Below are 144,179 nucleotides of genomic sequence, written 5' to 3'. Positions count from 1 at the left end.
CAAGTTTATTATTAAAATGTGATTTTTAAGTAGTGTATTTGGAAATATTATTGAGCTGAATGGTATTACTTACAATAAACGTCGAGCTAACCTTCCTTTGAGAGATCATTTATCCGTATGGTATGGTATGCATGCTATTGTCTGCAATGTCAATGAATGACCAAGAATCTGTAGTCAAGTGCCTCTTTGGAGGGAGAAATCTGTAAGCCAAGGATTATAAAGAAAACGTATGGACGAAGTATTAAACTCGCATGCGTGGAAATGTTATAAACACCACCAGAAAACTCCGTAATATGCCAAAAATTACCAAACTATTAATTATCATAAGGAGAGGATATTTTTCATCCTCTTAAAACACAGTACACTGGGATCACGTATGGGTCGACCACGCGCTATTGAACTCTAAGGCATGGAATCCTGATACCCAGGTGAAGAAAGAAATTGCGCATCTTGCCATCTTGAGAAGAAAATTAAAATTAAAGAATTTACTTGGGTGAACAATAAAATTGAGTGTCTGTTGATTTGGCAGATTAAATACGATCATCACATATTTACTGGAAGTATTTCCATGCGTCCTCGTTCCCTCTATCTTATGCATAATTCTTTTGTTTAGCAATGATTTTATTGTATTTTCCAGTCAACAGTTATCGGTAATGTGAAAAATAAATTCCAAACAATTGTGAATTACCGAGAGCTATCGCGCTGGATACCAATAAAATGCATTATATATTAAAAATCATGATATGATTAGCATGAAAACACTGTGGTGGGGGTGAAAGGTTAACGATGTTTTCTTCCCATTACAACTTCTTAACAACAAGGTAAACAGCCAACTCCTTCTGGAACACAGAAATACTTACAAAAAAATTTGGTTTTCTAGAAATGAACATATTTCCCTCGTTAAATATTGTGAAATAACGGATTGTATAACCATTTCGATAATCATAACTATGTAACGTCATTACAAGCATTGTATGAAGCTGTGTATCTTTCCTCTTACCGTTCAGTCTCTTAAAAATAGAAAATTCAATTGAATTTGAATGCTAAAGAATGTCAAGACTGAAATACTACTCATGTAGCCTGCAGGTGGCATTATATTCTCCGTTTTCATATAACTTATTTCAACAGAAACCAGTGCAATTTTCAATAACACATCAGTATTTTGATTGTACAAACGTGTACCACATTCTAGGATAGAGGTCAGCCATATAAATACATATAATTAATCCTAGTTGATTCATCTAATTACTCATATTTCCTAGTTCCTAGTCCTGGATATTTCTGTTGCGGAGTTTGTAACATAACTGTAGGATACGTACTTTCGTACACGCGCGGAGGTGATAGTAACACGCATAAACGTTTCAGTATATTTTTTTGGCTCGGTTAGACTGTACAAAAAAACAAGCGCATTGATGTAGCACTGACGGGCGTAGCAGGCGGCGTCGATGACTGGGCCAGACTGACTGAGTGCACAACTCCTTCACGAGCAACTCCCTCGGGAACTTGCGCGCATCGGTTCGCCGCTGTTTTTTTCGGGGAGTTCCTTAAACGGCCGCAGAGGGCGCGGTGCGCCGTTGTGAGTCGGAACATCTACACTATTATGCCGTGCAATCGCCACAATAACATTAGCTATTTTATAACTAATGTGCATTGTTTTCGCATCGATATTCCACAGACCCAAACGCACCCTCATTGGATGCTCGCCGCGTGACGTCAATCCCTCTAAGATTTTGGGAAACTGTAAAAATTCTTCGAAAGAGCAAATGGCATGCTACTATAACATTTTGAAGGTTTTGTTTGGTGGCATTAAAACAGGTTTGACGCTCCGTGACTCTTGCGCTCAAAAGCCAATTGATGCTCTCTGTCACCAAATAAATTACGCTGCTCGGAAATTGCTACGAAGAATCGCCGCTGGACTCTGTCTCCTTACATTTATGAGATTAGGTAGTGCTATTTTTCAATACCATTGGGTGTAAGCGAATCACAAGGGGAATCGCGCAACTTTGAAATTCTTTTCTCATCTCATATGATGCAGATGAGATTTTGACGGTGGAGATATACTGAATCTTTTAGATCCCATACGACAATTTTTTCACCTCAAAATGCATTATTCTCTCTATCGAATTTTGATCTCATTCTCATTTCGCACACATGAGGGTCAGGCATGGTTGGAGGGCCAAGGACATCAACATCTCCGGTGCATAGCGAACACAGAATGCATTCCATTGTTTTGAGTTGAGTGCTGATGAACGATCGGTATCTATGGACGAGCGTTACAGAATGCATAACAAGCACGAAGAAGCGACAAATGTCATAAATAAGTTCGCCATCTGTCTGCATTCACTCCGAAAGCGTTCGAGTAAGCGGCGGGTCAAGAGGAAAGCAACGAACGGAACTCAAAGCGGACATCACAATAGACAGACAACATGGCGTAGCACTGACGTACACTATCAGGCGAAAACAGAATTCATCCGACGAATTCGTCAGATGTGAGGGCGAAAAACAAATCCCCATTGAGAAACGGAGTGGGTTGAAGCGTAACTTGGTGGAACTTACGTGAAATTAAATACAATTTCTCAAGTTATTTCTTAAGTTAAGTCCCACCCAATGCAGTATTTTCTATCTACCAGAGTTTCACCTTACAATTTTTTATTCTATGGCTAATGTTGGCGAGGCATAAGTTTATATTTGATGGGATCAGAAGCACCCCTGGAGTTGAAGCTGAATTCATGACGCCTTTTTCGGGAAATAGAAGCAGTCTGGTGATTTCATTTGATTCTTCTCGGCGGAAGTGCTAGAATTTCACTCTTTTATGGCGAAAGTGAAAAGTTCCATTGGCGAAAATGGAAGGCGAGCGGGCGAGAGATCGGTATCTGATTTTATCTTGCACCTCTTACGTGGAGGCAGCCAATCGAAACGGTCACTGCTGCCTCTAAAAGGTGAACAAAATGCAGTGCAAGCGCACGGACAATTTAGTCAGTTTAAAGAGCCAGATATTTCTCTCTTCAAATGGAAATTTCAGTTTAATATTTCAGCGGTTGAGTTACGTTGAGGGAGCACACAAATGGCTACGGAATACTCAGCTCCGTCACCAAAATAACACAATCTTGAAGACTGGTTCCTTGTGATAATTATTATAATAATCTACAACTATAACAATTATTCATAAACTAAAGTAAATTAGTGGCTCTATGAAGTCTTTCAGCATTAAAGGTAGAATATCATAATACACGAGTGGAAAAAAATCATGTCCTTCTTTAAATATGGAAAAAATCCATAAAGTTAAATCTTCGTCATACGATTGGGCTTTATTAATTTCTTAAGATGGTTTATTTGAGACGCTGCCCCATTTCCATGAAATAGAATCATTTTTCACGCTTCCAATCCATATTCAATAGAAAATGAATAAATTAGAGTTATGTTACATAATTCGGCCATTAACAAATGTAAGCACTACACCACAAGGTAAATTTGGATCTAGAAGCAGTTATCATGTTTGTAAAAGAATTTCAAAAGTTTGTTATGTTGTGATATTAAATAATTGTGAAAATTATATTACGCTTCACATTCAACTCGAAAATTTTTTCTTACTACTTGGTAAAAACGATAAGAAACCACTACGCAGTAAAGAAATGTTCAAAGGTCCAGTCTCTTTAATATCCAATCAATAGAAATAGGTTAGTTTCCTTCATCAAAGAAAACGAAAGGCATTGATTGCAATTCGTTACCCTCCATTAGTGTATTCATAATATACAAATTATTTGATTTTAGAAATCCCAGTTTAGACGAATCTTAATGGTCAATTTTAACCTCATTTGAAAAAGGCCAGATTGGCGCCGATGTGATGCCACTCCACGTGACGTCAGAGGGACCTAGATGCTATACGTCTAAGATTATCAATGCATGCATGAGGCACAGAGCTCAGGAAAACGTCTCGCATCCTGCATCGTAGGGGAGCTCATAGCATCGCACCAAGGTCATCTCACACGGCGGCAGCGGGGACCAGAATGACGTCACACGGGCTTTTCCCAGCATTCATTCCCGTTACCCGTCGCGTTTTCACGCTCTTGAAAATTTTCACTTTTCATTTGATCGCGAAAAATAGATATCATAATTTAAAAATCTAAAAGCGGGAAATACGTACTCCAGGAGTAATAATATTTCGATTTAGGCAATAAAAAATAATAGGAAACTACCCTATTGGAAAATTGACTGCTTTTCTCTGAGCTCGACAGAATCGCCATTTTTGGCTTTTATTTAAATGCGTGTGTAACCAAATGGAAATATTTCTTAGAAAACCAAAATTAATCACATAGGTCGAAAACTATTAAAAGTGATAACAGATATGTTTTAATCATTTTGACTCATTATGGTGTTAAAAATGTATCCATTCTTTAATCAAGTTCGCAACATATTTTTTGTCCGTTTTACAAATAGTCGGTGGATTTACATGCCTTTGGATTTGAAAGTTAATTTTTGGCGCAAATAAACCTTACCACACTTTATTTTGCATTTCCATAAATAAACATATCAACAAAACACAGGTTGTGAATGCCAACATTGGAAGAATTCTTGAGCTGTATTGCCACCGATTAAAATTTCTGCCAGGAGAAACGTGATCATTAAACTTTCAATGGTGTTTTAAAGGTGAACGCACACAAGTATCAGAGATTGTCGATGGTTGTTTTTCGGGTTAATGCCGCGTCGATTCCTTTTTGGTGTACGACGGTTTCTGGCGCATTCCAGCTTCCGTCTTCGGGTCCTATCAGACGTTGTCGATTAGAGAATTCAATTGTTTAAACGATAACTAGTCCTACCCACCTCCGTGCTCAGCAACCAGGTTGGCCTACTGGGCTACCGGTTGTTACCCTGTTGCTTGCCGTGGCCCAATCGCCAGATTCATGGGCCAATTGCGAGAAATGGGATTTGGGGAGCATGGAATTAATTGCGGCATGCCGGTGCCTGGCTCTCCTTTCATTTGAGTTTTGCGAATGAGATCCACTGCAGTGAAGAAACCGAAATTAATTGTGAATTGCCGCTGTTTTTCCTCCGTTCTGTGGGCAGGAAACTTTTGGTCCGTTTCTGCACGTTTTTTGCCCTTTGAAACTTTACGCGATGTCGAGCCACAGCGGTGGGACCCAGGGGCGCAGCTAGGAATCAAGGCTGGGGGACGGGGGGGGGGGTTTGGTGCAACTAATACCGGGGTGTGTTGGGGTATGGAGTACCCACCAGGATAAAAGGTAGGTGCGAGATTAATAAATTGCGGATTTTTAAGGTAAATGGTTTAAAATGGTGAGTTTTACGGTTTTCTGAGGGATATTTTATTAATCCTTACACTATTCTATTAGTAACATCAATCCGATCAGGTAAAATGGATTAAACTTAAAAATTTCTCTGAGATCTGGGGGTGGATTTATTCCCCAAACCCCCCCCCCTTTGCTGCGCCACTGTTGGGACCTAGAACTCTAAAATGTGCGTATAGGGATTCTGCGTCGAACGAAAACCACACGTTGTATTTTTGAAACCATGCATCGTGTCATGCGAGCACAAATTTACTCGACTCACGACGGTTAGTGGTGCCTAGTAACCCCAATTCATGATAAAATGCAATGATAAATAAATAAATTATGATTAAAAACCCGCTTTTTCATTGGAACTATAAAGAAAAAATAAACCTCACTGCCTGGGCTCAAGGTCACAATTTAAAATTTTACAGTTAAAATTAAAAGACTGCATGCTCAAAACCAACCACTGAATTGCTTCTTCGGAGCAGGGTATATAAATGTTTATGGTCAAAAATGGCTGTTTTCTCTGCCACTGGAGAGTTAAAAATACCGGTAGAATACGTTGCCATGTGGTTCTGATGTGTACTGAACATTTTGATTCGACAGCTAATTGGGAAACGGGTTACAGTTGAGTTTCAATATATTTTGCGCGGAAGGACAAACAAACAGACAAGAAAGTGGTTTCATTAAAACGTGAGGCAATAGCTTTCTACGCATTCGATGCACCCATTCAAGTCACACGGAAACGAAATTATATGAAAAGTATTTTTTATTCATTATAATCTTAGGCTGATGGAGTGCGCTAAGACATGAATTTTTCTTTAAAAAAAAAACAAGTACTAAAGCATACCAACTGCTCACGTTTAGTTTTTCGGAAAAATCCACGTGGACGAAGCAACCGATTTAATTCATTATCTCGCTGTGGAGTGCTGAGCCACAATTGAAATGGCTATGCTAAAACCGATAAAACAAAACAAAATAGCAGCAACTCATCTCCACGAATACTTCAAAATGCGAGAATTGAAGGCAGGCATTTCGTTGAGGAAGTCTTTTCTGCTTTGCTGATTCGCTTCCTCTCCGTCCACTTCGCCTGCGAACGTTTCTTCTCCATCCTCCTCCACCTTCTTCCACATCCACGCCGCTACACTCAACGTCTTACTCTTCACTTTATGCTCCTACATGACTGTCCCCTAACCAGCTCTTTCCTAACCTTGAATAAAAAAACAATTAAGCTATTACGTTATCTTTCATAGAATCCAACGAAGTCCAGCACAGATTAACGTTCTTAATTATACAGAAAAAAAATAGTAATCAATTATTATCTCTACGGAGCACTTAGTGTGATATTCCAGTAACCATACGTCAATGGAGGCGTTCTTAGAGAAAAATTTCCCAGAGCCTAGTGAACTTTAACGCGAAAATTAACGCGAAGGGGTTGAGTCGAATTTGAATTAAAGGGTAAATAAATAGCTATCGTTAAACTTTGAAACGCGCAGAGCCGAGTTCCTTTTCTCATGCGATTTGCGACAGTTTTTTTTATTTCCAGCCGATGCGGCTAATTAACAGATCAACGGCCTATTAGATATTTTAAATTCTTCCTGACATGACAACCCTTCGATATATACATATGTTCGAAGGAAAGGTGACTCGTTAGAATAGCGGAAATGATATACCAATATAATGAGACTGTCTTCCATTTGCAGAAAAAAATAAACGGACGAGTGATAATTGGAAGTGATGGTGTCGACTATACTGAATTATACCCTCCACTTTACGACCCCAAATGAAGCATACCTTTGCATGCATGTATTTGGATTTAATGTCAATTTGTTATCACTATTCATTGTGATAGAGTTTAAAAAATAAAGAGAAACGTATTTTTTCCGTTTTTTCAATCGTCGCCTGCTTGCGAAATATTCGCTGCGAAAATCGACGCACTTAACCCTTTCGCAGATAAGTTGTTGACGTCACGAACTCACGCTAAGCGGATCACCACTACTTATCTAATACTCGACCTTTTGCATGGGCTTCGTGTGGTAAACGTTGTCTGTGACTGGTTCCTTCCCTTAATGATAGATTCTCCCTGAGGGAATGAATGAACCATAATGACGTCACCGACTCGAGAAAAGTGGGCGGAAACTTTCGCGGTTCCTAATTTAGAACTTTTTCGGGGATGGCTGAATGAGAAAGACTTTTTTCGTCATAACTTGTCCTCCCATCACATTCTCTGCGTTATTTCAATGCAATGTTATTGTATTTGGAGGAGGCGACCGACAGCTGAAGTCATTTGCGCCATGAGGGAAGGGTGTGGAATGAAGGGTGGAGAGAAACCCGGCGTCGGCATTAGCCTGCTCTTAAGATAAAGCGCCAAGGGGATCACGGCTTAACGTCCCATCTGACGGACGGAGTGTGGCAAAAGTAGCGTCCCTCCACACATTATTTAAGTTGGAATGGGGGGCAGTCTCTGAGAGACCTAAGCCACAGCCGAGGTATGAACCCGGGCTCATTGGCCGGGAACTCCAGCGAAAGCGCGCAACTCATCCTTTCCTTTTCATTTACGAACCGAATTCTTGAAAGCATTTGCGATTTCGTGTCTGAGATTGAAAGAGTCCCGTGCCGGGGACAAATCTAACTGAACTGCGATTCACTAAGTGAGTTCCAGCAAAAACTAAACAGATGAGTAATGTGTGGAATGGCGGTGTCAACCACAATGACCTATAGCCTCAGATTTACGACCGCCAATGAAGAAAATGCGTGTTTAAATTCAATGCCAAGTCTGCCACTGCAATCTCTATGAGAAATGAGATACAAACTTACGATTCCCCTCTAGAAAAAAAAGCCCTATATTACGAGGGTGGATATCGTTGTGTTGCTAAGTAACGCTAATTTCCATCGCTCTTCATATTGCTTTCTAGTATAAAAAGTTGGTAGTACCACAACAGCCATAAGGACATTCAAGGAATTCATTATTGGGTACCGATTGAAAAAAAAGTCTTCTGTGACCATCTTCGACCTCCACATCATCATAATCACAAGGCAACTGTCCCAACATTGGTTTTCCGAAGATCTCCGCTCCGCTCTCCTGCCCGCAAACGCATTCGTGAATACGTACGTATTTCATTTCTTTCTCATCCCTAATAAATTTTATCTCCTCAATCATGCAGAGAATTATTTTGCCATTCTTCCCGTCCACCTGTCCTTCGACTATTTTCTTCATACGGCCACCATGACTCATAATGTGGCCAACTAAGTTGTCCGTCTTCTCTTTAAGGTGTTTAGATGAAGTGTTATCTTTCCTCCCGCTCTTCTTAGTTTTTCCTCATCACTTACAAACCTCGCTCGAACCATTTCATCTTCATCGCTGTACCACAGTTCCACTCCTTACCTCTCTGCCGCTGTCAACGTCCAAGCCTCGCTCCCACCATCAACCATACTCCATCTGCAGCATCTGATGCATTGTTTCCTTACTTCTATACTCATATTTTGGGCTGCACTTCTTTTCGTAGAATGCCTTCTTCTTTTCAGCTGTTGTGCTGACTTTTTCTTTCTTGCTTGCTGGCATCGCTGGTATGTAGGCTTCCGAGGTGACTCTTTCACTTCTTTAAGCATTTGTTTTCCAAATAATAAACTTTATGCTAGCCTCCTATCTTCTCCCACTGCGATGATTAAAATTGCGATTTTATTACCACATATCGGTACCGAGAAGGCAAGTGAAAAACGATAAAAATATCAATAATTGAAAATGGTATCAAGGACATTCCCTTGACATCGAGAGAAAAGAACGCGTTGCAAAGACACAATTGAGGATTTAGTCACGAGCGACCTACTAGGACGAGGAAAAGGCTCCGACCCCAAATTACCAATGCGTTAACCCGCAGCTATGCCATTACGACTAACAGGGCAGCTCGTATGAAGGCTGGGTTTAACCTCGATAATACGCTGAAGAATTTGAAACATAGAGGGGGTCCTTTATAAGAGCAGATATTCTAAGTCAGTACCAAATTTGATTTTCATACGCGTGAGGGGTTTAAGCTGAATGCAATTAAGAAGTATATAGGTAATGAAATAAATGATGTTTAATCTAAAATAGTTTATTATATTATGATTTTTAATATATTTAAGTATTCATGACAGTTGATGCCTCAGGCATCATTTTTTCGGGTCTCTAAGCTACAGCATAGAGCCCCCGAAAAAATTATGTTAGACGTGGTGATACTTATGCTGGGCTGTAAAATCCAGTTCCGAACGACGCGTCGAGGTGGCGACACCTCGCCTCGGCGCCGTAATGCTCGATTTGTGTCGTATCTGTAGTGTGTATGTTGATGGCAATGTAAAAAGCAGCCGCATGTAAAGGTGGCGAACACCGACTCCTGATCAAGCAAAGGCGACGCACTAACTCGGCGATAACTCTCGCAATAGCAGCGGCGGTTGATCGTCTTTTTTCCATGAAAACTCTTCGTAACGCGTAATTAATGAGGGAAAGTGTACAATAAAGAAAACACTGACGCATATTTTGATTTTAGTCGATAACACTTTGCAATCTGTGAAAAATTCAATATTCCCATAGTTAATATAATTAATAGTATCGGGCGTAACCTGGTGGAAATCCATAATCGCAGGAATAGAAGGAACAACAACTTGCAACAAGGTCTGAGACGGACTGAGACTACCTACTCCGTGCGAATGTTGTCCCCCTTGTGGCAAACATAATGTTACGCTGTAACGAAACCATGGTCGATCTCAATAAATTACCATGTGGAAATATCGAAGTTGTTGATCCTTCTATTCCTCCGTCAATATTCCCAGTTATTTCTTAAATGTAGCTTTCGTGGAGTCAAATAAATAAAATGGAGTACCAAACGCATGCTTTATGCATTTTGCGATGAAGGCCTTATATATCAAGCTATTACGTTATATCTTAAAATTTCTGTTAGAAAGTGCATGAATATATGTTGTCAAAATCGGGATGAATGTTAATTTTAAACTTATTTTCCATAACTTCAAAGATAAATCAAATAATTCGACGCCTCCGCTTAGTCTCACCCATAGTGCCTAATATACGTTTAATTCTTCACTATTTTTCTTCATTAAATACACGCAGATATGCATTTGACTGTGTCTCTATCTGTCGCCTATTTTTTTTTCGTCTCAGCCAGGTTATATTCTACCGGTTGAGTAATCCGCGGCAGCATACGTATCCGTTTATCTCGACACCTTCCGTCGAATGTCGTCACTCATGAGCGTGGTCATAGTCCAAGGCCAATCTCATCAGAGCCACTGCATTCCGAATGACACGCCTCCTCAACTATCAAATCCATGCGAGGAACACAATATTCACAAGGACATGAATATATATACCTACACGACCACGCGGTAATTAAGACTTCTTTTTGCAACCACCCTATCCAAGCACACTTCTTTTGCTGCTTCTACTCCCTCCTCTCCTCGAAAGAATATTTCAGTGACTTTCGAAAATAATGCTATCCTTTGTGTAGTACTAATTCCGAAGACGAGAAATCCAAAATCCGATTGATACAAAAGCGGATTACCAAATCACAGCCGCTGAGTTCAGTTTGCTTAGATGCTTGCGAAAGCTCATCCATTCACTTGCACACCCGTAAAATATTGGAATACGAACCAAGCATCATAAAAAGCGAGTTATTCCACATACTTTATAGAAAAACATACATCATTAGAAATAAATCATATGATCGAGGGAAGTTCCAATAGTGGATACAAAAATATTAGTAGGTAACTTAACTCTAAAAGGCACTTTGCGTATGATTCCACAACCCATACGTTGATTCACAGACAACTTGGAACCTAGCGTAATTAACGGAAAAATTGGCGTGGTGTTTTGGAGCGCCGTGTCATTTGTTTTCGTGTTTCATTTGCTGTTTACCAGACCTAACATGAATTTGTGGGGAATTTTTTAAAGATCAGTGACGTATTCATACAATTGAGCGCTTTTTCCAAGTTCTTTTATTATTAGCCGTAAAACTTCGAAGAATGTATGGCTATTTAAGAAATAACCCCCGGAAAAGATATCAGGATGGCTAACGACCAAATCAACAGTTATATTGGTTCAACCTTAAATGTTAGTTCACCCATAGATGGTGCCCAGTCAGCCTTTATTTTCCTTATAAAGAGCTGTTAAGCCAATTTTTCATTGAGTATATAATTTAATCATTTTTTTCTGCAAGCCATCCCCGAGGAACTTTGAGCGGAGAATTTTTCCGAAGATCATGCATAAAACTGGTTTCCCGGCCGCCACGCACTGACCCGGAACTCCAAAGGTCCGTAGCTCGATTCCTGGCCTAGTATTTTTCCCATGGCAAGTAACGCAAGTAATTTCACCGCCATTCACGCTAAAGAACGAAAATAAAACCCGTCACGAGGAAACACGCTTTCGTAATTCGACAGAGTTGTCTGCGTTTCGTGAAATTCCATGAACACACTTTCCGTCGGTAAAAATATTTGGCTATCAAGATGCACCGGTATTTGGATGACAATTCTTCCCAAGGGCGTGCGGGAAGTGAGAGATAAGGATTTGTAATCATTCATCACCAGCTTGAGACTAAACTAGCTTGAGACCGGTGTAAAGAAAAAAAAAAAACTTGCGATAAATGATCCGTAGAGTGGGTGAGATTCATGAGTGAGTATCCATACTTCAATGGCGCACTTATTAGAAAAACTTAGCGCAGATATTACTTGGTGAATTTAGCGCAAAAATTTGTTGGTCGATTTTGAGTAAACGGAAAAATTACCGTGAAATATTTGAGGGATTTATTTATTTATTTATTTATTTATTATGTTTAATGTTCGCCCAACATGTACATAATTATAGGGCGAACAATACATGATTATAACTACAAAAAATAGAAAATAAATTGGTCACAGCCACAAAAAAAGTAACAATCATGATAACAAATGGTAAAAATATTAACTAAATACTATCACAGTCGCGAAACATATTCTTAACATCTTTTAAAAAGCAGTTTTTCTTTTGATACAGGTCTAAATCATTGAAGTTTTTGTTATATAGTACACAGATCCTTCGTATTGGCTTATTGGAACAATAATTTGTTTTAACCTTAGATATGTAAAATGTTCTTTTGAACCGGCTATTAACATTTGGTACTATTATTTTTATTTCCTTAAGCAATTCATAACATTGACCCTTATTAATGACATCATGCAGAAATAGCAGGTCGTTTATGGTTCTTCTATTTTGCAGGGTATGCAGACCAAATACTCTTAACAAATCACTATAACAGACATAATTCTCGAAAAGCGGATACACATGATATAATACAAAATATAGAAATCTTAAAAATCTCTTTTGAACTTGCTCTAGCAGTACAATATGTTTCTTTAAATAGGGATTCCAAATAACTGACCCATATTCCAACTTACTTCTTACATAAGAGTAATACAATGTCTTAAGTACCATCTCAGAGTCAAAATATTTATAGTATGTTTACACAGTGGCTCAAAAGAAATCAATAGTGATGTACAAAAAGTTACACCATCTCCGATCCACCCAACTATCAGTGATTCCCCAAACTGTGTCTAATCACACGATACATGATAAGAATAGTGATAATCTCAGGATGCAGTCCTTCCATCCACGAGTTGTCAACCTTTCTCAGCACACCTTCACCCCATCACAAATGAAACTTCTTAACAAAGGTTTCAAATTCACTCCCTTCCCCACCATTCAACGCAACTTACTGACCAACTTCGTTGCTGACTGTGAGGTCGCCATGGGAAGGGAAAGCATCGGGAAGAAACAGCACCTGGCCGATTGCATCTCATCTTTCTTCAAGAAGCCGCCTGCAGACGCATCAGACTCCTGCCACCACCAGAGTACTCTCCTTCAGTTGAAAAAGACTCTCAAAGTGAAAAATCTTGTTTTAACCAAAAGCAGACAAAGGTAATACCATTGTAATTTTATCCAATGATGACTATTTATACAAAGTTCATACTTTCCTGACAAACAATAATTTTGAGCTAATGCCTAAAGACCCCACTAACAAATATCAAAAGAGTGTTAGAGAAAAACTTGCTCAATGCAGTAGCCTGATAAATTCTTCTGATAAGTGGAGATTTATAAATATGAATCCGTTACCCCCCAGACTCTATGGACTACCGAAAACCCATAAAGAAAATGTTCCTGTGCGACCAATAGTATCACATGTCACTGCCCCTACGCACAAACTTGCCACAAAATTAAATATTATCTTAAGAGATTTATCTGGTTTTAAATCTAAAAGGAGTATCATCAATTCTGTTGACCTTACCAAGAAATTATCTCATTTGACTGTTCCGCCCAATGGCAAACTGATATCCTTCGATGTCTCTAATCTGTTTACCTCTGTACCCGCTAAAGAAGCCACTCGCATTGCAGTGGATTTGGTTAAAGCCCGCTCCGGTGATACCAGACTATCTGTTGAACTGAACATGCTTTTAAATCTATGTATTTCACAAAACTATTTTATTTTTGACAACAAATTCTATAAATCAAATCATGGTTTGGCTATGGGATCACCAATCTCACCTGTATTAGCAGAGATTTTTATGGACTTCTTGGAAGATAATCTTTTTAAATCCAATGACGTGTTAATAAAAAATGTTAGTTACTGGTATCGTTATGTTGACGACATTTTATGCTTGTGGACTGGTAGTTTCCGACAACTATACAGATTTTTAGACCTCTTGAATAGCCTTCACGATTCCATTCATTTCTCTATGGAAATTGGGGGCAATACGCTGAATTTTTTAGACTTGACCATAGATATTAACTCCGGTACACATGATTTTTCAATTTTTAGGAAGCCTACTTACAGTGATGTTGTCATACCCAACGATTCGTGCCATCATCACACGCATAAAATGTCGGCATTTCACTCCTTAATACACCGCTTGGTCGCTATTCCCATGTCAAATGAAAATTTTAAAAAAGAACTATCCACTATTAAGTTAATTGCTGTTCAAAACGGGTATAAATCTGTTACCATTGACAAAATCCTTAATAAGAAACTTAAAAAGCACGCAATGAAAACCGTCACAACGTTACCCTCAACATCTCATAACAGTGATAGACCTGAAACATCTTGGGGGAAAATACCATTCCTTGGCCCCCTATCTTATCGAGTGACTAGTATGTTCCCGAAAGATAAATTAAGATTAACATTTTATAATATGACAACTGTTGGCAATTTTTTATTTAACTCAAAACCAAAATTTATTGACAAGGACCAAAGCGGTGTGTATAAATTGTATTGCAATAAGCCTAATTGTAATTCTGTGTATATTGGTCAGACCGGACGTGCCATAAAAACTAGAACAAATGAACATATGAAGTGTTGGGTAAGAGGCGATTCAACCTCTAATTTTGCCAAACATCTGTTAGACTGCAACCATAGCAGTGATTTCAATGTCAAGGTTCTCCACAATGTGTGTAAAGGTAAAAAGATGGATTTTCTTGAGCAGTTGGAAATTTTAAGAGCATGTCGAAACAAAAATGTAAGGGTGGTTAACGACCTTTTGTACCCCTCCAACTCCTCCCCTTTATTATCAGTTCTGCTGGACTCGGCAAGTAAACCCACTGACCTTGAGGAAACTATTCCTCGTTAGCTTTCCCCTCCCACCATCACCACCTCCTCCCTGCCTTAACCCCCCTCTCCCTAAGCTATATAAGCTCGCAAAATGTTTGTATATTCACCTTGATAATGACAGTGTGTACTGCCGAAACCTAGGTCGGGATTAAAAACTCTTGTGGAACATACAAAAGTGTATTTCATTATGTTTCCTCAAAATATTTTGACATACGGTGTATAAAGCCCAAAAGTTTACATGCAGTTATGCAAATATTCAATATATGTGTGGTGAAATACATTTTGCTATCAAAGGTGACCCCTAGATCCTTCCATTCGTTAGTCCTATTCAATTTGGATTCTTCCATATGGTAATTGCATTTGATTACATTTTTTCTCCGTGAAAAAGATAAAACAAAACACTTATCAACATTAAAAAATAGACCATTTTCATGAGACCAGGTGACCAGACTGTTTAAATCTGACTGTATCTGGAGACAATGTTGTAAGTTGTTCACCTTTCTATATATTTTAACATCATCTGCAAACATTAGACATCTTGAATGATGGATACATTGTGGCAAGTCATTAACAAATATCAAAAACAGAAGTGGACCCAGGTTCGAGCCTTGAGGCACACCAGATACAACAGAGTATTTGTCAGACACCACGTTTCGATACACTACGTATTGTTTTCTTTCATTTAGAAATGAACTCAAAAGAGTTAACAAAGAGCCTGCAATGCCAATACTTTTCAGTTTGCTTAGCAATATGTTATGTTGTACAGTATCAAAGGCTTTTTTAAAGTCTAGGTAGACTGCATCCACCTGAGAACCGCTATCCATGGAATTCATAACATAATCAGTTAAGATAGCTAGGTTGGTCGTTACTGACCTATTAGCTATAAAGCCGTGTTGTGTATCACTTATCCGATTTTTTAATAGAAAGTTAATACGCTTACATAAAATACCCTCAAATATTTTTGAAAAAACAGACAATATATTTATAGGTCTATAATTTTTTATGTCGTTTCGTTCTCCCTTTTTAAAAATAGGACACACCTTGGCAGTTTTCCATTTTGTGGGAAATACTCCACTTTTTAAAGAGTTATTAAACAACTGACATAAAGGTTGAGCTAAGATCTCTTTACAGCCTTTCACAATAAACGTAGGGATATTTTCAGGACCAATAGATTTTTTGGTATCTAAACTTTGGATTGCTTCAAGCACTTCATCCATGCTAATACTAATAATGATTATATTATCATTGTTTTGGGCAAGGGTTTCATTAGCATACTTTATCTTAGAGGGATCTACTTGAGTAACATAAACAGACATAAAATATTCTTTAAATGCATTAACTATTTCTCTTGGTGAGGCAAATTCACAACCATTTAGTGTAAGCACTTCAGGGATATGACCACTAGCCTTATTTTTTCTCACAAATTTCCAAAAACTACTATAGTTCCCGTTGACAACTTCATATTTGATATTTTCCAAGTGAACACTTAGAGCTTTATTAATATCTTCTCTAACTTCTATTCTCAAAGTATTGTATTTTGATTTGTGATAACTTGACCCAGTTTTCTTGAACAGTAGTCTATGTCTATCATGGTCCAACCACGGTCCATAAAGTGCTGATGCATGGAGGAGAAATTGCGAAGGAGGCAATTCTCCCACTAGGGCAACTATCCGAAGAGGCATTGGAAGCTAGAAATAAGGACTCCCGAAAATTTCGTCAAAGGTTCACTAGAAAGCACTCAAGAGTGGCCACTAATCAGGATCTCATTCAAAGACTGTTGATTACGTCGGATCCATTTATTTCATCAACCCTAACAGTAAAACAGAAAATATCAAGGAAAATGCCTAAAGAATTGAGGGAATTACTAGATTTAGATGAAAGTGAAGGAGAAGAGTCAGATAGTGGTGATGACCAAGATTCTTCGGAGGACTGAAGTATTGAATTGATTGAAGTTTCAAACAATAATCATAATTACTAACACCCAGGGTGGTATTAGGCAACATCAAAATTGTACATTTTCTTATTCCTAGGTGTTTAAAATTAATTTTATTTCATTCGTAAGATTTATAGTTAGCATGTTTTGCTTATTTCATTGTACACATGTTTATTATGATTTCAAATTATTCCCTTCAGGAGTGTATATCCTGCTTTTTCTTCATCAAATTTGAAAAATATTTTTATTGGTCTGTCTTTTGATTTAGTATTAATTGAGGTATATTCTCTAGATAATTTACATTCGATGGGATGTTCAATAGTTAAACATGCAATGGAAGAATAAAAATGCTATTTCATAATTTCCATCTTTATATATAATACGCCATTTTATTAAAAAATAAGGTAAAAAAATCTATTTAACCATTTCATTTTCCCATCATTACTAAAACTTCCTCGTGGTAATATTGCATGGTTAAAAAGGAAAGGGAGCGGAAAAAACCCTTTGGAAAAACCCCTTCGGAAATTCCCTCAACGGCCGCGCGGTATCATAAAATGTCCCTTTTCGCACGCTCCTCCTCGGCGTGGGTGAAAAGGGAAAGAATTAGTGAAAGAATCCGGGCTGCAGCCTTTCCTGGTAACAGTGCATGGCAAGCTTTGCGAGAAAACTTAAATCCTACCCAAAGGGTGTTCCTAATGTGCTTCCGTAGTGAAAGAAAAAGTGTAATGATTCAGTTAGGTTTCGAAACCAAAGCATGTTTACTAGAGTTACGGCGTTCAGTAACCAAGTATATCGATCCAATATTCTAGTAATGTCTTCAGTTAAGTATTTTGGGTCAATAGAGACTGTATAGTGTGCTTAAAATTACGATTTTAAATAATTAAGCTCCAAACAAAGTGAAATATCCAACGGTGTCCCCGAGTCTCTAGGCCCCCGTGTCGCGGAGCCGGGACGTGCAGCGCGATCGAAAAATCGCGTTCATTAATGAAGGGGCAAACTTTTTTCAAATATTTTTGCTCCATTCTCTTAAATTATGTCTATTAAATACTCTGAGGAAAAATTGGAGATATGTTTTTTCTTAAACTAAAGATATTGTCTACTTTATGTCAAATTTGGCCAGAAAAAAGGGTCCGCCATTTTGCGACATTATACTGCACCAATACTAACCAAAAAGTTAAAAAATAATGGAAAATGTAGATAAAGTACCATATTTTTGGAATATAACGTTTTTTACTGCATTAAAATCCTTCAAAAACTCTACCAGCAGTTTAACTCCGAAGTTTTTCGGAGAAAAACGAGATCGGGCGTGTTTTTGGAAATTTGGTCATGTTTGATCCCCTGTATCTCAGTAACGGATTAGATATAGGAGAAATAACTTATTATACCGTGATCACCAACTATTTTTGAGTATATGCGCCAAGTTTCAAGTCTCTACCTCAAAAAACGCAATTTTGGACTTTTGTCCAGCTTTTTCCGATTTCAGACCACTGTGCGACGTCTGGTCACGTTTTATTACATTTCCGCAGGAATCACACTGAGATGGCATTTTACGACGAGAAGAAACGAGCGAACAGTGTATAACAGCGAGCTGTGCTCAGACACTTCCGTTCACAACGACTGCTCGACTGCGACTGGGATGCGTAGAATCGTAGTCTTATAAGCATAGAGGTTACGCTATATTGCATTTTTTGACTATTTTATTCTATATTTTACTCACCGGTGGAAAGTAAGGCCTGTTTTCTTCCTTTCCGTGCGATTATTGCACCCGTAAGCCGAGCAGCAAACCATCTGCGAATGCAAAGTTTAAATAGCATATATCTGCCTTACGGAATGTTTCTGGATGTATATAATAATATCCATGAAAATAAACACACTAATAAATATTTACGTACCTTTATATGACCTCTGTAGCCACTGGTTTCAGAAAAAAACAATATTTACTCAACATGTAAGCTTACGGCAAATCGACGAAGCGGGGCAGAGCATGATGGCTAAATGCGCAAAAGTACCGTTATGCCTGGTTATGCCTGGCTTCACCTCAGAGCGCTTATGCCCCCTCCAAATACCTCTATGCTTATAAGTGTTTCATGCGAATTTCACCCGTGTTTTGTTGAATCAAGACGTGAATCATGGGAGAAGACATCAAAGGATGGAGAATAAAGCGTAGATGTGATATGTAATGGAGAGCAGGCGAACTCGGAGAAAGACACTTGAGGACTCCGTCCACGCAGACAACAAACCCAGGCAGCGTGCTGCCCGGCGATGCTGGGGGAGAGTGTATGGATGCAAAGGAACATGGCCATGTTGGCCGCGACAAATTCCAATGGCGGAATGGTGTTGCCGTGTTCTAATCCGTGATCAATCTAATGTGTTGACAAGCAGTTACGATAAATCCAATTTATTAAATTCCTACTTTAAGAGCGTGTTCACGGAGCCTTCTGAAAACTCACCCGAGACCGATGACAATCCCTGTCTACATAAGATGCCAGCTATTGACATTAGTACGCTCGGAATAGAAAATATATTGAAATCGCTTAGTCCAAATAAATCACCTGGTCCAGACGAAATCCCTTCTCGCGTATATAAAGAACTAGACTCAGAACTTGCCCCCTACTTGCAGTTAATATTCAGTAAATCCATCAAGCAACACGAAGTACCTAATGACTGGAAAATCGCTAATGTAACGCCTATATTTAAAAGTGGAGACAAGGAACAGCCATCTAATTACAGGCCGATATCTTTAACGTCCATCTCTTGCAAAGTCCTTGAACACATCGTAGTCAGCTCGGTAATGAAACACCTAGACGCGCAAAACTTATTAATGGGAAATCAACATGGATTCAGGAAAAGCAGATCGTGCGAAACTCAGTTAGCGCTTTTCGCCCACGATATTTTAGTCTCCGGGGAAGACAACATTCCAGTAGACGCGATTTTTCTTGATTTCAAAAAGGCATTTGATAAAGTACCCCACGGAAAGTTAATAATAAAACTGAAATCTTACGGTCTAGACGAAGATGTCATTTCCTGGATTAGAGAATTTTTGAGCGACCGCGTCCAAAGAGTAGTATTAGACGGTGCAGTCTCCAATGAGGTTAGAGTGACTTCTGGCGTTCCTCAGGGTAGTGTCATTGGCCCACTCCTATTCCTTCTTTATATAAACGACATTGGCGAAGTAGTGCAGAGTAAGTTACGATTATTTGCAGACGACGCTGTAGTTTACAGAGAAATCCGTTCCAGCAAAGATATAGATGAACTAACGAATGACCTTGCTGCTATCCAAGCTTGGTGCGATGCTTGGCAGTTAGAATTAAATTTGGAAAAATGCGTCGTAATGAATTTCTGGAAGAAGGATAACTCCCTACAGCGTAACTATGTCATTCGGGGCACGCAGTTAAAGGCAGTTGAATCTGTGAAATATCTAGGGGTTAGACTCAATAATGATCTATCGTGGAATAAACATATTCGAGAAATAACCGGTCAAGCTAATCGTAAAATGGGTTTTGTTAAAAGAATATTAGGAAAGTGCGACGACAAAGTGAGAGAAATTAGCTACTTTTCCCTCGTTAGACCACATTTGGAATACGCTGCCAGTGTTTGGGACCCTCATGAAAAAGGCTTAATAACAGAGTTAGAACGCGTGCAAAGAAGAGCTGCCAGGTATGTGAAAGGTCGTTACGATAGCCTTGTTAGTGTAACTGACCTCTTAGATAAACTCGGATGGGAATCTCTGTCGGACCGTAGATTGAAAAATAGACTAAACCTTTTAGATAAATTCAAGAGCAGTGTCTTTCCTGACGAAGTTAACCATATCTTGCGGACGCCAACGTACTACGGAAGATCAGATCATATAAATAAAATAAGAGAGATACATTGCAGAACAGACAGATTCCGAATGTCATTTTTTCCACGATCAATAAGAGATTATAACGGCAGCAATAGAACGCGTAAATAGATTGCATGACTTGTAGTGTAGCCTACTAACCTATGTAAAACTTACTGCATGTTTCTGATTTTCTATTCTATATTCTATTTCTAACAGCATATAGTAGTATAGTTTGTTATTATACGGGACGTTTCTTGGACGGTGTGGTGTGCATGTGGGAGTCCAAATGCATGCTGCATGCTGGTGATTGATCACCCCCTGCCAAACACCCTAGAGGTGGCTCGCAGGGTAATTTGTAGATGTAGATGTAATCCACTCGCAATGGAGCATATGTACATATCGCATCGCCAGGGGCAACTCAACAAGAAACATCGGCGGGAAGTCCTCATTTAAATACTACAAATACTTGCAATACACGCATTATACGGATAATTCATCGCTATTTATTTTCTCTCCCTCTCTTTTGACGTTTGAAACGAGTGACTGCATGTGTCCCGAATGGGAATCTAGACATCTTAATCCTCTCAGTAAAACGCAGTTTATTGTAAACTCCGCCCTTATTTTAATGCCAAAAGTCCTGAGTTTCAGCTCAGTGGCATTCATAGAACATTGAGCAGCCGTAACGCGAGTCCGTTTGAATTGAAGTATCCACGTGCTGAGTTTACAATTGTGTTTTAGTATGACGATTAACAACTTCCACAAAATATCTCGTGAGAGGATTTCTTATATTTGATTTTCCAATGTAATACATAGTATTTCTGAATGTAGTACAATGGCTCTCTGACTCTCTCTCTGACTCTCTGACTGTCAACTATGGAATTTTTCGTACCTTTGAATGTGACTCTCTTAATTTGATTGTATATGCAATGGTGAAGTGGTTCCACAATTGGTTGTTAACATTGTTCATACGACGACGGGCTCCTATGGAGACTCTTTTTCTCAGTTAATCTCCATGAGACGCCTCCAACGCGTTTTCGTCAAATAATCGCTGCCAATGTGTGCCCTGGGTTCGCGCCTTTAATGACGCGTATGAAATGAGGTCAAGTGATGGGGTTTCGGTGTTTATCAGGTACCGAACACACATTCCATTTTATCATACCACATCAGACGTCATCGATGACGTGCCGCGACGAACGAAGCCGTGAGTGAGTGTGCGAAGCGATCCTAATTGAAGAGGAAAAAGCTTCGGCTCCTGCGCATGGAGGCAGGATTGAAATGACAAAAACCTAGATCACGTGATAAAAACGATGGGTATGATATTTCGACGATAGCATTTGTTGCCGTGCTGTTTATCACGCTTTGAAATTTCCTTTTTTCCACTTTTAACCGTTATATGTCCTCGCAAGCAGATGGTATATCGGCTGCCACTTCAGTGATTATTTATACAAAACTGAGAAGCTAATTCTTTTATAATTATTCTATGTGAAATATTTCAACGAATATAATACTTAAAATATTATTCTTTCGGTATTTATTGCTTTTCTCGTCCCATCCACTCCCAGTTGCGTAAAATTTTAGAAGCGTGGAATCTATAGCACATTGCTACCACATGCTCGCCCACTCACAAGGTCCGCCAATTGATTTCCCGGTCGAAGTGAAATTTTTCCATGTGTTGTGCGGAGATTTTGAACGAAAAAGTACAAAAGAGAGGTGCTATTTCGCAATCGTCCGAACACACGTTGAATATATAACATACTTATTTGAGAGAGGTAACGCGCTGGGCTCAGATTTCTTGAGCAGTTGAGAATAGTTATCATTCAGAGCGACAAGGAGAACCTCATATCTATCAGAACTTCACTATATTTCCAGGTCCGACGGAAACGATAAATTTATAGAGATATATTGCCTGATGGATAGGTGCACAAATTTCTATTTACCCCGAACATTAAAGTATACTTGTGGTCGTTTCATGAATGGCATTCTGAGGGTTGAAATTATAGCCACTGCTTGAATGTATGTGCTTTTGACTATAATTATCATTAACAGACAATACGTAACGGGAATTTAGATCGACAGATTCTATGGATCGATAGGATAAAAAAGTGTCTTCAATGGTCGTAAAACTTGACACCACTCGTCAGTACAAGAGAGAAAAGCGCTTTGCCGCAAACCAACAGAGCAAGTAAGTGTTTTTGTCTCATGTAATGATGAGTGGCGTCAAATGTTACGACCATTGGAGACCCTATTCAACTGTCGCTTGATTATGCATAAAAGATATATTTTTATCAAATAATGAATATTGATAAAATTATTGGTTTAATTAGGCATTCGTCGAAAACGCGGAAAAAACGCAGCGAATAATAATTGTTCATTATAATATTTACTGCTTTTATTACATGTATTGGTAATCTTTTCTTTAAGCCGGCGACTGGGAGCACCAGCGGATTTGACATTAAAGTCTAACTTAACAGCAGTGCTGAAACGTCAGTTGAAGTGCCACTTAGCCTGTTTTTCACCACCGGAAAAAACGAATGTCGTTTACGCTCATAAAACCCTATCGAATAATTAGCCACTCGAGCAAAGCATTCACTCCGAGAATCTGCTCCTAAATGTACTTACTCCTTAATTTGTAGTAATCATAGGTCATAAAATAGCTTATTTTGAAAGTTTAAGTTCTGCATATCACAAATTGTGGCCAAAAAAAAAGAAAATTTAAATATTTTTATGATTAAATTTATCGTAGAGTGAAACCAAGGTCATCTTTGAAGAGATTATGCAACACACAAGGGCTTGCAGAGAATTGGATTTAGAATAAAAGGGAGTAGACCTTATTTTGAATTTTCCATCATACGCCGGGCCGGGGTAATCTGCAAAATGTTAGCCAACCGTAACCGGAAAAGTACTTAACAATAATATTGACACCATTATTACTAATGTAACACCAGCCGATCACTGTGTACTTCATCATGAAATATTGATGTGGGCGTTGTCAAGGTGACTAGGCTCTATCGATACCTCTACTGCATAAACGCTCAACAATCGCCCACCGAATCAAATCCGTTCATCTAGTTACTATAAGGCCCCTATTAGCCGAGGCAACCAGACGCGCAACCGGACGCGCCACTGGTGGAACTGGTCAGTCGCGGGGCATAGAATCAAATGAGTCCTATTAGCCGAGGCAACCAGACGCGCCACCAGACTTTCCAGTCACCTGAGCCCTGCAACCGCGCCTTCCACCTTGGGTTGCTCAGGCCCCTATTAGCCGAGGCAACCAGACGCGCCACCGGTTGCGCGTCTGGTTGCCTCGGCTAATATGGGCCTAAGGGCTATCTAGATGAGCGGATTTGATTCGGTGGGCGATTGTTGAGCGTTTATTCAGTGGACATATCGCTATTCAAGTGCTGCATAATGAAGAAGAGATTTTAAGGCATAATCTGAGTAAGTTTCAAATCAGTATTGTTAACCAGTTTCCGAAAATCGATTGAAGAAGATAAAAAGAAAAAAGCCAATTCATTATCGGGAAATAAGGAAAAAAAATTAAATAATTTTTATAGTTAACTGCATGGAAAATATTTTCTGTTCCATTCATCAAATGGCGTATATTTTTGAAGAAATGGTCTTATATATTCGCCATATATTCGCATCATAGACAGACAGAAATATATGCCATCATTACCAGAAAAGAATAAAAAAGTTCATTCAACTTCCTACAGTATTCTCATTCGGGAGACATAATCGATAGAACAGAGTAGCCACTTCTCTTTCACTTTAAAAATCAATTCATGATTACCTATATCCTTTGGATAAATAGCCACACAAATGCTAAGTAAAAAAAAGCCGATCGGCATCTATTTTAAAGGACGAGTTAATGTAAATGATAGAATGGCATAAAACGCTTGATGAGTCAACAGCTGTGGACCAACTATGGGGGGGGGGGGGGGATGAGGGGATAGATCCCCCCCACCCCCAAAGCCTCTGAGAACTAAAAAAGTTATTTAAAACTAGTGTCTAGTTTTGAAATGCAATTACTGCATCTGCTTAAACTTAAATTTTAAGCGCCAAAATGATGAAAAATGTATATCCAGGCATGACATTTCTCAAACATTTTCCCGAAAAAGTAGGCAGGTGGGGGGAGGGAGGAGTCGCCACCCCAGGCTATCCCAACCCCCTCCCCTCCTCCCCAAGCATATTCCTAGTTAGCACTGGTCAACAGTATCGACTGCTTGATAACAATGATCCTCATTATGCATAAATTTACTTTACCAACCTAATATTAGCAGCCCAGATAGCATTTTGTTAGCAAAGTTTCATATCATACCCATAAGTATGTAGACAAAAGCTGGCCGACTGATTTTAGACAGAATAGTCGAAATTCGGATGTTCCGGTCTCGGAGGCTACTTATGCAATATGCCAACATAATATAGAATGTGCCGTGCCAAAGCACCACAAAATGGAAATTATTCGTCATTTTACAATCTGTAGACACTAAAATTTTAACAACTTATTTTATATACGCTAATTCCAAACTTATAATTATTTTTAATCCTGTTTTTAATCGGTTGTCAGGGTTTGTTTGTGGTGTTTTTTTTGGAGTGCATTATTGGAGAGAATTGCAAAGGTAGCTGCTGCTCTACATTGATCCGTTGCATGAATTGAAAGACAGAAACTCTGTTTAAAACTCTGAACGTTACGTTAGAGCACATACTCAGCAAGCAAGGAGGAAAAACCTTTCCTGTTTCGCAGTTCGTAACAGCAATGCATACTGCTCAGGATGATTTTCGGGATAACAGTTGCGCAGAACAAGTTGATTGCATGGTGTTTCACTCCTCATGCTGTGATCGAATGAAGACTTAAATAAAGGGACTTGGGTTTCACCAAAGGGAATAAATAAGGAGGAAACAAACTCCGTATAATCTATAAATAAATATACGGCGATGAAGCAGACTATATGATTATATCTGATATATTCTGATGAAGATTTTTGCAGATCTTCGAAAATTCGTACACAATTAGTGAAAAATCGGCCAAATAATGCAAGCATAATAACTGCACGCTTTTTATTGAACAAGCATGAACTGAAACGAAGTTATTGGACAGTTTTAAACCAACACTGGTGAGGAATAAATTAAATACCTTTATTTCATCCGAAATGGTGGAAAATATTGATAAAATCAAGCATTCTTGAAAATTTGCCTAAGTATCGATTTTTTTGACAGGTTAGCCTCCACTTGAGGTGAAAACATTTTGCATACCTTCTATTCATATATTCATTAGGAATGGCATCCTTCGGGAATTAATGTGAGGCCCCTTCTCGATCAATCCTTAGCTGTTTATCGCTCAGTACGGTATGGATTAAGAATCGATTTTAATGGATATATCGCAGGATACAGGAGGCAACGATGATTTAACCTCGCAGTCAAAACATTTGGCAAAGGATTGCTCTTCGTCAATTTCTCACAACAATTACACGCTTAGTTTTGCATTCCTTAGATCGGTATTCGTCCTGCATCCCTCCATTTCTCCTTTACATATCTCTTTCCACTCCACTGAATTATTAAGGCTCCTCTCGTGTCCCTCTTCGTTCATCTCACTTGTCACTTAGTCTTCCTTTAACGAATCCACCGCGTTCTTCTTCTTTGGCGTCCATTGATCCGCACCGCCCTTTCTCCTACTATCATTCTGTATTATGCCACCCTCACCCCATCACCACCTCCGTTTAATCTTCTGCATCATCCTCCGGCACACCCTCTATTCTTCTCTTTTTCACTTTTACAATACTGTATTATAAAGCAGACAATGAGGAACTTGCGTGGGTCTTCAATTGCAATAAAGACTATTTTGAACAGGTAAAACGGATGTATTAGCTCGCAAAAATACCTAATGTTTCTCCATTAATCGTTAAAAAAAATACAAAAAATTGACTTTAAAAACCGTGCAAAATTTACCAGAGCCGACCACTGCGCGAAGACACCCGAGATCTGCCGAATCGAGGTGTGACGTCAAAGTGCCTTAAAATACAATGCACGCATGCCGTAAACAATGTTTTGAGGGAGGATTTATAGCCCGGTCAAATTAGCCCAAAAAATAGGGGTACCCTTGCATAACAACCTGAAAAATTGCATGAACCTCGAGGAAACCACTCTAATGAAATCCTGAAAAGTCCCCATCGATCCCGTGTGTGCAAAAAATTTTATTCTAGGTCAAAGGTCACAAAAATTGTTTTTTTTGCCTTTTTTGGCCAAAGGGTTAGTTTTATGATAAAAATTGATTTCACCAAAATTGTAGATCAAACAATTATCTACAAAATTGTCTGTTCTATTTTTTCTCTAAGATTTACCGTTTCTGAGAAAAAGCTATTCGAGTGTAGGATGGAGCTGTATTCTCCGTAATATGCATGACTATATTGTTGCGCTCTCCGAACATTATTGGACGCGTAACTCGCATAGCCAATATCTTTTTAAACGGAGTTTTGTCTTTCACTTTGGGCGGCAAAGGCCTGGGAGGCCTGTCGGAAAAGAATGCGAGGAAATGGAAAATTTTCGGAAGAAAGGGGGGTAAGCGCGTTGCATATTTTATCTACGACCTTTGACCCCGATTATGACTTTCGGAGGTCAAAAAAATCTGTTATACGGATTTTTTAAACTGAAAAACCGACATTGACACCCTTAAAAACCCATGGTTTGACACCTTGGTTGTCATGTTGGCCCGACGTTTAACTCTATGACCTTTGACCCCCGTGGTGACCCGCGGAGGTCAATTAGTGAATAATACGGCTATTTGGACAGTACCAATGACTTGGGCACCTTATAAAATCCATGGATCGACACCTTTGTTGGTATGCTATTCCTTTTGCCACCCTTATGACCTTGACCTTACTGGGTCAACGGTTGAATTTTCGTAAGTAAAAGAGTTATTTTCGGGTTTCTCGTGTCCGAAAACCTAAGAATTGACATATTGGTCAATGAAATTCAGATTTTTTTCTATCTCGATTTTTTTAACATTGAAAGGCAAACACATAAGGCAAATTCAAAGTTTTGGCTTGGACCCACATTGTGAGGTCAAAAGGTCAAAATTGTAAAATTTTGCTTACACTCAACAAAAGTTAGGACCTTTCCCATAGGTATGCCAATGTTCATGAATATTGCTCTACTCAGATTAACATGCGGTTTTTTTTGTTGAATTTAGAAAATTATTTTCTGCCGGTAAAATAAAAAAAATCATGCAAGTTCCCCATTCGGAGTACGACCGGGTACCTTTTTTTCGCGATGTTATTCCGTTTAGCACGTTTTCTCTTTTTCTCCTATTCGATGAAGACCCTAAAATTAGATACATCCTCATCGGTTTGCGATACATATGCAATACATTAGCTGTTTCTGTGAGCATCATAATGTTGTCTCACGTCGCCAGACGCAACAACCAGATATAAACTCGAAAGAAAGACAGCGCGGAATGTTGAATCAATTTCGCAATAATATGTGGGGAGGGGGGGACGATTTGAACGCAAACTGAGCAGAGACGTTTCCGCAGCGACGAGAAAAACCTGAGATACCGGTTGCGAGGACTGTCGAAAAGGTGAAAGCGTTGATGGGAGGAAACTCTCGCTCACACGTATGTGTATCCAGTGTAGGGTTAGCATTCGGAGGAGAGAGAGATGTGGAACAGCTAGAGGGCGATATCCCGAGAGTAAACAAACGTGCCATCCTTAGTCCTCCTATCTGAAATAGAAACGACCCTTTTGTGTCTACGGCCATAAGTCACGTGATACACCTCCCATTGTTGAGAGATTCATTCCACCGACGGTCGATCCTCTGTGTGTAATCAGAGTTATATGAAAACCACTGCATGCAAGTGTAGCAAATATCCCCGAAGCAAACAATCCGAGACGTTTAGCAAAATGAAAATTGTTGCGTGATTTATGAAAAAAACATTTTATACATTTAAATAAAACGTCCCTAAAATCTCAAAGCTCTTGATAAATTTCCCCCCAATTGTAGTCCTATGTCCTTGATTTCAATATCTCTTCAAAGCTAAAACGATTGCTAATCACCATAACTATTCTAAACAGTAAAATAAATTGATTTTTTGACATGTCCTATTTTTGCTAACTAGTAATGTTAATTGGTACTGTTTGAAACATTTTTAATATGCTTTTTCCATGTTTTAATTTTCAGAATTGGGCGAAAAATTTATTTGATAACATAAATAGTTATATACACTTTAACATTCCAAATGTACATATTAAAGTGACCTCATGGTTGTGTTTAAACATTCATAAATATTTTCAGTTTTCCCCCGTGCGGCGATCCACGGCCATTATTATCCATTTATTTATTTATTCTATTATTCAAAAATAGCCCAAACGGCCTTTACATTGAATAAAAGACTTAAAATCCGCAGCTTTAACAAATACAAACTATAAAAAAGGATATTAAAAAAGATTCAGAGGACTGCTTTTCGAAGCTGCCTCTCGAATGATCTGATTGGCATTGAAAGACCAAGGAAAGGGTGGGCAGTTGAAATGGCATTTGAATCGTTAGAATCATTGCTATGGCTAGATATACATTCGCAGGCATTACAGTATAAGTCGTTGGCTAAAACTTAAAAACTAAAATGCAGACCGCGGGAACGTGACCCATAACTTCTATGGATGTTCAACGCCCCTAAAATTAGTCGATAATATTGTTACAAAAAATGTTTTGGCGAACTTTCTGCTGGAGTCAAACTGAAGATTTGGGTTGAAAATCAGCAAGTATGGTTATTTTCAAATTTACCCATGGCTTATTTAAGGAAACAGTTATTTTTATTTTAAAACACCTTCGTAAGACAATTTTCATCAACTTAGTTGCCTGCTTTGGCACGAATCGACTTGTGAATCTTACCCTAAATAGTCTCTTTACGTATTATTTTGCGAAATTAGCACAACTTAGACCTCATCGCTAACTCGATAACCCCTGCTGTAAATGGCTTGCAACATCAATTGAACAGATCCAATGAGAATCTATTACAAATTTCCACCTATAAATATATCAACTATGAAATTGACGTGAGTAAAATGTTTATTCTGTGGGTTAAATGTTTCAATCAATGGACAATCAAAATTTTCCATTATGATACTTAACCTTGGATATACTTAATGCATTTAAAGTTTACAGTATATTCTAAAGGCAAAGCTAAATTTTGTGAAGTCATGACGACACATTGTTTAATAAACCTTCTAAGTTGACGAAAAATAGAGTTAAAGATAACTATATTTCCCAGCAACACAGCATGCCTTCTGAACACACTTTCCTCCCGAAAAATGAGTAAAAATATCGAGTAAGACCTGCATGTATCGGTCCCTTATTATTGAGTTGAACTTCGATACTGAATACATAGCTGCATTAATTACAATACGTGAGTTGATTTTCAAGATTTCTTAACGCGATTAATGCCCGATTAACAAGGATTCCCATAAGACGCCAAAAAAACCTCCATCATGCCATTTACGTAAAAATCAAATCATATTAGTTATTGGAACGAAACAATTTTTAAATTATTTCTAATACCTAGCGGATATTTTGAGATTTTTCACAATCACTTGCAAAGGCGTAATTGAAAAACTCAATGTATGCGTTAGTATTTTCTCTACTTTACTCTTCTTTGTTGCATAATGAATTCAGTGTTGCTCGGAGTTTTCATTTCAAAATAGAAAACCAATCGCATAAATGTATTCCCAGAGTGCAGCGCAGTCGAACGGAGGCTTTTTATCATAACCACGCTCCGAGGGAGACTACACATATGACCTGTGTCGAAGCAGGCGTGGCTGAAACGTACGACGACCGAGTTCTGCCTCGCTCCAGCCGACTGGATTGTGAACTCTAAAGACAACTGCAGCGCCACAAGAGATTCCGAAACTCGTTTTCTTCCTCTCCCCCCCCCCCCCCCCCCCCCCTCCGGCCATCAAAATGCTTCAATCCCAGAAATTCACAAGCGACCGGTTCGTCAGATCATAACGGAGGTACTTACACAATACACTCTACATTGCCATCGCCTCAGCAAAACAACTGTCTCTATTCCCCCACCTCCACTTACCCATCAATCCACCTTATGCTATCTAGGCTGTGTCAGTGGATGTGAATGGGGTCTTAGTTACCATGGAGTTCTCCCATAGAATTGTCCTCCCACAACCCATATTTACGAAAGGCCTGTGGACGGCTGCATTCATCTCAGCCTGGCTTCTTTTATTCCTGTGCATACGGAACATTCCTCAAACATTCCCAGGAGGAACTTGTCCTGGACCATCACCGAGAAAAACAAAACCATGCGATATTCTGAGCCAGTGCCGTTACCCGCCTTGCGCGTGCGCAACCCGAAACGAAACCACGTTTTGAATGGGCTTCTCAATTTATAATATAAACACCGTGACGTCAGTGGTTCGGTTTGATTCTGAAACCAACTTCCTCAAATGTAAAGTGCAGGTATAGAGGCGTAATATCTATTTAGGAGCATGATTGAAGCTCAACCGAGCACCACTCAACTCTAATTGTGAGCAATAGAATGCAGATATCAAGGAGACTGAGTGCATAGAGGCGGCATACCCAATTTCATCCCATCCCAAAGGCTCATTTCCACTGTCGCCACTTCGGTCGCATTTTAATCGGTTTTCAAAAATGTCCGCGGCGCGCTGATACGATTAACTTTTTTCCAATATTTTGCATTATAATGTTTGTAATTTCGAGGAATGCCATTGATATTTTATGAATTTGATAGATCACATCATCGTGAATGTAAATTTCGGTTAAAAGCGATGATTGTACCTTATTTCTCCGTGAAACTCGGATCAATTTGTCCGTCAGCGACGCAAGTGGCGACTTTTGTAAACCCATTTAAATGCGCGGTGCTTGAAAACACATTTAGAAACCGACTTGAGGATTCTCTTTTGTAATATTCCTGGCTGATATGCTGATCCACAAAGAAAAAGAAAAAACATTGCACCCCTGACATCTCAAAATCGACCTCTGGAATATCGCCCCTTTGAAATACCACGTGGGAAGTGCATGAAGGAGATGCCATTCCATCCAGGAGACAAGGTTCGCTTTTGTCGCCCATTTGGACGAATTCCAATCGATTTTCTCCGTATCGTGGAGATGAGCTCAGTGCGATCCATTTTTCCCAATATTTGTCATGTAGTTTTTGTGTTCGCAAAGCATAACATTGAAAAGTTTTGAATTTGGCATGTTCAATCTTCGCGAACATAAATTATACCATTGAGACACCAAATAGGGTAGTTTCCTTCATGAAAGAAAATGAAAGGCATTGATTTCAATTCGTTACCCACCATTAGTGTATTCATAATATACAAATTATTTGGTTTTAGAAATCCCAGATTAGACGAATGGGAATGGTCAATTTTATCCTCATTTGAAAAAGGCCATATTGGCGCCCATGCGATGTCACTCCACGTGACGTCAAAGGGACCTAGTTTCTTTACGAGTAGATAGGATATTTACATCGTCTGAGATTACCAATGCACGCATGAGGCACAGAGCTCAGGGAAACATCTCTTAATAATCACCGATTAAAACTTCCTATGGTCGGAAAGTTTCCTTCGTTTGATAAGGTATTAATAATCCTTATTTAAGCCAAGCGCTACCTGAGAGCAGGGTACTCTGCTACCTGCTAGCAGCCTGCATCGTATCAGCGCTCAAAGCCTCGCCCCAAGTCACCTCACCCGGCGACAGCGGGAACCAGAAATACGCCAGACGGGCTTTTCCCAGCATTCATACTTAGCCGTCGCGTTTTCGCGCGCTTGAAAAATTTCACTTTTCATTTAATGTCGAAAAATAGATATCGTAATTTAAAAATCTAAAAGTGTGAAATTCGTAGTCCAGGAGTAATAATCTTTCGATTCACGCAATAAGTAAGAAATAGGAAACCATACTATTGGAGCTCATTTCTCCGTGAAATTAGAATCGCTTCGGTCGTTCGGCGAGACTTCATCTGCTCCCACAGCGCATAGCCACCACGCCATCGTTTGCGGTCGAACACTTCTGCAGGTCCACTCATCGTCATCCCCTTGGTTTTCTCCCACTATCTTATCTCAATCCGAGCATCCTCTTCCTCCTCGCACACGGGAAGCAATCTCTAAGCATTGCATCCACAACTTCATCGAATTTCGACGAAATACGTAATGGCGATAAACATCAAGGAAAACCGACTTTCACTTTATTATGAAATAATTTTCTGGGGATCAAATCTCCGTGGAGACCATCAGAGACAATTAAAATTTTTAGCCGACTCTTAGCCAGCAAGAGGGAAATGAATTAACAAGGGAAAGAGAGGTGCTATGTCGCACTCGTCTGGCCACACATTGAATATGCAGCGAGCGTACGACGAACAAAGACTAAATTCCTAAACTTAATAAAATACAAAGGAAAGCTGCGCGAAGCTGCAAAGACTGCTACAGAAAGCGTTACACGGCTTTCACAAAAATTAGGCTATGAGGCGCTGGAGACTAGGGCCTACGCTCTAGACTTACAATCAAGATTACTTGAGCAATTAAGAATAGATCTGTTTGAAAGCGACACGAAGAACGTCATCTTAGAATCTCAATATATTTCCATGTCTGACAGAAACGATGAATTAAAAGAGATATTTTGGCGAACGGTAAGTATGAGAATCCATTTTTGCCCCGATTGAAAATGAAGCACTTGCATAAATGCTACTTGGAACCCTTTTTATTTGTAAACGGCTGGTGTCCTCACAGCCCCTGCCAAACGCATAATGAGACGGTTTGGTTTTACATAGGTCTTCCAATAAAATGCATTGATATACGGAAATACCGATCAGAGTCGGAAAATTCCGAGAATTAGGCATTTAAGGAATTTCATTTCGATAACAACCATTTCTCAATTGACGCTCTTTGCTCGTTTAAAGAAGAAAGAGTTCCAATTAAAACAGTACTATTGCAAGTTTAAAACTACATATGCATACAGTCTATTTGAAATCATTTTAATCAAATGATACTGACTGATTTTTGATCTAACCGAGAGTAAAACTCCATATGATTACGCCAGTAATTCATTGATTCCCTGGTAGGATAACATCAGAAGAGTATTCCCTCCTAAATATACCCTTTCTATCTTCTCCATACCTATCTAATCCTTTTAATACCCTTTTATTATTCCAGCACAGTGCCCAAGTCAATAAATATCAAGGAAATGATATTCCTGATTATGTGACTAGAAATGGACTTTTAATACCCATTCCACATCATAGGTTACAGCTTCACGAACATTGTCCTTACTACATGGCTTTTAGGCTTTACATTAAGTTGCCAATTGAGTTTTTAAAAAGTGTCCATTAGTTTCAACACATTCAAGAGTAAAATTAAGCAAATTTTCCTAAACAAAACATTTTATACAGTAGAGGAATATATTGACGATACGGATTCAGTCAAAATGTTAACATATTTATGCAAACTTCTTGATGTATTTTTACAAAGGGAAGCTCCATATGAATCCACTGTATGTAAATGCAACACTTATCAAGAGTGCCCAAGAAATTTCCTCCTTCAATTGTGTTTTTTCATCGGCTGCATTTGTCTGAGAATGAATGTATTTACCACATTACCGAGAGAATATAGCTATGTTGGTAATTGTATGTATATTGGTAAAGCCAATACCAAACCAAACTGAGCTGAGTTTACATTACCAAACTAAGCTCCATCATTTTATCGTTATCAAAATGTGTTTTAAATCCTGATGAGATATCTGGAATTTTCCATATTTTGCATAGAGCATTTTCCATTGCTATTTTGTGACGAGTCACTCATTGTAAGTATAATTTTTATTTCACTGATACTATTGATACGCCCATTTCCTAGTCTTGATTTTGCGAGTTCAACGGAAGTTCAGGGGAAGTGAGATGAGGTTCCATCGAGGCGACGATTCCATTCGCATGCACGCGATCACCCAAACCAGCCCGATGACGTCACGGCGGCGGTTTGCCAGACTCAATGCGTGAAGAATGGTCGCCTAGGCAGCAGACAGAGTTGTGCGTGACGTCAAAGGGCGACCTCGGATTGAAGGGGCACCGCAGCCAGCCGTTCGTTCATTCATGATGAGATGTGATTCGTGCACACTCCTCCATCATCTCCGCAACCCAGTCTCGTAGCGCGCATTCCTTGCGTCGACAAAGAATCAGCTCTCCCTAAACTGCTTGATGAAACAGAACTTTAAAGCAAATAGTGCATTTAACAGTTATGAATAAGGAAGACTCCTTTCTTCGTAAAAACTAATATTCTCCATTTATATCCACCGCATTATCTAATCAATTTACGATTTCGGATCCGAGTAAAAGACCCCATTATGTATTGTGCGTTGAGAATAAAGTTTTCTAAATGAATAAATGGAGGAGTAAGTGAATTTGGATCCCCTTTCTTCACCCGTCGCCCTCTTCACCATTTATTCGTCACGAAATATCGACGGATTGAACCCTATCACAGACAATTTGATTAAGTCACAAACTCATGGAGAGCGTGCCACCGCTTCTCCGCTACTCTTAAGCTTACAGTAAGGATCGGTAGAGGGCGGGTGACCCTATATCCACTAAACACGTTTACCCGTTATATGTACCCATCACGTGACGCAGGAAATTTACTCATCAATGAGTCCGGAAGGAAAAATGAGGTACACACTAAATAAATTAAATGTATAAATCTTTTTAACTTAACTCAATGCAATGAAAGGTCACTAAGCTTCCCTACAATGATAAGTCTTGGCGCCCATATGCACACCAATAGTGCACCATTTCGCAAATCGCACTCAAGTCACGTGAAACAATGCCACGTCATCATTTCAGATACTCTCGAGGAATGCTGGGAGCAAAGGAGTGACGTCACCCGCACTCTACTTTCGTCCTTACTCCTGGCGAACGGGCCTCGCGTGGTTCTTTTCTCTCAAGTGAGCGATTCTTCTCTTCAACGAAATGTTTTCTCTCAAGTAGTAAATTATCGAGGACTCTTGATTTTGTGGCTCCTTTACGATTAAGCCACAATATCAACACCTGATTATCTTTACTGCCCACGAAACCGAACTGCTAGTTTCTAGAAGTCACCACAAGTTGCACAAAATATGAAGAATTTGCAGTCCTTGTATTAATTCAATAGTCTATTCATTTTGTTTAAATTTTACAATGAAATAAAAAGTTCCTCCGTTTTCTCTAAAATTTAAAAACCAAATCGTGTCATCAATTGTGCAGTCCATTTTTATAATAGTATTTTACTGCTATTGCCTTATTTTTGAACTTATGATTTTTTTCTCAGTAGCTGATTTTTAATGTGCATTTTTGAATGCATATTTTTCTATTTTGTTGATATGCTCTTCGGACCCTTGTTTAATTGAAGTATTTTTGTCGATGGTTATACTTATGGAAAAACTTCACAGGGCAATAAATAATGTATCCATCTACTCATCTATATCAAGTAAACTGCACTGCCGAAAAATGTATCCGGCTAAGGCATTCCACCGAACTCCAAGAGACAGCACGAATGTTTTTTAAAATCCCGATTTCTTCAAGCGATAAAACGCCGTCATAAACGGCGTCGCGTAAATAGTCTTCAATGAAATTAAAGCAATCTTATAGTCGATCGTTCCTCGCTGAAAAAAAACAAGCAGGCGCACGTGGAAGCAGATTGGAAAGGAGCTTGCGGAAGTATCATCAACTGAGTAATTACGACGGTTATAGTAATTGCACAACGAGCTGTCGTAAACAGCAATGCACCTCTAATAGGGTGGGCATCATATATATATGTACATACCTTAATCAACTGATGCAACGTTTTGTGATCCCGGAGCATTCGAATTTCATTCAGAGATTGGTTGGTGGACAGCCCAAAAAAAGTTAAGGACAGTCTTAAGCGGGCCTTTGGCCGTTGATGGCGAGCCAATCAGTGAAAGCCTTTGATTCCGGTAGGATAATGTATCAAGAGATGCAAATACAAAAGCTTTTTGTTGAAGTTTATTCGGGATTGCCATCGGATAAGGTTCTCCATCTCTGCCGACGTTTCGATGGCCGAGTCGTCCATCGTCATCAGTTCTGGTTACGCCCTAAGCAATCCCTGGAAACCGGAGCTTAAATACGTCAGCGAAGCCCGGGAAAAAAGGCGGACCAATCACGAGTCACCTGACCTGGAGCCCATACTATATAAGTGGGATCACTCAACTGATGACGATGGACGACTCGGCCATCGATACGTCGGCAGAGATGGAGAACCTTATCCGGTGGCAATCCCGAATAAACTTCAACAGCATCATACGCTGGGAAAACCTCAGATCTTTCTTCATAAAAGCTTTTTTTTACATTAAAGTTACATGGTTTTCCCATATTTCTCAATAGGACAAGATTTCGTTAAAATCATATAATCATAATTGCTCAACAATTCTACGATTCGTGGTATATCTTTTGCATTGTTCTAAGCTAGCATGAATATGTTTTAATGAATTACTGACACTTGGCCGTAATTTTTGTTTCTCTTTGTGAGGATAGATCCCCCCAAAGCCTCAGAGAAACAAAAATAATATTCAAAACTATCGTCTAGTTTTGACGCATAGTAAATTTTAAAGTAACCTTTTAGTGAAACCCAAATTTTTAGTGCCAAAATTATGTCAAATAATAAAATTATATTAAATGTTGTAATTTGCAGGCATGTCATTTTTCCAAACCGGGGGGGGGGGGGCAGGGAGGTTGCCCTTCCCCATCCCCTCTCATCCCCCCCTAAGCATATTCCTAGTTACGCCCCTGGGAATGGCAGGCTGAAGTGGATTCACCAATATTAGGATCCCAATACACACTTTTACTCATGAATGCAACACAATACATACTCACTAGGGGGCACTACAATCTCATTGAGTCATCGATTTGAGCCGAAGGTTCGTTTTGATAGGTGAGGATAGTGTTCTCCCTGGACTAAGCCAGAGGCGTGCGCATTTCACGCATTACAGGTAGCTGTGCTCATTGGCGCAGCGAGGGGGTGGGGTTTGGGGGATAAACCCCCCCCCCCCCCAAAGCTCAGAGAAATTTTTAAGTTTAATCCATTTTACTAAATTGGATTGATATTACTAACAGAATAGTGTAAGGGTTAGTAAAATATCACTCAGAAAGCAGTAAAACTCACCATTTTGAACCATTTATCTTAAAAATTCCGTAATTTTTTAATCTCGCACCTACCGTTTATCCTGGTGGGTATACCATGCCCCCATACACCCCGGTATTAATTCGTAGCACCTCAACACCCCCCCCCCCCAATAGCCTTAATTCCTGTCTGTGCTCCTTGCGCCTCCTTACCACTCCAGGATTTTTGCTCGGTGGTTGTCCGAAGACTTCACCAACCTGCATGGGACCCCTCGGTCCCATGGCCTTGCGTAACAAGCGAACAGCCCTCAAACAAATAGCACCCGATTGGAAATGGAAGTACTTGAGCGCCAAAGGCCAATTTAAACAATAAGTTGGCAATAAATTCAAATTAAGCACTTGACGAAAAATTAGCTCTGGAGTGTCATTAAATGAATTTATCGCGTCCTGAACGCCATCTCTCATTCTTATCCAGAACTAACAGCAAACTGTCGCGCAGAATGCAGACGCACTGCATTGAAATTGAGTTGAAAAGTGGTCTCTTAGCTGCATCCATGTATTTTCCAGTGTTCATTTCTCAAGTATCGTATCCAAGTTATGTTTCATCCCAATATGCCATGTCATGACGCAAGTTTAGATTTGTCAAAGCACGGCCAAAACAGCGCGTGAAACCAATTAGTAAGTACCAGGGACGAAGCTAGGAATTAAGGCTAGGGGGGGAGGGGGGGTTTCAGGCGCAACTAATAATGGGGAGCCTGGGGGTGTGGTATACCCGCTAGCGTCAGCGGGAGGTGCGGGGCCCTCCCCAAGAAAAAATTTCATATGAATGGTTCTAAATGGTGAGTTTTACGGACTTCTGAGGCAGTGGCGTAGCCGGGGGGGGGGGGGGGTCCGGAACCCCGAAATATAAAAATCACAATTATTTTCCTTAATAAAAGAAAACAAATTATTGAAAATTCATGAATTTATGAAGTATTTTTTTAACAAATGAAGTTTTTTCGATTGTGAAAAGTGTTAATTTAGTTTAAAACCCATATCTTAGCGACTTATTTTTCAAGAATTTTCCCCCTGGTTTTGAAGCCCACCCGAACGAAATTCCTGGCTACGCCACAGTTCTGAGGAATATTTTATTAATCCTCTCACTATTCCTTAAGCAATATTAATCCAATTAAGTAAAATAGATTTAACTTAAAAATTTCTATGAGCTCCGGGGGGTTTATCCCCAAAACCCCCCTCGCTGCGCCACTTGTGACTACAACTCGAAAATATAATAAAATTCTGCAAATTTCACGCTATGTACGTCATGATAGACCAAAGCCCCCCAAAAAAATGTTACCGTTAATTAATAAATATTCTACGCGACTCCTTCGTATGTACGCCCAAATTGACGCTTACCTCACGCAAGGTGCTCCACGCTAAGTTAAAAGCTTTTCCATACACTGACCTAAACTGCAACAAGACGGGATATTCTGCTAGCCTACAAAGACGCCGAGATTGCTATCCAAGCGGTTTAACAGATCCGTCGGGCGGAGCTAAGAAATTGCGCTCCATCTTATACATGATGAGGTAGCTTCTTTTTTCCTCCGCCGTATCGCTTTTCATGAATAGCGAAGTCAATGCCACGGACCTCCGAGTAAGGATAGACATGCCATCTAGAGAGAGGTGTCCTTGGACAACTTCACGACAATACACTGTCTGATTGCGACACACCCACGACTGACGACCGCTGAATCCTAAAGAAGCGAGAGGCTGTCGCTTCGGAGTGGCGAGCTCTGTTTTTTTTATCTTTTAAACCTCTTCTCCTTATCTTCAGGGATTAACGGTCGGTTACTAGGAGGCATGGATTACTCACCCAGATTGCTATGGTATAGTAGCTCAAATGTGCTATCCGCCACTTTTATCATCAGAATTGAAGTGTCCCACTAGGCTACACTCGTTGTAGGACGCCACTACAGCCTGCCTTTACTCTTGTCTTTTTCATTCATAATTAAAATATTACTCGAACCCATTTTTTTAACTTTTAGAGGCGGTTTGCACCTATAATTCGTGCAATAGGAGAGGAATGAAAGGGGTAGCTACATCGCCAAAAACGATACGAGTACGATTAGTGTATTCAGTTGCCTCTGAATATTGGAATTAGTAAAGTAAAAAGTGTACTGCGACACGTCATATCGGCAGGGGTAACCTCATGCTGTGGCGGCCGTCTCCCGAGTACCTCTGCTAGCGCGAGTTCGGAAAAGGGTCGCGGTGGCTGGGACCATAGATCTTTTATACATGTATGAAAGATCTATGGCTGGGACCGGCATAGGTACCTGGCTGCTATTGGAATTACGAAACGACCGTTAACCAACCATAATATTAATACGCAGCAGAAGAGAAGAAGTCAAGACTGACATTAAAATAGGGAAATAAAAACTGGAAGAGGTGGATGGATTCTGTATTAGTTAAACAATGTAACTGGCTCAGGTGCGAACCTAGGGTGAAAACTAGGGGGGGGGGAGAGGGGGCAAGCCATAGGCGGATCTAGGGGGGGGGGGGCACGTGCCCCCCCCCCCAGAACGTCAAAAAATATGGAATATTTTTAATAGGGTTCCATTGCCATTGCGTTCGTTTTGTATTATGAGGTATCCTTGTGCCCCCCCCCCCCTAGAACAAAATCCTGGATACGGCCTAGCTTGTGCCCCCCCCCCCCCAGAAAGAAATCCTGGATCCGCCCCTGGGGCAAGCCATGGTTGTTCAAGTTGTAGGTAAGATTTAAGCATGAAAAGGTGATTGAAATCAATATTTTAAGGAAACTGTAGCAGCTCTTTATTATTTTTTTAAATTATTTGCTTCAAAAAATATTAATTTCCTTAAAGACATTTGTGATTTATACTTCAAGGGGGGGCAGCTGCCCCCTCCTATACGGAAATGAGGCATTGGACATTTATAGCAGAGGAGAAAGCAAGGATAGAGGCCTTCGTAATGTGTTGCTACAGAAGAACGGAACAACCTTATAGGCCACATCTTGAGATATGATGGCCTGATGAAGATAATCATCGAGGAATAAGTGGAAGGCAAGAACGGAAAAGGAAGACCTCGAATGAAATATATGGAACATGTAAAGAAAGATGTGAAGTAGAAGAAATACGTATAAGGTGTGAAAAGATTATCTGATAGGTGTGAAGTGGAGTGGATAGCTGCGTCAAGCCAATCAGAGGATTACAAATGACTGTTGTTGATAAATATAGCAACTCTTCATTGAATTCTGTCTCAGATCCACACCCGTCCTCGTCCTGTGGCCAAGGGCGTACCCAGGATAATAACTAGGGGGGTGGGGTCAAGCAGAGTTGTGACATTTTAGCATGGAAAAAGTGAATGAAGCTAACATTTTAAGAAAATTATAACAGCGCTTTATTAGTTTATGAGATTACTTATTTCCTTGAAAAAAAAAATAGTTTTATTTTAGTTAAGTACATATCTTATACTAATACATATCATTTTTCGTGGGTTTAAAAGGAAATTTGTTGAATGCTTTCGCTTCAATTCAGTGCTTGTTTTGCTTAAAGACTTTTGCGATTTTTGCTTCTAGGGGGGGAAGCTGCCCCCCCCCCCCTGCCCCTCGCTGCGTGCGCACATGCCTGTAGCCACACCCATATCATGCTTCCGCACCCACTCCCTGCATCTGCACCCAGCCAGCACCCTCTCATCTCACATACGCAGCCTTCTCCCGCACCCAACACCCATGCTCCCAACGGCACCCTCCGACGCCCTACATCCTCTTGCCGCACCCTCGCGATGATCGTGGTCCTCATAACGCATCCGCTTGCAGTGGGAAGACAATCAGGGTAAAATTCATCAACTTTTCTGATCGTGTAACAACGGGGTAGTTCGTTGATGGAATACACTTCATTAAGTAAGAATTCATTCATAAATTTTCGGAAAATTTTACCGTGGAACACAGGCTTAAGGAATTGCTACAGAAATTTTCAGCAGGGCAGTTTCTTCTCCGTTGGGTGCATATAGTAGGTATTTCGACAATCACGCCCTGGGGTGTTTACTTCGCCAAAGTTATTAAGTTTATTATTTTGAGTTACTTCAAGAGTTTGTGTTGACGAATTGAGCAGAAGTCGCAGCTGGGAGCGTGACGACACTCAACAGCAATGGGCACTGAAGGACAAAATGGAATCGGCGGGGTGTGTAATTAATTATACGCAACGAAACGACCTCTAAAGCATTATATAATATACACAAAACAGCACTCTAGGTGACTGCGCTGTCGGCAAATACTGCGGACGACGCAATTAACCCCAAGCATCGATGCAATGTCACTTAGTCAGACCGACCCGAAATATAGAAATCGATAACACTTCATTTATTTCCCATCCATCAACCAAACTCCGTAAACATATAGCTATTTTGGTTCTGAGTGAGTGCATCCGTTACACGACGTAAAACAGCCACGCAGAGCCAGAGATTAGCTTGATTTAACAGTGCAAACGTAGCGTGCGTTAAAAAGGAAAGTGCGTGCGTCATCGGCGCAGAAATCAAATTCACTCCAGTTTCAAATTACAATAAAAACAACAAAATTAAGGCGATAACGGATAAATAAATTACATCACTAAATTCCACGTTCAATTCTGCGTTGTTTTAAACTAAATCTATACTTTGAATACGCAAATTGACTCTTATAATAAGGGAAAAAGAGCCCCTTGCTCAAGACCGTTCGCGTAAAGCACCACTTTTCCATCCCATAACATTAGGACTTACCACCAAACTTAGCTGCCAGTTAGATACACATATTTGCCATACATGCTCAAAGCTTCAATTACATCTTGCCAAATAAGAGCTGTAATCACTTATGTACAATTCGGGATAAACAGAACGAAGGCTTCGCGTCGTTGAGTTTCGTTCCCTGGAGACGCAGTGATCCGTAGTCGGTAAGAAAGTGATTTTTTTGTATCAATTGATACATGCATATGTATAATGTCCGAAGTGAGTGTTTTTGCTCGTCAGGCGATCTTCTAGGGCCAAAGTATATTCGGGTCCCATCGCAGAAAGCCAAGGAGGGTCGCTCGCCGGAAACAATTCGGTCAGTGTCAACACGAATTGATAACACGCATCGTCAATACACTCGTGCACCGGCAGTACCAAGTGGTCGCGTGAACGTGAGGCGTCGACGGCAGCGTCCTTGGGCGACGGAGGGGCGAAAGTGAACCAACGCCCGCCCGCAAGTGTCGCAACAATTGAGTGGGACGGGGTGAGAATGTGGAATTGGGCGATGGGTCCCGAGTATGAAAATTGAAGGCCGGGATAAGGTCCTCGACACTAAATTAAAACATATACCGCTATAATTACGAGACATGCATGAACTGTCTGATGAAGGCAGTCGTCGAAGGAGCAGTTGATGGGAAGAAAGGAGAGAAGAAGGAATGAACGAGGGAAGAGTGTTCGGGGAGTTGAGTCATAGGTTTATTGACACTGCGTCGAGGACGATAAAATTTAAATCTTCAATTCATTTTTTGTTAGGATTGATTCTCTTCACATTTGAATGAATGAATGAACAGGAAATTATCCTCCGCATATTTGACTAATCCATACAATGCGATTCCATGTATTTCAAAATCAGGGAAAATTGAGTACAAGGGCAATAATAATCGAAGTAAACAAAACCAATAAATGCCGCAATGTGTTAAAACGTGTTGTTAAATATATAAAAAGATAATGTAGGAATGTGTCGAGTCATTCGTTCAAATATGAATGAGAAAGTGAAGCCTAGTAGGCAGCAATTTGTACATTCGCTAACACACCAGGGTTCGTCTAGCTCCTTCGTACATATATACCAACATAGCGAGCGCATTATAAGGCCGACAGTCAATTAAGTTAATTCCCCTCGCATCACTATCCTTCAGTTGACACTAAATATTAATTATACCCGCGGGTCAATCATTCAAAAGAAGTAAGTGCACTCGCGAGGAATAGCATTCGTCCACACATGAAGCTTTTCCCCAACCGAATACGTAACAACCTAAACGATCGACTAGAAATATTTTAGTACGTACGTGTGCCTATTGTAAGCATTATCCCCACTCCAGCATTACCATTTTCATTGGCGTAACTAGGAATATGCTTTGGGGGGGTGGGGGGGGGGGGCGAGAGGGGATGGGGAAGAGCCACCTCCCACCCTTTTAGGAAAACTTTGGAAAAATTACATGCCTGCAAATACATTTTGCATAATTTTAGCACTATAAAATTTGGGTTTCATGAAAAAGTTACGTTAAAATTTACTAAAAGTCAAAACCAGACAATAGTTTTGAATATTATTTTTATTTCTCTGAGGCTTTGGGAGGGGGGGATTTAAACCCCTCATCCCCCCATAGTTACGCCACTGAGCATTTAGCGATCCTGTGTGCATTATACTCCCTCTTCCAAAAGTCTCCTTTATGAGGCCACTTCATTCCGCTGAAGCCTAATATGCCGATACTCATTCTTTGCATCCCCACCTTCAATTTCTCTAGCCTTACCCTGGTACTAAGCGATCATAACGTTCCATGTTCCTAAACTTAACATTTTGACCAATGTACCCTCTCAAATAGTCCCCGCCCGGAGATCCGAATGGGGGACTAGTTTACCACTGGAGTGGCGAATGGCAGTGGCGTAATTAGGAACATTTGGGGGGTGGGGGGATTGGAGGAGACTGGGGGGCGACCCACCCCACCATGCTCGCGAAATTTTATGAAAAATGACTTGCCTGGAATTACATTTCACATCATTTTGGCACTCAACACGTTGCGTACCAGGGTATTTAAATGCCTTTTAACCCTCTGTTCCGGCGGATACCTCAATCTTAGAATGTGCATAGCCAGTAAAAATGCCATAACTTTTTTAAAAATTAATACATATTTTTAAATGCAACTTTGAATATAGTACTCACAAATAATTTCAGCCTTTCTTCATTGTGTGATATTCCATAAAACATTTTCCTTTGTGCAGGGGAACACTGCAAGTTGAGCACACATATGTACCTAGTCACTTTCCTAATTTTTCTTGAAGCGCCTTATAGATAGGTCCACTCGCTGAGAGTGCATCTCGAAGGAGCAGCGATAGAGATAAGGGCCAATCTTGCCGGCTGAACCAGGGCCAAATGGCTAAACTCCCCTAAAATTATGGGGCAAGAGTATTGTGTACCCAAATAAAAACAACGAAAGAAGAGAGAAGACACATAAAGAGTGCAGCTGTTGAGATTGACGTCACTTGACATTACGGACAAACGGCCTCAAGTTAAAATATGGTTAAATGGCTCAATTGTATAATAATACACTACCTTTTCGATAATTATGATACATCAACTCATAGTAAGTAACAAAAAGTAACTGAATAATTAGTACGGAATATGTATATCATGTTACATAATTGTTAATGTTGACGCATCTAAATGACGAGAATTCTCGTCATCCGTCTGGAACGCTTGGGAAGACAATGACGAGAATTCTCACCATCCGTACGCAGCGTGTTAAAATTTAACTTTATGCTGATGCAATTATTATAATTCAAAACTACACAATGTTTTGAATAATTTCTATTTCTCTGAGGCTTTGGGGAGGATCCATCCCCTCACCCCCATAGTTACGCCAATGGTGAAGTGAATCTGGAATGGAATCGACGGTGGTGATCCAGGACTGGTGGATAATTGTCTGTGTCCTCAAGTTACGGCAACAGGCAATGGAGAGCATAACATTGATGTCATGGACCACTCACCGTACCATATGTTTTAGGCTCCTGGGACCGTAATCCATCTCTTTTAGGGTCCGACCTGCCCCCTGGAATTCCCCCCACGACCTGCCACCAGGGATACACACGTTGCTGCAGGGCTATGAGTGAGGGGTCCCACATTGAAAAAAATGGGTTGTGAGAACAGAACTTAGGAAGTTACCTAATTATGTATGTATGTATGTACTAGGCTCCTAGGTCACAAGGGCATGGGAAATTTTGCATATGCTCATTTGTCTGGTAGACAAGTCAGAAAAACTACCTCTCCTCATTAAGAGTAATAGCGCTCAAAAATCACCCTCAAGAGGTTCAACTGCATTTCATTTTCCGACGAATGCCAATTAAGGTAGAATTAAATGAAATGAAACCATTTCCATGCCACACACAGCCATTTTATATTTTTCCCTTGAATTTGTAATACTTCTTGTAATTATCAAATATACTCCGGAAGACGTCCCTCGCTCCGGCAGGCAGACTGTGCTGCAACAGTGTCATTGCGCTTGAGTCACACAAATATATGAACACATAAATGCAATTGTGCAGGTGCACCTGAAATAAACAAAGGACAACACATTACAAGATACAACCATGCACCTAGTATGCAAACAAATGAGTCAAATAACACACTCAAATGCCGCAATCAAGTAACAAGCAATGTAGAGACATTATTGGGCAATATGATTTTGTGCGTTGCTCACATTAACAATTAACCTAAAAAGCCTCTCAAAGATGATTATTTTAAATTGTGTATTCATTGAGTACACTTATTCCCCATTAACAATACTGATAGTTTCATTAGCAGCCATACCAACAATGAGATTAACACCATTGAAAAATATCTTTCACGTTTCGGATAATGGAAAGAATTTTCTCATAAAATAAAAACAATACTCATTATTCCTCATTATAGTCCAACTTCAGAGATTGAAGCTTATATCTTAAGAATTTTATTGAACAAAAAATACTGCCTGTCCCAGAAAAGTAAATCTTATTCCCAACTCCCCTGCTTAATGATACGGCATAATGATAACCTTAAACCTCCAAGACTTTTACAAGTCAGCCATCTTTTGTGCCAAGTGGGAGTTTCTGTAATTATTAACGTACGGCATACTCCAATCGACAATCCAAATGGGCTAATGAGGGGGGAGAGGCGGCACCAATGATCGAAAAACATTCATTAGGATTGACCTCCCACCTCACATTAACAATAGGGTGGTTTCCTATTATTTTTTTATTGCCTAAATCGAAAGATTATTACTCCTGGAGTACGTATTTCACGCTTTTAGATTTTTAAATGACGATATCTATTTTTCGCGATCAAATGAAAAGTGAAAAATTTCAAGCGCGCGAAAACGCGACGCGTAAGTAGGAATGAGGGGAAAAAGTCCGTACGACGCATTTCTGGTTCCCCCTCCCGCCTGGTAGGTGACCTTGATCGAGGCTCTGAGTGCTGATAGGACGCAGGATGCTAACGGGTAGCTGAGTACCTTCCTGTCTGGTAGCGCATGGCTTAAAAAAGGTTTATTAATACCTTATCAATCGAAGAAAACTTTCCGACCTTAGCCAGTTTTAATAGGTGATTATTAAGACATGTTTCCCTGAGCTCTGTGACTCATGCATGCATTGGTAGCCTCTGACGATGCATAACTCCTATCCTCTCGTGTAGAAACTAGGTCCCTGTGACGTCACGTGGAGTGGAATCGCATGGGCGCCAATCTGGCCTTTTTCAAATGAGGATAAAATTTGACCCTTGCCATTCGTCTAAACCGGTATTTCAAAAACCAAATAATTTGTGTATTATGAATACACTAATGGTGGGTAACGAATCGCCATCAATGCCTTTTGTTTTCTTTGATGAAGGAAACTACCCTATTGCATGACCTCCCACCAAATTTGCTATCCTACAGGTTAATATCTAATGAAATATCTGACCACCATGCTCTGGAAGTGAAATTACATATGTGTTTCAGATTGCTCTGTTAAGCAAAAGGAGGTCATCCATAAACGAAACTACTGTGAGGATTCAATCAAACTTTTTTTGTCTGACCTTTCGTATGAGACATGGGAGGATGTCTATGCTGCCTCTGTTGACAGTAAATTGAAATGTTTCCTAATACATACATTCAAAATGCTCTTTAATCATCCTTTTCCACCAAAGACTACTCTTTACAATGCAACTAATAAAAAAATATATGGGAAAATATGCGTGCCAGCTACATCATCAGAGCAAATTTGTTGATCCCTCCTTACGTAATGTCTACCTTGCGGAACTAACTATAAACAGCATATACAAGAGTTCATCCAGGCTCGAAATGATAATTACATATCCTCTTCAAACAATCAGGTGAAAACAGCTTGGGATATCATCAAACAACAATCAGGAAATAATAGTGAATATGTGAGTCCTTCTGTCATTAGTTTCAATAACTTACCCATCTCTGATCCAGTCACAATAGCAAATTACTTCAGTAGTTTCAATAACTCTAAATGTAGTCCTTCCCATCTTAAAGCGAAATATCCTACACATTCAATTTTTCTCAACCCTTCATCTCCAGCTGAAATTTTTAAAGTGATCAACTCCTTCGCTCCCAAGTGGTCTGTGGGATATGATGAAATCCCAATCCCCATTGTTAAATATTCAGCCAAACGGATTTCTGAACCATTATCTGATATCTTTAACTTATCCATTTCTCGTGGTCATTTTTCATCCTGTCTGAAAACAGCAATGGGGAATTTTCACATTTTTTGAAAACTCTGTCAAAATGTAGTAAACCTCTAGGAAAGAATATCCACTGGTGGAGATTTCAATACCAGCGGTAGTTTTCAAGATATTAAAGGTCAAAGTGGAGGAGTGGGGGGTGCGAGAGAAAGTAGTGTGTCCAAGAGGAGTGACGTCATTTCTCCCCAAACAGAGTTGCTAACATCCGAGGCGTGGAGTTAGGATATTGTTGCGGTATAGGCATGTAGGCACGCCAGGAAGACGGTATGTTTCCCTACGTTAAGTGCTGTTTATAATGTCGAATAATAAATATTGCATGGTGCCCATGCCTTCAAATATATCACCAAATTCTAATAAAATATTCGTCCTTATGTCGAATAATAAAGCGAGAAGAAAGAAGTGGGTTGAGGCGATGAAGAGGAAGAACGATCTGTCGACGAAAACGACGGGATTTGTTCGTGAAGATCACTTTACCTTAAGTAATAACTACAGAGTTATGCTGAGAAATGACTTGAGCGTGTGGTGCAGAGGACGTACAGTTGCCCTGTTCGCACAGTACCCGCCTGTCGCTTGCATGCTGTTTTTGCTGAGCTATCGTAGGTTTACGGCCCTCGTAGTACCCGATGCCTTTTAATTATTGTATTTTATGAATTTATCGAAGATTAATCATGATAAGAATACTTAAAAGGGTACATACAGTAGGCTACCCTCCCTCTCTCCGAAATCAATTGATTCACATGCATAGTATTCCAACTGAACTCCCTCGAAACCATATTTGCTGCCTAGGAGTGTACAATTTGTGAGAAACTCACTGATGCATAATCACTACCTCCTCCAATCATCTGACTTAGTGCCATAGGAGGAAATACAACCTGAGGAAGTGGTGGAAAGTCGAGGTCAGGAAAAGTCCTGCATATTGAAACCAGAAGCAAAAACTGTTGGTGTTCAGAAAAAAAACACTCCGCCAATGCTGCTACTTCTCCTATGAAGTTCTTCCGCCTGGAAAAACTAGCTGGTATTGCAGCTAGTGAGTGTTGCATTTCAACTACTGAAACTACAACAACAACAACTACTTTCAGCAGCTCTGAAATGGAATCAGACAGGGAGATATGTAGCCAAAGGGCCAAGTATACTGTGTTTTTCTTGGAAAAAAGGCAGCATTGTATTTAAGAGTAGACTGAAAATTATTTTATTGTCAATTTGCAATCAGGAAAGACTGGATTACCTGTTATTGTTATGTTCAGGAAAATTAGACTCAACAAATCCTTCAATATTTTAGCTCAGAAGATGTCATTGTCTCGCCCTCGACAGCGGAACGATATTTCTCTGCCTCCATTATTCCGGTGGCTAGTCTTTTGAAAAATCTAGTTTTTTGGGTTGACAAAAATAAGATGTTGCTTAATATGCCAATTATCTTTCCTGCTTGCTATTCGCATGTAGATTCAACTATTGATTGTTTAGAAATAGAAATTGAAAGGCCAGGTAACCCCATTTGGCAAATTTTAACCTGAATTGGAGCATAAAAAATAGATCAGTACTCACTGCAGTGAGTGAAATTTTCTCTTGTATGGATTAGTTTTTTTACTGCGATTAGTTTATCAAATTACGCTTAGTTTATTACGCTGCGAAAGGAGTAAAGTAAAAAAGTGAATTGCAAAGGAAACTCTAAATCAGTTTTTTTTACAGTAATCAGTGCATTATACTGCTGATAGTGAAGAATAATAGAAATAATGTTTTTCGAACGCAATTATTTCAAAAGGAATCATTTTTAACATTTTTGTAAAATTAATGAATTGTTTATAGCTCAAATATTTCTATCTAAACTCAATCAAAAAAATAAATCATATGCTTCTTCTTTAGAAAATTTCATTTCGAGGGTTAATGGTGGCGGGGCAGTAGATAGTGTCATTCGTATCGATTGGATTTCTTGAGCAAATTCCAAAAGGCTGTGGGTAGGTATTGTGGGTGGGTAATAGTAGATCGCGCGTTCAAACTAACTGCTCACTCATTTAGTGGTAAAATTTGAGAGTTAATTAGACCACCAAGAGTTTCCAAGAAAGTAGAGAGCTCTAAAGATGAAGTTAAGCTAACTAAGCAAATAGAAAGCTTTAGGATCCATGTGGAGAGAGTAATAAGAAAGGTCAGAGAATGCAAGTTGCTTGTCCTTCATTCCTGCATTGATAACCATTTGGTTCAAAAAAGCAGGATTAGAGGATAGCTTTAAAAGGCAATCACTTCTACCATAACGATATTCGCACTCTGCCTCAATCATGGGGAAATTTTATTGGAAGCGACGGAAAATACTTTGAATTATTCATTTATAACCATTTTTTTAAAATAAAGTTGTATTTTTCATTTGAAAAACGGTGAGAGATTAGTTGCTCACCTAATACTATTTAACATAAATGATGGAATTTTGTCATAAGTTTGCTAAATAGCTTATAATTATTATGTAGGCATCTAATAGAAGTTTCATAGCTAACATTGAAAGCTGTATCATTTTATGCTTATCGTTAAACAGCCATTAAGAAAGCGGCTCCAAAAGCACATAACCTGTCAAAACCTATGCACGTTTCAGAGAGTATGCATACAGAACACACCTTAAAACTGTTCACAGTATGATGTGCATAATGTGTACATAGAAATTATCTTAAATCTGTGCACAGAAAGTATTTCATAACATACTGAAAGCAAAAAATCATAACTCATACCATATAAACTATATTTGCACTAACTAGATGCATCAATAATTCATGCAGAAATTTTTAACGGAGGCCGGGTAGCTACTTCTGTATTCGTAAAAGCTGGTCCAGTAATGGCATAATAAACTAGAAAAACTTACCGCGAAGCTTTCACTTCTCTAAATTCTGCAGCCAAAAAGTCCGGGTTACTTTTAAAATATAATGTCATCATTATGGAATCCACTTTGGGATTGCAACAGCCTTTTCACGAAATCGTCTTCCATTTCGTATATATTCGATATATGTATTCTTGTTCTACGAATACAGAAAATGGATTAAATATACTTGACGTGACTAAATAACGTCATAAAATGTCTGAGAGAAAACAAGGATTAAAAAAATACCGAAATATTCACTTGCTCAACTTCTGGGGCCGTGCGCGCAAAACGAAAACGCCGTAGGGAGAAATGACGTCACCAACAATCAGAGCAAAATTCGCGTTTGCCGACGGATTTCACTGTTTTAAATGAATTTCATGATAAAATAAATGGTTTACGAGAAGTTTTATTGATGATAATGGATTCCTGGTGAAAATTGCTATAGGAATCATGTATTATTTCGATGAAAAAAATTTCATGCAACTTCCCCATTGTTTCCCCCATGCATAAAAGAGGTCCAAAGCACGACTCAGAAAACTATAGACCGATTTCCATTCTTTCAACTTTCTCTAAAATATTTGAGAAATTGATGTTTAACCGTATTGTAAATTACTTGCAACATTATAACCTCCTGCATCCAAATCAACATGGTTTCTGTGAAGGCCGATCGACAACTTCGGCTGCTTTCCAACTAATTCAAAGCATTTGCCAATCGATAAACAACCACCATCAGGTTATTGGTACCTTTTATGATTTAAGTAAAGCATTTGACAACATTGACCATTCTATACTATCTCACAAATTACTTGGTATGGGTATCTCTGGTATAGCTCATTCTTGGCTAATGTCATACCTGTCAAATCGCCAACAAATTGTTCAATGGAAAAGTAAATCCGAAATGGGAATAAAAAGCTTTAGATCTACACCACTTGCAGTTAGTTGTGGAGTTTCCCAGGGTTCAATTCTTGGACCCCTACTATTTATAATTTTCATCAATGACCTACCCCTCTCTCTACCAAACAGTGATGTGGTATTGTACGCAGATGATACTTCCTCCCTAAATTCTGCAGTTACTCCAAAAGTTCTTTTCTCGAACACAAAAAACTCAATAATACTTATGTCTCAATGGTGTCATGAAAACAATCTGTCCCTTAATATCAATAAAACATCCTTCATGCAGTTTCACTGCAAAATATCTCCTCCTACAAGTAGTCCACGGCTAACTCTAAGCAACAGCATACAGTGGAACCTCGTTAAAGCGAGTACGGGCTATAGCGACACTCCCGCTATAACGATAGATTGCCGATGAACCGTCAATTGACCCTATAATAAGCGTGTTAATAAATTCGTTTTTACCAGACCCTTTTGGTGTTGGCTCTCGCCATAGCGAGGGTTTCACCGCCGGAAGACTTTCATCAAGACTCCTTAACCTCCGTAATTGCTAGCGATCTGTTAGAAATGAAGTTAATGGAGTGCTCAGTCTCAAATTTATGTGGTAAACTGTCGTTCGATAAATAAGTAGTTAATTTTGGTGAAAATATTGTGGCATTAGCATTCGCCAATGCTTAATCTTCTTTTGTTCCTCGGGCGGCAGAAAGCAGTCGGCAGCATACCCGCACGTGCGTGAGTTGCGTGAATAGAAAGCATTTGATGGCAGTCACGATGGCCAAAAAAAACACCAAACACGTCTAAGCGAGAAAATAAAAATATAGGAGTAATATGAGAGTGTCGAAATTAATTTATCTTCCTATTCGCTCTGCAAAATTAAAAAAAAAAACAAAAGCGCCCAAGGAATGCAGACGATGAAGAGTTATAAGGAGCTTTGTTCGGGTGGTTTTGCCCATTCAAATCTGCGGGAACTTCTGAGAAAGGGGCTACGCCCAAGCCTGAAGCGGAGTATTTTAGGGATAGATTGCGAATCGAGAATTTTAAGAGTGCGGAAGGTTGATTATACTAATGCGAAGCACCAAAGCGTTATCTCCCCTCACAATTGCTGGTGATGCCTGCGGTGTAAACCTGACGTCGTGGAAGAAAGGACTCCGATCATAAGTATCTTTAGAAGTATTCCCCGCGTCATATAACATAGACGAAACAGAACTTTTTTTACATACAAGTCCCCGACAAAACCCTTGCAGTATGAGTTATTTCTTGCAATGATGCCTCTAAAGGTAGGTAGTGCGCCTTAGCGATGATATAGGATGTACGAAGCAATGATACTCAGCGTGAATTGTCCGGATGGACGTATTTATTCTCCGTTGCGGATTTACAAGGGTGAACTATTCGGGTCACTGGTCGGAGTCGTTCTGGCACTCTCTTTTGTCACGTGGGTAGCCGAGCATCCCCAGGTGGCCGCTGGAAGAACTCACAGAACAACTAACTCTCGTTTGCAGTGCCGTGGTAAACTCGGTGTATCATTTCAAATACGTCGCGAGCGTAACACTCAAAAAGAAACTTTTTTTCAACAAAGGCAATTTTAATCACGTCATTTTTCAAGCTTAGCAAACTTTTTACCGTAGATGATGAAGATATTACATTATCTGATAGAAAAAGTCTTCCAAGGCGGGAACGTTATACAACCTTCCACCGTTTTCGCCTGTAGAAACAAATGTAATGCGTTATTTCACTTCACTGCCGCTTAACGTACAGAAACAATAAACATACACCAATGGAAACCTTTGAGGCATTAAATAACCGCGATACTGTTTTATCAGTTAATTTTTGAATTTTCAGTGGAAAATACCAAAATAATAGAATGATCACGTAAATGAACTAATTAAGTGCATAGAAAAATGACTTCGTCGGTTGTGCATTAGCATAATATTTGACGAAACAATGCTTTCCATGATTTTTATTCAGTGCGGCGCTTATAAATTGTTTGAATAGTTAGTCGTTGTTTGAGTAAGGAAATTTAGTGATGCAAAAAACATCGCCTTTCATCCGGATTTATGCTTACGTTTATCGGATCGATGTTTATCTGTCGCCGCACCACTCCTGTTCCTGTATATCTGTTCGCAACAGGTATATTGGCTATTATTTGCTCCACCTCCGGTAAAGCGACAATTCGCTATAGCGAGTGTTTATTAGTGCACCGTGGGGTGTCGTTATATCGAGGTTGCACTGTAGTTCAACGTTCATATTCAATTAAATTCTTGGGCCTCCACTTAACAGAGGATCTTGACTGGTCTACTCATGTTGAACATCTATCCAAAAAAGCTGCTACTGGCATTTATATGATTAGGAAACTTAGACCAACTACCTCTGCTACCACACTAAAAATGGTGTACTATGCCAATGTCCATTCTCACTTGATGTACGGCCTAATTTTCTGGGGAAACATGACAGCAGCTGCTAAAGCTTTCTCATTACAAAAACAAGCTATCAAAGCCATTTTAGGTGTGTCCATTAGGACTCCAGGTAGGCCAATATTTGAAGCTCTTGGCATTCTTACACTCCCTTGTATATATATTCTGCAATGTTCTATGTTGGTTAAAAACAATCCTTCTCTATTCCCACCAAACAGTGACTACCATTCATACAATACACGTGGCAGAGGCAATATACATGCATTTGGGCACAATTTAGAGTATTTTAGGTGAGGCCCTTTCCACCCAGCTTCCCAAATATACAATTAATAAGCTCCCAAGTTCTTTAAAGCCTGTCTCTTCTCCGGCCATTTTCAAAAGCAGATTATGTAAAATTCTTTATAACAAACGGTATTACAACTTGACTGAATACCTGGAAGATATTCTCTAATTGATTTTTTGTGTATTGCATATATTGTAAATTTGTATATTGTATTAGCATTGTATACAATATGTATGTTTCCAATTTGACAAGTTCTATGTCACATGACCAGCGGAACAATAAATTTTATTATTATTATTTATTTATTGTACTTTTCATAATTTACGTGAATCAAAAAATCTATAATTATTTACGCACATATTGTTATTTTACATTGCTTTCCGGGATAATTAAAAGAGCTTTCTTTCCCCGAACTCTGATCTTTTTAGCGGTGATGACGTGATTGTACTCGCATTCCTACTGCTCTGTTTGACACCTGGCTTCTGAAAACCACGTGACCGTGGCTGCGAGATCATGGATACTCCCTGCCATACACCATGCCGCGTAGTTGCGTCTCGCACTGATTGCTCGGGATGCAGCTGCTGCAGGACGCGGATCCGTGATCACTGAGCGCAATTGCGGACCGCGATGCTTGGAAAAGAGGAGCACGGAACTGCCGTGAGGGCAATCACGCAATCGCACAGCAGCGGTTATAGGAAACCACGACTTACAGCAAACTGCCTAAGCAAATGAGTGCCTGGCTATGACTCATGCCATTTCTACTTCCACTAACCTTTCTACTTGCCTTCACCTCTACTATTCCCTTCCATCCATCCTGACATCGACTAGTGACGGCAAAAATTAAGCCCGAGTGCAAAAAAATCTCTGGATCCCTTCTGTCGTTTTCAACCGCAAGCGAGCTCACGGTAATAATTGCATATTTGAGATATGAAATTTAAAATTAGATATCGTGGATAACATTTCTCTCAATTTACGACTGAAGATTGAACCATTGAAGAATCTTTTAAAATTACCCGGAGTTTTTTTCCTGCCGCTGATCAACTGCAATATTAGAGCTGACGTCCAAATAAACATTCCTTAAATAAAATAATTCCATTTTAGGATTCCAATGGAAATAGTATGCCCAGCATAGCCTTGCATTAAAATGCAAAAACCTTGGTGCTATTGTCTCTGATTTTATTTTATTTTTAAAAGATCGTGGAAAACGTAGAAGGAGCGTGAACACATGCACGGATAAACTGCAGCTGGATAATAATAGGGGGTCTGCAGTGTATTAATACTAGGGATCGCCGGATTGGATACGTCTGATCTAAATATGTACAGTGCAACCTCGATATAACGACACCCCACGGTGCACCAATAAACACTCGCTATAGCAAATTGTCGCTTTACCGGAGGTGGAGCAAATAATAGCCAATATACCTGTTGCGAACAGTTATACAGGAACAGGAGTGGTGCGGCGACAGATAAATTTCTGTGCGATAAACGTAAGTATAAATCCTGACGAAAGGTGATGTTTTTTTGCATCACTAAATTTCCTTACTCAAACAACGACTTACTATTCAAATGATTTTTAAGCGCCCTACTGAATAAAAATCATGCAAAGAATTGTTTTGTCAATATTATGCCAATGCACAACAGACGAAGCCATTTTTCTATGCACTTAATTAGTTCATTTACGTGATCATTCTATTATTTTGGTATTTTCCACTGAAAATTCAAAAATTAACTGATAAAACAGTATCGCGGTTATTTAATGCCTCAAAGGTTTCCATTGGTGTATGTTTATTGTTCCTGTACATTAAGCGACAGTGAAGTGAAATAACGTACTGCATTTGTTTCTGCAGTCGAAAACGGTGGAAGGTTGTATAACGTTCCTGCCTTGGAAGACTTTTTCTATCAGATAATGTAGTAGAACAGTAGAACCTCGCTTTTACGCCCCCGCAATATACGTTTTCCCGCAATTTGCGACATTTTCGTCAAGTCCCGATGATTTAAGTATCTCTACAATGCTAAGTCTTCCCCGCATTTACACTGACGAAATTTCAAATGACCCGCTATTTGCGCCAGGCCGCCAAAGGGAACATGGCGGATAGCGCACCGTAATAAGAAGAAAGAGTTTTAGAGATCAGAGCCTGGGATAACCTTTTTACAAGAAGGTTGTGAATATAGGAAAGGAAGTTGTATTTACAACCTCCTTGCCATTTTGGCATACTTGTCACCAGCGCCACTATCATTAATACGGCCTCTTTGAAATACTACAATAATTCCTTCTTCATCTGTTTCTGACCACTATAGAGTTTATATTACTATTCAAGTATTTATGATCGCGGGATTTCTTGGAGATAGATTGTTTGCGACGTTTAAATTTCATTCCATTTGTTGGTGGTAAATATTGCAGGTTTTCCACTTCACTTGTAAGCATCGTAGTTACGAATATAGACGCTATGTATATATTTGTGGTCGTTCTCGTGATCATCCACGCAATGGGTTTTCTCCTTCGCGTACATTATTACGTTATTACCAAGTTCTTTGATCAATTTTAAAGTCGTTTTAATCGTAATCTCTTTTTCCCTGCTCTTTTCGTGACAGCGTCAATAAACGCGAATCAAATATGGAATGGCCCAGAAACGAGAGAGGAAAACTTTTTCAATAGAAGATAAAATTAAAATTTTGGGAAGAGTTGACTCACGTGTAGGCTCATGCATTTCCCTTGCCAAAGAGCTTGGGATTCCAGTGTCCACGTTAAACACTGTTGTTAAAACTTGCAAAAAGATAGAAACCATTGCAGTGGAATGCGGACCCAGTGCAAAGAGGCGAAAATAGGTTAAGTACTCGAAATATGATAGACTAGAAGAAATTTTAAAAGAATGGTTTCAGTACACTAGGTCCTCGAACATACCCATCAGCGGAGTTATTCTAAAGGAAAAAGCGCAACATGTGGCAATGAGGCTGGGAATTGAAGACTTCAAGGCTTCAGACGGATGGTTAAGCGGGTTTAAGACTAGGCATAAAGTGGTATACAAAACAATTTGTGATGAGTCCAATAGTGTTGATCCCCTAACAGTGGCACCGTGGAAGGAACATTGTTTAAGTGAGCATATAGAAGGGTATGCACCAAAAGACATTTTCAATTTAGATGAGATGGGCCTTTTTTTCAATACACTTCCCTGTAAGACTTTAGAGGTGAATCTTGCCCTAGTGGAAAGCATAGCAAAGCTCGTTTAACAGTATTGTTAGGTGCTAATGCTAATAATGGTAGTGAAAGGATAAGGCCATTTGTTATTGGAAAATCCAAAATCCCAGATGTTTTAAAAGTATCAAGACATATCCCACAACCTATGCCGCTAATACCAAAGCTTGGATGACGTTACATTCCTTTCAGGAACAAATGCAGGCTCTAGATGCCAATATGGGTGGAAAAAAAAAATTGTAGTATTTTTAGACCAATGCCCAGCCCACCCAAAAAATATGAATTTGAGGAATATAAAACTGGTGTTCTTCCCACTATATTGTACCAGCCAATTACAGCCATTAGATTTAGGGATAATCCATGTATTCAAATCCAACAACCGCAGGATTCTAGTGAGAAAAGCAATTAATCTCATAGACAGTGGGAGGGACCCTAAGAACTTCAAAGTGTCAGTTTTAGATGCACTACACTATGTAGCACGATCATGGAAAGAAGTTGATGAGGGAGCATTGCAAATTGTTTAAAAAAGCTGATGAAGAACATTTAAAAGACTGATCTATGAAATCAGAAAATATGATCTAAAAATCTGATCAGAAAATGTGATCTACCACACTGAGAGTTCAGTACTAATAAAGAATTTTTTGTTATCATAATTAAAGGTTTTATACTTACTATTCACTTAGAACATGATTCATATGAAAAATAGAGCATTTAACTATATTTAAAGGGGTTATTTTTCATTAAATTGTGCCTAACCTCGATTTTACACTTTCCCGCAATTTACACTTCTTTTCCTTGTCCCCATCAAAAGTGTAAAAGAGGGGTTTTACTGTATCTTCATTTTCTACGGTAAAAAGTTTGCTAAGCTTGAAAAATGATGTGATTAAAATTGCCGTTGTTAAAAAAAGTTCCTTTTAGAGTGTTACGCGCGCGACGCATTTGAAATAATACACCGAGTTTACCACGGCATTGCAAACGAGAGTCAGTTGTTCTGTGAGTTCTTCCAGCGGCCACCAGGGGACGCTCGGCTACCCACAGGACGGAAGAGAACTCCAGTACCACTCCGACCACTGACGCGAATAGTTCACCCTTGTGAATCCGCAACAGAGAATAAATACGTCCATCCGGAAAATTCACGCTCAGTATCACTACATCGTACATCCTACATCATCGCTAAGGCACACTACATACCTTTAGAGGCATCATTGCAAGAAATACCTCTTACTGCAAGGATTTTGTCGGGGAGTAGGATGTAAAAAAGTTCCGTTTCGTCTATGTTATATCACGCGGGGAATACTCCTTAAGATACTTATGATCGGAGTCCTTTCTTCCACGACTTCGGGTTTACACCGCAGGCATCACCAGCAATTATGAGGGGAGATAACGCTTTGGTGCTTTGCACTTGTATAATCAACCTTCCGCACTCTTAAAATTCTCGATTCGCAGTCCATCCCTGAAATACTCCGCTTTAGGCTTAGGCGTAGCCCCTTTCTCAGAAGTTCCTGCAGATTGCAGTGGGCAAAACCACCCGAACAAAGCTCCTTATAACTCTTCATCGTCTGAATTCCTTGGGCGCTTTTGTTTTTTTTAATTGTGAAGAGCAAATAGGAAGATAAATTAATTTCGACACTCTCATATTACTCCTTTATTTTTATTTTCTCACTTAGACGTGTTTGGTGTTTTTTTTGGCCATGGTGTCTGCCATCAAATGCTTTCTATTCATGCAACTCATGGACGTGCGGGTATGCTGACAACAACTTTCCGACGCCCGAGGAACAAAAGAAGATCAAGCATTCGGGAATGCTAATGCCACAATATTTTCCCCAAAATAACTACTTATTTATCGTACGACAGTTTACCACATAAATTTGAGACTGAGTACTCCATTAACTTCATTTCTAACAGATCGCTAGCAATTACAGAGATTAAGGAGCCTTGATTACAGAGATTAAGAAGTTTTTCCGGCGGTAAAACCCTCGCTATGGCGAGAGCCAACACCAAAAGGGCCTCGTAAAAACGATTTTTTTAACATGCTTATTATAGGGTCAATTGACGGTGCATCGGCTATCTCTCGTAATAGCGGGAGTATCGCTATAGCCTGTACTCGCTTTAACGAGGTTCCACTGTATCTGCAAACAATGCACTGCAGCAAATAATGAAATTGGGTCTGAATTCGCTGAAGAAATCAAATTTAGATCAAAATTTTAAGTTAATACTTCTGTAAATTTGAGCGCCTAAGGGTTAAAGTGCTCATAATCCCATTAATGAGAATAGCAATGTAGTAATGGGCATTCATTACATTCGATGGTAAAGATTAAGTCACTTAATTCCCACACTCACCTTTTCTCAAAGATTCTCTTTTGCACCAGTGCTGTTTAACAGAGGAATAATACCTGAATATTTAGACACGATTTTGCAAATGAAATATCACAAAATAATTACTGATGCTTGTTTACAAAAACCACACATCCATGGCTGCATGTCGCATGATGTGCAACAATGTGATCTCGGATCCGCCCACATTAGTAAGATTCATTGTCTATTCACTGTGGCCGAACGGCCGAAATCATATCCTTGGCTCCACGCTAAACAGTCACATTGGAAAAAGTTGCACATGAGTTGCAGTTCCTGAGAGACACTGTTCCATGAGTATGCAAGCCGTCACAATCAGAAACAACAAACATAGAGCTCTCATGAAGGCAATTAATGCAAGATCGTGCCATTACAGCATGGACTTCTTGACTTCCATTCATCCATAATTTTTTACAAGTCAATTTTTTACATGTTTATCATGGGCCATCTGATGGTAAACTGTCAACCACTCATAATGCAATTCTCACTACATGTAAGCTAAAGGAAGGCTAATATGTAAAGGAATTACAAAGAATCCATGATGCAAAGCAAAATAAGCATGTTCTCAACTGAGGCATTTATGTACCATCAAAATTACCTTTATGTCAGGATGAACAATGTGATCTTCAAAACTGCACACCATGTCAGCAATGAAGTAGGGGCACACTCTCGTGAAGTCTTTCCTCTGCTTGACCAGAGCACTGCATACCCTGAAATCGGAAATTCAACTCAAAATGAAGCTAAAGGAAACTTTCCTCTCAAAAGGACAATTCTGATTGAAATTAACATAATAAATTTCAAAACTTAAAGTGCAATGCAATGATCTGGAGCGATCCACAACAACAGTCACATTTTTGTGAAAAAAAAATAGCGAAATTCACCCAAATAAGAAGTTTTGCAGTGATCAATTGTCTGCAAAAGCATTAATCAGTAATTGTAATCTAGGAAATAGATACAACATATGTAAGTGATAATCATACCATTCAATGCTCATGCTGCAGTCTGTCATGAAAATGAGTTTCTCCGACAGCTTCCCTCCCTGCAGGCCACCCACAGGGTTATACTCAATGTTCCCGTGGGCAACGACAGAGCGAAACAGCCTCAACAGCTGCTGTAAGAACGAAGGAATTCTATCGATCAGGCTGGCCATCTGGTGGGTGACAAGGGCGAGCAGACTGTTGGCACACGACGAGAACACTTGCTGGTATCCCAACACACCCCACTTGCTCACACCCAGCTCACTAGCTGATTGGTCGAGAAACAGCCACGAAGCAGCCGACACAGTCGACAGAACAAGGTCGACTGCGTGCTCACTGACCTGATGGAGAGATAAGGCGTTCATTAGATATTAAATACAGTACAAACTCTGTATAATAAACCTCCATACAGCCAAATTTAACAAAAGCCTCTTTACAACAAAATAATGGCACCAACATCAGGCCCCTCCCAAACAGAGAAAAACGTCTGGAATCAATCCCGTACAATTATATACCACACCTCTTTACAAAGCAGTTGACACATGATCGGATAATGAACGGTCAAAAGTGATTTTTTTCACTTGGAAATAATATTGCCATTTATTAATAATCTTTTCAGTTCCAAATTCCACATTATCCCCTCAATGCTCATTACTGCAAATTAGAGATGTGCGAATAGTATCCGCGAATACTCGAATACCTCGAATATTAGAAAGTATTCGATATTCGAGGTTTCGAATAGTTATGCGAAAAGTACCGCCTCGAATACCTCGAATACTTTGAATTTCGCGTCATACACTGTCGCACGCACGTCGTTGGTAGTTGACTCGGAAAAATGTAGAGAACTGTAGTCATTTAGTGCTCGCAGCGCCGTTTTACGCAAGTTAACGAATTACATCAAATTCGTGGATTTTAGCGGTGAAAAGAGTTCGACGAGGGGAACCGAAAATGGTCGGGTGAAAAAATCCGAAAATCCCCGATTCCCCCCACCAGGAGAACTTCAGTGCCGTGGGATAGCAACCTTAGGGCATTTCCCACGATCCGCAATCCCCCTCCATTCAGCTCTCACCTCACACACTCTGACGCTTTCCTCTTCTCCGAAATCAAACAAAAGGTCCCAGCTCGCGCAGGGATCGCATTACGAAGACCCCTGCTTCGAAAAAAATATCGAGTTACGAGAACAATAAAAACGTGTTTCACGCCCTCCCCCCTTTTCTCACCCACTGACCTTTTTCTGGCTACCTGCTTCGAAGTTCCCCATTTCTGGAAGTCAACTGCTGCGTGAGTACCGTGGGATACTTGCATTAGCGCATTTCCCGAGATCCGGTATCCCTCTCCATTCAGCACTAGCCTGAGGCTTTCCTCTTCTTCGAAATAAAAAAAGGTCACAGCTCGCGCAGGGATCATATTACGAAGACCTTAGCTTCGAAAAAATACCAATTTACACGAGAACAATAGAAACGTGTTTCGGGCCCTCCCTTTTCTCCCCCACTGACCTTTTTTTCCTACCAGCTTCGAAGTTCCCCATTTCTGTGGAGGTCAACCGCTGCATGAGTCATCTATTAGCACAAAAGGTGTCTAAGAATGACTTTCGTCAATTGATGTTACACCTTTATTGAATTGAAATATTAGTAATGTGCGCGTAATTTCAAAAAGAATAAGACCAAACACGACGTATTTCTGAGTTTATTTAAGCATTTTACGCAAAGAAATAAATATCAAAATACTACGGAGACTTAGCATTCTGGCGAAACTCGATATGAGCAGCAGAGCATCTCGGAAGTTGATGCGGTATTTTTTTCCGAAAACATATATCAAGTTACAATTTATGAGTGGTGCTATAAATCTTTATTGTTACAGTCGCAGACAAAGGGATATTTTCTCAGAATAATAGGTTTCTCCCTGATAGCAATTCCAATTCATCTTCTTATCTTGTGAGAACTCCCAAAGATGGACTGAAAATAATTGAAGAAAATCCGGTGGAAAAGAGCTTGTATTTTGCAAAATGCCTCAGATTGTCTGCTAGCACTTGGCAGCAGGAGTGGGGGTAAAGCAATGTTAGTTGAATTAACTATATGCCCAATTGTTTCCATAAAATTAAAATATTCATTAATCAGCTAAATTCCTGTTCGAATCATTTAAAGGAAATCAAAATTACTCCCCAAAATCTTGTGTGACCTGCTGCATAGGCAACCGAGTCAAACATTCCAGCATTCATCATTTAGTATTCGAGGTATTCGAAATTCGAGGTATTCGAAATTCGAGGTATTCGAATATTCGAGCAATGATTTAATATTCGAATTCGATATTCGAATTCGAGAAATCTGCTATTCGACCCATCTCTACTGCAAATGCAAAGTGAGTGCGAAGGACAAACCTTTAGACTTCTCAGAAGAGTGCATTCAAACTCCAGGGTGAGGACAACGGAGCGCACATCCAACTGTCCTGCTCTCCATTTGCCGACCAATCTCAAGAAGAGGGGAATGGCCGCTTTCAGAGTGCTGTCTCGCATTTCATCCAGGCCTTTGACCAGCGGGACGTGAGCCAGCACTCCCCAGACGATGAGGTAACGACTCAACTGGCCAACGTCCACGCACTTAACACTCAACTGCAAAAGCCAATATCAGACACCATAATACATACAGTGAGGTATGACACTTTACGCTCACCACCATTAGAACACTCTTCAGTGTTCTGCCCAATTTAACCATAATTTACACAAGTTAAATTACTGTTATGAACACATGCTTAATCCTCTCATAGCCCTGGGCTGATACGTTGATTTTCACTTCTCAGCTGAAACATACCATGATCCAATTAATCAGCTTTTGACAGGACCACAATACCAATTAATAGTTTACCATCCCCTGAGCTTTTGAATAATGAAGCTAGATAAATTAAAAAGAGGATCGAGAAAAAATTTTTTCTCACTCATTCATTCAATAGTTTGAAAGGAAAACCACCAGAAAAGCGTTCGTACCAACTGTCCACACTAAATTTTCCTCACTTCTCCCAAATTTCCATCCAAAATGTTAACTTCCCCCTCTTTATGCCAATGGCAAAGCACAAACTCAAAGGCTCCTGGGTACAACAGCAATTTTCCTTCACCTCCCACTCAAAAAGTCGGCCTAATGGTTATGCCAGTGTGCTGGCAAGCCTAGCACACTGGCGAAAGACTTAGGACTACTCGAGGGAGGGCACGTGGAGAGGTGGTTAGGGGAAGCACTATTAGATGACACGGAGGCCTCAAATTTGGGGAACCCTCTCACCAACTTGAGTTTGGGACTTGTAGTTCGGTAGAGGAGTGACCGCTCATTTTCTCTCATGGAAGTAGACGGATCTCAAGCCTGTCTTTGAGCTTGGAAAAGAAAAAATATCATTTATGGAGGAGTCCAGCACAGAGAAATGTGAGTTTTTTGCCAAGTCAAACCCCAATGTATTCAAAGAATATTTTTTTAAATACATGTGACAACTAATTAAATGTAGTAGTAAGCCAATCCTGTAAAAAGGATTGCAAAGTATAATTTTATTAATACATGATATTGCTAAATATTTTGCTAGTTCTTTACTGTGCTTGAAGCCATCAAAATGTCTCATAGAATTGGTTGCCAATGAAAAATTAGACTCCCGATGCATAAAAATATTTATTTCCGGCTTTTTCCAATTTAAATATCTCCGCAACAAGGTGAATGAAATAAAATGTATTAAAACCTTTAAGGTCCATAAGGATTGCAGCCAGTAGAGTGCATAACAAAATGCCTTTTTCAGACTAATATTGATGTGTAGATTCCAAAAACATTTATGTAAAAGTGATATCTCTAATAGTTTTTCAGATATAGTCTGGGACAAATATGTGCCTATGGACGTTAAGGGTAAAATTCATTCATAATAAGTAAATCATATGTGCTGATTACGCTGTGTTTTATTACTATCTATAGGGCCAATGAATATTGTCTAAAGGTTCTGAACAAAGTACCATTTATTCCATGTTGAAATCAATAACTGTTCACCATTATGCCCATTGTTTGCAGAGAGTGATTTTTTCGGCTCCGGCTGCGTCGCACACCCACCTAGATCAGTTAGGCACAATCACGAGTTAGTGCACAATTGTGATGCAGCGTTGCATTCTGCAGGATAACCATACTCCTCGATGCCTTGCATACAATCTGGCCGGCGAGAGTTGTCCAATGACAGCACATCAAGAGGGGTGGATAACCCTGCGCCAGCACAGTTTGCATGCAGCCAATCGCTCACCCCCAAATGCACCTCACGCCCTCGCCTAGTCATGCAACGTTGTCAACAGCATATGGAGCATTAAAATAAGCCTGAACCACCAGAACAAACCCTTTCTTCTTGCTTTGGGTCCTTCACGCTCATCGCCGTCCTCTCTTCCGGCTCCTTTCGCCACGGAACCCTTTTGTTTACAAGTGACGTGGGCGTTTCCCTCTCTTACCTGGCAACCTTGCCCTAAACCTCTAATTTGGTCCTTTTGCCTGTCATTGGAGAACTCTTGGAGGTTGGACTCTAAGTTTATCAACTTACAAACAAGGTCTCGAAATGCATCTAGTTTGTATAATGAGGACTTATTGCATTCGGGAAGATATGAACCTTTGATTGCATTATGCCGCATTCTTCTATTGATAATCTGAAACAAATTTTGTTGTTTTTATATATTTGCCCATAATTTAATTGCTTATAATACGTTTTTTCGATGATTCCTAAAAGAAACGTTCATACGAACTTCGTTATTACAAACCTCCAGTTTTTCGGTCCCGTGAACTTCGTAATAACGAAAGTCTACTGTGTTTTTCCGTAGTTATTGTTGCAGCAAGATAAATGAGACATTATAATTTATGACACTTAAACTATTGATGTTTTTTCTTCGGAAATGAGCAATACTATGTTATGTGGATAAAATAGCAGAGGCCTCAGATGAATCCACCCAGATGTCTGTAGTGCAGTTTTTGGCTGAGGTACCCCAGAGCCTTAAGAAAAATTTAACAATGCTTATTGCAAAATTAAGTCACTTATGACCGCAACCAAAACAACAACATAACGATCGGGGGAACATAGACATACTCTATCAGTTCGACAACCATTTTCATGTTTTTGCTGTGCTTTTCCCCTGACCATAACCCAAATTTCCTGACAATTCCATGATTCCCCTGACCATTGTGCACTCTGTGGAAGCTATTCAGTGGGTGAATAGATGCAAAGGCACAGTTTGAAAAAAGCATAAGAGAGAGGAAAGAGGTGGCAGGAATCTAAGAAGTTTAGCAGCAGGCAAAAGATACTTTATCCAACAGCAAGCACAAAACCCCTCCAAATGCCACTCACCGTTTTTTCCAGCAGGTCATTACACACAAGTTTGAATTCTTTTTTATTTGCAGACATGAGAAGAGTCTTCATGGCTTTCGTGTATGCCTTACTCCGGTCCAATTCACTGCCAGAAACAGCAAGTAACAGTTGCCATGCTGACCACACGAGCATTGGAGGGCACCACTGCTTCAGCTCATCACGCATTGACAGCAGTTTCTCAACAAACCCAACACAGGCAAAGCAATCGATTTCCCTCAGCTCAGCAGTTTCAGGATCAGTGGCATTACAGAAGGTGCCCGTCAACTTCTTCCTCACTTCCTCAATAACACCAGGCAAGAAAGTTCCTGCTTTGCTCAACCTGAAAACAATTTGACATAATGACTATCAGCAAAACAAATAACAAAGGCCCTCAGGCACTCCCAGGTTTCATCACGTGGAACTTTGCACAAGTTCTATTCCAAGGAAATAATAATAGTATGACTATAGGAGATAATAATTAATAATAAGAACTATCTTAAGCATTGATGATACTACTTTTCTTTTAAAGAGCAATATTACAAAAGAACTCTCAACATTTGACTTAAATTGCCATTAACGAAGCGACAGGGTGCAGAATGATCCAGAATGGTTCAACTGAGCTAAACAATTAAAAAAGCTGAACTACTCAAGCTTCCACTTCTTCCAAAGAAGCCTTTGCAATATATTCTGACATCAAGGAATGTATGCAAGTTAAAATTACCTCTTCTGGTCTTTCGAAGAACAGAACCTCTCGAGGGCCAAACAGAGGCAAGTCAAGGATTGCCTTGTCAGGGATGATGGGCTGAAGTCGACTCTGCGCAGCACAGCAGCCGCAAGGGACTCATGCCACTTGCTGCTCAACTGCTTCATCAGCAATTTCTCGCTAGATGACCGCCGAGATTTCTGAAATATTGTATTTATTACTCAGCCACATAACAGAGCACTTGTGCAAAGAACGTTGATATTGATAAGTTACAACTGAAAGAGGCATTTTATCAATTACAGTGCAACCTCGATATAACGACACCCCACGGTGCACTAATAAACACTCGCTATAGCGAATTGTCGCTTTACCGGAGGTGGAGCAAATAATAGCCAATATACCTGTTGCAAACAGATATACAGGAACAGGAGTGGTGCGGCAACAGATAAACATCTATTCGATAAACGTAAGCATAAATCCAGACGAAAGGCGATGTTTTTTTGCATCACTAAATTTCCTTACTCAAATAACGACTAACTATTCAAACAATTTATAAGTGCCGCACTGAATAAAAATCATGCAAAGCATTGTTTCGTCAATCATTATATTTATCGAACGACAGTTTACCACATAAATTTGAGACTGAGCACTCCATTAACTTCATTTCTAACAGATCTCTAACAGTTACAGAGGTTAAGGAGTCTTGATGAAAGTCTTCCGGCGGTGAAACCCTCGCTATGGCGAGAGCCAATGCCGAAAGGGTCACGTAAAAACGAATTTTTTAACACGCTTATTATAGGGTCAATTGACGGTGCATCGGCTATCTCTCGTTATAGCGGGGGTGTCGCTATAGCCCGTACTCGCTTTAACGAGGTTCCACTGTATATCAATATTTTCAACATCCATTGCATATGTCATGCAAGCTTTCGCGACCGTTGCAGGACGCATTATCAGGCGATGAATGAAATTACGGAAATTGGTTGTCAATTAATATACTCGTCCACCTCCCCCATCCACCGGAGTAGTGGGGGAGGAGGGCGGAGTTGACATCAGCAGAACTCTCACCCCTGTCCTTGAGCGACGAGCGGACTCTTCTTATCTAGCGAATAACCTTGTTGGTAACATATTCGTCGTCTTCTCTTTCGGAAAATCGTTTTCCACGTCTGACTGAGTTTAACGCCGTCCATTCTGTTGAAATTTTGGGGGCATTTTTCAATTTCAATAGCCTCCCGAATTAGTCGTCTATGATAGAATTTTTCTTGGGCTAACACCTGCGTCTCGTCGATTAAAATTCGATGTCCATCTTCCGAGAAAGCATGCTCCGCAATCGCCGACTTCTCCGTGTCACGATATAATATCGCTCGGCTGTGTTCTTTGAGACGAGAAGTCACGGAGCGCCCTGTCTGCCCAACGTAAGATTTTCCGCATGAGCACGGGATTCTATAAACGCCTTCCACGTTGAGGGGATGTAGTCCGTCCTTGGCAGATGGAAACAAGTCGCTCATCTTCTTTAATGCTCTGTGGCGCGTCACGATGCCTGCTTTTCTCAGCACACGTGAAATTCTCTCAGACGTTCCCTCGACGTATGGGATGGTGGCATAGGCCACTGGCTTGTTTTTCTCTCTTCTCTCCGCGCAGTCTTGAGGTAGGCGCTTATTCGGAATTCTTGCCTGGCGATGGATGAAGGCTTCCGAATATCCATTCTTTCTGAAGGTTTCTTTCACGCGATTCTCTTCTTTCTTCAGAGCGCCATCGTCAGAAACCACTCTGGCCCTATGAAGGAGTGTTTTCATGACCGATGCTTTTTGTTGAGGATGATGGTGGGAGTGCACGTGGAGGTAATGGTCCGTGTGTGTTGCTTTTCTGTACACCGCGTGTCTCAGCGATCCGTCCATGCCTCTCTGCACCAGTACGTCTAAAAAGGGTAGTTCTCCTTTTTCGGAGGGTCAAAGGGTCGAAAAGAGGGGCCAGCGAGGGTGAGCTCGTCGAGGAAAGGGTCCTGAACTTGCGACCCTTCAGAGGGTTTACCACGCCCATCCTGGAAGTACCTGCTCCATGGGCCCACGAAACGCATTTTAACCTTTTCGCCGCATTTGAGGAGAAGGTGTTTGGAGATTGAACAGCAGCTAAAGGGTTAAAATGCAAATATCCTGATGCTTTTGCATCCGATTAATTTTCTTACAAAGATTGCGGAAAGTATCGAAGAAGTGTAAAACTTATGCACAGATTAGCCACATTAGCCTGATAAACCGTAGCTGGATAATTGGCAGTCTGCTGTATATCCTTCCGACGGGGCTTACCCTGGGGGTAGTTTCCACCCTATTTGGGGAGGTTGAAATTCCTTATAATATTTTGACCATAGCAATTGATGGAAAAACAAATTTCAAGCAAAAAATGTTCTATAAATTTTTTTTTAATTAACCTGGATCCGCCCAAAATATTTTTTTTGAGATGAATAATTCATATTCTAGGGGAATGGTAAGGGTCTCATTTTTACTACATTCTGAAAATACTACGTTGATCGGTTGTGTAGTTTCCGAGATACAGGCTGTGACATAAATGTCACATTGGGCGGATCTGTTGTCTTTTGGTGCAAGGTAATATTTCCCCAGAAAAAGCAAATATTTTTCGCATTTGAGCTGCACTGTTCATTTAATTTACAAAAAAACACTAGAAAAACATAATATTAATTACCTAACTTTTTTCAAGCTTTTGCTTAAATTTAAAGTAAATTGTTTAAAAATTTAGCAATAATTTTCAGAGTTCCATTGCCTGCGATTCATAAATTTTTCGATGTAAATTGTGATTTTTTTAAGATGTACAAATTTTTTGGATTTTTTCAATGTTATTTCACCAATGTGGGGTATATTTTAATTTATAATGTTTATATTATAAACTTGTCAAATACACATCAAGAAAAATTATTTTAAATTTATGTAAAGTTTTCGGCAGGAGTGTTATGAAATTACAGAACCTTGAATTGACACAATCAATGGATTTGTTGAAGGTACATTTAAATAATATTTTTACATGGCTAATAAGTAAAACAGTTGAAAATGAATTTCTCAATTTTGGAAAATACATAGAATAAATATACATGTTTGAAAAATTTCTCACAACACATAACAGTGTAATATAGTATAAAATTGAATGATATTTGAATCAATTTGTTTCATACAAACTAAAGATCGATTTAGAGTTCAATGCCGGCATATACGTACCATTTTGAGTGGTAAGTAGTAAAGCAATATTTGTCCATATTTCATGCATCGCATGCAGTGCATTTGACGGAAGCGCAATGTTCTCCAGCACGGCGACGCAATCTTTTGAGACTAATTGATCATTAGCATCGTAACATAATTCACTGTCTGCCTCTGTTGAAAATGAAGTAGTACGGCGGCTATACTTGCCTTTGCATCGATGTATGGTCAGTAATGTTTGCATTATTACACGCCTGATCTCTAATTGTGACATGCAATGACCAGATTTCGCTCGTGAACAGATTGTGAACAGCTACATCCAAAAGTCAAGGAAAATATTCCACCATTACCACCAAAACTGATTGTCTTCCGCCGAATGAATTGCATGCAAGGATGGATACCAAAATACACAATCATACTCCTGCCAAAAGAGAGTTTTCTCAGTGGGAAAAATCCCCCTGAAACTATCTTTCAATTTAGTGATCTACGGCGAAGCTCCCACAATTTGTCTATTATGTCGGGCATCGTATTGTCTGCACAGTGAAGGTATCTACTCATCACAAAGAACCTATTCCTTTGCTAGGCTACGGTAACCATTGAGTTGTGAGCACCCCCAGAATCTTCCCAGGAGCATCGCTTGGATGGAAACAAGTAACAACCTCATAACAGTAAAATTCCAATGAAATTTTTCATCTCCTCTTTACTGATGCTAGAAGATGAAAAAACAATAGAAGTACATAGTATAATTATCTAATTCTGCCATGAGAAAAAAGAATGTCATCCGAAAAAACTATATAAAAATTTTCTACACTTTATTTTTCCCTCTATTCAGGAGGATCTGTTTCGGGGAATAACCTATTTCTTACAAAATGACCTTCTTGTCGCAAATTGGCAGCTTCTCTTTTTACTTTTTTCTATTGGAGAAGTGATGTAAGCTTCGTTGACTTTGAATCCTTTCCCTTACATCTAACTGGTACCGAAATTCTTCCGGGCTTCTCTTGAAATGCATTGTATTATCATTATCAAGCTGCAAAACAAGCTCCACTATTGCCCGAAGTTGTCTTCCATTAAATTTTCCACAAGTCCACCAGCCTGGTCATCTGCAAAGTCCTCATCAGTGACAATTGCTGCTTCTGGTGGCTCAAGGTATATTGTACTTCATCAAAGTCTTCGTTTTCCGGAAGCTATTTGGCTTCACACAGTGTAATATCTCTGAGCTATCGATATCCCAAATATTAAAAATTTTTATTCCAAAGTACATAATTACCAGAATAAAAGTTAATAAATGCAAATTTATCGATTAATTGATAAATAATAAATCTTTTGGCGGGAATACGAAGGAAAAAACGTTGAAAATGCAATAAATTCTAACTAGAGCATAAAATTCGAAACTTTGAAGATTTGCATAGGGATCCGCCCAATGTGACATTTATGTCACAGTAACATTTATCAGAGTATATTACAGAAATGGAAAGCAATACCAAACATATTAATGTATTATTAATAATTTTGTATCATAATGTTGATACATACCAAAAATTGTCGCTGTAGTGCATATACTTAATGAAAAAATTAAATATTTACACAAAGCGAACGTCCATTTTTAGTGTCTAGGGAAGGCACCTAAGTACCAGGGGTACTTAAAGGATAGGTCTTCACTCTCACTTGACAACTCTTACCTTGAATTGAAGCACTTAGCTTCCTCTTTCTTATAAGGTATAAAACACAACAATATACCGTGCCCGAACGATGCAAGAGCCATTACAGTGGAGCGATACAGGTAGTGACATTTTTGTTACATTGGGCGGATCCAGGTTAATATTTTAGAGTTTTTTGGGATTAAAAGCTACGGCTTTCCGATGAAAAAATAAACGTTTATAATCAGTTTTTCGCAAATAACTTGAGAAATATGCATTAATCAAAAAAAACTGTAAGTTGTAGAATTGTAGATTTTAAGTCAAGAAAGAAAATTATTTTTTTATGTCCCCTTGACAACCAATACGAACCTAGATACAGCTTCTTAATGGATAGCTTTTGTTTTTGAAACGCTAAATTTTTGACATTCAATGTCAAATAGTGGAAAAACTATGAATTTTTCTAGGAAAACTTGGGTATCACTTTAAGCTGTTTTAAAAACCTTTCTTAATAAACATAAAAACAGTCTTCAGCATGAGAATTGAGCAAGTTATGGTAAAAATAAGGTCAGTCCCTACTTTTTTCTACGAAAAAATCAGTGAAAACAACAACCTAATTACCACCCTAACTAAAATTGATTGTTTTCCTTGAAGAGTTCTCTTTATTCATGTACTATCAATGGATCATAAAAGTTTTATTAATTTAAAATCCTTCATTTGGAAAAAAATGGAGCTAAAAGTGAAAAGCGATTTTCTACGATTTCGTAAAAAATGCTCTAATTTTCAAAAAACTCAATAAAATACTGAAAATACAAGAAAAATGTTATGGTAACAAATTGTAGCAACTGTAATATTATTTTTCTTTCCGCAAATTTTTTTACCATAAATATTTATTGAGAGATGGCCATTTACAGTCTCTATTTACAAGCGAGCACCACCTCATTTAAGCCCTTTAAATTCACCACCTTTCAAAACTAAGGAATTAAAAGGAACTTAATTTATATAACCTCGTAGCCCTTAAAAAACATACAAAATAATTTTAAATAAACTTTCTATCACCAAAAATGAATGAGATCTGTTTGAAAGTGCAATCAATTTTCTTTTTTGAAAAATTCTAAAAGCACAATTCAGAACATCATAATCTACAACACTTGTGTATACTTTCTATGCTACACGTTCGGCACTGATGTATGCACTCAAATTTCCTCCCAATATGCATACCCATAAGGTGTGAATATAAACCTATATATAAGTGAATGTATGCCCTCGCACGCATGTAATGTGTGTGCATGCATGTTGCAGGAAGACTGTATGACATGGAGTATCCGTTAGATTGTGTTATATGTAGTGATGGGTCGATTCCAAAATTTGAATGATTCCGATTCTGACATTTCGATTCCGATTCTACCGATACCGATTCCATCGATTCTGACGCCATAGGCTCCAAGAAAAATATCACTTTATTCCAGGCAACAAGACAACTACTTATTTAACTGAAATATTTATTTTTATATGTAGTATTTGTATAAGTTTCATTTTTGTCTATGCATGTAAATATTTTTTGCATTTCTGAGTAAATTTACTTTTTTTCTATTTATACCTATTTAAGTAGTTTATAAGAATTGAAATGTTCTATGGGATGGGTTTTAAGAGTTGAAAAGTTTCAAAATGAAATTCGTACATATTTTAAGCAACAGCATTCTTAAATTAGAATGCTGAGACGAATTATATATTTTTTATGGTAAAGTATTCCTTTTGCGTGATAAGGGTTGAAATATTCTGAAATCCAAAATCTAAAATAATCATTATCCAACTAGTGCAAACTAAGTTTTACCCAAATAAAGCTTTAAAATGTAGTTTTTTTTAACTTTCGGCATTGAGGGGTAGTTTCACTCCTAAAAAATATAAAGTGCCCATCGGCATAGGAAGGATTTTGAAGTAGAGGGTAAGATTAGCCTAATCCCAAATTGTTATGCATATTGATTCACTTTGAAAAAATTGCAAGGTTTTGCACTTTTTTAAGCTTCATTTATTTCCTGGACTTATGGGAAAATGGGGAAGTTTCATGGACAAATGTAATTAGTTCAGATTAGTTACAGACAAATAAATAATTTCAGATTTAGTCTTGATCAGAGTTGGATAGCAGTTCAAGGGTGTCCAAAGATAAATTAGATCCTCTATGCCATGAATATATAAAGTTATAATCATTTTTTGCACCATGAAGACCTTCCTGGATTGGTAAAACATAATCATTGATATAATTATGAACTCACCTTGGAAAATGTTGACATCAAGAGGGAAGCAAGATGGCAAACAAGATTGATATTGGCAGCACCATCTTTAAGTCTTGCTTTCACAGCCTTTGCAGCCACTGCCATTTGCTGAATGCCCGCTGTCCTAGACATGGATAATTCCACCATTTTCTCCAGTAGTCTCTCTTGTTGTTCCGTTAATTCCTTCAACATCCGAGGGGTGCATTGCTCACGCGCTTCAACATCATCCACAGATATGTAAAATGCCAAAAACTTCCCAGCATCCAAGAAACTAACAAGTTCCCTAAACACGTTGAAAGCTTTTAGTGTTTGCTGTAAATCCTGAAAAAGAAAGATAAGAAGACAAAAATGAATTTAGGTGATTTGATGTCCCAAATGTTTAAAGCAATGATGGACAAAAGCAAATACTAAGGACTGAATGCATAGGAAAAATGTGAAGACAAGTGGCCAGATCCTATTCGTGGTTCATGACACCGTTTGTAGAATGCTTAAAAACTTAACAAACGTGTGCAGCAAGATCCACTTTGCCTGAAACTGAAAACGTCAAAAGACATTTTCAACTGAGTGAAACAATAATGAAATCATGCTGGACAAGAACAAATGTATTATGACACTCAATAGATCCTCAGCAGCAAATGGAAACTGCTAATTCAAACAATGAGAGAACAAAGGAGACAACAGTACCCCCCAGAATAGATGGATGTGGAAAGTGCAAGACTAATGTCCAGCAAGGAGTGTTGCTCTGAGGAATCATTATGGCTTACTGACCCCTCAACATATCCACCACATAAAGTCTTACACAGCCAGAATCCTGGGAAAAATTTGTGAATAAAAACAACTAAGGAAGGATCAGTTCCAGTTTCCAGTAGACTTCAATTCCAGTTCAGTTCTCTGAATCTGTTCTCTGCTTCAGCTCTCAATTTCTTAATTCATCCTGATCATCATTAGCGAACAATCCTAAGATTGGTTCGTCACAACTCTACTTTCCTCCTGCTCCAGCCACCCCTTTCACAGAGACATATTTCTCCTCTTTTACGTCCTTCATTAGCTGTCCTATGTAACTCACTCAGGGCCATAGAGCCTCAAAGTGTGGCCAACGAAGTTGTCTCGTCTTCCCCTTGCAGTTTTTAGAAGCTCTCCTCTTTTCTCTTTCTCTCTTAAATCACTTCCTCATCACTTGCTCGGTCCATCCATTTCACCTTCCTCATCCTTCAGTGGCTCCACATTTCGACTTCTCCACCTCTCCTCCTCTCAATGTCCATGCCTCCCTTCCAATAGACACACGTGCATCCGATGATTTTTTTCCTCACTGCTATAATTGTATTTTCAGCTGTAGATTCAGGAGTGGATTCTTCTTTTTGTAGCAAGCCCTTTTTGCCTGTACTATTCTGCTTCCTACTGCATAAGCGTGTGTAAGAGATGCACCTTTTTTCCCAGAAATTCCAGCTGCCCTAGTGTACATTTTTGGAATAAATAGCGGATAAAAGATATCAGACATGATTATAATTGAATGCTCTCACTCACGATCATGACAGGGGAAACACTTTCTTGGTTCTTTTGCTGTTCCTCCATGGAAACTGACCTTAGAAAGGATTATAGAAAGAATCTTCTAGTGAACTGCGCAAATGATATTGGGCCTCCTCTTTTGAAAAGAGAAAGTGGCCAACTGGAAAAATATTGGGCTAACAATGGACTGCCCGTAGAGAGTAGAGTTGAAAGGGGCATAAGACATCGATTGAAAACATTACAAGAAAACCATTATTGTAGTAGCCCTCATTGGATAATTCGTGTCATCAGTCGTCAGGTATCATCTTAGTCAAGTTAAAGAAGTGAAGGATAAGGTAGTTTGAGGTTATTAAGGGATGACTTTGCTCCATTAAATCTGATCTGATACAAAAAGTGCCTGGTGTTTGGATCAGAAGGGGAGCGAAACATTACGAGAAGATGAATCATCCAGCTTGCAAGTTGAAGGTCCCAGAAGAAAGTTCGCGGAAGAAAGCAGCTGAAGAAGTGTTCCCCGGTAGATTCTATTGACTCTTGGTAAACTTTCATGAGACTCTTCTTGTTGATGAGCAGAAATTCGAAGATTTGGATAATCATTTGCATGAACCATCATGAAAAAATGTTAAATCAGGCAAAAAATCTTGTGCGGGAAAAAATTTTTACGACCATAAATGCGGAAAAACGCAAAATGCAGAAACACTAAATATGGATAATTTTTACATTGTCCTAATAGGGAATGAATCGGGACCCAAAAAAATAAACTCTAAATGCGGAAAAACATTAAATGCAAAGATGTAAAATCTGGATCCGATTGTACCATTTTTAGGCCATTTGGAAACTTTTACCATGGTTATCAGGACAAAAATCAAACAATTTTTTGTGACCACCCCAATGTAACATAAATAATGTTAAAAAGAGTTATCATTTTGGCACCATAATGAATAATGAAACTCAACAGCTTGGTTCATCCAGATTGCCCTACCTGTATCGTCATTATTTCCACCTCAATCCATTCATGTGTTTGCTGCTGCCTGGCAATGGCAAGCACGGCAGACAAACAGAGGCTGACCAGCACTCTCAAGTCACACGGGAGGTGCGGCAGGGGCAACGCACTCAGGGCCTCCAAGGAGCACCTCAGCACGCGCACGTCCAACTGCGCAACGCCCTTGCCTCGCTCCGCACTCTCCAACTCGAGGAATCCATTCAGAGCGGACGACAACGACTCGAGCTGCTCATCCCCCCCCAAGCGACAGGCGCCAGAGCACGCGGCCTCCAACAAAGTGCTAGCAGCACCAGCAACAAGGCGCAACAGCTCATGGGCCTGTCCCCTGTTGCGCTTCACTGCAGGCTCTTCCCCGCTGCTGCTGTGCCTCCTCTTGCGCCTCTCTGTTGAGCAACCTGACAACAGACAACATCACTATGTATCAGCATGACAACTTTTACGTGAATTGCCACGGAAAATCCTCGGGAAAGGTAATCAATTCACTGACCTTTGGCTTTCCAGCCTCTGCGTACATTATAAGCTATTCCGCACGAGACGTTGTAAAATTCAGAGTCTGGCATTTATTGGAGTGCCAAATGGGAGATCATCACTGGGAATGTGAGTTTTAGAGTAAAAATGAAAACAAAAGGCCGCTGCAAACAACATGAGGAAGAGAGGTGAAGAGAAGGGAATGGCACTCCAATCGATGCCAAGAAGGAAAGTGGAATAATAGATGTATACATTATACCATCTGATTAAAAAGTATTTTTTTTAAATGAGTGTTATATGAAAATATGGACAATTTGGGGGAGGAGTTACAAGGGAAGCAAGAGGTGGCACAAATATGTAAACACAAATTGAGCGAGGCAGCAAGTGCTGATGGGCAGGAGATACTACAAAGGATAAACTAGAGCTACAAATTTTGTGGTTATAGAAAAGGGGAATTGCCAAAGAAAGTGCCTAGGACTAAAGATTGTGCCCAAGTTTGTTGAAATTCAAACCATGGATACATTTTTTCTTTGATAACATCATTTGAAAATGTTGTAAATTGGACCCCACTGGTTCTTGGGATGCGATTGGACTCAATTGAAACTCTGATACAAAAATTTTTCTAAAATACTCCAATTTGCACATTTATAATTAACATAATTAAACAGGTAACGCAAGGATGAAGATAGAGATAAATGCTAAATTTACTGTTTAAGCGTATGTAAGAGGCACTCCTTTTTTTCCCAGGAATTGCAGCCGAAAATGGGGTGAGTCTCTCAACACATTCCGTGCTGGCCGTTTTCTGGAGAAAATGCCCTGTGGCTGACTTTTTGGCAAAAATTTGTATTTTTTTATAATTATTTTAACGACGTGATCTTATGATTTGTGATGCCTGGTACATACGTGTTTTCACACTTTTTTTCCAAAAGTAACCCTTCATTTGTTAAAAATTTGAAATTAAAATTTTTCTAAGTATCCTGTCAAACTTGTGATACCTTCCCGCAACACACCTACATGTTTCCCATATTTCTTTGCTCTTTATCAGTACTGTAGCGAAAACCCGTTCTGACTTTATCACTTTCTGGAAAAAACTAATGAAAATAGTAATGCAGCTAATATTAATTTTTTAATCTGGAAATTATACATTTAAATACGATTTTAAATGTTTTATTACTCTAAAGAAAACATTGTGAGTATGTATTACCATTATTTCCAGCAAAAGTGTCACTCCCTATGATAGAAAATACGACCAAGCGATATGATATCCTCTGGAAAAGATTTTATAATGATATACATTGGTTTATAAATGAAAAGGAAAATTTGTATAAACGAAGAATTATTGCAATGAAACATATTGTTTTACAAATCAGAAATTGACTAGCATAATTAGAATAATTTTTCATTTACTAATTACTATGCATCAAATAATATCATTTTTTTAAAAGAAACATTTAAATAGAAATTATAAAAGGTATGCATTAAAAAAAATTTTTTTTACCGCTGGGTAAATAATTTTCTGCATAACAAATTCTTGTGATGCTTCAGGAAACAGTCAAAAGACAATCAAGGCTCAGCCAGGCAGGTGGGGCTATAATATGATGTGTCCTGGTGGACATTCTTCTTGAAGCACTGCTTACATCTCTTCTATTTTCGTCTTTTCTGTCTTTCGTGTTTTTCATATAATCGGGGAAATGTCCTGACAAGCCCTTTGTTTTGGATGAGGCGGGCTAGGATTACTATCTCCAAAAAGGGGTTGAAGGTACAGATATTGCCATAAGAGATTATGTAATTTGAATTTTAAGTCGATGAGAGGAATTTTCCAAAAATTTTCTTTGAATAAGAAATAACGGTTGAGCAACAGTAATTTCAGTGGGTGGATTCCCAATTTTTAGTACCATTTGATGGATTTCCTTTCAATGGGAAAGTAAGACATCGTTTTATCTCAATGATCGATGCCACAATTGTAATTGCTGTATTCAACCACCGTATTATTGAATATTGTATGAAAAATAAGGCCAAAAAGTGGGGAAATTCTTCTATGGTTAAATATTTCCATCTAGTAATTTTCCTTCAGAACACGCATTGCCCATTTTACATCCTCGGGCCCATTGATCAGTTTCTCAGAGTTCGGCGGCATGAGACTAGGTTAGGGGAAGTTGTTCTCTTGGGCATTTTTTTGTTGGGGATGATGCCAAATAAAATGCTTGTAAGGATTTCGAATATTATGGAAAAAATCAAGTAATGAGTTTCTAATCTAATTCAAATGCTAGTGAACGTAAGGATGGGGAATGGGCCAGTTGCATGATTTTTTTTACTTTGGTATATGAAAATATGATCAAATTGAGATGTGACCAAATACTCCAGGTATTTTTTCAATGCGCCGTTATTAAGTAATCAGCGCTCAAAAATTTGATTTTTGAAAGTAATTTCAAACGGGTCACTTCTCCCGCCAACCGGATGTGACGAAACACCACTCGACGGAGGATAGCAATACGCTGGAGTTCTGGTGTAACGCTGGAAATTCATCCATTCTACATAGTTTTTTGGTGCCTACGAGAAGCATGGCTCAATCCAGCAAGTCTTATAGATACTGTTTCGTCCCGCACTGCCAGAGTACGACTAATAGGAACCCAGAAAAATTATTTTTTAATGGTCCTATGGATCCCGAACTGCGTAAGAAGTGGTTCACGGCGGCACGAAGAGATAAAGTGCTCGGACCGAAAACCACTTTCTCTTGCTGCGAAGACCACTTCATTGTGAGTACCAGTGTTAAGATAAGTATGCTATATATCGCAATTTTCTTTTGCGTCTTTTCTTATAAGACATTTGCCGACAGAAATGGGAGGTACATTTTCCTTGATAACATTGATGTTGCTTTCTGTTAATATCCATTTCATTTACGAAAATTTTCTTTTAAATAGGTCGCTGATGACGTCGAAAATATACTTGAGTATAGAATGGGAATGGTCTCAAAACTATCTGAAAAAGGGAGTCATTCCGCACATTTTCAGTTGTCAGAAAGATAGAGAGAGAAGCCATATCAGGCCCCAGCGAGCTGCAACTGTGAAGAGACAGCAAATAAGTTTAATGGCTGATGCCATGGAAGAATGTCAGGAAATGGAACGGGTCAATGAATGCCTGAATGAAAGCCTTGGATCGACGGAATATCCTCTTCCATTGCCAAGTACTCCTGAGGATACACCTGGAATAAGCTGTGGCGAGAACAGTAAAAAAGAGAACTGCTCAAAGAATATTTCCGTGCAGGTACTTAGATTAATAATTATTACTACAGTAAAACCTCTTTACATCGTAATGGAGGGGTCCAAAATTTGGGCACTTTGATGTATGGAGGTTCACTATAGAGAGGTTTTAGTGGTAGGCACCATTTTTTCATATTCTTGGGAAATGAAAGGTGCTACTGTCTTTTAAGCCATTATATTAATATATTTAAATATATAGGTATGCATAAGTGAACATATATTTACAATTTAATTATTACACAAAGGTAAAAGTAGATTGTTCAAGAGGCCTTTTTAGAAAATAAATTAGTAAATGGGTTTGCTTAAAATATTTTTCAAACTCTTTCGAAAAATATCGTTTTCAATTCCACGAGCACTTTTTAATGTAATTTTCACTGTAAATAAATCACTAGCTGTTTTCGTTAATGCCTTTTGACCTAAGAAATAATTCCCTAGTCTAAGGGTTGTAATTTACTAATAGTGTTCGGAGGAAAGAACAATAGTTTTATATTTCTAAACATAATTTCTTCATCCTTGTATTTAACTGAGTTTTTTATTTGTGCAGCCTAGCCAGTTTCTTCTGTTTTCCTCGCTTGTTTAAAATAGATGTGAGGGTGAATGATGGTATTCCAAAGGTCACTGCCTTCTGCCTGTCCTCGTTGATGGCTAGGAAAATTGCTAATTATGTGGTAATGTCAAGCAGTCACCTTCTTTTATTTCTCGAATCCATCATCAGCATTAGATTAATTAAGTATTTTCATATTTTATGGCAAATAATTGAAAATACTCCTTATTATATCTTTTAGAATTGATTTATCATTCTTATAACATGTGAATTGTTAAAGATTATTAAAAAAATAGACACGTGACTACCGCAAAAAATAGACAAAATTGAGCGTAATTTTGAAAATTTTGTTGAATTCCCTCTCTCCAAAATACAATGCACGTAGCGTTTCGAAGAAAAACTCTGTCGAGGGCACACAGAAACGCTAGGTCCACGTGAAAGGACGTGATTTCCCGGTGAGAATGCTGGGCGAACTACTTCAGAATGCGGCGGCGACGGTAAAAAAAATTTCATTGCCCTACCGCGTATCAGCTAATCAGCTGCCTCCATCTCCTAACACTGCCGTGCATGGATTGATGTTCGTTCAGTATTGCTAGAAATTGACGTCCCGGACTCCCGATGGAATAGTTAAGATTTCGCGGCATAAATACGCAGGCAAGACATATGACTGTCGCTAAGCGCAATAAATTTTAAACTACGATCGTTCACGAAAGCATCGAAAAAATTACCAAGGCGGTAGTAAGAAAGTGCTACATCGGGAAATATGGGAATAAAATAATTGCGAAACTATTTGATTTATTTCAAGTCGCGGAAAATTCTTGAAATATTTTAATATTAGAAGCGGAAGTAGCAATGCGGTCGAGTAATTCTGTCTCCATGGATGGGAGTGAAGTTAGTTGAAATATTTCCGTCAGCAAGTGATTATAGGCTGCGCTGGTCGCCTCTTTTATTAAATGAACATAGTATGTAGGCACTTACAAGAAAATAAAGCCATTAGTAAAAGAAACAGAGTGCTATCGCGCCATTTTGACCGTGATTCGAGAGAAAACGATGTGTTCTGTCTTCATTTACCGTCACTTAATATTATTAGGATAGTTCGATGCCCTAACTAATGGTTAACGTGAAAATTATTTAAGGTGTATAAGAAAAAAATAAGCGTTAAACATTCATCGCTGAAAATGTCATTCCATGTAGGTAATCGCGGCTGCATTAATGGTCTCTATAGTCTACTAGTCTTATTAGTTGTCTCGGTACGATATGCGGAGGTAGTTAGGCCGTCTCGGGGCTGTCTTGTTGGTACGATATATGGAGGTTTTACGAGATAAAGAGGTTCACTATAGAGAGGTTTGCCTATAAATTTACATGTAAATCTGACGGGACCAGCGGGTTGGTACGAAGTATGGAGGTTTACGATGTAAAGAGGTTCACTACATAGAGGTTTTACTGTAATTTTATTTACGGGCTGGCACTTTTGCATGTTCATTTACAAGAACCACAATAAGCTGTCATATTTAAATACAGAAATCACATAATCACTGTTTTTGTAATGATAAATTAGGATTTTGTAAGTAGCTAAATCAACATCCTTGGAGGGTTTAATGTTTATGTTTTTGGGGTAATGGTCAGGGTCACAGCCCAACAATGTATCAGAGGAAATACAGCAGGAGACTTGAAGGGAGTCTAAAAAAGTGTAATCCAAGCGTGATCCAAAGGTATGATATGGTTTGGACTTTTTCCGCTAGAAATTGTTCCTTGGGTTTTTGACTTGCAGTAAAGTTTGCAGCAGCATCCTATTGGTTCCCTTATCCACTGTTTGTTTTTGGGGAATTTTTATACATTACTATACATAACCACCATTGTATGTGCAAGATGGAAGATTTTAATTTGGGGATTTAGTGACGGATGTCATCAATTTGGGGATAAATAAATGGATGCATGTTATATTCTTTAAATTAGACTTTATCAAGTACTAATCCATCTTTGAATTTTCATTTACTTTAGGTTAACACAATGTTAAAGAATGTGAGAAGCAAGGATGTTCAATGTTCTCCGAGAACAGTATCTAACAGTACGTCACCTCTGAAGTTGCCTAAGCAACCAAAGAAGGCAGTGGAAGACATGGAGCTCAGTACTGAGGCATCATCATCTTCTGAAGAAGAAATGCAAGCTCCTTCAGATGACTCGTATGAATTTGGGGAAGAAGATATCCTTGATTCATTTCCATTGGGTGGTGTGATGGATGTATCATCAGCCGTCATCAAAAGGATAAAAGCTTATCCTAGACTAGGTCTACCAGTGAATTCATACACAGTAATTGAAAAGTTGTGTGAATTCACTAAATGTAAAGCGGGAGAAATCGTGTTGACTCTAAAGAAAATAAGACTAAATGAACAATTTGAAGTCCTCGGGCATGACTTTGGCATTAGCAAGAGTCAGGCCAGTCGCATATTTGCAAAGATTCTGCCCCTAATTTATAGTTACTCGAGAGGACTTACTATTTGGCCTTCCTCATTTGATATAAAAATGAATCTCCCCATTCCATTTCGGGCTAGATATGCCAAGGTGGAATCAATAATTGATTGTTTTGAAGTAGAGATTGAAAAGCCATCGAATCCTTTGTCTCAGGCCCTTACATGGTCCGAGTACAAAAAGTGTAATACACTAAAGTACAGTGCAACCTCGATATAACGACACCCCACGGTGCACTAATAAACACTCGCTATAGCGAATTGTCGCTTTACCAGAGGTGGAGCAAATAATAGCCAATATACCTGTTGCGAACAGATATACAGGAACAGGAGTGGTGCGGCGACAGATAAACATCTATCCGATAAACGTAAGCATAAATCCAGGCGAAAGGCGATGTTTTTTTGCATCACTAAATTTCCTTACTCAAATAACGACTAACTATTCAAACAATTTATAAGCGCCGCACTGAATGAAAATCATGCGAAGCACTGTTTCGTCCATCATTATATTTATCGAACGACAGTTTACCACATAAATTTGAGACTGAGCACTCCATTAACTTCATTTCTAATAGATTGCTAGCAATTACAGAGGTTAAGGAGTCTTGATGAAAGTCTTCCGGCGGTGAAACCCTCGCTATAGCGAGAGCCAACACCATAGGGTCTCGTAAAAACGAATTTTTAACACGCTTATTATAGGGTCAATTGGCGGTGCATCGGCTATCCCTCGTAATAGCGGGGGTGTCGCTATAGCCCGTACTCGCTTTAACAAGGTTCCACTGTACTTAGTTTCATGTACTCCAGATGGCCTAGTTAATTTTGTATCAAAATGTTATGGAGGTCGTGCCAGTGATGCAGCCATAGTTGGGGATTGTGGGTTCCTTGAAGTTCTCCCATCAAGGGTATCAGTCATGGCAGATAGGGGGTTCAAGCACACAGATGGATTACTGACAAAGAAAGGTTGCCAGCTGGTAAGACCCCTAGTGTTGCCTCAGGTGAGGTGCTAAACTCCATGCAGGTGAGGGAGACCAAGCAAATAGCTGCTTTGAGAATACATGTGGAGCGAGTTATTAGCAGGTTAAGGGAATTCAGGTATCTTGTGCCCCATGCTTGCATATCTCACAATGCCATCAGCAAAACAGATATGGTTGTTGCTGTGACATGTGGCATCATAAACTGTCATGGAAGAATTGTGTAATGTCATTGAAATGTGCTCTGATCATCAAAATACTTCTATCTTTGGCTATCTTCACTGCTAGCATATTATCCTTACAGATACCTTTGATATGTCTTTTTTCAATTTATTCTTATTGTATATTTTTGTATCTTGTAGCATTGTTACAAAGTTCAGTAGTTATACCTTATGATGTCTTGCCTAAAACATACAAAATGCTTCCCACTGCAGCTGCATATTTGACTATTTCCTTCCTTCAACTAAACAAATCAATGGCGTGAAGTGAGCAGCAGCACCATGACTGCTATTATTCTATGAAATATTTTATGAATAATTCGGATTCATATCCATATTGTACACATCATGATGCATTTTTAAGGTGTCACCGTAAGCTGTTAATTCTTTACAGTGACACTGAAGATATATATGGCCTTAACCCCTATGGTATTATCTACATGGTGTGACCATTCTGGATTATCGTTAAGATGAAGGCCTCAGAATTTTATGTTAGTTGAGGGTTTCGTGAATTGCTGTCTTTTCCTTTTAATAGGCTTGATGATGGAGAACAATTTTTGATAATAATTTGTATATATAACTACTTCAACTGTATTTGGAGTCAGTTAGTTGCACACCACATGAACATCCCTATGACATATATGATGTACCCTCTTATTCCAATGATATTCACCAATACCAAAGGCATGAATTATCTCCTGTAAACAGTATGGGTTGGCTGGTTGAGGTATACTTTGCTTGATAATTAAATGAGTAGTACATTGTTACGGATTGTACCAAGATTAAGACCTTGAGGGTCAGCACTTTTAATTTTCAGTGGTGGGGGAAAAAGAGAGTTACCAACAAATGGAGAATATTTTACAATTCTTACTTAATAGAGAGAAGACATATAATACAGTGTAGAGACTTTCATTTGAAACCATACTCTTGAGCTTAAGAAATAAAATGCCATAGTAAGTGTAATCGAAAGCTTTAGATAGGTCAAAGGAAATTCAAAATTATCTTTTGAAACCCGTTATAAAATGCCTCTGACTAGGCCCAACAATTATTGCATTCACATTGGCAACCAATTTTAGGAATAGAAGAAAAATTATAGATTTAAAGAACTCATAAAATATCTTTCTAATGTAAATGAACTGATTTAGTTGGCAGACAGTGGGGCAATGTATTGAATGAAATTCTTGATGGCAGTAATGGGGAGTTCAATATAGATAGGGAGACATAATGTAAAATGCATACATGCTCTCTTCCACTTCATTGCTTTAGACATTAAGATTAGGATTTCCGGTTGTCCTACTCCATAATCACCACTTCACTGTCATAGCTCTCTTCCAAGCATTGGTATAGCCAAATAATACAAGGAAACATGTGAAATTTGTTAATATTCCTCTTTATAAAACCAACAGTAACACAAGTATCAAGTATGTAATCAAAATAAAGAATTGTACATTACAGGAAATATGTTTTCCTTCCAAAACTTCATTGCATTATTGATTAATGCCATGCATTTATGCTGATCAAAGTCAACAGACACTATTTCGACCTCCTGGCTATCCTCGAAGTCAGGTCTAGCAACACAAAAATACCCCTTCCTCCTACCAGTCATCAGCATTTGTAGCTGCATTTGGGCGAAATGCTGTTTTGCAGGGAAGAATGAACCATTGCATTGAACAATATATTTTGCATTTTTACTCAAGCTAATAGGGCACTTGAACTCAAATACATTTTTTTCATCAATGCCATCAGGTGATGCACCCAAAACAGGATAATCTCCCCTTAAAAAGAGCCCACAGTCGGAGATTTTCACGCCTAATTTGCACTCCACAACATTTTTTATAGCAACTTCTAAGTTCCTGCCTCGAGACATGGCCAAATTATCATCTATTCTATATGCCCCTAAAATGGTTTCAACCAGCACACCATCCTTGGTGTGGCAGTGGGCAGCTTTATGTAACTTAGAAGCAGTTATTCTCCCATATCTTAATGAGTGCCACATTTCTGAACTACCATGCTGTTCAGTGTCCTTCTCTGCTGCAATAATATCTCTGTCTGTGATGTTGTGACTGCAGTAGTCCACAAAATCATCTGCCCTTCGTGAGTTCACACTATAATGAAACCCTATCAACAATGAGTGCAGGGAGAGGCTCTCACCATGACTCTCATGAGACCTCACTATTTGTGAGCTTGGGTGGCTCAAGTTGAGAGAGTCTACAACAGATTGCACAAATAACTCTCTGTCTTCCTCTGAAAAATTTAGAGCTACCGACGCCCTCCCCATCTCATCTGCAGTTATAAACTTTTTTCCAGTTCCGATGGAGGAGAGCTTAGACTTCTTCCAATAACATTCTGCGGATGTTTTCGCAGGTTCCTCACTCCTTCGATGTATCCAAAATAACAAGGCCACAGCATGTTTATATCCTCCTAAAAATATAAAATGCTATGATGTATTTCGTCTGTTATACCCAATTTCAACAGGACATCATGATTAAACGTTCATAATATTTCGTTGTGTTAAAAAAGTAATTTGAGCTGTACATTTGAATAACGATTGTTACTATATCACATGAATGCTCACCAGTAGATGCTGCACAGTCTTCACATTCTACGGCTAAAACCTTATCCTCGTCCTCATTAATTACAGCTTTAACCTTGTAACTGCTGCCCCTGATTTTGTGCTCAGGTGTTACCTTTGCCTTGACTGTGCACATAGCTCCTTCTCTTCTTACTTGGACATAGCCCAGGGCATTATCGCCATAAGATTCTCTTGCGGCTCTATAAAATAAGTTAATTTCACATTTTCAATTGACACAAATACAATTAAGCAAGTAAAAGATTAGAAATGCAACACGAATCCTGCTTCTAAATAAGTGCAACACGCAGATAGTGTAAGCCAATGTACAGTTTAAATATACGTGTAAATGATGGTTATTTCACCACATCACGTATTAGCTTCGTATGATTATGAGAAAAAAACCAACCTTGCCGTTTTCATGCCAAGTATTTCTGCTCCCACAAAATTCGAGTTCTGGCTCATGAACTCCGCTATCATTACAGCGTCAATAGCTGGTAGATTGTCTGATTGCCCTTTGGAAAATCCTGGAATCATTTCTTGGTAGGAGAATAAACACCTCGGATAATATGTGTTTATTAGTAATCGACAACTAAACAACACAACTGGCCACAGCGAGCAGATATATTATAAAGATAGCGGAGATCGAGTGTTACGGGCGTTTTTCACGATATTTTCAAGTGGTTCTACGTCATAAGGGCCATCAGCCAATCAGACGCCTTAATTCTTTTTTATATATTTTAAGGCTAATATTTAGCTTTAATATTAATTGTTCGACTTTAATATCAACATTTTCGTATTCTATGGAAAAAATGAAGGGAAACGATGAAAATCTGATGCATAACAAATTTTATGCAACTGGCCCATTGTCCATATATATACATACATAGCTATTGTCCATGAAATGTAAATAGTAAAAATAAATTGCAATGTGGAACCAGGACTTCACTGAAGTTATTGTAATATTTATGCAAATATGGTTATTATTTCAAGCATAGCAGCAAATAAACATATGAAGTGATAAAAACAAATTTTGCCATGTTGAAATCATAGCAAATAAAATTCACTCGGAAACTTTAAAGGTATAAGAAAGGAAGCATTTATTATTTATCGTAAGGATTGAATTACACATACCTGGAGTATGTCCAAAATTATGCAATCAGCCAAGCCATTTACCACAATAGCGTTAATTGACACTAAAAATAAAAATGACAACAAAGGAAAAATATTTCCATTCCTTCTCGTAAAACCAACTAAATAAACACATGGTAATCATTGCGTGTAAAGTCATAAAGAAAGATAAAATACCTTGTAATAAAGTACCTTACCTATCCTCGTCAACTGCAAAAGGGTCTTTTTTTTATTTTGCTTTGAATATTTGTAAAAGTTTTTTTAAAGGTATAAGAACAACTGTGAGAATATATTACTATTTTATGCATTATAAAATGAAAGTAACAATGAAATAGATAGTAAAAACCCACCCCCAAAGATGTCCTAGCATAGCCAAACCGGGTAAAATAGAAAAACACAGAAAAAAATCAAAATATTTTTTTGGAGCTTTCCGCACGGCAAACAGGCGAAAAGTGGCGACTGACTCTCTCCCATACCCCAACACCGGTGGCTGGCGCTCAGGGTGGAATATAACGCAAAAGGGAATCATGAGGTAACCCTTACGTCATCAGCCACTCGGTAGTGGCTGCCATGACGTAGACGTTACGTCATGAGCACGGAACGTGTTAAACGAATACCTCCCCTCTTCCACGGTCGCAGGTCCAAGGGGAACTGAGTGGCCTTGGATTTCAGCGTGAGTCAGTTGGCCAGTGATTACCGTATAAGCTGGTGTATGAGGCGCACACGTGTAAGAGGCGCACCCCTATTTTGAGCATCGGAGCTATGAAGAAAAAAATTTTGCGGCATTTTTTTATACTATCGCGCAGTGTTGCAGACATACGCCTGGAATTTCGACAGCTATCGAATTTTCCTCTTTTAATATTAATTGAAAGAGAAAATTTTGATAACTGCGGCGGTAATAGCGGTATAAGAGGGAGTAGAAAGAGTTCCGATCCTCTCTTCGCATACTCCGTCGCTCTACGATGCTAGTCCTACTCACGAACAATTTTGTTTAAATGCTCTCGCAGGAGTATTGCAATAGAATTGCAGCCGTGGAAAATTTAAGGGAAAACACGACAGGCATTTAGCATGAACCTTCCCCAGAGCTTAGACAACAATCGGGGCAATCTCAGCACCGTAGGATAATAACCACGTCGTAGATTTAACGGAACCACACTCGGCCCTCCATCAGCCAATGCCTCTGCCGTTTATTTTTCCTTTCCGAGACCCCACAGGAAAATGGGAAAACATCAAGTTACAGGGGAACAATGAAAACGTGTTTCATCCCTACCCCGTCTCACAACTGACCTTGATCGATCTCCCAGTTTATGGAGGCCAAATGCAAGGGGAGTCATCTACTGAGCCCGAGGATATCTCGATAGCTTTCAATAATTGTATGACACGCACGAGGTTCAAAAAAAGAAAGAGATGTAACGCGACGCATATCTGACAGAATTTAAGTTTTTTAAGCTCTAATTGATTGACACAAAGATTTATAGTTACAACAAGGCTACTAATATTCAAAATAGTCCAAACAGGTCAATTTCGGAAGAAACAAGCGTAGCATAAGCGCATTCAAACAAGACGAGACGGACTGGAAACTTTAGGCAACGCTAACTGCGTATATCACATTGCTGCGCCTTCGCCCCTTCGCTGTGAAGGCAACTACGTCACATGCAAGATCGGACGTGTTCTTCCCGTGCTCCTTCGCTCATAGCCTAGTAGCTTGAGATACGGAGGGGAGGGAGTGCGCTCCTTCCCCTCCGTATTTCGTTGCTTGCTTCGAAGACGGTGGGATCGCGCTCTTTCCCCTGGACCTCTCCTTCCGCGCTCTTCACTTATAAGCATTTCTGATTTCTTCCATCCACAATTTAGTCCAACAATGAACACACTCGTTCGAAGTTTTGAAATCGCAGGTTTTGACACCAATATAATTTTCAGTTGCAAAAATCCTCATATTAGCGTCCGAAGATGATTTTTGGAAAATCAGGTCCTCGGCATAATGGAAATTACTCGGCAAGACAGATATTGACTATTAACCAGGTATGTCCTTCAAAAATACGCGTTTCTCTACGTTTGATAACCGATTACTATATGCAGTATAAATGCCGCGGGACGCCCACTCGCGGCAGTAAATTTAGCGCGCGCTCCGGAGCGAATCAGCCCGCGCGATCTTTTCTATGTTCACCTCTGGGGTACCGACGTGACGGCGCGATGCTTGCAAGAAATTCAAACAGGAGCATTTTAAAAATACGTCACTAAGGGAGAAACTCCCCTGCCTGCCGCTTGATTTTGACCCAGGGTTTCAGATGACTGACTCACGCTGAAAATCAAGGCCACTCAGTTCCCCTTGGGCTTGCGACCGGGGAAGGGGAGGGTGGGGGGAGATTAGAAGTTTGTGTAAGAGGCGCACCCCCATTTTCGGCTGCAATGTCTGGGAAAAAAGGTGCGCCTCTTACACGCGCTTATACGGTATTTTTTTTAAATTATCCGATTTAAAAATTCGTGGGCTGAGGCTCATGCTATGCCGGACAGCCATGCCTGAGATACCTAACGGTGCCTTGATGCAGTTACTACATATTTGAATGTTGAGTTTTTCGACCCGGATAAAGCGTTTTCTTAGGTTAACATGATATTTTAAAGTCATTTGGGCAAAAAATTTGACTGTTTAGTCAAATCTCAATTCCTTCGTGCTGAAGCGCTGCCTTGAAGGTGTGTGCCGCATGCTTGCCTGCCTTGGTGGCGGCATGGTAATGTCCTTGCCTGCCACCCCAAAGGTCGCCGGTTCGAGACCTGCCTGAGTAAGTTAACTTTATCCAGGGAATGGATGTTTCCATACGTTTAATTGTTACATGTTATCAAAACCCCAGTGTAAAAGACCGAATACTGCTGTTTCCTGTGGTGAGGAAATAAAAAAATAAATGCCTCCCTGCAGCCAGGATGACTGCGCATTTCTTGATATGTACATGTGACACTCCTCCGTGCCGTGGATCTTCCCCTTACATGCTGGCAGGGTGGATCCAGAGTGAGTGATAATGATAACCCAAGGATAATATGATTCAATTGTCAATCCAATTTTACAAATAATAATAATAATATAATAATAATAATAATAATATTTTTATTGGTTCCCAGAGACGTGTCTAAGCCACGTATGGAACAAGTCACAAGAATAGTACATACATACATGAGGCATTAAAAAATAATATTTAAGGCGAGAAGGATAGGTACAGACATAAACATAAAAGTAACATTTTCAAAAGACAGGTTATAAAGACATAAATTCATCCACTGAATAACAGGGATTGTCACATAAATACTGATAAAGTTGACCTTTGAATTTGGAGAATGAATCTAGCTGTTTAATCTTTAGAGGTAAACATTTGAAATATTTTGACCCAGCATATATGGGGTTTTTGCTGAACATGGTTGATTTATGTACAGTAACTCTTAAATCACTACAACCCCTTGTGTTATAGTTGTGGATATCAGCATTGGTTTTGAGACTGTAAAACTGCTTATTTTGTTGAACAAAGGTAATTGCAGAAAAAATGTATAGGCAAGGTAGCGTAAGAATCCTTAAGGATTTGAAATAGGGCTTGCAGCTGCTTCGCCTAGGAATGTTTTTTATTATTCTAATGGCCCATTTCTGGAGCCTAAAAAGACGAGTAGAATGGTGGGAATGGCCCCATACTGCAATCCCATACATCAATCGACTATGGATATATGCATAATAGACTGAGAGTGCAGTAGCAGTATCAACCAGAGGGACAATTCTTCTAAGTAGGTAACAGCCACTGGACACCTTTGTAGACAGTTTATCAACATGAAATTCCCAAGATAGTGACTCATGAATATATAAACCTAAAAATTTAGTCACAGAAGAGGAAATAAGGGAGGATCCATTTAACCTTAGGAGAGGAGAAGAAGTGATCTTTCTTTGATAGGTATGAAATTGAATGAAAGTTGATTTATCATTATTTATAAATACCCTATTATCATTGCACCAGTCACTCATAGAATTTATGTTTCTTTGGACTACCGTAGAGTCTAAGTGCTTATTAGAGGTAAGGTGGGTTGTGTCATCAGCATATATGTACACTGAACCACAGTCGATGTACTTTGGAAGGTCATTTATGTAGATGAGAAAAAGGAGGGGGCCCAAAATAGATCCTTGGGGAACACCTCTGAAAATTGCTAAGGGAGTAGAAGTTATATTAGTATATGACTCAGTAGAGTAAATCTGTACCACTTGTGATCTTTCACTTAAAAAGGATTTTAACCACTGATTGGCAATTCCAGAGACTCCATACATCTTAAGTTTCCTCAGCAGTATTTCATGATCAACAGAATCAAATGCTTTCCTTAAGTCAAAGAACACCCCTGTTATATGATTCTGCTTATCAAGTTCTAAGATGATATCATACAGGAGTTTATATATTGCTGTTTCAGTAGATCTATTTTTTATAAAACCAAACAGGGAATCCGTTAGAATCTTAAATTTATTAAAGAAAGAGAGTAATCTATTGTACATCACTTGTTCAAATATTTTAGAAAACAGGGAGGGAACAGATATAGGTCTATAATTGTTCATGTTGTGTGGGTCACCACCCTTCAATACTGGGATGACTTTAGCAACTTTCAATCTATTGGGAAATATTCCAAGTGACAGAGATTCATTAATTAGATGCACAAGTGGATGGATCACAGACAATTTGGCATTGCCTTTTAATAAGGAGCATGGAATATCATCATAACCTGCGGAGTGTTTTTTATTTATCTTTTCTATTATGGTATCAATTTCTTTTACATCAGTGGGCTGAAGAAAGATTGTATGGTCATAATGTGACCAATGCAATGACGAAGACTTGTTGGTCTGTTGTTGGCTAACATTCTTAAAAAGTTCACAGATGGAAGTCAGGAAGTTATGATTAAATAGATTTGCAATATCATTATAATCAGAGACCATGGCGTCGTCATGATGAATGGCCTTGATTTTAGACCTATCACTGTCTGTGCAAGAGGTGGCATTCTTAATTAGTGCCCAAGCAGATCTACTTTTCTGATTAGACGAATTGATAATGGATAGAGATGTGCGAATAGTATCCGCGAATACTCGAATACCTCGAATATTAGAAAGTATTCGATATTCGAGGTTTCGAATAGTTATGCGAAAAGTACCGCCTCGAATACCTCGAATACTTTGAATTACGCGTCATACACTGTCGCACGCACGTCGTTGGTGGTTGACTCGGAAAAATGTAGAGAACTGTAGTCATTTAGTGCTCGCAGCGCCGTTTTACGCAAGTTGACGAATTACATCAAATTCGTGGATTTTAGCGGTGAAAAGAGTTCGACGAGGGGAACCGAAAATGGTCGGGTGAAAAAATCCGAAAATCCCCGATTCCCCCCACCAGGAGAACCTCAGTGCCGTGGGATAGCAAACTTAGGGCATTTCCCACGATCGGCTATCCCCCTCCATTCAGCACTCGCCTCACCCACTCTGAAGCTTTCCTCTTCTCCGAAATCAAACAAAAGGTCCCAGCTCGCGCAGGGATCGCATTACGAAGACCCCTGCTTCGAAAAAAATATCGAGTTACGAGAACAATAAAAACGTGTTTCACGCCCTCCCCCTTTTTCTCACCCACTGACCTTTTTCTGGCTACCTGCTTCGAAGTTACCCATTTCTGGAGGTCAACTGCTGTGTGAGTACCGTGGGATACTTACATTAGCGCATTTCCCAAGATCCGGTATCCCTCTCCATTCTGCACTAGCCCACCCCTCTGAGGCTTTCCTCTTCTTCGAAATAAAAAAAGGTCACAGCTCGCGCAGGGATCATATTACGAAGACCTTAGCTTCGAAAAAATACCGGGTTACACGAGAACAATAGAAACGCGTTTCCGGCCCTCCCTTTCCTCCCCCACTGACCTTTTTTTTCCTACCAGCTTCGAAGTTCTCCATTTCTGTGGAGGTCAACCGCTGCATGAGTCATCTATTAGCGCAAAAGGTGTCTAAGGATAACTTTCGTCAATTGATGTTACACCTTTATTGAATTGAAATATTAGTAATGTGCGCGTAATTTCAAAAAGAATAAGACCAAACACGACGTATGTCTGAGTTTATTTAAGCATTTTACGCAAAGAAATAAATGTCAAAATACGACGGAGACCTAGCATTCTGGCGAAACTCGATATGAGCAGCAAAGCTTCTCGGAAGTTGATGCCGTATTTTTTTCCGAAAACATATATCAAGTTACAATTAATGAGTGGTGCTATAAATCTTTATTTTTACAGTCCCAGACAAAGGGATATTTTCACAGAATATTTGGTTTCTCCCTGATAGCAATTCCAATTCATCTTATCTCGTGAGAACTCCCAAAGATGGACTGAAAATAATTGAAGAAAATCCGGTGGAAAAGAGCTTGTATTTTGCAAAATGCCTCAGATTGTCAGCTAGCACTTGGTAGCAGAAGTGGGGGTAAAGCGATGTTAGTTGAATTAATTATATGCCCAATTGTTTCCATAAAATTAAAATATTCATTAATCAGCTAAATTCCTGTTCGAATCCTTTAAAGTAAATCAAAATTACTCCCCAAAATCTTGAGTTGCCTGCTGCATAGGCAACCGAGTCAAACATTCCAGCATTCATCATTTAGTATTCGAGGTATTCGAAATTCGAGGTATTCGAATATTCGAGCAATGATTTAATATTCGAATTCGATATTCGAATTCGAGAAATCTGCTATTCGACCCATCTCTAATAATGGATATATTATACTTTCTTTTGGTCTCACTAATTAGGTCAATATGCATCTTCTTAATGGATTTATAGTATTTCCTTTGGGACTCCGAGTTGTTTGCTTTTAGCTCATGGAATACTCGTTTCAATTTTTCAGATGAAGTCCTGATTTCATGAGTAACCCACTTGCACTTTGTTTTTTGAGGCCCAGGGGATTTCATAGCTTTCTTAGGGAAGCAGACATTAAAACAGTACAAAAATGTGTCAAGAAAATTACTAAATTTTACATCAAAAGCGACATCAGTAAAAACACAGTCCCAGGATTGCTCCTTGAGTAAATTTTGAAATTCAATTTGAGCTTGATGTGAATAGCACCTTTTATATTGAATCACATTGTGATTACAATTGGGGTCGCCACGGACATGGTACATGGAAAACTGAGCTCTGTGATCTGAGAAGTCTACGTCCACATTAGAACATCTGGAAGGAGGTATAGTGGAAAAAATGTTATCAATGATTGTTGAAGAGGAACTAGTAACTCTAGTGGGTTCACTTATTGTGGGTGTTAGGTTAAAAGTCAGTAAGCTATCTACCAGATATTTCTTGTTTGCAGAATCACAGTTCATATCAATATTAAAATCACCACAAACAATGGCATAAGTTGCAATTTTAATTAGAGCAGGCAAGACTTGAAGAAGGCGATCCATGAAGACAGAAAAATCACCTCCCGGCGACCTGTAGATGCACATTATTGATATGACCATATCTCCATATGTCAGCAACGTCACACAACCTTCAAAGTCCATCTCCAAAGTACGATTATTTAAATTAAAGTTACGAAAATAGAGAACAGCTTTAACAAAAATCAGTACACCACCACTTCTGTGTTGCGATCTACAAAAGTATGAGGCTAGTTTATAGCCCTCGATGCTAATAAATTGAATTTCATCCATGTTTAGCCAATGTTCGGAAATACAAACAACATCAGGCTGATGGTCAAATAAAAATAGTTCTAAAACATTCAATTTATGACGTAAACATTGGATATTAAGGTGCATTACTTTCAGAGCACTAGTATTCACAGTTTGATAACCTTTTGTGTAAGATTCATCACGGAGACTATCGTTTATTCCACTAATATGCACAGCGGGGCCTAGTCAAGCAGTATCCGGGACAGATTTAGGTTTCAGGAATTTATTCACTATCACACCATTTGGCCATAAATTAGGGTTCGACAATTTCGTGTAATCATCGTAGTCAATGCCAATTTTGAAGGCGCCGTAAGCACTTTTGCCGGCAATCTTCTCACATGATACACATTGTACACTGAATTTGTCATTCACATGTTTGATCACTTCGTCAGTTGTAGTATCATTGGCCAAGCGTCCAACATACATGAAAATAGTTCTCTTAGCGGCTCGGAGACCACCTAATTCATCTTTTTTGGACTCACCTCGACCGACGGTAAAGAAATTGCGCTTCTTCCTATTACGCTGCGTCTTCCAGGAGTCTTTGTCCGTGGAGATGATGTCGTTACCTTGTGGATTAGGAACCATGTCGCCTTGCAGCTTCCTTGAATCAGATTCTATCTCTTGCTGGTCCTCAGCCATTGTGTTGATGTTGGTATTCACGTCGCTTAGCAGCTTCGTTGAGTGAGATTCTATGTCTCGCTCCTTCTCACTATGGATAACGTGGGTTGATGATCCAGGACTATCACGAAACTGATTTTCACGACCAAGGGTGATAGCCGATTCAGATTTCATGGGTACACTGTCGGAAAATGTCACTTTCTTGACCGTTGTGTGTTTCGTATGTTGAACTTTTGTTTTCAGATCCCGCACTTCTGCCTTTAGGGATTCTATGTCAGCCGCCATTATAGCTACTTTGCGAACGTCCGCTACGCGACAAGTTAAACATCGCCAAAAAACACCCAATGCATCCTCAATGGCTTTTAAGTTAATTTCCTTCAGTCCGGTGCATTTATGGTGGAAGAAATGCTTGCAGTTATCACAGGGGAGGACTTTATCGCAGGTGGAAAGGCTTTTTTTACATGCGTGACACTCGATGCCTACTCCCGGTGCCGCCATCTTGAAGCTTCAGCTAATAGTACTCACTAAGCTAAAGGAGGGAGGAAAACAAGGATTTTCACAAGGTTAATACGTTGAAACAACTGCATGAGATCTCGTTATTATTCATACCTAACATTCATTGTTGACATTTCGTCATTGGGAAAGCTTTTGGGGTGGTTTTTTGCCATAAATAATAAATGCTGGTAGGACTCTTCATTCTTGGTCACATTTCTTTTATAATCAGTCAAGAGTTTCACTGCTCACTTGGCATGGCCATTAATCACCAACAAATTTTGTACTTTCTCTTCACCTCTGACGAAGTCTTCAACTTCTTCCAAAACTTTACAGGGACACACTTTTCCATGCTTTTCCACAGAGGTCATTTAGCAAATTTAGAGACCTTGAATTTTTAATTTGGATCATTTCAAAAAAATAAGCGCCGGCCTAGTGAGTTCCTCCCATAGTGACGTATTTTCACATTGCTCCTGTTTGCATTTCTTACCCATAAGCATCGCACCGTTGCGTAGGTACCCCACATAGAAAAGATCACGCTGGGTTTTCCGCTCCGGAGGGTGTGCTAAATTTACTGCCACAAGTGGGCATCCAACAACATTTATACTGCAAATCGTAATCACACATCAAACTTGGAGAAATGCGCTGTTTCGAAAGACAATACCTAGTTAATAGTCAATATCTGTCGTACCGTGTAATTTCCATTACGCTAAGGACCTGATTTTTCAAAAAATCATGTTCTGACGCTATTATGAGGATTATTGCAATTGAAAATTATTTAGGAGTTACAACCTGCAGTTTAAAAAATTCAAACGAGTGTGTACAGTGCTGGACTAAATGGAGGATAGGAGACATCGAAAATGCTTGCTAGTGAAGAAAGCTGAGGGAGAGGTCGAGGGGAAGGAGAGCGCTCCCTCCATCTTCCAAGCATCGAGGCTACGAGCCAAGGAGCAAGGGACGAACACATTTCATCTAGCATTTGACAACGTTGTTGCCTTCAAAGCAAAGCGGCGAAGGTGCATCGATGTGATGTATGCAGTTTGCATTACCTGAAGTTTACACTCCATCTCGTTTGTTAGACTTTGCTCATTCTACGCTTGTTTCTTCCAAAATTGTGCTGTTTGGACTCTATTGAATATGAGTAGCCTTGTTGTAACTATAAAGCTTTGTGCCCATCAATTAGAGCATTAAAAAACTTAAATACTGTCAGATGTGTGTCGCGTTTGGTCTCATTCTTGTTGAGCCTCGTGCGCGTCATACCATTGCTGAAAGCTATTGAGATATCTTTGGGCTCAGTAGGTGACTCCCCTAGCATTTGTTCTCCAGAAACTGGAAGCATTGAAGCTGGTAGACCGAAATAGGTCAGTCGATGAGATGTGGTACGGATGAAATATGTTTCCATTGTTTCCATATACATAACTTGATATTTTCCTTCAAAGATAATCATTTATGACCTGTGTGGTTTTGCAAAGGGGAAAGAAGCTTAAGAGGCATAGGCTGATGGAGGGCATAGAGTGGTTTTGTGAGTTTCTATCATCTATCTAAATCTACGCCATGGTTATTATCTTACGGTGCTGAGATTCCCCCGACTGTTTTTCTATCTCTTGGGAAGATTCATGCTATGTGCCTGTTGTGTTTTGCCTTAAAATTTTCCTCGGCTGCAATTCTATTGCAATACTCCTACTAGCTTTTCAACAAAATTGTTTGTGAGTAGGACAAGCTTGCAGTGCAACAGCATATACGAAAAGAGGATCACTTTTTCTACTCCCTCTTATGGGACGTTGCATTCATGAAAGCATCAAATTAAAACTTCGGATACTGATTCAATTTCTTTAACAAATTTTGACCTGAAGTATAAGGTGAAGGGCATTATCTGTGGATATTAGGATCCCAGGTAAACGATCTGATCATCCATAGATGGCATCATTAGGTTAAGACTACAATTGAATACCTCCTTATCTCTGAGCGACATACATATCATGTAAATTTAGCTGAAAAATGCCGCGCAAATTTTAAGAATTGAAAGTGGAAATTTTGATAACGGTTGATAGACACACACATGCGTATGTCCACAACACCATGTGATAGGATTAAAAAAATATTTTTTTCTTTAGCTCCGATACTCAAAATAGGTGTGCATCTCTTGCACACGCTTACATGGTACAGTGGAACCTCGTTAAAGCGAGTACGGGCTATAGCGACACCCCCGCTATTACGAGAGATAGCCGATGCACCGTCAATTGACCCTATAATAAGCGTGTTAAAAAATTCGTTTTTACGAGACCCTTTCGGTGTTGGCTCTCGCCATAGCGAGGGTTTCACCGCCGGAAGACTTTCATCAAGACTCCTTAACCTCTGTAATTGCAAGCGATCTGTTAGAAATGAAGTTAATGGAGTGCTCAGTCTCAAATTTATGTGGTAAACTGTCGTTCGATAAATATAATGATTGACGAAACAATGCTCTGCATGATTTTTATTCAGTGCGGCACTTATAAATTGTTTGAATAGTTAGTCGTTATTTGAGTAAGGAAATTTAGTGATGCAAAAAAACATCGCCTTTCGCCTGGATTTATGCTTACGTTTATCGGATAGATGTTTATCTGTCGCCGCACCACTCCTGTTCCTGTATATCTGTTCGCAACAGGTATATTGGCTATTATTTGCTCCACCTCCGGTAAAGCGACAATTCGCTATAGCGAGTGTTTATTAGTGCACCGTGGGGTGTCGTTATATCGAGGTTTCACTGTACTTCTAATGATATTACAAATATACATAGGTTCATGGTGTTATTTCCTTGCTGTCCATCATGGTTGGCAAAGAATGGTGGAAATCACAATAATTGCAAAACAAAATATTTCCCTGATAAAGAAATTGAATCATGGACCTTTAAAGCCAATACATACACCACAATGCAATTCAGGTTCCTCCATTTCCATGGCAATTCACTGCGTTTCATGCCTGAATCTGCAATTAATACTATGTGACATGTTTCTAACCTGCCATTAATGCAACAGGTTAGAAACATGTCATATAGTATCACACACAACTGTTTCTGACAAAGGTTTTTGCCACATTGTGATAAACCAATGGGGGTTCTTTTATGAGTTTCACCCTGAGTCGCCATGGAAAAGTGCACATACCCATCCAAAACGATCTTCACGTCACCTGGCCTGGGGATGACTGGAGAATTTAAGACGAATGTCATCAACCAATTACATGCAAGGCGTATACAAAACCCAAAAAATAACCCAGTGGTTCACTATCACAACAGACTGAGAATATGAGAGCTTCACACATGAAGCATTTCTGGTTTGTAGGACACAAACGGACTTCCTGGTTAGTCAACTCTCATGACGACAACTCAATTCAAGTCCCAAGACCCACCTTCTCAGATGTTATTACAGTAAAGTCTCATTTTGATGAAGTTCTCGGAACCAAAAGCGGAGGTTTGTAATAACGAACTTCGTAAGAGCATTTCTTTTAGAAATCGTTGCAAAAAAACATACCTTGCCAAAATTCCTTGTCTCTTCAATCTGCCGTACTTACAGTCGTGCTACAGAATAGCTACAGAGTCATGTTTATGATACACGCTATTAAATTAGGAGCAAGTACTATAAATCCTCGGATATACTAAGAAGATGCATTCTGAGACCTCGTTCGTAAGTTCGTAATGTAACTGTTATTAATTAGATCGCCGACATTTCGGGTACTGACTCGCTACCCATTCTCACGGCTACTGATAGAAAATTCGAAGTGACCGTTGAAGCCCAGTATAGGAGGGGCCTGATTGGTCGAGATCCGATTGTTGTCGCGTAAGACCGTGGACCAGCATAGACTTAGCTCTGGCAAGCATAACTCTTTTAAGGGTTCTATTCTAAGAGCTGCTGATCGAAAATCCGGTGTCTCTGTTTACATTCTTATTTTCAAGTCTTATTTCAATACTCTCTTTGGTTAAACGATCCCAGAAATGATCTGATCGCCATAGAACTCTAGTGTCATCCCACCGTATTTTATGGTCCTCATCCAAGCTATGCTTGACTATGGCTGATTTTTCCGGTTGACCAAGTCGGAAATGCCTTTGATGTTCTTTGAGACAAGTAGATATTGTTCGCCCAGTCTCACCCACGTAGACATCACCACACTCACAGGGATTCTATTAACTCCAGGAGTCATAAGGCCAATTGGATCTTTTACACAGACGAGGCTATCTCTTAAACTTGGCATAGGTCGATGGATGGTTTCGATATTATACCTCCTCAAAACCCTAGAAATTTTGCCTGATATGGTGGAAATATAGGGTAAAAAGGCCCTGGCTGTCGGTTTAGGTTGGTCTTCCTTCATAACCGAGCCCTTTGCAGTTACGGAGGATTTTCTGAAGGCCAAAGAGATCTGCCTCTCTCCGTACCCATTCTGGCAGAAGGTATTCTTAAGATAGTCCAATTTCGAAGGAAGACTCTCCGCGTCGGAAATTGCTCTCACACGATGTATTAGGGTGGAAAGAACAGCTTCACGTTGGGAAGGATGATGGTGACTATGGCCATTGAGGTACAGATCCGTATGTGTGGTTTTTCGAAAGACACTATGACTCAGTTTGCCATTATCTTTCCTATGGACGAGGACATCAAGAAAGGCAATCTTATTATTCCGCTCTAACTCCATAGTGAACTTGATGTTAAGGTGTTGGTCATTCATATGGTCCAAAAAAATGTGAAGAGCGTCCACTCCATGAGGCCATATTATGAAGGTGTCATCAACATATCTTGGGAAGCATTTAGAAGACCATATCTTAACACGTTCACTGCGGCGTGCGACACTGTGTCGCGTGGCAAGTTTGTTTCTGCCTGCGGGCGTCGACAGTGCGTCGCTGTTGACTGCTTTACTTTTTTAGAGCCCGTATTGGTTTCGCTTGAAGCGAATTTCTTTCCGAAGCATTCTCAGCCCTCAGAAAGGTCAACAGATAGTTCCGGTAGTTTCCGCCGTGAGTTTAGATTTTTATTGTTGCCGACCAAGAAACTAATTTTGTAAGGTGGGTTCATTGGCTCCTGAATTTTTTTTTTCGGAATTTGTTGCCGCATACATTTTATTTAGATTCAATTCACTTGGTAGACATTAATTTGTGTTTAATTTCATCTTTCTTGCCCGTATCGTGTAACATTTTCGTATCTTATAACGGCTTTACACACAATGTCTACAATTTTTTCGTGGCAGTGTTTTCTGGACATCGATACATAATGTGTCAATGTAGTGTACCCCACCTTCAAAGGCCCGGTCCTTTTTGCCAAGGAGAAATATTTAGTTCAGTGTTTGCTATGATCCCGTCAAGACCGAAGGATATTACCGGCGATAGTCGTCTTGTTTCTTCTTTTCTGCTCAATCCACTTTTTCAACGGTAAGTTCTACTTCTTTACTTATAAATATTTGGTGTGATTTGATAAACTTATATAGAATATCATGATATCTTTTTGCAACAAGTAGTGATGAAGTATTATTCCGTATATTTGCACTCATTGAATTAAGGATTCATTACATTGGATTATTTTTCAATGATTTTTTTAGACATGGATCAACCAAAAAATTGTGTCAAACGGCATTTATCTAATTCCTTGAACTTTTCTGGCGAGCCATCCCCCGTTGTTCGTGGCAATTCCTCTGCACTGATGTCGCCTGGACCCTCATTAAGTGGCCTGCTGTTCGGATCGCCTTCACCTAAGAAAAAAAATCCCGTGTGCTGGTCAAAAAGCAGTGGACAGCTACTCGATGCGTTGCAGAATTCTGACAGGGAGGAGGATCTCAATTCTGATTCGGAATCCAGCCCAGTGGAATACACCGATGAAGATGAGGAAGGTGATGTTGATTTTTTTCCAAATGCAACTCCATCTTTTGCCGTAACAACCGTGATGTCAGCTAACCCACCAGCCATACCATCTCCCGGGAGTCAAGTCTCCCAAAATCACGGTGCAGCTGTTGTAAATGTACCACCAGCTGTAGCAGGGCAACCATCAATATCCACTTGGTGTCAAAACGCGCATCCTTCCGCACAAATTCCTTTTTCAGGAAATTCTGGGTTGAAAATAATTCCTCAAGGAAATAAACGTCTAGATTATTTTTATTTGTTATTTTCTGATCAAATATTCGATTTAATATTGCAGCAGACAAATTTGCAGGCACAAAATTTGTCATCTAAGAATGTTTCACCTAAAGCTCGCATAAATGGATGGAAAGACATCAACCGTGATGATTTTGAGGTTTTCTTGGGTTTGCTTTATCTTTCTGGTCATATTCATGTACCCAGTTTTGCACATTATTGGATGAAAAATTCAGTGTATAACTTTCCCCTTTTCCGAAATGCCATGGGGGGCAACAAATTTTTACTTATTCTTAGAAATCTTCACTTTGGGAGAAATCCTCAGCAAGGTGAGCCTAAACCGTCAGACCCACTTTTCAAAATCAACCCATTGGTAGAGTTATTTCATCAAAGAATGTTAGACATCAATTACCCCTCTAAAGAGTTGAGCATAGATGAGTCAATGTTGTTATGGTGGGGACGCCTTTTCTTCAGGCAATATATACAGAATAAGAGGCACAAATATGGTATCAAACTATACATGTTGACACAGCCTAAGGGTCTCTTATTGAAATTTAGAATATGTTGTGGTTCAGCTGATAAGGTAGTAGGTGGATCGGGCCATATTGAAAAGGTCGTGAAACACCTTATAAAACATCTCTTAGATGTAGGCCATGCAATATACATGGATAACTATTATTCTGGGGTTGATCGAACAGCTTATTGTCTTGATCGTAAAACATACGTAACAGGAACTTTGAAGGTGAACCAGAAAGGTAATCCATCAGATTTAGTGCAAAAAAAGTTGAAGCCTGGTAATGTAGAAGCAACTTACTCTAATAATGGCATCTGTGTTCTCAAATGGCGGGACAAACGTGACGTTCTAATTGTGTCCTCAGAGTTTGACGCCCGTGTGTCTGAACACAAATCGCGCTCTGGTAAGGTTACTCAAAAACCTGAGGCTGTTCTAAAGTATAATGAGCTTATGGGAGGGGTCGACAGATGTGACCAATTATTAGCATACTACCCGTATGAAAGAAAAACTCTTCGCTGGTATGCCAGAGTTGGCGTTCACATATTCCACGTTATACTGAACAATGCCTTTATACTGTGTAATATTTTCAGCAATAATGAAAAATTGACTCTCTTGCAATTTCGGGATAGTGTGATTCAATCACTGATTTATCAACATCGTCCACCTCTAGAATCATGGGCAGAAAATCCCAAGTCAAAAAACATCCATGTTCCGAAAGAACTTCCCCGAAATGAAAAAAATAGAAGAATAAGAAAGAGATGTGTCATATGTAAAAATGCAAACATGCGGATAGAGTCGAACTATTACTGCGATCTATGTCCAGGCAAACCAGGATTATGCATTGAAAGCTGTTTTGCACGATTTCATGGCTATAAATGAAAGACTGTACTGATATTTTTACATATTGCTCTTTGTAAAAAAATTTTACCTATTTGTAATTTATAATTATAGATTTGTCTCTTGTAAGAAAGTGTTCATAAGGATGTTGAAATAAATATTTATGTTTCTGGAAAGTCTACTTGGTTTCAATGTCCAAAAGTAATGGATGGTAAAAAATGTGTGATGTTACTGAAAAATTGATTTGGATACCAACTACATTATATATCTTTAGTTTACGATAAACTTAACTTATTGATCTGACACGAATTAAGAGAGAATCTGAAGAAGTAACATTATTTGGAAAATCCAACCAGGAAAATGGATTTTTTTACATTTTACGCTTTTTTGCAATAATTGATATTTCATGAATAAATTTTTATTTGGATGTATGTGTGCGAGTAACCTAGATTAACTATATTTAAGCGATACACTGGTGAATTCTTGTTGTTTTATGAGATATATTCTGCATGTGCCCAAAAATCTATGACGTGCTCTTGGCGGTGATCTACGCACACATGATTGTATGCCACTTTCGAATGCTTGCGCAAGCATAAAAATGACTCACACTAAAATAATCTATAACTATTGAGCCCATATACAAAATCTTAGGAAACTGGATGGATACAAAACCTGCCACAAATAGAGTATGTAATAGCGAATGTGAACAAGTAGAAATTCCCGTGTACTGCGGGACTGCATAAGCACAACCTATTCGAGGGGCTTTCGCACGGCGGCAGTCGACACTGTGTCGCAAGTCGTTTTATTTTATAAACAATGACCAAAATGCAAAAAGATATTTAGATATAGTATCTTTATGTCAAAAAGAGAATATTTAAGAAATAAAACATTTCAGCCATCGGGGAGACTAAAGAAATTTAGCCCAGCAGTGAATGTGTTCAATTAAAAAGTCAGGCATTTCCGAATTTAGATTCAGTGGACGCGGGGAGGGGAAACCTGTGGCGCCGTTGCTGACTTTGTGGAGAAGTTTTGGATCAAAATTACTTTCATGACCACATTCTAGGAGATGTCTGGCAAAGTTCGAGGAGTGGTTGTTGTTTATAAAACATGATCGATGCTCTTTAATCCGAATGTCGAAGTTTCTTCCGGTTTTGCCAATGGCACCTAATTCCACACAAACTTTCCGGTTGCGACGTAAAACTGGCAAGGCCCAGGTCGACGCATGCGAAGATCGTGTAATGCTGTGTTGCCATAAGCGGAAATCTTCTCTCGTTTTCAGGCCGCAACGCACGAGAATTAGTAACCTCACGCCGAAAGCTCGCTGTCGCCCGGTTCAAACGCAAGGAGCGTAGTGTCCACAGCGCATAGCAGGTTGTCCAGGTTAGCGGTCTTCCAATCACAGGTTTGAGGGTGTTGAATAAACGTTCAAATTTTTCGAAACAAATGCCATCTAGATTTAGTTTTGAAAGTGGTCGCTGCAGCCAGTGGGAAGCCTAATTGGGTGGAAGGGGACTAAGCAGTGACCGAGGGAGGGGAAACCAAGCCAGTCGAGGAAAGTAAACAAGCTGATGAGAAGTGGTGTCATATTTCAGGAGGGGGGAGAGAAAAGGCCTGCACTGGGAAAAGATGTTTTCTTTTTCTTCAGGCAAAATTCGTTACCACGCTTCTCTGACCCATGCGACGATGCTCGCCACAATGAATAGAAGTGCGCTCGCCACGAACGAAGTTGAAAATTTCTGGGAAGGTATTATTATCAAGATTGAGAGATTTTTAAGGTTTAAGGACGAAATTCACGGCTTTTTCCAGGTTTTTTCACGGTAGACGAAATTCACGGCGAATTCACGGTTTTAAGGTTTTCACGGTTGAGTGGGAACCCTGGGAAACGTAACCACGTTTTATCAGATGCCTCTAAGTACCGCGCCGCGAAACTCGAGCCAAAATTCGAAGGTCCATACCGTGTCACGAGGAAATTGTCCCCAACGATTTACCAGCTCGAATCTCTGCGTAAAAAGAAGGAATGCACCGTGCACATCGAAGACCTCTGACCCGTTTTGTAATAGTAATGGTTTTTTTCAGAGGGGATGCTGTGTAACGGGTAAAGTGCACCTTTCAGGTCCCCACTTCACTCAGGGCCGGTGCACAACGCCTGAAGACCGGCCACCCGGAGGAGGAGAGGGGATAAAGTGATAAAGCGGTGTGTAGGCAGTCAGTCGCGAGGAGCCGCTGGCAGTCGGTCGCGAGGAGCCGCTGGCAGTGGGTCGAGCTGAGCTGGAGAGTGTGGTCGAGGCCTAGCCGCATGTGCACGGCACCGTTTTGTGATTGAAAAACCTAGTGTACCTGAGGAAATAAACCCTTTTTTGTTACAGCTGTAAAGGCCTTAAAATGCCCACTTTTAACGAGTTGAATATAAATAAATATTGTGTTTTATTAAATACTGTGGATACAAAAGTATACAATTCTAAGTATGTGTTTGTGTGGAAAGTTTGTTCCTGAGGAAGATGGCAGAGCTAGCCACCGAAGCGTTCAGCAATGCCTGATCAACTAACCTCGTGGGATTCCAGAGAAGACTTCACTTGACACGCTGGAGTCTCTCCCTCAGATTTTCATTTTATTTTTTAAATCACATGGTTTGAATCTGGATTTACATTAACAATTCACTTGGACTCACCAGCATTGCAAACAGCATTCTCTCCGATTTGCTTGAGCAGATTCAACGTGCAGACAGGAGCAACCAATGGACTGCAGGACAACTGCTTCAAGTATCCATCGCCAGACGCCCCCGGCAAACATAAGCCCATCAGCCGATTGAGGTCGGCCGCATTCAAGAGAGGCACACTGATCGACTGGCTCTGAACGAGCAGCTTGAGGGCGTGAGACGACTGCCCAGCTCGAAGCAGGAGGTGCTGCACACAACACGAGGCCTTCACGTCCACTTGGCCCCGAGACTCAAAGAGCACCAGCATTCTCAGCTTCTGAAGCACCAACTCATCCTGAAACGGCAGCCAATGAAACAAGACCCACCACATCAGCTTCAAATTTATTCATGCAGTCCTCCCAAAGATTTCTACCACTGTCTTGACTTATCCCGGCGGTAGTCAGCCCATTTTCCGAACATAAACGGTCGCGTGGGGTGTCTCTGACAATTTTCTCTGACAGATTTTCTTCAATTTCTTTCAAATAGTATATATTATTTAAAAATTTCACATCTCGACGTATCCTTTGTTTATTTAGGAATGGCTATACTATATATTTCAAACCATAAATTCAAATTTTATTATTTTTAAGAAAATATTTTTGAATACCCTATTTTCCAGTAGGCAGTCCCAGTTCCTCCGGAAAAATTGCCAACTTTTTTTTTATTTCAGCCAAAGAACACAGTTGAAATGTTGAGATATAAATACATGGCATATAATTTTATAAACATTAATCACTGTACCTCATCATATTTTCAGCGTCGACCTCTATTTGCCTTACGTAAATACTAATAAATGTACTAAATTAATTTACTTATCGATATTGAATTGATTTCCCAGAATGTATTCTTGAGGAAAAATTTACGATGATATTACGGTCACTTATAATTATTGAAATACTCCTGTTACAAATTATATACAGCATTGGAAAGGTAAACTAAGAAATATGTAGTCTTCAACAGAAGTTCAATTTCGCGCTATTGAAAAGTTTTATTGAATCTAAAGAATGTAGAAAATAAATCAAATAAACTATTTACTTAATTATAATCACTTCTCAAATTTTTCAGCAAATGTGTACCACGCATAAGTTTCTAACACAGTTCACAGTATATTTTTGTTTTTATATCTGTTGGAAAAAAACACATCTTCCAAATTTTTTTTCGTTTTATCCTCATCCTTTTCTCAGGCTCATTTTACGCATATTCCTCTATTTTTCAAGTCTCTAGAGATCGTGTTCAATATGGATTTAATTATACTGTATGGAAAAGTTAACGATCGAGTTATCTCACGAAGAAAACTTCTTTGCAATGTGATATTGAATTGGAATACCTAGGTATAACAAATGCACTGATGTCAGCAGTGTTTGGCAAATGAAAGAAAATGGCCATGGACCATCTACTGATGTTTCTGTTTGTATGATAGGTGCTGCCTATTTTGTCTAATGTGGCTAGACCTCCTTCAGTGCAGTTAGAAAAGGTCAATATTTCCTGTTTTCTTTTATTATCTGTTCGTCTTGGATTCATTGACAGAAATAGCTGTATGAATTGTTGGCGAAAGAATTACATTCGACCATTTTACAATACAGGAAACTAGAGCTTTTTTCTTCCTAAACCAAAATAAGCTGCTATTTTCTTCTTTCTTTTACTTATACGACTTTCAGTGCTAAATCTCTTTTATTTTTTGTGCACTGTTCCCGCAACCGTCAAATTATTGCTTAGAATTTCATCTGCTTGCGGAATATTATTGAACCAGTTGTTCAAATTACGTTCCTTCCGTTTCTGTTTACAAAAGAAAAAATTCGCTTTAACTTCTCTTTTGGACTGTTATCTACAAAAAATGGACCCTCTGGTTGCCACCCTGAGTAGGTACATCTTCAAATACAATCGAATTTGCCGATGAAAAAATTTTGATGCTATATTTTGCAGGGTTCAAAGGTAAACATTGCCCATATGAACATCTTTGAAAAGGAATCAATTGCTCATCAGCTTTTTCTCATGGCCCAATTCTATAATGTTGCCGTGTACTGCGAGCAAACATCTCAAATACATCTCTACTTTGTGCTAATTTGCCACTTTTCATTTTCTCTACTCTAGCAGTCACGTTATCGAAACGAAAAGATAAAGGGGAAAAGAGAAATATGTTATGGCTCATGAGGGAATAACATATTTCCACTCCTAATCCATTTTGGTTCCAAAACAATAAAAAATTCGGTTACTCAGTTTTATTTGCCCAGGCTAAAAGTAAAATTCTATTCAGGAACACTATCGTATATATATATTCTTTCGTATCTGTTTCACTATCTCTCTTACGAGAATAATTTTCAGTGACTTTTTCTACCTGAATATTAGTGCAATTTACAATTATCTCTACCTTTTTTTCAATGAACACTATACGAAAACAAACCATTCGTGTTTTGAATTTATTTTGCTAATAGTATATAATTATAATAATAATACAGATATAATTTAATTTGAATTTAGTTTTGCTTCTCAGTAACACTGCTACAATTTCATGTTCTTATGTTTGGTCTTGATCCCTGCATATTACATGTTGCAACTCCATACGTCCCAACGTACATAAGCTCCCTTCCCTTTTACAAAAGTTCATCATCTCTGCACTGTTGTTCAGTGAAAGTATCATGTGCAGCTACATGACACCCATCTTCTTTTTCATCAGAATCAATCTTCTTCCCTCAAAGATTCATTCAAAAGACAAAGACTCTTTCTTTTACTCTAGAGGTAGCTGACATCTAGTATGAATTGAAAACGATGAATGTAAGTATTACAAGGCCAACCTTCAATGGTAAATTCACAGAAACATGTAAATAATGATTTTTTAAAATAACTACTGCCCTAACGTAATTGAACGAAGTCTTCAAAAAATCACTTCTAAAAAATCGCCTTTTCTACAATAGTTGACATCAGAAACAAATAATTCCTCATCCAAATTTTCAATCAAAAGTCAAAGTATATTAGCTTTTTCCTTTTTTTAGAAAGACTGCAGGAATCCATAGTGTACTGAATTAACGTGCTGTACGTACTACATGATCGATTTTTTGTGGCTCACTTCGAGAAAAATCACTGGAACATTATAAGAAATTACTAACTTTCTATTTGTTTACATAAATTTAGGCAAAAAATATACCAATAAATAAATATTTATTGATGTAAACGTAAAAAGACAACTTTCATGGCCAGTTTCAGAAAAGTAGCTATCAAATGCGATGAAAATGGATGAAAAATATTCAAGGCGACTTTAAATACTAGGCGGCAAACCATAACGAGAACGGTTGCGTGGGGTGTCGGGTGCACCCCACTCTGCAGAGCTTTGACAAAAGTAATTTTTCTTAAAAACTTACATTGATTTTATAATAATCTTTTACATGTATCATCAGAAAGCTTAAAAAATCAGCTAGAGGAGGTTACAGGTCATTGCAGTCACAATTGCAAGATAAAATAGCGCTTATATAAGGCTGGGGTGTCTAGGACACCCCACGCGACCACTGCCGGGTTAACTATAGAAAGGTATGGGAAAAGCTATGCCTAAGTTTATAACGGATTAAGATATGGATTTTGGGACTACAGTGAAAACCCAACATAAGTAGGCACCATCAGCTAGGTAAATATACCATACAAGTAAAATTGTGTTTTTCTTTCATCTCAAGAAAACAATTTTTGACCGAATTATCCAGAAAAACTTGGTTTTACTCCAATTTTTGCTACTTCTAAAGTTAGAAGTACATAATATTTCTACCAAATCAAAAGATTTTTCCATAAATCTTTTTCGACCGTGCTAAGAAGCACTTTCACACCAAACAGCCTTTTTGTTTCATCTAATTCCACAACTCCAATACATTAAGACCATTTTTTAATAATAAAATCTGATATTTACAAATTTTAAGTAAGTTTTTCCCATTTTTCGCATAGAAGGAAAACTATTGCCACTTCACAATCTCTTTTATTCAGTTTTTCCTGCCAAACTACAGTAAACTCTCGATTATACGAAGCAGGATTTTACGAAGTTTTCGATTATACGAAGTGATAGTGCGGTCCCAGCGAAAAGCCTATGGTAAATACATGGTGCTATTCGATTATACGAAATGTTTCGAATTTACGAACCTCGGATCGGTCCCCAGGAACAAAAGGCATTCGTTTATACGAACTATGGCGAAATATTTGTCAACAAAACTAGTTACGCCGGCGTAAGTAGCTAAAAAAAATCAGCGCTTCCAACTGTGGTTCATCAAAAGTGTGAAATCATAAATGATAGTGCAACTTTGGAGAGAAAGGCCTAAAACCTCAGGGTGGGAATTTAGGGGAAGTAGGACTTAATTAAAATATCGCGAGCGATATAATGCCCCTATTTACGTGCCTATTCGTAAACATCGCATCGACAATACTTCGTAGTTTAACATGTCAGGAAGGTCGAGCGGGGTATTTCGTACACTCCTAATTAACCCTTTGCACTGCTGTGAACGTACCTGGTACGTTCGCAAGGCAGGCTGCTGTGAACGTACTTCGAAGACTACTTGACTACTCTTCGCCGAAGCACTTCGAAGGGTCCCTAATCCGGGACCCTTTCCTCGACGAGCTCACCCTCGCTGGCCCCTCTATGCGACCCTCTGAGCGTGGGGCCTTTTCTCCCCAAAAGTGACCGCTCTGACTGCATTTTGAAAATCTATCAATCAATGCCATCATCAAAAATAATTGTTTGCATCGCACTCCTGCCTATCAGGCATTCAAGTACGTCTCTGAACCGTGTTTCTGCGATGAGGAATAACGACTTTGTTAACTTTGCTAAAATGGCCAAGTTAATAAAATTGTCATTTTTCATCGCAGAAACACGGTTCAAAGACGTACTTTATTTCCTCCACTACAATCGCAAATTGCTGGAAATCGGCCGGATTCCCTTTGATAGCGCATCAGGAGGATGTTCTCGAGGTTGGTAATTGATACAACTAGCCTACTAGTAATTCTACTGCTATAATATCACGGCTATGGTTGATTCGTTACGTTATACATTCAGGAAGCAGCAGCGGATAAAATCGCGGAGGAGATTAAGAGGCTTAAAAGATGATTTTGAAAAATTCTTGGAAAAAGCAGGAAGAGCGCAGCGTGCAACATCAAACGATTATATTGCCCTTGACGATGATCTCCGGGCTTGCGACAATGGGACGCCGGTACATGCGTCGTAAGAAGCAGCGGCCGGGACTAGTCATAATAGCAGTGACGACGAAGATGAAAGTGAAGTAATTTCACCAAATAAAAAAGAAGTACCCGCTGCCCTCCAAACATTAAGATATATTGATCTGGCTAATGAGTTAGGTCCCCAATTTCATTCCCATTTATGCAAGTGAGAAACCATGGTGGAAGCGGCGATGGAGAAGGGCAAAAAGGAAAAAAAATATTTGATATTTTAGTAGTATCTTTTCGTGTATATAACGGCCTTCCTGAATAAACAACTTAAATATCTTAAGTATTGGGCTCTGTTAACCACCAACTTATTTTTCAGTCTACTCGTAATGAAGACGCACTTCTAACCGTGAACTTTCTTCTCGCGCGTCTCCCCGTTCTCCCATGCCGAGTGATCTTTCTTTCCAAAGTCTTTGTTTACTTCCTCCCGCGACCTTCTGCTGATTTTGCTGACACCCATCTTACGCATCCCAAACCCCTCCTTCCCCAGCATTTCCCATTCACTCCCTCCCCCCTAAGGTGACAGAGGTCGAGTGCGTCACAAAAAATACGGCCCCCAAACGTAGACTGAGGCAGAGCTGAAGGCCATTTCCCCACCCTTCTTTCTCCTGCCCCCTTCACCACTGTTCACCACTCCTTTGTGCTGACCACACTTCTTTCCTCAGGCAATCCCCATCCCACTCTTATTCACCCCACCCACTGGGAACGTTCCCCGATTGTGGAGAAGGGCATGGTTCATCTTTACCTGCAAAGGGGGTAAGTTATTAACAGGAGAGAGGCTGAAGAAGTATCTTCCACTATCAGGGAAATGGTGCCATGCTTATAATTCTCTCTCTTCTTCTCTGCTGACGTTTCAATTGAAATTATTTTCTTTGCTCTTTCCTCACTATATTTATTTACGATTATTGCGCAACTATTTTTAGTGCTAAAGCTAAGAAAATCTTTTCTCTACGTCAATGATTCTTTGCATAACTTTCAATACGGAGGAAAAAGGGACACGAAAAGTAAATGAGGTGAATGTACAGGTTTTTGCGTGTCATTTTTGGGAATTCATGCAAGTGAACCAATACTTCACACACGTTGAGAAATGATGAAACATCTCTTGTAGAAAAACAATCAATGCGGATAATAATGTTTCCCTCTTTATTTCTCCGATAATGGAAGATGTTTCTCCTGTCGTTTTCCGGTTGGAACCTTGCTCCTGTCGGCATAAAAGAAGAGAGAGAAATACTATATGAACATAGCACTTCACACCCGGTATGAAGAATATGGTCCGGATGAAGAATAAAGTCTTTCGTAGCAACGTCTGCGAAGATGATGGAGCACAGTATCTGGACGGAGAGCTCAAACAGAATTTACTTCAAATATTTGCCAGAAGATAATCATATCCTACGAAATTTAGAATCGTAACTGAATCTCAACAAAAATAACCAATGGAAAAGATAGCACATTCAACTGAATATACAGAGTAACTCGAAATATTAACTTACGAAGGTTATTTTGGAAACAGGTTAAGGCCCTCGTTTTTCTTTTTTTTCTCGTCACTGAGCGATAGAGGGTGACATAAATGGCGGTTAGGCCGGCTGCCGCTAACATTCCGTGGGTGCTGGAAACAAATATCTATCTTACGCGAACTTAATAGTTATTATTCACTCCTAACCACAAATTTATAACATTAAACTCTTAAAATAAACTTTGCAACTCATTATTTGATTACGTTTTCTAAACTGGTCGGGAATTTCTTAAGCGATCGTTGATGTTGAAGTATGAACAAGAAATGGGAATTTTATGGTGGTATAATTATTTAACGATTTTTCACATCATAAATCGATAACAAAAAGCCTTTTCTATTAATTATACCGAGAATAACCACCGAAAACATTTAAATAAGACCACCACAGACAAAAACGGCGGAAGAAACAAAAGCGAACATTTTTTTCGTGACTTATGAAAAAGGTTTGAATTTACGAAACTCGATTTTACGAAGTGACGATTTTCCGGTCCCACTGACTTCGTAAAATCAAGAGTTTACTGTACATGGAAAGGCATTATTCACATCCTACTTGAAGCTGGGGCTGAATTTGTAGGTTTTCCCAGTTTTGGTTAAATGAGGCATTGCAATACTTCCAATTAATATATTTTTCCAGAACACATTTTGTTCTTACAGAAACTTTCTCAAGTGCATCTTGTACAGCTATTTTTTTCTATATGCCCAACTGCTAAAGGAAATGGTGTAAGATGAAGGATGGCTTTTGGGTGTCGAGAAGTGGGAATATTGAAGGCTGTGAGAGGAAGGGTCGTTTTTATGGACTCGGGAGAATGAAATTTCAGGGTGAGGGTAGCACGTGCATCTTCACAGTCTTCATGAATGCAATACTTAGAGTGCTCCAGCATGGAGACCTTATCTCAGATGCTCTTCTTCTCCTGGGTGTTGACCCCGTGTCAGTCTTCAATTTCTCCCCCTTGAAAACTATGGTTGAGTGAGGTTAAGTACGAAGGGTTGGTGGCCACATAAAATTTTAAAATACCCTTGGATCCCAGGAACTTTTAGATGGTCAATGGTGGAGGTACTCAAGTTGGGGTCCAGCCTCTCATTTGGTGGAGATGTGAGCTAGCAGCAAATGGTCCCTCAACTCTGAATCAATGACGCTCCTCACCTCTACAAGCAATAATATACCTCAGCCCTTGAAATTCTATGGTGAGTAATGGCAAGGGAGAGCGGAGGGGGTTGTCCTTCATGTCTCTCCCAATGTTCCTGTTTTCCCATTTTTGAGTTCACGAACAGCCATAATTCCCAGAGCGCCTAATTTTTTGCCCTTCATTTCAAGGTGCAGGATTTCTCTTTCAAACTTGCAAGTATGTCCTCTTTCCAAGAGATGCTTATTTATTTATCACGTAGTCATCATACAGCATATTGACCAGTTTATAGTGGCATAGTATAACAAACATAAAAAAACGAAATTAAACATACTAAATTTAAATAAAAAACAAAGCATTGAAAGTAATCTTATTGGCCTAAAGAGTTTCTATTAAGGTAGGAAAGATTTTGTTTTATAAAAGAGTGGCAACCAAGTGAGAATGGGTCCATGTGGTCTGGAAGAGAATTTATGAGGGAAGAGAGACGGAAGAGATGGAACGTCTGGACAGAGCTTAACCACCATTGACGAGTTTTTCCAGTTTTCGAGGTTAGCGGACACACTATCTTGAATCATCATTATCCAAATCCTTCAACAAAAGGACACCAGAAACCACTTCCAATAATGAAATGATTTCTCCTCATCTGATCCCTTTCTATCATGTACATGCAGTGATCTAATAACTCACTTCATTTGTTGGATATTTTGTAAAAAAGGCATTGATATCAAGTAAATGCAGCAGTGCATGGGATTACCAGCATCTCCTTGCAAGCGTTGTCCCCAAAATTGACAATCCTCTCCACCAGGTGACTCCACTCCCCCTCCGTCAAGTGAGGGTGAAGGCAGGAGAAGTCCGTGGCCGTGCCGGCTGAATTGCCACAAAACTGGGGAGACGAGAGGGACGGAAGGGCGACAGACACCTCCGTGGAAGTGCACGCTTTATCCGGCTGGTAGAAGAGCAGCAACATGTACAGGTCACCCCAACACACGGACAGCTCAAGGAAGGCCCCCATTGTGTCTGGACTCTGAAGGAAAAAAAACAACACACTCAGAAAGACACAAAAGTGGCCTCCAACCAATATTCAGGCAGTGCTTGGATTGTAGTAGCATAAAGTGTACTATTTCAAAACTATCCAGCCTTACATGAAAACAACAAGAGAGAATATTCAGTGGTTGTTTGGTTTTGCAGGAGATTACCAAGGTCATTTGCACCAAGAGGGAAGGCCAGTTTGGCAATTTTTTCTCATTCCAGTATTTTGAGTTACTATTGACCATGACTTTCAGATAGAAAAATAAGTTCTAAGGCCTGAGATCCATTAGAATTCTTCATTAATTACTAGAATCAGGAAAAAATATTCTTAGTTCAACTGCTAACAGTTGGGGTATGAGGAATTCCACACAAGAAGAAAAGCATGATTTTGGTAAATTTCACATCATTTACAAGGAATTTCTCCTTTGGTGGATGTGATTTAAATGATTTGAAAAAAGATCCTTTCATGGGGGAGCAGAAAGGGGGTTTAGAAATGTGCAAAAAAATTAAATGTTACATATTCCCTTCCACAACTGGAAGTAATCTCAAAATTACTTTATATTCAAGTGAGAGATCCATGGAGTTATGTATGTATGCATTTTCTCTTGGTCATTTGCGTGCTATGGAGAAGAAATTCCAACCTTAAACTCCTATAAAAGATACGAGATTAGAAAAATCACTACCATCCAATGGCACACCACAAGAGGAATATCGTTGTGTTTCCAATATCTTCAAATTAGGCCATTCACTGAAGCTTGAAATGGAAAGATATGGAGAAAAACTTCTTCCCAAAAAAAATCTTCCCAATTCTCGTAAGATCAAAAAATGAAAAAAACAAAAGGTAGCCCCCCACTTTTCATGAGTTGGTGACCTCATTAGATGCTCTGATCATTTACTCATACAGGGAGAACCTTGGGCTGAGGGAAGGAATCGCTAACAAGAGTGTAGACAGCAGCAAACCAAATTATGCCCACACACAACTCCCAGGGGTAGGTGAGAGACTGAGAGGCACTTGGCATTTAGCAAGCGAGTGATGCCAACAACTTACAGAGCAAAGGATTGAGGCAAGACGTTGTTCACTATGACTAGCTGAAGAGGCAGGAGACAGATAGAAAAACAGATTAATACGTCTCACTTCATCCCTTACTTGCTACAATCATAATACAGTCTAAAAATATTGGTGAAGCCCAATTCTCACATCTGCAGCCTCAATTGACACAAATGTTTAAAGTCAGAGCAGTTCACTCCATTTCCTTTCAATTTCACAAAAAATTACAAATGGGGAGGACACAAAATAACAGGAAGAATTTTTTCAAAAATTCAGACTATTTTTTTGAATTACAAATATTAGTGACCTTCAAAGTACTCTCCATTAACACCGACACGTTGGCCCAAACGTTTTTTCCACTTCGCAAAACACCTTTGGTACTCATCCTTTCTGATGCCTTGCGTTTATAGCAAACGCTTCCCTTTCATCACCCATTTCATCCGAGGGAACAAAAAGAAATCCCAAGTTCTGAGATCTGGTAAGTAGGGTAAGTGAGGAAGTGGGGTCATACGGTTTTTTGCCAAAAACGGTTTGATCAGGAGCCAATAAGCAAGGTTGAATTTTGTAGCAATTCGTCTTATTTGCAAATCTACAGAAATTTTTCAAAAATTCAGAATCTATTTTTGTAACATGTTACTGCATTTGAATCGCGAATACCACTTGCACCCTTAAGTTATTTTCAAGGTGAGTTCTGTGCAAGCTGTTGACAACATATCAACCACTTTTGATGCAATTTCACCGAGTAGTAAACAAAACTTCAACCCTGCATGCTGTTCTCGAATATTAACCATTTCCAAATTCAAAGAGTTCGAAAAACTCTTCAATTGAAAACTGTCACAGGGGCTCACTACAACCATCTAAAGCCAAACTGTTTACAGTGGAACCTCGTTAAAGCGAGTACGGGCTATAGCGACACCCCCGCTATAACGAGAGATAGCCGATGCACCGTCAATTGACCCTATAACAAGAGTGTTAAAAAATTCGTTTTTACGAGACCCTTTCGGCGTTGGCTCTCGCCATAGCGAGGGTTTCACCGCCGGAAGACTTTCATCAAGACTCCTTAACCTCTGTAATTGCTAGCGATCTGTTAGAAATGAAGTTAATGGAGTGCTCAGTCTTAAATTTATGTGGTAAACTGTCGTTCGATAAATATAATGATTGACGAAACAATGCTTTGCACGATTTTTATTCAGTGCGGTGCTTATAAATTGTTTGAATAGTCAGTCGTTATTTGAGTAAGGAAATTTAGTGATGCAAAAAAACATCGCCTTTCGTCTGGATTTATGCTTACGTTTATCGGATAGATGTTTATCTGTCGCCGCACCACTCCTGTTCCTGTATATCTGTTCGCAACAGGTATATTGGCTATTATTTGCTCCACCTCCGGTAAAGCGACAATTCGCTATAGCGAGTGTTTATTAGTGTACCGTGGGGTGTCGTTATATCGAGGTTGCACTGTATTTACTGACTCAGAAAGAGTGAATAAACACCCATCTAGAGGGAGAAACCCAAAATATAAGAGTGACGAGCACAGCACTTTCCATCCAGTTATTTTTGGGTACCCCTCGTTATGTGGTCATTTCCTATTGCTTCCTTCAAAGTAGCTTCAGGATCTACAATTTCCAAATCAAATCACCTGATGTATTACTGGGTATTGTATCTCCCTCTATCTCGTAACTGCAATGCTTACAAAATTTATGTGCAATGACGTTGGACAGCAGCAAAATAAGTAACACTCACATGCTTTTCCAGGAGCAGGGCCCGGCCTAATCTTCCTAAGGAACTGCCCAATTCTGACATCAGTGACATGAATTTTTCCGACTGAAGTTCTGGGATGTTGGGATCAATAGCTTTGTATCCAACCATGAATTCACAGAAAATACATTTGGCCAACTGCAATAGAAGAACAGACGACGCACCTGCAAAAAGAAAAACTTGTGATAAGGACGCCCATCATTGCCAATGTGCTTTATATCAAATAATTCAACAAAAAAATTCAGGACTGGTTTTCACAGGGAAAAAATAAGAAAATGATCAAGTTCTATCACAGACAGAGATGAAGTCAAGGTACTAGGGTTGAGTGATTGAATTGTTGCGGTTGAGCTACGCCACCTCCTAGTGGTGCCACTGCACTTTCGGTTACGCTCTGTTTTTCCTTTAAGAAGGGAGTGACTTTGAGTGCATGTCTCCCTTTGAACATATTGCCGAAGACCTGGAAACACAAGCACAGGAATTGAGTCACCGGAGGCCATGCCATCGCTATCAGCCCACATTGGGTGAACGCTTTGAGGCTTCATTTTGTGTCGTGGCTTAATCCATACCTTATTTAACCATAAATATTTACCCATTTCAAAATCTTTACAGTCCACTGTAAACACAGACAGTCCTCTACTTTTGTAATATTCCCACTTCCAGACATCCACCAGAAATCAACGGGAAATTCTGAATTCACCGCAGCTTGATATTTGACTAACAATGTTTAAGTACAGCACACAGTGTTGCATACCTTTCACACCCTCTCCACAATGGAACAAAAATATCCTATAATTGATTTCTTACATTATTAAAATACAACATTACTATCCCACAATTATTCATCATGAAATTAGCACATAATTTAAATGGAAAAATTAAGGTTCAGGAGCAGATGGTTTTTCAAATACAGCTCTTAGATTTCCCTTATGTATTTCCTAATGGAATGATGCTGAATTTAGGTCTAAGCAATCGCTGCAAAAGTTTCAAATTGGGATGTGAAGAGAAAAGAATGGGAGTATTTCAGAGGAATGGTACTGAACATTTAAGGCAGAGTAAATTAAAAACAAAGGTAATGGATATTCCTACAGGTGGTCAATGTGAGGGCTGTCATTAATCACAGAATTAAGTAGGGACATGTGACATAGGACAATGGAAATGAATAAGGCACTATCAGGTGGCCAGTTCAAGAATTTTCAAGTTGAAGGGACAGGCAGAGTAGTCAATTGAATCGCCCACGTCATGATATACGATAGTATGAATACAATGAAAATTATTGTTCAAAGACAGGAGGAATGGAAGAACGGCCTCGGGTGAGATGCACAGAGAAGGAGATGTTCAACGGAGGACTTATTATCTAAGAGTTAGAAGATTAGCTGTTTGGAGAAATGAAAGGACAAACCAATCTTAGCATTCGTGTCTGTTGATCATCCCACTTTGATCCCAAAAATAATAATTTAGTCCCAGGAATATTATGAATCATAATGGAACATTCTGTTCTTTACTTACATGCCAATAATGCCGAAGCAAGTTAGAAATCATAGTAAACAAACTTTGCAATATGATTTTAACAATTTTCTGCTAAAAACTGTGAATAATAGATCTGGCTTTCTTACATCAAAATTCCATGTTATTGGAATATAAACTATAGGAGCACCAAGTGCTCCAAGTTGGGCAACTTGATTTTTATGCACAAAAAAATGGGAACTTTTTTTAGAAAAAATTACTTTCAGGAGATACTATGACATAGAATTTAAAAAAAATTAAATGATCCAATGCAGAAATAAATTCTCTTTCGTATACTTTTTGTTGCATTGAAATTTAATGCCTCATTTAGACGATAGTGCTCCCCTTGCTTTTCTTTACTGACAGTAGCTTAGGAAATTTTTAAGACCTTCCCCACAAATGTTAAATTTTTTAATAATAAGAGTTCCTCTATTCTTGGTTTATGTCATTGTGGTTCAAAAGGTCCTTCTGTTCATGTTTCATTTGTTAGTAGCATGGCATTGGTCTCAGTGTATGTTTTGTATCCTATAAGGGCATTTTCTGTACCTTCAATTTCCTCCCAGGTAGGTAGGCTTGCCATTCATTTATTTCAACTCTCCTGTTTCCACCAGGGAATAGCCTTCATGTAATAAAATGAATTTTAAAATAAACACCCATTTTAAGAATACCTCTTTGTCCACTCTCCATTGGAATAATGCAGTCCTCGAGTAAATGGAACATGAGTGTCTTCAGCATGGCCAGGGCCTGCGTGACCCTCAGATGCTGCATACTCTCACGCAACTCCAGGAGAAACGCGCGGGGGAAGACGAACGCCGGCGTGACCTTTGAACCGATGCTCGCGTCCCGAAGCAGCTCTTCTTTGGCACTGGACAGGAGGCGGGACGCCAGTTTTTGAATGCGATGAACTTTGACGGAAGAACTCAGCAGACTGGAGAGGAAGCAAGTGTAGTGGTTGGAGGTGGAGGCGTTGCGCCTCATCATCACGGCGCCGATCACCTCGCGGGACAGCGGGTCCAAAACATTAGGGTCCAACTCAGAGAGGGCCGTCAACACTTCGATGGCTGGATCGTTTATGCCTTGAGAGATGACATTCTCACACAGGGCCCTCAGCCACGCAATGCAAGGATGGCCGACAACATCCACATTTGTACTTACATTCTCAGCATTCAGAGCAACCAGCAAAACTTTCAAGGACTTCAAGGCAAAATCCTTGCTGGGGTATGCAATGGTCGGAAAAGAAGAATCGACGTAGGACTCTCTATCGGAGAACACAGGCCGATCGTTTACAATGGTTGGTCTGAATCCAAAGAGACAGCACAAAAGCAGGAAGGATTCACCGTGCCTTTCCGAATCCTTTGGACAACTACATATATAAGACCTGAACATGAGACTTAACAGTGGCAAAAAATCATCACAGTCAAGAGTTTTAGAAGCCTTAAGTAGGGCTTGGACCAAAGTTATATCCGTCTTCATTGAAACTCCAAGTTTTTTAATTATGTCATGTAGAACACGAGTTAACAGATCCTCTTCTTCCCTAAGAATAATCCTGGGAAAGTAGGTCAAATGAACACACCTAAGGAAGTCCATCTCATTCTGACGAATATCAGGCGAGCTTTCCACATTCTCGAGCACTTTGGATAAGGGTGATACTACATAACAACTAAACAAGTTTCGAAACTTTTCGTTTAAATAAAACTTCCTCGAGAACGCAGTTAGGGAATGCAATATTTTTCGGCACAAATTTGATGAGAAATCAGGTCCTAGGGTTATGATGAATTTAAGCATAGTACCCATCAATAAAGCGTAATCACTAATGGCCTGAGAAAAGTGCCGGGTAAAAATAGGTACATCTAACAACCTCAAACCGCAAGTGATCAGGGAAATACCGCGGTTGGAAGAACCAAACAAAACAGTTTCATTCTTCATCAACTCGCACATAGTGGACACCAGCAAGGAGCGAGTACTTGAGGTGATGTACACATGTTTGACCTCCAGACGACGACTGAGTATGCACTCCCCTAATGCGTCCCAAGCATCCTCGATGGAAAGTCCTTTTCCAATGACATAACAGAGCCATTCCACTGATACATTTTCTTTGCCACCCATTACATTGTCAGTTGATTGAACTGATATACGAGAGGACAAGAAGATATTTCTGGCCAAATTAATCCTTTTCTTTAACAGGATATCGTCATTCCTCAGTAACTGCGATAATTCTGAAATAATAAGACATTAATTATTCCAAGCAACTCAAAACAAGAGCATCGAGTATGTAAACATTGATGTTATAACTGCCACCAACCTCTTGCTGAATCCATGCCGGCTTCCAGAATTAGACTATATAAAAAACGAACTTGTTACCACGTAAACGGCAATCAACGCATTACCAGAACAGTCAGGTTAAAACAATACTTCTTCATATCTCTAAGAATACCCCACGTGCGTTCGCCCGGCTTGAATGACGCTCCTCAGCTGTAACTTGTTTTTCCCTTAGACCTTAGACGCCTTAGACCACAGATATATACAATAGATTGGCAATGCCTATGTTTTCCTCACGGTGGCGCTGAAGCCGGCCGGCAGAAGAATTTTGCGCAACTAGCCATCTTGCTTTCACCGACCGTTGCTCATGTGCCATTAACACACGTGTATTTGAGAGGCTACTTTTCCTGCTTTTGGAGCTTTTTAAAAGAAGAATGGTGAACCACTGCGTTATGTGGGGGTGCACATTTAAGTATACTACGAGGGGAAATTTTCCTGGGGGCGAAAATGTGTCTCTACACGCGTAAATAATAGATATAAGGAAAGCATGGTTTGCGTTCAGTAATGTCTCCGCTTCCATCTCACAGAGCATGAAAATATTTTCCAAAGCCTTTTTTTTGTACGTATCGCCACGAAATTTATATCACGTGAAGTGCAGGTTATGCTCTACCTTTTTAAATTTATCGTTGGCAAAATTCACATAGTTGTAGAAATAGCATCATGAAACTGTGACACGTTATTTTTGCTGAAATGCAAATTGCTCTCGAAAACAAATTCTAAAGGTGTGTGACGGAAGCGGATATTTACCGGAGTTTCTGAAAGCGATATCATTTCAAATGCAGTAGCTTCATATCTCTAGGATCGGTAATTAACCCCTCAAGCGCGGCGGGCATTTATTTAAATACCATCCCAGCGGCCGGATGAGATTAAGAAGACTTCACCTTATTGGCATACTATCATTCAATAATTTATATCGTTCATAATATACGATCATTATCATTAAAATTTTTTGTAAACTTGCATAATGCAGTGCGCTACTATATAATAATTTTTCAAGCGATTTGAATAAATATAGGCGTTGAGTTTTTCGACCGAAGTCGTCAATGTGCTGGTTTAAAACGGAATTTCATCGAATCATTTTAAAAATTTCTGAAGGCCTAAAGTCGTTATGAATATTTTATTGGAGAGGGAAAGCATTTCTTCAAAAGATAGAGCAATTTGTTTTAATCTAAAATACAATATCTGGCGGAGAAAAAAAATTATATACAGTAGGTCAGGAAGCGTACTGGGTACGCATGACGGCGTTGAGGGGTTAATAATTATTAACCCCTCAACGCCGTCCGTTAACATGTGCATTCTCTGTCTCGGTGTCTGTGTTTTGATGACGGAATCATCATGATGTTTTCAGTTGTGTTTTCTGTGTTTACCAAGAAAAGACTCTCCAGTTTCCATTATGTCATATACTTTCCGCTGTTGCATTATTACATTGTATCGGAATTTTATTTCCGTTGTAGTATTATTATTTATTTAGATATGTAGAGCGTGTATTATGCACCTTTAACTCTATCTGGAAACTTAACGAATTTCTTTCAAAAGCATAAGTTTTGACTTTGTTAATATCTATTGAGTGAAATTCCGAGAAACTGAACGCTTAAATAATGGTTTGCATGTGCTCGCGGTGAAATGACGCGGTCACATTTATTATAATTCAACCTTTCCATGTAGCACTTATCAGGTATTTGATCATTTTGTGGCTTCTATATAGAATATGGTGTCTGTTATAATCACTTATCCCGGTAAGATAGAAATTCTAATTAAAAACGTACCCCCTCATGATGTAAGATTTATATTACAGTCTGCTTCCCCTTCGAATATTATAACAACATGAAACTGATTATTGATGATCATGGATCAAATCGTTGAGTTTTTTAAGCCAATAACTTCTTTTCAAGTTCGCAATTGGGTGATCGTGAGGGGAAATCCAAAACACTGCCTGTATAAAATAATGTAAATTATATTTCTGATTCAATCGCATTGACTCTTTACGACCTCAGAAAAGCATTTTACAGCACCAAGCAGCATGCCTTGCTCAGAAAGTTATATCATAATGGGTTTAAATAGGTTGAATCAAATTTAATTACGTAATATTTTTGGCCCGATTACTTATGGCAGTGAAAGGTTAGGTAGCATTGCTTCTACGTTTTTCGTCTAATTGACAACTCTAACTGAGCAACAACTCTTTGGCAACAAAAATACAGTAAGTGGAAGCATCAAACCTTTGGAATTTTCGAATTATTTTGTTTGAATAGTGTGACAATGTCGCTGGTAAATCTAAGGGTGAACAATACCATGTATTCACGATTGTAGGCTACCTTCCTACACTAGCAGACGACGTAGTTAACCATTTTCCCCATCTGCTACGCCCCTTCTACATTTGGGACACAATATTTTTTTTTCGAGATAACTCATGCATATGGATTCCAATTCCATAATATTGAGCAGGAACCGAATTAGTATTAATCTTAGCTCAGCTTATATTACCAATTTCATAACTTCGTCACGGTGATGTTCCGCTCAAAGATTGGTTAATTTACCACGTAAGTGTCAAGATCGGTCCCTTTCTTTTTAATTGGATACATCTTAAACGAAAATGACAACGTTTTCTATAGTTCATAGCCTTAATCAATGCGCCATTATCTTTCACAATGTAATTTTCCTCCAGTTCCCTACTTACGCAAACGCATAGGTCGGTGAAAGCAACATGGCCGCCAGCAGAAAGGCATGGCTTCACCCCCCCCACTCCCATTGCCAATCTATTGTATATATCTGTGCCTTAGACCATATAAGAACTAGACCCGCCATTCCCCACCCCTACCCATGTCTCGCCGTGTGGCCAACATCTCCCCTCCGCTCCCTTCCTTCCCCGCCCACTTTTAAAGGGGCGTGACGTAACGGTTGGGACGCTCATCGTCGTAGCGCATGGCAACGAATGGGGATTCACTGTATCACTGCGGTATTTTGACCATTTTCTTCACGATTTTTCAATTAAAAGTCCTAATATATATTGCGTTATGTACGAGAAGTATTCTCTCAGCCATGGTAGGATTGGTGAACTTACAATTAATAAACAGTGGCCTTTTTCGGCATTGGCAGCGACGAAAAAATATTGTGGCAGTAAAATGAAGACAAAGCCCTTTGTAAACTTCCGCAGATTTTTTTCTTATCTCGTTAGCGATCTAGCATCATTCGGAACATCGTTATGAAAACATGAAATCTTGCACAAAAGTTGTAAACGGGGGAATTTTAGAGAGGAAAAGGGTCATGGTGTAAAGAATTTGCCGGTCGTCCACGAAGTAACGCGGCAACGCCTTCGCATATAGTAATTTTTAAACGGTCGATTATGCGATGCAAATTGAACTGCGCGCTAGTGCTATTAAAAAGTGATGTCAACAAATCAGCATTCTTATGATTTAGGTAAGTAATTTAGTTATTTCATAAATGCATATTTTTTTACTTAGCAGACAGCTCTCGTGTTATTTATATTTTGCGATGGTGGAAAAAGGTCTAGCGCCGGCTTTGCAAGTGACACCTACGATTTAAGTTCGCTACGGATAATTCTGGGAATAAATAATACCTATTAACATATTTATAATTAGAAAGAAAGAGAGGATTGGATTAAAATAATTTTAAAAATAAATTTGCTATAAAACAATCAATTATATGTAATTCATTGAATAACTTATTAAATATTTTCATGTAATGTTGTACGTAAATTCGTACATATGTACTTACAGAGTTTTCAATTAAATTTTTTTAAACTATTTACGACATAATTTAATTTTTTATATTCTTGTCACAATACATAAGAAAAGAGGATGCGGATTCAAAAATCATCTAAGAAGTGAATCTCATTTTATTAAAAAATCCAGAAGCGATTACTCTGTCAAATGTGTGAAATATAACGGATAATTTTCTATTTTTCACGGCAGTATGATATTTCGAAGCACTTGGAGACGCAAGAGCATAAAAGATATTTAAATACTGCTGCATCTTCCTCCAAAATACAGAAATTTTTAGTAAAAACAATTTATGGAGACGAAGAAAAGAAACTAGCATTAGCAGAAGGATGTCTTTCCATTCTATTTTTCATAGTCTTTCCTTCAGATGTAAGGCCTGTACATCACAATTTATCAAATCGGTTTTGCAGCGCACATATTTATGTCATAACGCCGTTCAAACAGCTGCTGTTTTGTTGCCCGCAGATGTGGAAAATATTGTCATTAAAATATATTTTTATTTCTAAATTACACTGTGCGTCTTCAAATGCTGAAAGAATTTTGTGAAACTGCGGAAGTCGCATGTATAAGAAAATACTTGGTTACTGTAAAACGCGCTAGTTACCTCTTTCGTCAGCTGTAGATAGAATTTTTAAATTATACCACACTATGAATTCCTACTATCTATATCAGGTTCAATATCCTAAAATTGTAGAAGAGAGTTTTGAAAAGAATCCTCAAATTTAGCTAGAGTTTAAAAACAATCAATCACCTCTTTTTCAAAATGCTATTGAAGTTATTGAAGATGATAAAATTTTGGTAATCGAAGTAGCGAATGAAGTTAAAAATATCTGAGTCAAAAGCGGTCAGAAAGTAATTTTTTTCCATTAACCATCGATAAGAGCATAAGTGAGCTCGAAGTGGGTGCAATAAATCATGCAGATATCATGAATCACGTTAAAAATTTCTATCGTAACTGCAAAGATTATTTAGAAGAGTGGACGCTATATTAAAATTATATTGAACATTTTCATTGGATTACATTAAAAGATAAACTTAATTGGAATGATGTTCAAAAATCATTCGATCATTGTGCATAAAATTTTCCATATAATAATATTTCCAAAAACGATCTTTTTAATGAGGTATCATTATTTAAAAAAATATATTGGTTAAAAAAGGGTAAAATCTTGGGCTTCAGCACAATTCTTGATAGAGTACAAATGGTTATAAATATTTCATCATTTGAAACAAAGCATATTCCATACAATATTGCCCTAAAATTAAGAAATATTCTTTGCCCTTACCACAAGCAATTGCTGCGACTGAACTCGTTTTTTCTACTGTAAATGAAGTGTGTGCATCAGAAAAGCAATTCAATGTGTGAAATATAACTAAACAAATTCGTGTGAAAAATTTCACGACCTTTTCCGCAAAAGAAATGAAGAAAATAATCACTCAAATATAAGAAATATGCCAAAGAAAAAATTATACGAAACTTAAGTTTTAATGCATCATATTTGCTATTCTTTTTGCCACCCTTATGACCTTGACGATGACCTAACTGGGTCAACGGTTGAATTTTCGTAAATGAAAGTGTTATTTTCGGGTTTCTCGGGTTTGAAAACCTGAGAATTGACATCTTGGTCAATGAAATGTAGACTTTTTTCTATCTCGATTTTTTTTAGATTAAAACCACATAAGGCAAATTAAAATTTTTGGTTTGGACCCACATTGTGAGGTCAAAAGGTCAAAATTGTAAAATTTTGCTTACACTCAACAAAACTTAGGACCTTTCCCCATAAGTGTGCCAATTTTCATGAGTATTGCTCAATGCAAAGTTACTAAAATTACGGGTTAAAAATGACACACGACCGTTGGGACAGTCTTAATATTCATTTTCTAGGAATGTCACCGTTAGGTTAATCTACTAGTAATAAGTAATATTTCTAAAATAATTTTGCCTTTTTATGGACCCCTCCCTTCATCCTTTGTGAGATATCGTGGGATTTTGCCTTCTTTCTAATCTCACGTAGGATTTTTCAAAATACGTATTTTCAGTGTAAATACGTTAATCTAGGCTTCATTGTGTTGGGTTTATAAATAAAACGATTTGTTTAATTATTTTTATTGAAGATTACCGAGATCGCAATAAACTGGTTTTTGCGGAAAAAACTACGTGATACTTGCCCCTGGGGCAAGTATCACGTAATTTTTTCATCAATCATAATAATAATTTCATCAATCATAATAATCAAGGTATGCCTGTGAGGTTATCTCTCCCTCCATTCGGAACGACTCCTTGCCAGGACCCTTTCTTTTTACCTAGAGGGGGTGAAGCCATGGTCTAGGGGGAGGAAAGCCATGGTCTAGGGGGGGAAGCCATGATCTAGGAGGGGGGGCAAGCCAAGTTGTGACATTTTAGCATGGAAAAGATGAATGAAACCAACATTATAAGAAAATTATAACAGCGCTTTATTAGTTTATGAGATTATTTCCTTGAAAAAATAGTTTTATTTCAGTTACTTATCTTATACTAATACATATCATTTTTCGTTGGTTTGAAGAAAATTTGTTGAATACTTTCGTTTCAATTCAGTACTGATTTTGCTTAAAGACTTTTGCGATTTTTGCTTCTAGGGGGACAGCTGCTCCCCCTGCCCTTCGCTGGGTACGCCCATGTTTACATATGACATTCTTAATCAATTTATTTAATGCGATCGCTTCTCGCTTTATCTTGATTTATTTAGCTTTTTGCGCACAATCAAGGCTATAAAATGCCTTAGTTCATCGTAAAAATATATTTATTAAGTGTATAATCATTTTGCGTGCCCAATATTGTCACTTTTCAGCGACTTTGCAGCGGATGAGCGTTAAAATATCTCAAGCGCGCATACAGAATATCGTCTGCGGTCCCAACCGTGACGTCACGCGCCCTCATCCCACTCACTTCCCCGCCGTGCGATGTTGGCCACAGCGTTCCGCCCGAACGGCAGGTCTACTTACTTAAATGGTCTAAGCCTTAGACCTTAGACCATATAAGAACTAGACCCGCCATTCCCCACCCCTACCCATGTCTCGCCGTGTGGCCAACATCTCCCCTCCGCTCCCTTCCTTCCCCGCCCACTTTTAAAGGGGCGTGACGTAACGGTTGGGACGCTCATCGTCGTAGCGCATGGCAACGAATGGGGATTCACTGTATCACTGCGGTATTTTGACCATTTTCTTCACGATTTTTCAATTAAAAGTCCTAATATATATTGCGTTATGTACGAGAAGTATTCTCTCAGCCATGGTAGGATTGGTGAACTTACAATTAATAAACAGTGGCCTTTTTCGGCATTGGCAGCGACGAAAAAATATTGTGGCAGTAAAATGAAGACAAAGCCCTTTGTAAACTTCCGCAGATTTTTTTCTTATCTCGTTAGCGATCTAGCATCATTCGGAACATCGTTATGAAAACATGAAATCTTGCACAAAAGTTGTAAACGGGGGAATTTTAGAGAGGAAAAGGGTCATGGTGTAAAGAATTTGCCGGTCGTCCACGAAGTAACGCGGCAACGCCTTCGCATATAGTAATTTTTAAACGGTCGATTATGCGATGCAAATTGAACTGCGCGCTAGTGCTATTAAAAAGTGATGTCAACAAATCAGCATTCTTATGATTTAGGTAAGTAATTTAGTTATTTCATAAATGCATATTTTTTTACTTAGCAGACAGCTCTCGTGTTATTTATATTTTGCGATGGTGGAAAAAGGTCTAGCGCCGGCTTTGCAAGTGACACCTACGATTTAAGTTCGCTACGGATAATTCTGGGAATAAATAATACCTATTAACATATTTATAATTAGAAAGAAAGAGAGGATTGGATTAAAATAATTTTAAAAATAAATTTGCTATAAAACAATCAATTATATGTAATTCATTGAATAACTTATTAAATATTTTCATGTAATGTTGTACGTAAATTCGTACATATGTACTTACAGAGTTTTCAATTAAATTTTTTTAAACTATTTACGACATAATTTAATTTTTTATATTCTTGTCACAATACATAAGAAAAGAGGATGCGGATTCAAAAATCATCTAAGAAGTGAATCTCATTTTATTAAAAAATCCAGAAGCGATTACTCTGTCAAATGTGTGAAATATAACGGATAATTTTCTATTTTTCACGGCAGTATGATATTTCGAAGCACTTGGAGACGCAAGAGCATAAAAGATATTTAAATACTGCTGCATCTTCCTCCAAAATACAGAAATTTTTAGTAAAAACAATTTATGGAGACGAAGAAAAGAAACTAGCATTAGCAGAAGGATGTCTTTCCATTCTATTTTTCATAGTCTTTCCTTCAGATGTAAGGCCTGTACATCACAATTTATCAAATCGGTTTTGCAGCGCACATATTTATGTCATAACGCCGTTCAAACAGCTGCTGTTTTGTTGCCCGCAGATGTGGAAAATATTGTCATTAAAATATATTTTTATTTCTAAATTACACTGTGCGTCTTCAAATGCTGAAAGAATTTTGTGAAACTGCGGAAGTCGCATGTATAAGAAAATACTTGGTTACTGTAAAACGCGCTAGTTACCTCTTTCGTCAGCTGTAGATAGAATTTTTAAATTATACCACACTATGAATTCCTACTATCTATATCAGGTTCAATATCCTAAAATTGTAGAAGAGAGTTTTGAAAAGAATCCTCAAATTTAGCTAGAGTTTAAAAACAATCAATCACCTCTTTTTCAAAATGCTATTGAAGTTATTGAAGATGATAAAATTTTGGTAATCGAAGTAGCGAATGAAGTTAAAAATATCTGAGTCAAAAGCGGTCAGAAAGTAATTTTTTTCCATTAACCATCGATAAGAGCATAAGTGAGCTCGAAGTGGGTGCAATAAATCATGCAGATATCATGAATCACGTTAAAAATTTCTATCGTAACTGCAAAGATTATTTAGAAGAGTGGACGCTATATTAAAATTATATTGAACATTTTCATTGGATTACATTAAAAGATAAACTTAATTGGAATGATGTTCAAAAATCATTCGATCATTGTGCATAAAATTTTCCATATAATAATATTTCCAAAAACGATCTTTTTAATGAGGTATCATTATTTAAAAAAATATATTGGTTAAAAAAGGGTAAAATCTTGGGCTTCAGCACAATTCTTGATAGAGTACAAATGGTTATAAATATTTCATCATTTGAAACAAAGCATATTCCATACAATATTGCCCTAAAATTAAGAAATATTCTTTGCCCTTACCACAAGCAATTGCTGCGACTGAACTCGTTTTTTCTACTGTAAATGAAGTGTGTGCATCAGAAAAGCAATTCAATGTGTGAAATATAACTAAACAAATTCGTGTGAAAAATTTCACGACCTTTTCCGCAAAAGAAATGAAGAAAATAATCACTCAAATATAAGAAATATGCCAAAGAAAAAATTATACGAAACTTAAGTTTTAATGCATCATATTTGCTATTCTTTTTGCCACCCTTATGACCTTGACGATGACCTAACTGGGTCAACGGTTGAATTTTCGTAAATGAAAGTGTTATTTTCGGGTTTCTCGGGTTTGAAAACCTGAGAATTGACATCTTGGTCAATGAAATGTAGACTTTTTTCTATCTCGATTTTTTTTAGATTAAAACCACATAAGGCAAATTAAAATTTTTGGTTTGGACCCACATTGTGAGGTCAAAAGGTCAAAATTGTAAAATTTTGCTTACACTCAACAAAACTTAGGACCTTTCCCCATAAGTGTGCCAATTTTCATGAGTATTGCTCAATGCAAAGTTACTAAAATTACGGGTTAAAAATGACACACGACCGTTGGGACAGTCTTAATATTCATTTTCTAGGAATGTCACCGTTAGGTTAATCTACTAGTAATAAGTAATATTTCTAAAATAATTTTGCCTTTTTATGGACCCCTCCCTTCATCCTTTGTGAGATATCGTGGGATTTTGCCTTCTTTCTAATCTCACGTAGGATTTTTCAAAATACGTATTTTCAGTGTAAATACGTTAATCTAGGCTTCATTGTGTTGGGTTTATAAATAAAACGATTTGTTTAATTATTTTTATTGAAGATTACCGAGATCGCAATAAACTGGTTTTTGCGGAAAAAACTACGTGATACTTGCCCCTGGGGCAAGTATCACGTAATTTTTTCATCAATCATAATAATAATTTCATCAATCATAATAATCAAGGTATGCCTGTGAGGTTATCTCTCCCTCCATTCGGAACGACTCCTTGCCAGGACCCTTTCTTTTTACCTAGAGGGGGTGAAGCCATGGTCTAGGGGGAGGAAAGCCATGGTCTAGGGGGGGAAGCCATGATCTAGGAGGGGGGGCAAGCCAAGTTGTGACATTTTAGCATGGAAAAGATGAATGAAACCAACATTATAAGAAAATTATAACAGCGCTTTATTAGTTTATGAGATTATTTCCTTGAAAAAATAGTTTTATTTCAGTTACTTATCTTATACTAATACATATCATTTTTCGTTGGTTTGAAGAAAATTTGTTGAATACTTTCGTTTCAATTCAGTACTGATTTTGCTTAAAGACTTTTGCGATTTTTGCTTCTAGGGGGACAGCTGCTCCCCCTGCCCTTCGCTGGGTACGCCCATGTTTACATATGACATTCTTAATCAATTTATTTAATGCGATCGCTTCTCGCTTTATCTTGATTTATTTAGCTTTTTGCGCACAATCAAGGCTATAAAATGCCTTAGTTCATCGTAAAAATATATTTATTAAGTGTATAATCATTTTGCGTGCCCAATATTGTCACTTTTCAGCGACTTTGCAGCGGATGAGCGTTAAAATATCTCAAGCGCGCATACAGAATATCGTCTGCGGTCCCAACCGTGACGTCACGCGCCCTCATCCCACTCACTTCCCCGCCGTGCGATGTTGGCCACAGCGTTCCGCCCGAACGGCAGGTCTACTTACTTAAATGGTCTAAGCCTTAGACCTTAGACCATATAAGAACTAGACCCGCCATTCCCCACCCCTACCCATGTCTCGCTGTGTGGCCAACATCTCCCCTCCGCCCCCTTCCTTCCCCACCCACTTTTAAAGCGGCGTGACGTCACGGTTGGGACGCTCATCGTCGTAGCGCATGGCTACGAATGGGGATTCACTGTATCACTGCGGTATTTTGACCATTTTCTTCGCGATTTTTGAATTAAAAGTACTAATATTTATTGCGATATGTAGGAGAAGTATTCTCTCAGCCATGGTTGGATTGGTGAACTTACAATTAATGAACTGTGGGATTTTTCGGCATTGGCAGCGACGAAAAAATATTGTGGCAGTAAAATGAAGACAAAGACCTTTGTAAACTTCCGCAGATTTTTTTCTTATCTCGTTAGCGATCTAGCATCATTCGGAACATCGTTATAAAAAAATGAAATCTTGCACAAAAGTTGTAAAAGGGGGGAATTTTAGAGAGGAAAAGGGTCATGGTGTAAAGAATTTGCCGGTCGTCCGCGAAGTAACGCGGCAACGCCTTCGCACATAATAATTTTTAAACGGTCAATTATGCGATGAAAATTGAACTGCGCGCTAGCGCTACTAAAAAGGGATGTCAACAAATCAGCATTCATATTTTTTAGGTAAGTAATTTAGTTATTTCATAAATGCATAATTTTTTACTTAGCAGACAGGTCTCGTGTTATTTATATTTTGCGATGTTGGCAAAAGGTCTAGCGCCGGCTTTGCAAGTGACACCTACGATTTACGTACGCTACGAAAAATTCTGGGAATAAATAATACCTATTAACATATTTATAATTAGAAAGACAGGGAGGATTGGATTAAAATAATTTTAAAGATAAATTTGCTTTGAAACAATCAAATATATTTAATTCATTGAATAACTTAATAAATATATTCTTGTAATTTTGTACGTATGTACTTACCGAGTTTTCAATGAATTTTTAAAAAACTATTTATGACATGATTTTATTTTTTAGATTTTTGTCATAATGCGTAACAAAAGAGGATGCAAATTCAAATATCATCTAAGAAGTGAATCTCATTCTATTAAAAAAATCCAGGAGCGATTACTTTGTCTAATGTGTGAAATGTAACGGGTAATTTTCTATTTTTCACGGCAGTAGGAATGATATTTCGAAGCACTTGGAGACGCAAGAGCATAAAAGATATTTAAATACTTCTGCATCTTCCTCCAAAATACATAAATTTATAATAAAAACGAAGAAAAGAAACTAGCATCAGCAGAAGGGTGTCTTTCCATGCCATTTTTCATAGTCATTCCTTCAGATCTAAGGCCTGTACATCACAAGTTATCAAATCGGTTTTGCAGCGCACATGATACATAACGCCGTTCAAACAGCTGCTGTTTTGTTGCCCGCAGATGTGGAAAATATTGCCATTAAAATATATTTCTATTTCTACATTACACTGTCAGTCTTCAAATGCTGAAAGAATTTTGTGAAACTGCGGAAGTCGCATGCATAAGAAAATACTTGGTTACTGTAAAACACGCTAGTTACCTCTTTCGTCAGCTGTAGATAGAATTTTTAAATTATACCACACCATGAATTCCTACTTTCTATATCAGGCTTAATTTCCTAGAGTTGTAGAAGAGAGTTTTGAAAAAGAATCCTCAAATTTAGCTAGAGTTTAAAAACAATCAATCACCTTTTTTTAAAATGCTATTGAAGTTATTGAGGGTGATAAAACTTTGGTAATCGAAGTAGCGAATGAAGTTTAAAATATCTGAATCAAAAGCGGTCAGAAAGTCAAAGCGGTCGACTAAAATCTCTATGACCATTGACCCCCATTATGACTTTCGGAGGTCAAAATAAATTGTTGTACGGATGAATGAACTGCGTAACCGAATTTGGCACCCTTCAAAACCTATGGTTCGAAACCTGGGTGTCACGATGGCCGGACGTTTACCTCTATGGCCTTTGACCTCCGTATTAACTTTGGAGGTCAATTAGTGAATAATACGGGTATTTGGACAATACCGATGACTTGAGTGCCCAATAAAATCCATGGATCGACACCTTTGTTGGCATGCTATTCTTTTTGCCACCCTTATGACCTTGACGGTGACTTTACTGGGTCAACGGTTAAATTTTCGTAAATGAAAGTGTTTTTTTTTTCGGGTTTCTCGGGTCCGAAAATCTAAGAATGGACATATTGGTCAATGAAATGTAGACTTTTTTCTATCTCGATTTTTTTACATTAAAACCACATAAGGCAAATTAAAATTTTTGGTTTGGACCCACATCGTGAGGTCAAAAGGTCAAAATTGTAAAATTTTGCTTACACTCAACAAAACTTATGACCTTTCCCTATAAGTGTGCCAATTTTCATGAATATTGCTCGATGCAAAGTTACTAAAATTACGGGTTAAAAATGACACACGTCCGTTGGGACAGTCTTTATATTCATTTTCTATGAATGTCACCGTTAGATTTATCTACTAGTAAATAAGTAATATTTCTAAAATAATTTTGCCTTTTTATGGACCCCTCCCTTCACCCTTTGTGAGATATCGTGGGATTTGGCTCCAGTTCTTCTTTCTAATCTCACGTAGGATTTTTCAAAATGCGACGTGTTTTCAGTGTAAATACATTAATCTAGGCTCAATTGTGTTGGGTTTATTAATAAAACGATTTGTTTAATTATTTTTATTGAAGATTACCGAGATCGCAATAAACTGGTTTTTGCGGAAAAATTACGTGATACTTGCCAGGACCCCTTCTTTTTACCTAGAGGGGGGAAGCCATGATCTAGGAGGGGGGGGCAAGCCAAGTTGTGACATTTTAGCACGGAAAAGATGAATGAAACCAACATTATAAGAAAATTATAACAGCGCTTTATTGGTTTATGAGATTATTTCCTTGAAAAAATAGTTTTATTTCAGTTACTTATCTTATACTAATACATATCATTTTTCGTTGGTTTGAAGAAAATTTGTTGAATACTTTCGTTTCAGTTCAGTACTGATTTTGCGATTTCAGACTTTTGCGATTTTTGCTTCTAGGGGGACAGCTGCTCCCCCTGCCCCTCGCTGGGTACGCCCATGTTTACATATGGCATTCTTAATTTATTTTACACGATCGCTTCTCGCTTTATCTTGATTTATTTAGCTTTTTGCGCAGAGTCAAGGCTATAAAATGCCTTAGTTCATCGTAAAAATATGTTTATTAAGTGTATAATCATTTTGCGTCCCCAATATCGTCACTTTTCAGCGACTGCTGTTGCGCCAGCGCTGTTATAATGTTCTTATAATGTTGGTTTCATTCATCTTTTCCATGATATAATGTCACAACTTGGCTTGCCCCCCCCTCCTAGATCATGGCTTCCCCCCTAGTCATAGAGTGGGGAGGAGTGTTTAGGGTTCAAAGAGGCGATTAGGTAGAAAACACTTCATTCTTACAAATAATATGCGGGCAGTTAACAATGTCAATTTTCTCATAAGTCCAGCCTCTGCCCTTTGTAATTACCTTAAGGCATCACAGGACACTGTTAATTACGTTATTTGATTGTTATTCTCAGCATATGTTAAACTTTACAGGGCAGGAAGTGGTAATTATTGCTAGTACCTTAATTTAAATACATTATCTATAGTAATATTTTTTGGAATTGGTGTATTTATAAAAATAATGGTTATTGTAGAGGAATTTTCTTTCCACCTATACATATTCACTTTCGCAGCCTTTCTACTTTTTTCAGGATATCCTTGGAAGTTTGCTGGTCCTTTTATTAAGCCATTTCCGAAAACCTTTCACCATTTACTTTCCTGTGATGAATCATGAAGAGTGGCAGTTGCTCACTGGAAAACTTATGAATTGCAATCGCCTTAGCTGTTTGCATTTCGGTTTTGCATTTTTGGCCTCACCCATGCATTGTGTATGTTTACATTTGCTGTTGATCTGCCAAAGTTGAATCTTGTACTTGAGCAATGTGAAAATTTTTTGTATCGTGAATTAATCTTTTTGTAATTTGCCCATTAAATGAATTTTTATGCTTGATTTTGTTTTTCTTTGAAAAATCATAATATGTCGACCTTTTCGTCAAGTTAAATTCAGAGGCACGCACTCAGACGAGTTCACTCGCGTGCAAAGGGGCATTACTTGCTGTAGTATGGATATTTTCCAGGGGCTTGGGTTGTAAAAATAAAATAATTTGTATCGAAAACGTAGTGGTTTCGCAATCTTTCGACCGTCAATCTTACTTGAGCATGGTCAACTGCGGACGTACGCACTCATAGTGCATTAACTTGCATTACGAGAGGTAGCGCCGTTCTTTTTCGGGGGCTTTGACAGTGAAAATGGAATTATGTGGAACAAAGTCGTAAGTTCTTTCTGCGTAATGTCGTAAAACTTATTTTAACTTCGGGTTTGGTCAATATTTCTATCGTACAGGAGCAGTTCATGACGAGTTCCATGGTGATTACTATGTTCGTAGAAGTAACGACGGTGCATAGCAACATATTCAATTGATCTTTAATTTCCGGATTAAGATTCATTAAGTTGAAATTAATGCAATTTTCGAATTGCCAGCCATTGTTTAGCTAGTAATATTGAGTCAATTATGCTTGACTAAACAACTCATTGTCCGTTGATTATTGTCTTCCTGCAGGTCACAAGGGCTCTAATCCAGCATAAATTTATTCTTTGGGCATGCATTACTATTTATTTTCATCGTACCTTTCGCGAAAAATGCCTAAAGGTATTATTTAATGAGTTAAAAGCAAAAAATTGTCGTTGCCCCGTAAGACTCTGTGTTATAGCAGGACAGAGCATCATGGCTAAATGCGCAATTTGGCCACGCCCCCCTGGCTTCACTTCCCGCTATTGGAAAGGATAGGGCGCGCCCCCTCCAGTCACCTCTATGGGCCGCACGACGAGCCATGGGTAGGTTTGGGGCATGGCGGGTCTACTTGCTTTTATGGTCTACGAAGTAACGCGGCAACGCCTTCGCATATAGTAATTTTTAAACGGTCAATTATGAGATGCAAATTGAACTGCGCGCTAGTGCTACTAAAAAGGGATGTCAACAAATCAGCATTCATATTATTTAGGTAAGTAATTTAGTTATTTCATAAATGCATAATTTTTTACTTAGCAGACAGCTCTCGTGTTATTTGTATTTTGCGATGGTGGAAAAACGTCTAGCGCAGGCTTTGCAAGTGACACCTACGATTTACGTACGCTACGGAAAATTCTGGGAATAAATAATACCTATTAAAATATTTATAATTAGAAAGAAAGAGAGAATTGGATTAAAATAATTTTAAAAATAAATTTGCTTAATAACAATCAATTATATTTAATATATTGAATAACTTATTAATTAGTTTCATGTAATGCTGTACGTATGTACTTACAGAGTTTTCAATTAAATTTTTTTAAGCAATTTACAACAAAATTTTATTTTTTATATTCTTGTCACAATACGTAAGAAAAGAGGATGCGGATTCAAAGATCATCTAAGAAGTGAATATCATTTCATTAAACAATCCAGAAGCGATTACTCTGTCAAATGTGTGAAATGTAACGGAAAATTTTCTATTTTTCACGGCAGTATGATATTTCGAAGCACTTGGAGACGTAAGAGCATAAAAGATATTTAAATACTGCTGCATCTTCCTCCAAAATACAGAAATATTTAGTAAAATCAATTTATGGAGACGAAGAAAAGAAACTAGCATTAGCAGAAGGATGTCTAGCAGAAGGTAGACAGCAGGCAACTAATTCTCCAATGTCATTGCCAGCATCAAGAACTTAAGGAACAGGTTCATGTATGTCACACATTCACACTCACACACTCACATCGTCCAGAATAAAGTACATTCACACGAAGGGGGGCAGCCTTGGGTGAACATAAGGAGGCACAAGATATAAATACAGTGTTCGCTCATCAAAGCGTCCAGAATAAAGTACATTCACACGAAGGGGGGCAGCCTTCGGTGAACAGAAGGAGGCACAAGATATAAATACACAGTGTTCGCTCATCAAAGAGTCCACAATGAAGTACATTCACACGAAGGGGGGCAGCCTTGGGTGAACATAAGGAGGCACAAGATATAAATACACAGTGTTCGCTCATCAAAGAGTCCAGAATAAAGTACATTCACACGAAGGGGGGCAGCCTTGGGTGAACATAAGGAGGCACACGATATAAATACACAGTGTTCGCTCATCAAAGAGTCCAGAATAAAGTACATTCACACGAAGGGGGGCAGCCTTCGGTGAACATAAGGAGGCACAAGATATAAATACACAGTGTTCGCTCATCAAAGAGTCCAGAATAAAGTACATTCACACGAAGGGGGGCAGCCTTCGGTGAACATAAGGAGGCACAAGATATAAATACACAGTGTTCGCTCATCAAAGAGTCCACAATGAAGTACATTCACACGAAGGGGGGCAGCCTTGGGTGAACATAAGGAGGCACAAGATATAAATACACAGTGTTCGCTCATCAAAGAGTCCAGAATAAAGTACATTCACACGAAGGGGGGCAGCCTTCGGTGAACATAAGGAGGCACAAGATATAAATACACAGTGTTCGCTCATCAAAGAGTCCACAATGAAGTACATTCACACGAAGGGGGGCAGCCTTGGGTGAACATAAGGAGGCACACGATATAAATACACAGTGTTCGCTCATCAAAGAGTCCAGAATAAAGTACATTCACACGAAGGGGGGCAGCCTTCGGTGAACATAAGGAGGCACAAGATATAAATACACAGTGTTCGCTCATCAAAGAGTCCAGAATAAAGTACATTCACACGAAGGGGGGCAGCCTTGGGTGAACATAAGGAGGCACACGATATAAATACACAGTGTTCGCTCATCAAAGAGTCCAGAATAAAGTACATTCACACGAAGGGGGGCAGCCTTGGGTGAACATAAGGAGGCACAAGATATAAATACACAGTGTTCGCTCATCAAAGAGTCCAGAATAAAGTACATTCACACGAAGGGGGGCAGCCTTGGGTGAACATAAGGAGGCACACGATATAAATACACAGTGTTCGCTCATCAAAGAGTCCAGAATAAAGTACATTCACACGAAGGGGGGCAGCCTTCGGTGAACATAAGGAGGCACAAGATATAAATACACAGTGTTCGCTCATCAAAGAGTCCACAATGAAGTACATTCACACGAAGGGGGGCAGCCTTGGGTGAACATAAGGAGGCACACGATATAAATAAACTATATGTGCTCATCAATTACTCCACAAATTAATTTACTGTCCTCTAAACTGTATTAGTTTTGTGAAAATTTGCCTGACTTTGTTCGTCTGTAGAGTCTCAGTTACACATTTGGCATGGTGTGTCAACCTTATTTGGCAATAAGCAATAGATACAGCCCTCACGAGATGGATTTGATGATTTTCATCTGGATGCTGGTTAAGGGAATGATCAATTAAATTTGGGAATATGTTACTATTTCCACAGATTTCTTGCGCACGTATAACTAAAGGCAATAACCTTGGGTTTCCTATTTTAATTGCCACTCTCACAATTTTTTCACAAATTCTGCATATTTTGAAGACATCAGATGATGGTTGTGTTAACCCTCCTCTGTTCTTTTTGTTTAATAACTTGCTTGATGTATTCTCGCTAGTTAAATGTGGCCTGCAAATGGAACACTTCAAGGTTCGCATCAGTTTCCTTGCCACAAATCCAGCTATATACCCCACAACACTTTCTGATACTTCAGTAAGCTCCACAGGGTGGGGTATAGTAAGGTAGGAGTGATCGATGGGAGTAGGATCATCTATGTTTATGTCAAATATGTCCGTAGAGTCATTGATGGTTATTATGGAGCTATTGCCGGAAGTACTGCTTGTATATAAAATAGGGATATTTTGAATAGGAATGCAGTTGCCTCTTGCATTTCCAACTACTTGGCAATGTATTATCAGTTTTTTATAAGCCGCTCGAAACTGTCTCGCAGTGGGGTTGTTATTGAAGCCACCTTGCGACCTTATGCTGGAGAAGAATATTTCCAAGTGGTCTTGGCTGATTCTGTATGTTGGGAGAAAACGTACCTCATTACTGCCCTCCTTCAGTAATGATTGATACAGCCCAAGAGTACTTGATATGCACACAAGGAAACCAAGGAAACCCAGTTTCCTATTGGACTGTACCACTAACTGACCAGTTGCATCTCTCAGTTTTAGTATGTACTCTTTCGCTTCACCGAAAAATTCCGACACCTGTTCAATATTATCCCGGTGAATTGGTTTTTTCCATCCCTTTTGCAGTACATTCCTGGAATTTAGTACATCAAACAGGCGGTTGAATATTTTGAGGAAGGAACAGAGAGGTGCAGATCCTTGAAAATCTGGAAGGTCCAAATCTTCGCAAAATGCCAGGGCGTCGGCCACTGAGTCACTTAGGACTTGTGCTGCCAGTCGCACCTTCATCTTCTGCCTCCTCCAGTCCATGTGAGCAGCCCTCAATTTATTGCCCAGGTGAACACCCTCCATGTCCTGAAGTTTTTTTAATGCCTCTAGAAACTTCCAATCTATTCCCCCTTCATCACCATCCCGGAGCAGTCTCTTATCCCCCAAAGTGTTTCTCACCAACTTTAACATATGACATGGGTCAAGAAAAACATAAACTGGGCTCCTGGTAACCGGATGCTGGAAATATGTAATCATATCTCCAGGGGTGAAGCGACAACCCAGTATATTCGCCATTGTTACATTCGATGCTGCCCCATCGAAAGTAAGGGAACTAACATTAATTCCAGTTTGATGAATCTCTGCCAGAACCTGAGTGAGAATATTTGCCCGCTGTTCCCCAGAGACACCATTCGTGAAGTAGTAGGCCACAGGCAGTTTCCACTTGTCATTTATCCCCACAGCCATTACAACAAGCACCTCCTTTGCAATAGGCATACTATCACAATTAAAGTCATGACCGAAGTCCACGTAGCCATGATACCTGTGGCCATCCCACTCCACATGCTGTCTTATGGCCATTTCATCAATAACAATATTTACAAAAATTTTGTATGTACAACTATCTGCCCTGCTTTTCAATGTTCTGAGAGCCTCCACGGATATCCCAGGATTCCCATGGACAGTACCATACCACTTAGATATGGTCCTTGGGTGAGGCAAGCATGTATTAAAGTGCTCCCTTACATAACAATATGCCCTGGGCGAATAGAAATGGAGAGTTAGCGCAAAAGCTCTCAGTTCTGCCTCATACTTTTGGGGGAGTGCCCTTTCCTCTCCACTTAATATGAGCCTCTGCATTAAAAATCTGCATGACCCCGGAATGTTCTTCAGGATGCCAAGGCCACTGGCATCCATCAAATTTTCCTTCTCCAGTTCACCCACAAGATTGGCCAATTTCTTATTCGCCTTCCCATGTCTCCTCTTCGCTTGCTGCAACACCTTAATCTTTCTCCTGGCACTCTGGTAAAGCTTTGTCATCCTCTCCAGTTCCACCCGCAGTTTATAAACTTCCTTGCAGCAGTCAACCCCATGACACCAAGTAACAGGCTGCACAGGGTCAATGACGCAGACCTCACTAACATGTTGCCCTGGTGAAGCTGGGGCACAGACATCACTTATATGTTGCCCTGGAGAAGCTGGGGCACAGACATCACTAACTTGCTGCTCTGGTGAAGCTGGGGCACAGACATCACTTAAGTGTTCCACAGGTGAAGCTGGGGCACAGATGGCAGTTACCTCCTCCGTCAATTTCCTTTTACTTAGTCCTCCAGCCTGCTCTGCCCTCCTTTTCGAAGAAGTGCGCACTCTCTTAGATACTTTCTGGAAGAAAAGCAGTCGTGAACTACAGATATAAATACAGAGTAATAATGGAAAAAATTCTTCAGCAGCACTGCAAGTAATTGAAAAACTCATTCCCAAATTCTCAGTGACCGAATGACATAACTGGCAGGAGTAATCCCTGAAAGTAATAACCGGTCTTCCTCTCTTAAATAACTCAGGGAGATAATGCTAATGTGGCTGAAATATCTTATTTTGTTTGCTATTTAAATCCGCCTCAACCAAGAGTTAAGTCCACTCTCTAATGGATAATGATTCAGGGGAACAACTTAAGTAGAGATATTCATTAAGTCAGTTAATATTACCATTTTATTAGGTGATGCAACCATCACTTCACTCCCAAAACTTATTCCTTGCTACTCACCGGAGCTAAGTAAGATGGAAACGATGGAAAAACTGATGGCACAACACCATCCCGCAGTCTAACACAACTTAGGGATGTCCTGTCAAAGTCATTTGGATTGAAATGCTCCGAGCATAGAACACTGTTGCTGCTTGGAGACCAATCCTTCCTCCTCACTGCTTTCACCCAAGCTGCCCTCCGTGTCTCATCCTTAGGAAAACTAGAAAGGAAATAGTGGAGTACCAAATTCCACCCAACAAATGCAATGAGTCACAATGCGCTACTTATTTGCAGAAATTCCACCACTCATTCTGTCATAAGAAGGCAGCAACATGTAGAATATTATATTCACCATGCTAGGTTGATGAATTAATACTGTCAACTGGGTCAGTAATTACGCAGTGG

The 144,179-nt window shown here is 39.1% G+C and overlaps 1 protein-coding gene across 1 annotated transcript; it reads right to left on the bottom strand.

The window, feature by feature from the left end:
- Positions 1-45,893: 45,893 nt before the first annotated feature.
- On the bottom strand, positions 45,894-123,039 carry LOC124166608. The gene is made up of 13 exons (XM_046544203.1): positions 122,864-123,039; positions 121,230-122,777; positions 119,044-119,222; positions 115,981-116,250; positions 107,373-107,694; positions 76,821-77,236; positions 74,336-74,656; positions 67,247-67,428; positions 66,526-66,865; positions 63,566-63,796; positions 61,192-61,529; positions 60,810-60,921; positions 45,894-46,072 (listed from the first exon to the last, which is right to left on the bottom strand). Exons 1-13 carry the CDS (start codon positions 122,877-122,879, stop codon positions 45,917-45,919), a joined length of 4,431 nt encoding a protein of 1,476 aa, XP_046400159.1. The 5' UTR covers positions 122,880-123,039; the 3' UTR covers positions 45,894-45,916.
- Positions 123,040-144,179: the final 21,140 nt, after the last annotated feature.

The sequence above is a fragment of the Ischnura elegans genome, chromosome 10 (assembly GCF_921293095.1).
Source record: "Ischnura elegans chromosome 10, ioIscEleg1.1, whole genome shotgun sequence".
NCBI classification, from domain to species: Eukaryota; Metazoa; Arthropoda; class Insecta; order Odonata; family Coenagrionidae; genus Ischnura; species Ischnura elegans.
This window is presented reverse-complemented; position numbering and strand designations above follow the sequence as displayed.

What these genes read in the sequence shown, in the direction of transcription:
- LOC124166608 (XM_046544203.1), bottom strand. An exon ending in CCCTGCTCCTGGAAAAGCAT is followed by an intron (nt 116,251 to 119,043) that starts GTGAGTGTTACT and finishes TTTTTCCTTCAG; the next exon opens with AGTCCAGACACAATGGGGGC. An exon ending in TCTTCGAAAGACCAGAAGAG is followed by an intron (nt 66,866 to 67,246) that starts GTAATTTTAACT and finishes AATTGTTTTCAG; the next exon opens with GTTGAGCAAAGCAGGAACTT.